This window comes from Diospyros lotus, chromosome 8 (assembly GCF_014633365.1).
Source record: "Diospyros lotus cultivar Yz01 chromosome 8, ASM1463336v1, whole genome shotgun sequence".
Classification (NCBI taxonomy): Eukaryota; Viridiplantae; Streptophyta; class Magnoliopsida; order Ericales; family Ebenaceae; genus Diospyros; species Diospyros lotus.
In genome coordinates this window covers 17,197,398-17,321,578 of record NC_068345.1, presented here as the reverse complement: position 1 = coordinate 17,321,578, position 124,181 = coordinate 17,197,398, and the positions used below count along the sequence as shown (strand labels likewise).

The 124,181-nt window shown below is 37.5% G+C and overlaps 1 protein-coding gene and 1 pseudogene across 5 annotated transcripts; both read left to right on the top strand.

Annotated features, from left to right (window-relative positions):
* Positions 1-2,778: 2,778 nt before the first annotated feature.
* Positions 2,779-113,028, top strand: LOC127808209 (CST complex subunit CTC1). Of its 5 annotated transcripts, XM_052346635.1 has the most exons (16): positions 2,783-3,994; positions 4,126-4,244; positions 4,337-4,411; positions 4,494-4,572; positions 4,701-4,763; positions 4,858-4,935; positions 5,140-5,340; positions 13,611-13,715; positions 13,825-14,103; positions 14,275-14,778; positions 14,895-15,530; positions 15,624-15,715; positions 17,071-17,278; positions 17,383-17,497; positions 28,690-29,030; positions 29,247-29,799. In XM_052346635.1, exons 1-16 carry the CDS (start codon positions 2,876-2,878, stop codon positions 29,427-29,429), a joined length of 4,197 nt encoding a protein of 1,398 aa, XP_052202595.1. In that variant the 5' UTR covers positions 2,783-2,875; the 3' UTR covers positions 29,430-29,799. The 5 variants fall into 5 exon arrangements, 3 of the variants coding, with proteins under 3 accessions (XP_052202597.1, XP_052202596.1, XP_052202595.1); XM_052346636.1 differs by lacking the exon at positions 13,611-13,715 and having other exon boundaries at positions 2,782-3,994; XR_008024887.1 differs by lacking the exons at positions 17,071-17,278; positions 28,690-29,030; positions 29,247-29,799 and adding an exon at positions 112,917-113,028 and having other exon boundaries at positions 2,779-3,994.
* On the top strand, positions 38,526-46,041 carry LOC127808549 (ABC transporter G family member 25-like; annotated as a pseudogene).
* Positions 113,029-124,181: the final 11,153 nt, after the last annotated feature.

The following is a 124,181-nucleotide window of genomic DNA, read 5'->3' as shown; positions in this document are numbered from 1 at the left end:
GTAAGCGTAATGGAGCAGTCGAAGTGCAACCAAGATGAAGAGTCCCGTTTTAGCGGGAATGGCATTTGTGTCAAGTAAACAAGCAGTCCAATCGATGGATACATTGGTCAGTGCATATGTCGGAAAAAATTCAATTTTTTTATTGATATCGGTAAAACATATCGATATCCAAACCGAACCGTCTTTACCGATATAATATAAACCGATGTGGCTATTAGGATATCGATTACGATATATTGGTAAAAATCGATGTACTTCACCGATATCGGTACACCGATATCACAAAGTCCAGCGATGTCGGCAACGTGTATCAATTAAAAACCGATGTGGTTTAACCGATATTGACATATTTAAGTGAATATTAAAACGGTTCACTTCCCAATGTCTGCACCGATAGGACACGTTGGTGACTAGAATTAAATGCATTCTTATCTATACTCAACAGATATCAATAATGATGTCCGTTGCAGACTTCCCAATACATAATATATAACCCATAAATATCGGTTACTTGTATCGGATTTAAACCGATACACAGTAACTGATATATCAGTCGATATATGATGTATATCGGTCACTATGTTCGGTTACTTAACCGATATGTATACACCGATATTTAAATGGTTATGACGAAAAAATTAAATATATGTCCGTTGCACTTCCCAATGTCAGCACCGATTGTACATGTCTGGTCTATAAATATCAGTCACCGATACGACAATATAGAATGATATCGGCAACATGTATCGATTATAAACCGATATTGTTTAACCGACCTCCTTCGTACATGATACTATCGGTGCGAGTATATCGGTAACTTAACTGATATTTAGACACCGATATTTAAATACTTAATGACGATTTTTTAAATATTTGTCCATTGAACTTCCCATTGTCAACACCGATAGGACGGACTGCTCTATAAATATGGCTCTCATCAAGTTTGAGAAGAACAAAATCGAGAATTCGGGAAGACGGCAAACCTTTGAAGACGTTGAAGACTTTGGAGATCACCTTGAAGAAGTTGTTCCCCAATGATCTGAAGTAGAAGCCATGGAAATAAATCGCTTTCTTCGGGCTTCTCGGAAGCTAGAGCCAGGTTCATTAACAAACAGTTAGTGATTGCTATGACCATTCTGGATTCTTCAACCTCAAAATACATTGTTAAGGCAATACTTTGGCAATGTATTGGGAGGTTGAATAATCCAGAATGGTCAGGGCGATCACTGTTTGTGAATGAACCTGCGCTCCCGACAAAAGCAATATATTTTCTGGCTTCTGTTTCAGTCTCCCAACCATTAGCCTTTTGCCTTCTGTTTCACCCTGAAGACGTTAGAGATCAACTTGGATAAGGTTAGTGATTGCTTTGACCTTTCTAGGTCCTTCAACCTCCAATTGCCAAGGCAATATTTTGGTAATGTATTGGGAGGTTGAATGATCCAGAAGGGTCAAAGCAATCACTGTTTGTGAATGAACCTGCGCTAGCATCCGAGAAGGCCAACTCCGTAGAAGAGGGACCTGCAATAGAGAGAGATAATTTTATTTTTATTTTTATTTTTATTTTTATTGAATTAATGATTTGTTAGTCCTTCTGTAATGTTATTTGTGTATAAATATGAAGTTTGTGTATAATACGACATTAGTCTTTATCGATGACGTACTTATATGCTCCTCTATCAGCATTATATTCCCACCGACCTCCATACACACGTGAGCTCTGTAAATTAGAAAAAAAAAAAACATCTGTTGGATGTAAGTAAAGAAAATAATCGGTTATATCATGTTATATCGGTCTCACAATATCGGTCGCGCAAGGATATGTCCGTTATTATATATCGGTTTACGTAAAATTAAACCGATATAGTTAACCGATATATTATTTGTTATTGGCTGTAAATCGGTTAATATGTATCAGTATACATTAAATTTGAATCGGATATAAGTATTTGTCCGTTGCACTTCCCAATGTCAGCACCGATAGGAAATGAATGCTCTATAAATATCGGTCACCGATATATAGAATGATGTCGGCCACATGTATCGATTCTAAACCGATATTGTTTAACCGACATCCTTCGTCCATGTTACTGTCGGTGCGAATATATCGGTAACTTAACCGATATGTATACACCGTTACTTAAATGTTTAATAACGAAACTAAGTATTTGTCATTTGCACTTCCCGATACGGTTATACCGATAAAGTAGTTGAAATAGGAAGTATATCGGTTACTATGTATCGGTTTACATTAAATTAAAACTGATACAATTATACCGATACATGATACCGGTACATAAAACATTTTTGGGTACCGATATATAAACCGAACGGATATAAAACATTTTTTGAGGTGCTTCTGGTTTGAACCTTCACTCAATCGAGCTTTAGAATGCAGAATCAGAGTGATGTTCATTTGCATACTCATTACGTAGTCATTACAAAAAATGCATCGAAGAAGGTAAAACACTCTGAAATTACCTGCAATGGCTTTGAAGGCAATGACCGATGAAGAAGCAGCAACCCTAGATGTTTAGAACAGAGGACGAGCGAGAGAGATGACGAAGAGGACGAGCAATAAAGATGTTCTGGTCGGTGGGTGATTGGGGATGTGCGTGCAAGAGAAAGAAGACGAAGAGGATCGTAGGCTGATTTAAATCGGGAGCATTTTAGTCAATTCAACTCTCAAAAACCATAATTTTATAAAAAGAAATTAAGACTCTTTCTGCAAAGTTTTTTTTGCCGACAATCCTATTTTTGCAAATTTCCCAAAAAAATTCAGCCCAGTCCGTATCTAGTCTGGACAGGCGAGGTTCGTCCTCGATTAGTTTTTGCTTGTTTCAACTTGAATGGATTTTGCATACCAACGAAGCGCATAATGGAAGAGGAAGAAGACGGCGGCGTGAGACTCCTTAGAATTTCTGATCTCCTCAGGCGTTCTCGCCCCCTTGCTGGCGCATCATCTCTCAATCACAGGTGTCCGATTTCTCGTTCTTCAGAGCCACAGCCGTCGGATAGGTCTCGCCAGCCGTGCGGTCCAGCCCCGCCCCGCCCCAGCCAAAACCCTGGCCATAGAATTCTTGAATCTTTGAATTACCCAACTGTCATAATTGGAACCCTCACCCTTCCTTTCTTACACAAGCCTTCCATTTTGGATCCGTCTGTTCGTTGCCCCAAATCCACATGCTTTTCCTTCTCGGACTATGATGATGCCTCGTCCAACTTATGCTGCGACGTTGTCGACTTCGACGTCCGAATAATCGGACGGAAAATCCGTGTTCTAGCTTGGAATTTTATTCCTTTTGAATGCGGTGGTGGTTTCTTGGAGATAATCTCTTGGAGACTCACGGAAACTTCTTCGACTCCGGATGCGTTTCCCCTGGTTTTAGGTTCTTCAGCTGATTGTAAAAGAGACAGCTTCAAGGCTCGTTTTGTTCTCGGCGTGTTAGAATCAATTAGCCCTGTTTCGGTTGTTCCATGTGCAACTGGAGTTAGTAGTTCTACTGGCTCCCGAAATATATGTGGGTTTCTTGTACAACTTTTGGTTTGTGAGTGCAAGTTGTGTAGCACCAAAGCTTCTGTGATTGCTTTCCTAGAACGGTCCGAAGTGGAGGATGATCACTGTTTTACCAAGCCTTTGATTGTATACTTTTATGGGTCAGCTTCATCCTGGCATCCTGCAATGTCAAAACTGATTGGTAATATTATCGTGCTGTCAGGGTTGAAGAAGAAGTTGGTTTTCTTAGAAGAGGAAGAATCTCTGTTGATGTATTTAACCACAGAAAAAACCTTCTTGCATCTCCCCAAGTTGCTTAGTAAATGGCTTCCGGTTAATAATATGAATGCTATTAAGGGTAAGGGTGAATGTGGCACGTATGCTGGCACCATCACAGGCATATACATGCAGGGCATGGTTGTCGAATTGGACCAGAAAGTGTTGTTGCTACTAACAGACCAACATCTCAGTCCGCCACATAGTCTCAGAGTTGGTGCTGTAGTATGTAAATAAGTTGCTTCATTTCGTTGCTTTGAGTTCACTTTGATAAATTCTTATGCCTATCTATATCTCCGGGGCTGGATTCTCTATACACAATTGGATTTTATGTGACCATATGGTTTCTCTTGCAGGTATTGATTAGAAATGTCCATTTTGTAAACCCAAAATTTTCCTGGGCAAAGACGTTTGTTCTTGGTGCTTGTGTTAAAACTAGCATCAATTTGAGATCTTTTTCACCATTTGAAACTGGGTAAGGGATCTTGAATTGGATTTTGATGTTTGAGTACATATCGTTGGAATTCCATACAGCTGTGCCAAAAGCTATACTTACCTCTGCTGCAGGTCTTGTACATATTCACGATCTCAGAGCCTTTTGAGGAAGTTTATTGACTCATTAATGTTTTCCATAAGGCTATGGTAAGAATTATTCTGTGCTGCTAAAAGATTGTTTTTTTCAACATTCACTGTTTACTTCATTACTTGCATCCTTTTGTTTCAGGGTACTATTGCTTGTCTCAAGTTTCAGGAGAAAATTTGCAGGAATTTTATCTGAGAAGGAGATCTTGGGTTCAAAACATGTAATTTGCTTTTGTTCTTCATTAAATATTTAACAATAGTATGAAGTCCTATATACTGCAATTACCTTCCTTTGTTTGTTATTAACTTTTATAATAAGCTGATGCGGACAGTTGCAAGGTGTTGCCAGAAGGAAGGACTGGCTCAATCATACGCCACTTCTTGTATACCTTCATCACTGTTTCAATCTCGGGTAAATTTGATAAATATGTTGATGTATGATGATGATAGACTTCCTGTATACTTTCATCACTGTTTCACCTTCCATGATAATTTTCTTCTGGCAGCATGGAGTTTTTAGAGAATTTTGTAAGCATGACTCATGTGGCTGTGGCAATGAACAACATTATGTTCACTTGAAACTGGTAAGATCGGGTATTTATCCTTCTTTTTCTTTTTGTTCTCTTTCTTTCCATTTTATTCTTTTCTTTTGCTTCTGGTTTTTGCTTCTTTTAATAACTAGTCAGTCAGGATACATCATCTTTCAAGTGCACTGACAGCATTTTTCATGTTAGCTATAAGTGCTTAACCAACAGTCAGTAATAAAGTTTTGGAGCTCATTCTGTCAGGTGGTACCAATATCTAATTTTATCAATCATTGTGAGGCTACTTGGATGAAGATGCTCTTGGAGTGGGAAAGCGATTCTAATTTGATGTATAACTATGACATGTATGGCCATCCTTCTTGTGAAGGATTTCCTTATAGCCAGCCAATTAGGAGGATTTTGCGTAGTGAAGACATGGGTGTTGTTTTGCTTGGATGCATAAAGGTTAGTAACCTGATTTAATTTAATTTAATTTTTGAAGGCAAGTCTCGCTACTTTGTCACTTTGCAAAGGTAAAGCATGTGATACTAGTCGAACAACAATATGTATGTTGAGAGAGGATAAAAAAGATGGGGTTGAAGGAAACTATTTTTAAATTTTTTCTTATTGGATATGTCACTTACCTAGCTGCTGAGCATTACATTGAATACATTGTAATAATTAGTAGCTATAGTCGTAGCTATTTGCTTTGATTAAAAGAGGAATTAGCTTGCTGGCAGCATGTGCGGCAAAGCTAACTGTCCACAAGTGGGTAGGCAAGTTGCTGATTCTAGAAGGGACTTGGGCAACCATTTTGGCGCCTATTCCCTGAATAGTATAACTACCCTGCTTCAGCTCAATTGTAATCACTTTTGGATAATTGGATCAGTCTATTTCCCTCTCAAAACTCTCTTTTCGTTCTCTCTCTTCTCTCTAACTTTTCCCTCGCAATTCTCGACTCTACTTTCCCTCTCAATTTCTGCGAGTTTCTCTCTTAATTAGAGAGAATTCTCACTTTTAGATTTCGGATCTGACAGGATACTATAGGAAACAAGGAAACATGTAGACTTAATGGCAGTGTGCTTTTTTTCATTTTTGGTATTTGCTTCGACAAAGAAAAAGAGAATGTTCACATTTCTCTTTGTATGGTAAAAACTAAAATTTTGGCTAAACAACAACATATCAAGCCTTAATCCCCCTATGTGAGTTCGTCAATTACTTTTATTTGTGGCCTTATCTTTTATAAGGGTTTTTATAACTCATGTCATACCTAAATATCTCCCACCAAATTTTTTTTGGTCTTCCTCTATCTTTTTCATTAAAATACTTGTTTCATTCATAGTTGTTAAATGCGCAAGGCATTGATTTGCAAATTAGTGCCAGGGGCCTAGGCACAAGGTGCCAGGCAAATTGCTAGCCTCATGCACATGAGGCACACATTTATTCAAAATGCTTGTAAAATACTTATACACTACTTTTTTCAATATGTACCTATAAGGAGATAGATGCAAACTCATAAAATCATAAATGACACTGCTGATACTGTAATAACAACTGATATTATTGTAGAAAAACAATTAGTTTCTTTTGCAACTAATTTATTCTAGTTGCAAAAGAAAGTAGAGAAAAGAAAAAATTACAGCAGAACACATTGCAAAAAAAAAATAAATAAATAGTTTCTTCTAATTTCTTTTGCAATTAAAAGAAAGAAAAGCAAAAGAAATACAACAAAACAAACAACAAAAACAATTATAGAAAACAATTAGTTTCTTTTAAATTGCAAGAGAGAGAGAGAGTCTGGAAACAATTTTTTTCTTTGCAATTAGTTTCTTCTAAATTGCAACATAATTTAGAAGAAACAAAAAGCCTAAAGAGGAGTTGAACACACAACAAAAATCAATTACAGTAAAGAATTAGTTTCTTCTAAATTGCAAAAGAAATTAGAAGAAAAAAATAAAATGAAGCAAAACCCAAACATGAGACTAGTTCTCTAGTGAGTGAATATCATTGCCAAAAGATCTTGGCAAGTGGGAGATTCGGAAGACTTTCGACTTACACAGGTTGGCCTCTTACATAGATGTAATTAGATGTAAGAATATGCAATTAAATCAACATGAAATTAGATGTAATATGACAATGGGCTAGAAATAGGGTCCTTGCATGAGGGGTGCATCTTATGCACCTAGGCAGCACCTCGAGCATGATGTTGCACCTTAGTGGTGATGAGGTGCACATAGTTGGGCCTTTGTGCACCTCACGTGTAGGAGGTATGCATTTGACAACTATGGTTTCTTTTCATTCTGCCTCCTCATAGGAGGCTCTATTAGTCTTCTTCTCATATGATATTAGTTATAAAGGCCTTATTAAAGGTAAGACCATAAATAGAAATGATTGTTCACCTAGAATTCTTGTAATAGATCTCACATAGTGGGATAAAGGCTTGGTGTGCTGTTAGCTTTAACGAAATCTTACGATTACATAAAATGCTAGCTGCACTTTCTCATTTTAACTATCTTCCCTTAATTCTATGGGTACTTGTCTCTCATCTTTTTGGGTTGATTCATCCAAGATATCTAAATTGATCTTTTTTTTTGGAATTATTTGATCTTCAAGTTTTACCATAACCTCATACACGTGCAAAATGCCTAGATTCCTAAAATGCCCAGACTTTTGATGGAAGATAAGGAGTTTAAACTTTTCATCTTCTCAATGAAGAGTTCAGAACTATCATCTTTTCTTTTCAATGATTACTTTTTAGTAGTTTATATTTTTAATGCTTGAAAAGTTTATACCTGTTGTTGCCCAAGTACAACAATAGATTTGTTTGCAGTGGGAGAGTGTCTCAAGCGTAGTCTTTGGGAGACTTGCAAAGAAAGAAACCGGTTAGGGTCGTGGGCGACCTCCTGCGTGGGTCCTTTGATGCTTAAATTAGTATTTAGATAAGTGTGTAGAATGCAGAAAGCAAGTAGAGTTATAATTTGAATAGGGTTGTGAGTGTACCTTTGTTAGAGGAGGACTCTCCCATTTATAGGGTAGAGGGAGGGCCACAATCTTCGGTGGGCATTTTGGGCTCTTTTCTGGGTTTATAGGCAAGCACATCAAAGCGAGTGAGTTGGAGGCTGGTTGGAATGAATTTGCAGGCTGGTTGGAATGAATTTGCAGAGGAGATGTGTGTGAGGTTTGGGGAGAAGAATATGTTCGATGTGATCAAAGAGTTTAAGATGCTGAAGCAGTTAGGAACAATAACTGAATACTTGGACAAGTTTGAGGAATTGAGGGCCCTTATGTGGAATGCACAACCATCACTAACTGAGTAGTACTTTGTATCCAACTTCGTAAGTGGCCTTAGGGGAGAGTTGCAATCGATGGTCAAAATGATTATGCCTAGCACAGTGAAGCAAGCTGTAGAGAAGGCCATATTACAAGAGCTAACATTAGAGGCCATATTTGGGAGGAATAATGTGTGGCCTAAGGCTAATCCTAATACTCAACAGGTAGTGGGGTTGAGTTCAAAGGGAGTGAATGTAGGAGTGCTGTTGGGACCTCCTAAGACCAATTTTAACATAACAAAGGGGACTACAATGGAGCAGAGAAGGCAATTAGGGCTCTGCTACAAGTGCAGGGATAGATGCAGGGGTCACCAGTGCAAATGACAATTATTGAAAATGGAAGGCAGAGAAGAAGAGAAAGAAGATGAGGAAGGGGATGAACTTGGGGAAGATATTGAGATGGGAAAGGAGGCCGAAGCAGAGGATGAAGGAGGAGAGATCTCCTTCCATGCATTGAAGGGGGGACCCACGGGAAAGATCATAAAAGTTAAGGTGCAAGCTAGGAAGAGGAAGTTGATGGTTTTTATAGATAGTGGCAATACACATAGCTTCCTCAGTGAAGCTACTTCCACTGACCTAAAGTGTGAATTGGTTGCAACTACGCCATTGTTTGTCACTGGGGCCAATGGTAATCGCATGTATAGCCACTACAAATGCACTAATTTCAAGTGGCTCATGCTGGGGCAAGAATTCTCTTATGGATTTGAGGGTGCTAGAGTTGGGAGGATGCGATATTGTATTGGGGGTTGATTGAATGAGGACTATTAGTCCTCTGATATTTGATTTTAACAAGTTAGAGGTGACAATAGATGTGGTCAGTGAGAAGCTAACTCTTGTGGGGAGTCTGGAAATAGGGGAGTGTAAATTAATCACGGGGAAGAAATTGCAGAAGTTACTCACGAAGTGAAAAGTTCAAATTTCCTAGCTATTCTCCATTCAAGCTGTGGAAATAGAAGAAGAAGAATGCACTCAAAGGAGGGACAAAGGGGAGCAGAGACTGTAACTTACATGATCTCAAGATGAGGTAATCTTTGTGGACTTCATGAACTTTTGATTGAGTTTAAGGATTTATTTGCTGAACCTACCTCTCTTCCCCCTACTTGAGCCCTAGACCATATTATCCCTCTTAAGCCAAACTCATAATCGATTAACATCAGACCTTATCATTACCCACCTATACAGAAGCTTGAAATTGAAAAACAAGTGAAACAGATGCTATCCACCTCAATTATACAACCCAACCAAAGCCCATTCACATCATTAGTCCTATTAGTAAAAAAAAAAAAAAAAAAAACGATGGCACCTGGCGGTTTTGTGTGGATTACCACCAGCTCAACACCCTAACCATCAAGAATAAATTCCCTATCCCCATTATAGAAGACTTGATGGATGAATTACATGGGGCAATCATCTTTTCTAATTTGGACCTAAGATCTGGTTACCATTAGATCAGAATGCACCCTGCCGACATACCAAAAATTGCTTTCCGTACCCACCAAGGCCTCTATGAATTCCTTGTTATGCCATTCGGTCTCACTAATGCCCTTGCTACCTTTCAAGCCCTGGTGAACCAATTGTTCGCCCCCTACCTAAGGAAATTCATATTAGTATTCTTTGATGACATACTAATATATAGCCTTAACCTAGAACTCCCCCTCACACACCTAAGGACAACTTTTGAAATCCTTAAACTCAATTAATTGTATGTCAAAATGTCCAAATGTTGGTTTGCAAAGAAGGAAGTGGAATATTCTGGGCATGTGATCTCGAGTGAAGGGGTGAGTACTGACCTGAGCAAGATTACTACCATGACTAAATGGCCAAGACCTTCCATCGTTAGGGAGTTGAGGGGATTCCTGGGATTAATAGGATATTATAGGAGATTCATCCCACACTATGGGATAATTAACAAGTCCTTAACATAATTGCTAAAGAAAGACAAGTTTAAGTGGAATCCCAAGGAAGAGAAGGCATTTTAAGCTCTTAAGGTGGCCATGACACAAGCCCTAGTGTTAGCCTCGGTTGACTTCCCAAAAACCTTTGTGGTGGAGATGGATGCTAGTGATGTGGGGGTGGGGGCAGTGCTCATGCAAGAAAGAAGACCATTAGCATATCTCAGCTAGGCCTTAGCCCCAAAGCATTCGGGACTAAGTGTGTATGATAAGGAATTATTGGCAGTTTTGGTAATAGTGGACAAACGAAGACACTGCCTAGAGAGCCATCACTTCATTATTAAGACTAATCATGACAACTTGCGATATCTGTTGCAACAGAGAGTACATACTCAACTCTAAAAGAAAGGGGTATCCAAATTGCTAGGATTGGATTATACGATATCTTATAGACATGGGAAAGAGAATAAAGTGGTCGATGCACTTTCTAGAAGAGAAGAATAGGTCAGCTGTAATGCCATCACAACTGTAGTTCCTGATTGGGTTGATCGGGACTAAAAAAAGAAGTGGTGGAGTTTGTAGTAGCCTGCCCTACTTGCCAAAGATCCAAGCATGGGCATGTGGTTCTACCGGTATTACTCCAACCATTAGCCATACTAGAACATGCTTGAGAAGGGGTATCCATGGACTTCATTGAAGGGCTACCTAAATCAAAGGGTAGGGATGCTATATTGGTGATTGTGGATAGGCTAACAAAGTTTGCACACTTTGTAAGTCTCACTCACCCATTCACGGCTCAAGAGGTGGCTAGACAGTCGTAAACTCAGTGGCTAAGATCCATGGGGTTCCAAAGTCAATAGTGTTCGACAGGGACAAGATCTTTACAATCCACTTTTTGTTTAAAGGCTTGGGAGTAGGGCTGCATATGTCCACGGCTTACCATCTGGAGACGGATGGGCAAACGAAAAGAGTGAATCAATGTTTGGAGTCCTATCTACGGTGTGCGTGTTTTGCCAAACCTAAGAGTTGGAGTAGATGCCTATCTATGGCAAAGTGGTGGTACAACTCAAGCTATCACAGTGCCATTAAGAAGTCTCCATTTGAAGCATTATTTGGATACCAAGCCTTTATCTGATTGCCTTAATGAATGCCCCCACAACAGTGTTTGCTGTGGAAGACTATCTACAACAAAGGTAGAGGATGATACAACTGTTGAAGAAGGAGCTTAGAACAGCTCAAAACAAGATGAAACAAGTGGCTGATAAGAGGAGAAGTGACTAGGGATTCAACGTGGGTGATAAAGTGTACCTCAAGGTTAAGCGGTTCCTAACACTTTTTCTCAACAACTCCAACTTCTAAGTTGAGCCCTAAGTACTTTGGGCCATATACTGGGCTTGCTAAAATAGGCAAGGTAGCTTACAGGCTGCAACTACTTGAAGGGACACTTACCCATCCAGTCTTCCATGTGTCACTGCTGAAGAAAGCAGTAGAGCCTACAACCACTACAAGCCCCAATCTTCCCCTAGTAGATGAAGACAGAGAGGTGCCCATGGAACCCCAAGCAATCGTGGATCGGAGGATCACCTACAAGGATACACTGCCCCTAACGAAAGTGCTAGTTTAATGGAGTCATCTACATCCAGATAATACCACCTGGGAGTACTTACCAGACTTGCTGAAGCAGTACCCCCGAGCAGCCCATCTTTTGTCCTTTCTTGGGGACAAGAAAGACCTACGATCCCAAAGGGCAGACGAGGGCATGAATGTGATTAGGAGTAGGGGGCAAGGCTGTAATTAGCCTAAGACTTGTAATAAGCCATAGTTGTACCAAACGATTGTAGCTTTAATAGCTTGTACACTTTCGGTTAAAACTAAAGGGCTGCCTATAAACAACTCCTGCCACAAGGTTTTGATTTCGCCGCTAGGTTTTGCCACAAGGTTTTGGCCCTGTTGATACTCAAAAATGGGTTAGAAGGCTCATGGGAATCCTCGCCTGCGATGACGCTCTGATGCCCAAGTCAGTACCGAATGCAGATAGCTATTCTTGAAAACAGTGAAAATCAAGTCAAAGTGTCAAGGATTTTACCGAAATCAGAAGTCCCTTTCAATGTCCTGTAGTTGGGTATTTATAAGGCACGATTCTTAAGGATGGCTGGTGCTGACACGTGGCGATTGCTGAGTGGGGCTTAAGTTCATCGAAAAGGGGGGGTTTGCCACGAAGCTGCTGCGAGGTAGCTCGCGGCAAGGCTTCCGCGTAATTGGCATTCGCGGCCAGCCCCTAGCCTCGAGCTGCTTCGTGGCAAGGTTGCCGCGAGGCTGGCACTCGCGGCCAGCCCCTAGCCGCGAGCTGCCTTGCCCTGCTGTCGCAAGCTGCCTTGTGGCAAGGCTGCCACTAGGCTGGTCCTCGTGGCCAGCCCTTGCCGCTAGAGGCAAGCCTTCATTTTCTTCAAAAGATTTTCATTCCCCCCCCCCCCCCCCCCCCCCCCCAATTTTTCATGGCACAACAGCAACATATAATTCAAGATATCTTAACAGTTTTTTAAATTCTTCTTGTTGTATTTTATTTTCTAAACATTCAAATATGTTCCTAGAATATAGGAGTTAACCTAGGTGTTGTGTATAAAAACCCCATACTACCCGATAATAGATCAAGCAAGCAATATACAATTCTTTTAGCTTGTTTCATCTTCTTCTACAACATTTAACTGACATCTTATGAAGTTGTTCTCCTCTAGGTATTTCTTGTTCCAACTCCACTATATCTTTCCAAGTTTTGTCTTTATCTCCTCTCCTGGCCCAACTTGTGGCACATATGGACTGACAATATTCAAAGTCTCTTCTCCCTGCACAATTTTATCTACAATAATCCTATCTCCTATTCTCCTTGCATCCACTATTTCATCCTTTGAAACCTTGTTCATATTCATAATAATCCCCACTCCATTCTTTGCCCTATCGTTCCTTGGGTACTAGCCCATCCTTTGAAGTCTTATTCATGATAATCCCCAAGCCATTATTTGCCTACTCCTTCCCTTAAGTACCAAAATTTATGTCTAGATTTTGTTCAAATTTTAGCCTTCTCTCTAACCCACTTCATCTATTGGAGAAATATAATATTATTTTTTTCTCCTAATCATCTTGTCCACCATTTCCATAGATTTTCTTGTTGAAGTCCTGATATTCCATAATCTATGATCCTGCACTAAGTTATATATCTGTCCTTTAAAATAGACCTTTGTAGATTGAACACTATAACTGGGTGTTGATGCAACAACCCTAACTCGTTTTTCATCGCACTTGAGTAGTAAAGTGTGTCGTTAAGAAGGGTTATGCCCCAACAATTTGCCATTTGTCTAGAATTCATGTTTAGTCTGACAAGTTTTATGTTGGTTGTTGGCTACCTAACCCAACCCTCTTTTATTTGAGTTTGGGATGACTGTAAGAAGGAATACACAGGAAGAGTTCTAAATTCTTGGGTGCAATAATTAGTGAAGCTCATACATTTTTTATTCAGATTTCCGCATCTTCTGGAAGGTTGCAATTTATTGATGCTACTGGCAGCATTGATGTTGTGGTACCAGACCTTCCATCAGATTGGGATATCAGCACAATATATGAGGTGATGCTACTAGCTGCTTGGATTAGGGATGCAGTGCACTTTCGATTTCACATTTTCATTTATTCATTGGCTTGACTTTAACATTCTTCAGCTTTTTCTCCTTTTCTAGGTACATAACTTCACTCTTGTTATGGAGGGCATGCGTGAACACCTTGCTGGTTCAGAATTATCCCAAAATGAATCATTGTCGTGTAGGGCTATTTTTGCCAACAGTCCAGTAATGAGAGAGGGAAAGCTAGCACTTTATCTTCTCTACAATTTTAGAGATAGATATTCTAGAAATTGTACCTTCCATCCTTGCATCAAGAATAATGGAAATTTCAAGGAGCTTCAAAGTGGTAGATTTCACCTGCTTTTGGTGACACATAAATATCCCGTGCAACAAAAGGTATTATTATATTTTTTTGCTGTCTGTATATTTGCATGTAGATAAAATATCGACAGCCCCTAAAGGTTAACAGGAAGTTAGAAGGTTTGAACACTAATAGATGGCAGCAATGCTGTCTGAGCAATTTATTATTTTGTCCCTTCACTCAGAACTTCTTATGTGCTTTTGCAGTTTCAAGGCGAACAATTTGTTTCAAACAGTGCAAGCATGTTTGCTGAGGCATTTATCCTGCCATGGGATTTATTGCTTGATGGGAAGGATGGGTATACAAATTCTACTAGTCTTTCTGAGGATCTGCTGAATGAATCCATGGAGCATTATGGTTCCAGAAACTTACAAGAATTTGTTTATTGTAAGAGATATAAAATTGATCAGACATCAACTATGGTTTCAAAATCTGGATTAAGCAATGCTGAGTATGAATTTTGTGGTAGTGGACATTGTTGCTTTAGTAATACTTGTGCAACATCTTGTCAGATGCAGAAATGCACACGTCTAAATTTACCACCTGAAATTCAGTGTTATGTTACCTTTAGAAGCATTAATAATCAGCTTCTATCTAGTTCAGGGCTCTTGTGCCCCTCTAAAGCTAAAGTAAAAGTCAGTTCTGTTTGTAAACCAAGACAAGGGAAAGTATTGCTGGAGTTTAAGTGTGGAGGTTTTGGTGTCCATGAGGTATGCCGATATTTTTCTATTTAGATTTTTGCTTCCTCATTACTTTAGAATTGGGCAATTAAACAATGATGCTGAACAAACTTAAAGGAAGATGTTTGATTTGACCTATGTTGCAGTTGTTGAGTGTTGGAAGGCATTACTCCATAAAGCACCATAAAGAAGATAAGCTATGTACTACAGAGGACTTTAGCTATGGTAAAGTCACTATAACTTCTAAAATACATCTTTGGAGCCTTTCCTTCTCTTCTGATGAAGTTCTCCCAGATGCATTTTTATCACATCTTCCTAGATGTGTTGATCCAATTTTCAGCACTGATGAATCTCTCCCTGAATCCTCTCTTCAAAGTGAAACATCACTCCTGAGATGTAATGTTGGCTTCCCTGAGATTCATTCAGATATCTGTGTCCGTGTTTCTATTGATCATGCAAGTATCTTTGAGGAAAATCTTAAGTTTTTGGATGGATTTGTGGTTCAGCCATCTGTTCCCTTTGAAGAGGTAACAGACTTGTTTTTACGCTACAGGGCTATTGTGACTGGCTCAGTTCAATATTCTGCAAGTCTGAAACCTGAATACCCTCTGCCTGAGGGAAATCTGATATCTCTGCATGGAGACGTGTTGGCCGTTCATAACTCTAGCTGCAGTTCTATTGCAACAAATCTAAGGCAGAAAAGTCCAGCTGATGCTCATTTGGAAAAATTCCTTCAAGGGACAGAGACCGTCTGTATCCATGTTCTGGTGGACCATCAAATTGTAATATTCTCTGTACATCTCATCCTTCTCATTTTCTTTTGATTTACATTAAGTGGTTGTCTAATTTGTAATTTCACTGTTTCAACAAACTAGGTCAGGATTTTTGGTGCACTAACCAAACATGCTTATCCTATTGGATTTGGACCTGGTATAAAAGCCACATTTCACCGTATACTTGTTTTGAGGTATGTGTTATCAATATATGCTAGCAAATATGTGTACTTGTAATACATATGGAATAATCTCCTAACATCGAATGGTTTGATGTATAGGTGATCCTTGCCTTATTGATTGCAACTTATTTTTCTGAAATCACTTGGAAGTTCAAAAAGTTCCCAAACCATGCCCCCTCCCAAAAAAATAAAATAAAATAAATAAAAGATCCACCACAAACCCATAAAGGATGTCCTTGGTTCACAAGGATGCCTACAACCTTCTTGTTGCTACCAAAAAAATTAAATATCCTGAAGCTTCATTATACCAATCATCAGAATGGACTTATGGTTCAATTAGCTGTTAAATTGCGTGTTCATGTTGTGTATCGTATAATGCATACCAAGCTTTTTGCATGTAAATTTAAGTGATTATTATGGTGTTGGTGCCCCTTCATTCTCGTCCCTCTTCATGCTATAGTGAATTTTCTATTCTCTAGATTTTAGATGCGTATTTGACTGTTTCTGGATTTCTAGCATGCATCCATATTTATTTTACTATAGAATCTTCTATGGCAATTCTTTTAATAATTGGCATTGCATGCCATACCTTATTAACCACCTAGATACATGTCAATACCAGAATGGGCATATCTTGTCCACAGAGACTCCCCACTTTTCAAAGGTTGTATTTTATGTGCTTTTTGCTAAGAGCCTGTTTTCCACAACTCAAAACTCATGACCGTAAAGGAGCAACCTTACTGTTACTACCAATGCTAACCCTCAGATACACATCAATACCAGCAACATAAAATTTAAGGGATAGTGACTACTGCTATTTGATGAAGTTTTAGTTGCATTATTGGGGTACATTATTGGTTTTATTTATCGTTCTCCATGTTTGGACAACCATAGTGGTGTCTTATCTAGACACCTGAAGTAATTCTATCTTGAATACTTGCAGTAGTTAATTAATTGAAGTAATTCTATCTTACGTTTAAACAAATAAAAATGATTAATAATTTTGTTTTTCTTTCTCTAGCAGCTATTTGCTTTGAGGCTTTCTTTTCCCGTCTTCTTATTTGTCTGCAGGGGTGCTCATGTTTCTGTGATCCTTGCATATGGACTTGATGTTTCCTCTTCTTTTTGTTAGACCTTGGCAATTGGCATATGGAATTGGGTTTTGCCTTGTGAATAATACATTTTATGTGGAGAATATTGGTGTTTTATGTGATCCTTAGTTAACAATGCATCTTTCTTCAATAAATCGTTATTTTGTGTAATTATACCACATGCAGCCATAGTTCCCTCTTAGTTGTATGTTTTTGTGATGACTAAATATTCTTTTTTCCTCTGGTGAGCAATATGACTCATTAAACTTACTCCAGTGGGCAGAGTGAACTCATCTTAACGCCTACATCTTTCATTGCAATCCAAAGTGTGAGAGTTGTGAATGACCAATATAGCATCAAGTATGATAATCCATCAGCTGCCTCAGGTTTATGCAAATTTGGATCCCTTACTCCTCTTCCCTCTACTTTGATTTCCCAAATAACCCGATATGCAGACTGTAAGCCAGTGCAGTTTAATTGCAGGGTAAACACTCTTAAATCAATAAATTTTTGTGATGTACTAGTTGGTTATTCAAATGTTAGTTCTAAATCTTTAATTTCTTCTGATTTAGCTGTTAATCTTGATAGGTTGTCTCTATTTATATTCTTGTGCTGGAGCAAAATATAAAAGCTGTTTATCCTCATTCAGGATTTCAGTCCAGGTCACCTATGGTTAACATACCTCTTGCTGGGTTTGTATTAGGTATGATTTTTTTGTCCCCCTAGTTATCAGCTATGAATATGATGGGCCCAGAATTACATGGCTAATTAGCGCCATATAAGTTGACCAAAGTCATATCTAGCAACCTTACAAAGTTCAGAATATGATCTTACATGTGTGGTCCTAAGCATGGACTGCAAGATTAAAAATAATACTGCAATTAAGACTATGTATAGATGCAGTTAGCATAAAGACTAAAATAGAAGGGTCCAAATAGCTTGTCTTGCTTTGTTTAAACCTAGATTATGTTGTGTTAACCTTTTGTTTTTCCCTCAATCTATCCATGAAAATTTGTTACTGTGTATAGCATGTCTGTGTGTGCATAATCTTCTTTTTGAACAATCTGTCACTGATTGATGATGTAGTTTTAGCTTTCTACTTTATTATATTATTGCTGCAACTCTACCACTGATTCTAGATTAAAGACTCTTATTTTGCAGATCCTATTATTCCTAGACCATGTAACAATTTTCCTTGAGTCTACAGAGGATTGGATGTTTTCACTGTGCTGATTTTAATTCTTAGAACTCAGGCACAGAGCCACTGAAGTGGCTTTCCTATCCAAAGCCTTTATGGTGTCATGTGCTGGACAGCTAGTGCATGTATCTGTTGGCAACATTATCATTTATTATTTATCCATTTTCCCTTATATGTGTGTGTGTGTATATATATAACTAGATATCTATACTATGGAATCTGCATTTACTTCTTTTTGACTCTTGTCACATCACATACAAAATTCTTCTTTTCTCTATATCAATGATGACACTACTAGGTTTAGTTATTTATCCTCCCATAGTTATCAATACCATTGTGTAGGGGAAGAAACACATTACAAAATTGTCACCATCTTGTTTTGCTCTAGATATTGATCAATATTGACACTACTAGATGATACTAGCTAGTATTGAAGTGGTACTGGTGTGGTGAAGTAACATTGACAAAATCTTTTGAACATGAAGAAACGTTTTTGCATCCTATCCCTGGACATATGACTCTTTGGGCCTACATTCAAATGGGGATAGTTGTGTCCATGTTGGGACACAATTTTATCAGAGAGATATTATAATACATATTATATATATTATAAGAGAGAGATTATAATACATATTATATAGTACACACACACACACACACACGTATATATATACCTTCACAGTGCTTGTGGTCATTGCATTTCTTAGACTTTGTATTTGTTCTACATTTCCACGTATGGGTTTTAAGGGAAAGTGTAATTCCTTGTATTACATGTTCCTCTTGATTGAGGAGGAACAAGGGTAAAAAAGTGAAATTTGTGAAGCTTGAATGGGCACGAGCGGACTCAGGAATATTTTAAGAATTCATGAGGCCTTGAGGAACTTAAAGATGTAAACTTGGGGCACAAATGAGAGAATTAATAAACATAGGGGCATTTGACAAGGGCATTTGTGGAATTTTGGAAATAAAGTGGGGGTCCAAGTGATATATGGAACCAAAGTAGATTCATATGAGGTTTCTTGGAACCTTGTGAGATAAGGTGAAATTGGTGGGGTAAATGTGTTATTACCCAAAAGTGTTGATTCACACATGTTTTTGGACATTCTTGTTGAGAGAAAGAAGGAAAGAAAGAAATAAAAAAGAAAGAAGAAAAAGGAAGAAGAAAGAGGAAGGAGAAGGAGAAGCTGTCGGAGGCTGCTGGAGACGAGGAAGAGTCGTTGGAGCAACACTATTGGTCGTTGGAAAATGCAGGGAACTTGCTCAGCCAATATGTGGTGAGTTTAAACTTGTTTTTCTGTTTCTTCACCTTTGATTCAAAGTTATAATCCTCCTCTTTGCACCTCTAAGACCTTTGGGTTGGTTTTGTATGTGTTTAGAGGAATAAGAAGTGTTGAAGAAATTGAAGTGGAAGTGGACAAAATACTCATCCGAAGTACCACCACCTTCAAAGCTGATTTCAACAAGTCTTGTTCCTTGAGCTTGATTTTGTCAATTGGAGGCTATAATCCAATTCTATAGAACCTCTAGTATGCTGGTCCAAAGTCAATTCAGACTAGAAAGTGAGGTTCAAAGAGTTGGGGTGTTTGGTTAAGGTTAAATTGTCATTTCAAAAAATATGTGGGCTTAGTTGCAATAAGCTGAAATTTAGGGGTTGAAAATGAAATACAATTTAACCCTAGGGCATTAGTGAAATTGCATATAAAGGTTGTGAATCTTTGAAAGATTTGGGTATTAGTGCAATTTTTGGGAACTTGTAGGCAAAAGGGTAAATTGTTAAAATATTAAGGATCTTATTAATATTTTGAATGATTTAAGGAGTTGATGTATTGATATCACATAGTTTGGGACCTTAGGATATTTTAGTAAAGGACTAGACTTGCGTTGGCAAGATTGTGGACGAGAGGATAAGAAGCCAAAATGATACATCCAGCTAAGAAGATAAGTATATTTTAATCTAAATTTGTCTGTAAATTTGTTGTTGTAATCTAGTCTTAAATATGAGAAGTATAATCTAATCCTACATATTAGGAATGTAATCTAGTCCTTCATATTAGGAGAATTCTTAGGAGAATACTTAATAACTTTTGTCTATATATTTGCATACCTTCACGCAATGATAATAAAGAAAGCATAAGTTTTCTGTTTCTCTACATGGTATCAGAGCCCTCGATCCCGGCTTGATATGCCTAAAACCCTAGTGCCTTTATTGCACAACCCCTGCTTTGTTCTATCTAGAGCTCCTCTCATTTCATCAAAGCCTTTATTGCTTTTTTCAACTTGCTTCTTTCAACTTTTTCGAAGATCATGTCAAAATCCTCCGAAGTTGCTACCACTACCATAACATCTGGAGATGTAATTCCAGTTGATCAATCCAATGTAGTTGGTGAATTACGTAGTGTCAATCACTGAGTCCTATAATTAGATTAAAGGGTTATGGTTGGAGCTTAATCACTATTAGGCTATAAAAATGGTGTGCAGTGAGGATGTTGCCACCCTTAATCAGATCATTGAAATATATCGGATTGTTGAGTTTGTAACGGGTTTAAATCCTGAATTTGATCAAGTAAGAATTCAAGTTCTCGGTAGGGACAAACTCCCTAATTTAAATGAAGTTTTTGCTATCATTAGGAGTGAGGAAAACCGAAAATGTGCCATGCTTACATAGCTCTGAAGGTTCAGCACTGATGATTAGCAACAAAGAAGGAGAGGGAGTCAAATTTGGAAAAACAACAATCCAAAACCGTGGTTCTAATCGTGATGGACAATGGTGCACTTATTGCAAGAAGCCACGATATACTAGGGAAACATGCTTTTAATTGCATGGGAAAGAAGCAGTCTTGAGCAGGATTGGATGTTTCAAAAACATGAAGCATCAAAGCTATCTTTCCAATAAGGATCCAGAGGAAGTAGCTGATAAATGAGACCCAACTGAGGCTGATCTCACTCAATTAAATCTAGAGGAGCTAGGCAAACTAAAGGCCTTTCTTTGGACATTCCAAGATGGAGCATCCTACTTACAGGTGTAGCAAGGTAAAACCCTAACCTATGAGACTCTTTTAGCTTCTAAATCTGATAGGAATAACACGTGTATCCTTGATTCGGGAGCTACTGATCATATGACCCCTCATCTCCATGTCTTTGAAACCTATGAAACCCTTGAAACCACTAAACAAATCACCATTGCAAACGGAGCCTCTATTCCTATTTCTGGAAAAGGTAAAGTTCTTTTTAACCCTTGGTTACCACTTAATCATGTCCTTCATGCTCCAAGTTTAACAAGAAGTCTGATTTCTATTCATAAATTGACTAACGACTTGAATTGCTTTGCTATTTTCTCTCCTCACATGTGTAAATTTCAAGCCAAGGACATGGGGAGGATGATTGGTGTGGCTAAGATACACAATGGGCACTATATCTTGGAAGGAAAGAGTAGTTGTTCTATAAGGAGACAACATAGAATGGGTTATTCGTCCCAATCAGCTTCTAACCTCTACTATTTGGTTGCATCATTTTAGATTAGGTCTCCCCCATTTGTTTTGTTAAAGCAAATGTTTCCTACTTTGTTCAATACTCTAGACCCTAATAGCTTCCAGTGTGATGAATGTATTATGACTAAACATCATAGTGTCTCCTATCCAATCAACAATAAATTTTCTTCAAAACCATTTAATTTGATTTGATTCATTTTGATGTTGGGGGGCCGTCTAAGATATCAAATTGTTATGGGGCAGAATGGTTCATATCCTTTATTGATGATTGTACTTGTATGTGTTGGGTGTTTCTTCTAAAAGATAAAGCTGTCATTGGGTCTGTTTTACCCTCGTTTTGCAAAATGATTTACACTCAATTTGGCATTCCTATTAGGAAGTTTAGGATTGATAATGTAAGGGATTATTTCAATAATCACTTACATCATTATTTTCAACAAGAGGGCATTATTTATGAATCTTCTTGTATTGATACTCCACAACAGAATGGAGTAGTTGAAAAGAAGACGAGACATCTCCTCAATGTCACTCGAACCCTTCTCCATCATCACCATGTTCCAAAACATTTTTTGGGGTGAAGCTGTGTTACCAGCCACATATGTTATCAATAGGGTTCCCTCTAGGGTGCTTAATAATCAAAGCCCCTTCTAGCATTTAACATATTTTTTCCCTGATCTTAATCTTCATACTCCCTTACCTCTTAGAGTGTTTGGGTGTGTCTGTTTTGTCCACATAACCAAAGTTCATAGGGACAAATTAAATCCTAGGGCTCTTAGATGTGTTTTTCTTGGCTATTCTCCTATTCAAAATGGCTGTAAATGTTATCACCCTACCACTCGCAAGTTCTATGTCTCAAAAGATGTGAGCTTTAATGAATCCCAATCATTCTTTGGTCCTTCTCCATCTAGACATCAAGAGGAATATCTTAGACATGTTAATTTAGAACTTGAGCATCTAGTCCCTATTCTTGAAACAACACCATCGGATCCTAGTCAATCTAATTAGCCTCCTGATTCTATTTTGTCTACTCACCCTATGGATGCTTCTTTGATGCATTTTGTTTTTCCCAGCAAGGAACAAGCAAAAACTAAGCTGTTATCTCTTATTAGATACAAGGATTCTCCCTATGTGTACCAGAGAAGACAACTCATTGATGAGTCACAGCCAAACCCAACATCAGCCCCTGATCCTAGTTTGGAAGTAACACATCATGAGGATTCTTCCAGCACTTCTAACCCATCTCTTCTTTAGACTAAACCTATAGATTTAGACCTACCCATTGCTATGTGCAAAGGGGTTATAACTTGTACAAAACACCCATTGTCCAATTATTTATCCTACCATCGCCTATCACCAAGCGATAGAGGCTTCCTCACTTCATTGGATGCAATTGTTATTTCTAAATCAGTGGAAAAGGCTTTAAAAGATCACAAATGGAAGGAGTCCATGTTAGAAGAGATGAGAGCTCTTAAAAAGAATCATACATGGGAATTGGTATCTAGGCCCAAGGGGATAAAACCAGTAGGCTATAGGTGGATCTTTAATATGAAATACAAAGCTGATGGTACACTTAACAGGTATAAAGCACGTCTTGTTGCCAAGGGTTATACACAGTTCTATGTCATAGTCTACTTTGAAACATTTGCTCTCGTTGCCAGAATGACTACTGTCCGGGTCCTTCTAGCATTGACAGCTAATTATGAGTGGAAGTTATAACAACTTGATGTTAATAATGTCTTTTTACATGGAGATTTAGAGGAAGAAGTTTTCATGGAAATACCACAAGAATTTCAGCATGAGTGAGTAGGGCATGGGCAAGTGTGTAAACTTAAGAAAGCCTTGTATGGGCTCAAGGAATCCCCACGGGCTTGGTTTGGTAGATTCTCAAAGGCTATGACATCTATGGGTTATCGACAAAGTGGAGGGGAATATACCTTCTTCATCAAGCACATAGGAGAGAAGGTAACTACCCTACTTGTCTATGTTGATGATATTGTAGTAACGGGGAATGATTTAGATGAATAGGGTATTCTAAAACAGAACTTGGCTCAGGAATTTGAAACAAAGGATTTGGGACCACTGAAATACTTCATAGGCATTGAAGTAGCTTACTCACAGGAAGGGATTTTCTTGTCCCAACGGAAATATGTGCTAGACTTGCTGAAACTGGTTTGCTAGGGGGAAAAGGAGCAAGGATACCTAAAGATCCTAACACAATATTGTAGGGGAATTCTAGTGGAAAGACAATAGATAAAGGGAGATTTTAGCATTTAGTAGGAAAACTAATTTATCTTTCTCATACTAGGCCTGACATAGCCTTTACTGTCAGCCTAGTAAGTCAATTTATGCATAACCCCTTTGAAGATCATATGAATGCTGTGAGAAGGATTCTTAGCTATCTTAAAGCTACACTAGGTAAGGGAATTTTATTCACTCAAGGAGCTAGTTTGAAGATCCAAGGATATATAGATGCTGACTATGGTGGTTCCCTTATTGACAGGAGATCTACAACTGAGTATTGCGTTTTCCTAGGGGGGAATTTGGTTTCTTGGAGAAGTAAGAAGCAGGGAGTGGTGGCTAGATCCAGTGCTGAGATTGAATTTTGAGCCATGGCCCTCGGTGTGTGTGAGCTTTTGTGGTTATAGATTATCTTGGAAGATTTAAAGGTTTCGGTGCAAAGACCTATTGAACTTTTGGGGGACAATCAATCGATTATTAGTATTCCTCATAATCTTGTGCAGCATGACAGGACAAAGTGTATTGAAATTGATTGGCATTTTCTTAAAGAAAAATTGGATTCCGATCTTCTCCAAATTTCCTATGTTTCCTCCAATCATCAAGTAGTAGTTATGCTTACCAAAGGGCTGCTTAGTACTTAATTTGAAGCTCTAGTAAGCAAGCTGGGTATGATTAACATCCACTCCCCAGCTAAAAGGATACATCCACCTGAGAAGATGAGGATATTTTAATCTAAATTTGTTTGTAAATTTGTTGTTGTAATCTAGTCCTAAATATGAGGAGTGTAATCTAATCCTACATATTAAGAGTGTAATCTAGTCCTACATATTAGGAGAATTCTTCGGAGAATACTTAGGAACTTTTGTCTATATATTTGCATACCTTCACGCAATGATAATAAAGAAAGTAAAAGTTTTATGTTTCTTTACAGAGATAGATAACAAAGTTAAGACTCGATTTGTTAATTTTAATATATTTGTTATGTCCTATCTTACACGATCACCACGACAAAGGAACGCAAACCCACAGAGTATTGAGGAGATAGGTAAGGACTATCCAAGGTGGGCACTATTGGCGTGGTGCATTGCATGTGTAGTGAATTGTTTTGGCATGTACATGTGTTGTGTTTGCATAAATGATAATTCAAAATGGGTTCATGGACATTTGGGACAACGATCTAGGGTGTTAACCTCTATGCTTGCCTTGATTTCGAGAAATCTAAGAGTGTATTTTGTGAAAAGTTCTGGTGTTAGACGAAAGGAACTAGCCACAACTCGATGTAGTTTGGGATTTTCATTCGAAGGAAAAGGTTGGAAATTTGATAACCAAATTTAGGTAATCCACTTGCTAGATTGATCAAATCCAATGGTTGAACGAAAAATGTTTTCTACGTCACTGATGCATTCATGTTGCACATCCTTTGCAACTGTGCATTTGTGGTCTGCTTTACTGAGTTAATGTACTCATGTTAGTTTCTCGTATATTTTTTGCTCTTTTTCTTAAGTGAATGTAGGGACATTAAAGGGAAAGAAGGTGGTTGTTGACAAACTTTGTTGGAAGGGTTAGCTTAAGAGGGGGAGGGAGTGAATTAAGCTTATCCCAAAACTTTTTAAACCAAATGGAAATATGAATGAGCCGAAAACAAAACAATAGAAGCACAAGAGAATGAGACAACATATTTATCGTGGTTTGGCCCAAGACCTACATCCACTACCTTAACACTTGTCAAGGATTTTGAAACAACAACTAATCGAGTGCTTTTTGAAGAAGCAAGCACTATCCTCTATAACTTAGAGAGCTTTTTCAAGGAGCAAGCTTAACCTTTCAGCTATTTTTTCACTCGGGCTCAAGCACTAACCCTCAAATCTCACTTTACAAGTGGAGTATAAAATAAAGAAAGATGCCTGAGGTTACATGGGTTTTCTCTCAAGAATGTACAAAATGAGCACAGAGAAAACACTCAAAAGTTGTATTTGAATTGAAGGAATAAACTTTGTAGCTTGAATTAGCTTTTAACAAGAGAAAGGATGATCTTTTTCAACTCGTCTGTAATGGTTTCAAAAGAGATTCCTGCTTTGCTTGTTTGTAAGGATTCAACTCGTCTCAATCACTACTCTAGTTTGCTCAAATCTGTCTATACATGAAACATGAAACAAGCGAATACCTTTTCCTCTAGGCAGGGTTTCTGCTTTAAATCACATCAATTGCTGCTTTTTTCAAATTTCAAATGTAAACAAGTATATATTCAAAAAGAAAATCGAAAGGTAATTTCAATCAGCAGATATGTATATATTCATGTCAATTGATCTAAAGATGTGCAAGTTAGAACATTGAATGAGTTTGTTAGACTGTTCAATCAAAGAAATAATATAAAAAGATTTTAAATTTGCATACACAGAGTATGAGTATGAAGTAATTAGGGTTGCAATTGAATTGAGCTGAGTCGAGCTTCGTTGAGCTCAGGCTTGGCTCAAAGAATCAATTCCTAGCAAATGAATTTGACAGAGGTCATCTTCGTTTATTTATAGTCATCCTATAGTGTTGCTATTTTGCTCAGTTTCGATGTGGGATTCAAAGATTATTTGGACAATTGTGGGTATAAGTAGTAAGTCAAATGAGCAAGATATAAAGCCATTGTGTCCAACTTTATTGGCATTGCATCCAACTTTGACAACTATATATATTAAAGTTTGGAGGCAAACACATGAATTATTTTTAGTAATATGTGTAAGGTTTCTTTGAAATGAATGAATTATAAAATTTGGAATTTATATATAAATAAATTTTTATATTTGAAATGACATAATTTAAAATATAAAATTTTACAAACTTGTGTTTTGAATAAATTTAGAATTAAAATTTTATTTACTCTTACATCCTAAAATGCCCTTGATATGATAATATTATTAAAATAAAGAGAAAAAAATAACTTTCATGAACAAAAAGAAAAAAAAAACAAATATACATATTTTTATAGTCTGCAGTATTTACACACATATATATTAAATTTTAAAATTAATATGATATATTTATTGTTGAGTTTTATAAATGTTTTGATGATGACTACATTATGCCAAAATTTTAATGTCCTCTTATATTATATTCTCTCAGAGTTATTATATTTTGTATTCTTATTTAGAATATTGATTAAGGATATGTTAAATTTATCTTGATAAGATATATGTTGATGTTGCTTTGGTCAAGGAACCTCGATAGGTTTATCTATTTAATGTTCTCATATGTGCTAAGATTGTTTTAGCCATATGTTTTATTAATATGTCTTTTAATATGCTTTTCTTTGGGGTCATCCTAATGATAATGCAAAGTGTTTTGCTCATGACATTCTAAGTGTTTTATGTGGCAACATTACTCAAAGTTTAAGAGTAATGTATTCTATATTTGATGTTTAAATTCTAGACATCAAGATTGTTATGTAAACGATCATACATTGAAGAGATAGTAATTGAATTTTGATCCTTCATGTTAAGGTTGTGCTAATAACCTTAATATATTTGTATTTAATCTTGCTTCTATTTATGTGTCTGTTATGTAAATAAGTTGCTTTAAGATTTCAAAGGATATCCTAAGTATCCTAATGCGTTAGTGTCATGGATAAATATTATATATTTTCATGACACTTAGAGTAAGCTTAAGGTTGGAGAATATCTTAAACACCCAAAATATGTGGAAACATTTTCTCAAATTTAGGAGCAATATATTTTAAGTGTTTATCATCTATGCTCTTGAGTAACTGCATATATATATATATATATATGCTTAGACAAGTGATTCTAAGTTATTTATTTGATATTTATTATCAAATTTTTAAGCCTCTCAATGTTCTGAAATTGAATGGAAAGAACATTTGAGATTTTAGTAGTTGAACACTTGTGTTTTATATTTGATCTTCATTTCCTAAGTTATTAGTTGTGTGTTATTCTCAATAAGAAATTGTGTATGATGTTTTATAGCTTCTTATAGAATATATATCATAGATATGATTTACTCATCTTATGTGTGCTCTTGTTTTGAGAGATCATGATGCTCAAGTTAGAGTATCTTTGTACTATATGCTATGACTTGTTGTTGAATAACATATTTAGTGCTCATCATATTTGAAAGTTTTATTTTAGTCAAGTAATAATGAGATGCTTGACTTATGAATATTGAATGTGAGTATACCATAAAGTGATTGTGAATATGTATGATGCATCTTAACCTCAAATTTGTTGAGTTGAAAAAATTGGCGTTGCAATAGACACCAAAGTTTTGTGTTTGGCTTCAAACTTGCCCCAACTTGGCTCCAAACTCGAACACAAATGGGACCTATCGTAACTTTTTTACAAAATTAGAACTTTGAACAAATTTTTTTTCCAAATTAAAACTCCTAAATTATTTCCCCCAAATAGAACTCTCATCATTGCATCACACGCCCTGCTAAATGATTAAATGGGAACTGGTTCCAAAAGGGGAACCGCAGTTGCTGTTCCCAAATAACTCTTTAACTGCTGGCCACTGGCCAGTTGTTCCATAAGAGCCACTCCAACTTCATTACAAAAACCTATAGTTCTATAATTTCTTGTATGTCACCACCGCCATCACTAGTGCCATGTGGTTTGTCCAGTATTGTTCTAGCTGCCATACGTTTTTTCTTTCTTTCTACTGCTGATGTCCCTCGGGTTTCTTTCTACTGCAAAGCTATGAGCGGACTTTAAGTAACTGAATTTGTGATGCTTTGCCTAAACACATTAGTTACAGATCTTGTCAAATGATTCAATTCAATTAGATTTTTGAATAAGTGATAAGGGCAACATGTTGATCTCGGTCATATGCAAATTATTATTAAATTTTCCCATCTCTGTTTTTTTTTTTCTTTTTCTGGTAGTTTTTAATTGTGCAAGGGACTTCCGTATGTATGTTTGATATCAAAATTGTGAAGACAAAAATGTTGATTCTCATTGGCTTCTGCAGATGATGGCTCCTCGTTGTGTTGCAGCTGGGCAAGTAATGATAGGGCAGCAACATTGCTTAGGCTAGAAGATGGAATTCCTGGAGGAAGCAGCCTGTGGGATTTGAAGAGGAAGAGAAAGAGGAGGATAGATGACACCTGTGGCAGCCCCACCCTAATTCATAAATTGGAGAAAATTTTGAATAAGCATGGTAGAGTCATTGTGAAAAATTATGGATCCTTGTTTGACTCTTCAGGTCAGCAACACTCATTTTCTGTGGATTCGGAGACTCTCCTCAGCAGCTCAGACGAGGACCTTGTCAAGGCTGTAATCTTCAATGCTGCTTGCTTCGGCACCTTTTGGGTAAGTTCATCTAAGGTCATTAGCTCTTGGAAATAATTGCAATTGCTGCATTTGATGAAGTCATTGGCCATATAAAGTAGATTTTTTCTTTATTTTTTGTTGGATGAACATATTAAGTAAGTAGAGATTCAATGGCTGGCCAAAATTTGAAGGCTAATTTGTTTGTTGGAAGGTTTTGGTTAACGAGAGGTGCTTGTACTCCTTGTGTGTTGGCAGAATGTGATTGGTAGTCTGATGGATTCAACTGCCATGAAAGAGTTAGAGAAACAGCTGGTGGGAATGGAGATGATGCCAATACAACCACCAATGCAAAATATATGGGCTAAAGAAGTTCACTACTCGAACCCCCTCCTTGAAGCAAGAAAAATACTTCAACAAGAAGAACTCGTGAACAGCTAGCGCATATTTCATTTCATCGACATTAGATGGAAGAAGCCAGCCAGCCCTTGGAATGATGCCTCATTTTGACTCCCAGTCCCAGGTTGCAACTACAATGTATCTTTCTGATTGTACATTTGACACACACACACACACACACGCATGCCGTAGGTCGTCCATTCTTCTGTTGCCTCCATAAATTAAATTTGAATTATATTTTGCACAAAAAACAGTCTGCAACATTGGATTGGCAGGAGAGGAGATGCTTCTGCCATGCCACCATGCACAAAAAGCGATCTATTCCCCCCTTTTTCTGGACAGCTGTACTTTTAGAAAATGTCTTCTTCACATCACTTTCGAAATTACAATAAGCAATTACCTATTTTGGACACTTATTGAATATAATAATCTTGTCAGAGTCCTTATAAGAATATTTTATAAATTTAGGAATATGTATCCTTGAGGTTACAACCAATTAACTTAAATTGGAACACAAAATTGTACGAAACACAGTAATATGCGCACACTGTTAAAGATAATCATCAGATTCATTATATTTATCCATTTAGTTATATTTATTAGTTTTAAGTTTTGAGTTTATATTAGATTTATCTTTTTTTTTTTAAAAAAAATTAATTTCAATTGATTAAACTTATCTTTTTATTTTATATTTTACTCTATAAATGTTTTGATACATCAAAATCTTATTATCTATACAATTCAATACAATATTTTTTCTCATTTATTTTAATCGGTTTGTAGTCTCTTGTTTTTGTTTAGTTTTAATATATACATGAGAGTCTTCAAGAGACTCTTTTGCATTGAGAGTTCCCAAGAGATTCATCATTCAATTTTATTTGTTAAAACAAGTGAGCTGAGTTTAACTTTAACTTTAAAATTTAATTTGTAATTGAGTCATTATTGACTAAAAACTCGTGAATAAGAAGTTTATAAATAATTCATAAATAGTTTCTTTTATAAATTCATTAATAGATTTATTCATAAATTTATAAATATATTATTTAACGTGAAATTATTAAATTTTAAATTATTATAGTAATATCATTAAATTTAATATGTTTAAAACTATTATATATATTAATTTAATTATTTAACATAATATAATATATGTATATATAGCAAAACAAAATACCAAATTAGGTTTTGCCAAACACATATAAATAGTTGATTTAGAAATTAGAAAACCTAAAACTAAAAAAGTTGTAAACTGTGATTTGTGAATTGAAGATTGAATTGAAGAGGAAAGAAATGAAGAAGAGACCATACTTACAGTCACCATCCATCACCATTGTTGCTGCAAGCCTCCATTTTAGGCTAAATTGTTGCTAGCTATTGTCGTTCGCTATTATTGCGCACCCTTTACCTCTTTGAAGTTGGTTGTTATGCTGTCGTTGCCTACTGTCCTTGCACAACCCCTCTGCCCTTTGTTTTGGCACACCTCTCTCTGTGTGTGATTACTCACCTTCGTTGTACACCCCCTTCCTCTCTAAAGCACTGCCCGCTACTATTGTTCACTGCTGTGGCCACTTGTGGCACAACCTGTCTTCGCCTACCACCACTCGATGTCACTTCTTTGAAGCACTGTCCACTATCGCTGCTTGTCACTGCACACTTTCCTCCCTTTTTTCCATGACTCCTCGTTGTCGCACACCCTTTCCCCCTTTAATGAGCCTGAGCTTTCCTACTCGGGCTCGCCAGCAGGAGCTTGAACTTGATTCATCAAATCTAATAATGAGTCTTGCTTGAGTCGAGCTTTAAAGCTTGAGTCTAGAAACTAGCTCGTCGAGTTGAGCCTATGCTCAACGAAGCTCGGCTTAGCTTGGTTCGATTGCAACCCTACCGACAAAGAAAAATAAGACGCCTCTCTAGGGAAGGACCAGAGTCCGAGAGAATTATAAAAGTCTCTTGAAGACCCTTTCGCAGGGCATTTCTTATAGAACAGACATATAAATATATCTCTGTGATCTCCCGACATATTATGATCAACTAAATCAATGCCAATCTCAAAAAATTAGGGATAGTTATTACTTCTCCTTTAGCTTAGCTATAAGTAGAAGAGAGCCCATTCTTTTAGGTGGGACATTTCAACCTTGCTAAAGTGCTATATAATTTTGTTTGAGAATCTAAATTAAACATTAGAGTTTTTGTATAGGGAATGCCCTATATCATCTGATTGTTTCTTTTTTGTAGAATTCTTGGAACTTAGAGATGAATTCCCTAGTATAAATTATATTGTTGTGTTTAAATGACAATAATTAACATCATTTGTAGAAACTTGATCAAAAGGCTAGATTAAAACCTTTAAAATGGTTTGCACATGATCTCAAATAATGGGAAGCAAGAAAAACAAAGAGGGACATGACGTTAATAGTCCTTTGAACCCACTGAAACATTAGGAAACTCTCTCGATGGGGGCTCTTGGGGCCTCCAAGACTACCCTGCGAACTGTCCCTCTATGTGAGTATGAAGTCCTCCCAAAACAACATGAATAGAGCACTAGGGTTCTCTAAAAGATGGTAATCTTCTTGCAAAGTATAATGCCTCATGCCTCACTATTGCCATCTTTACAGAACTATGAAAAAAATGGGCAGAATGACTCAACACATGGGACCCACTAGAAGATTGCAAGAAAGTTTTTTAGAGACCCTCCAGGAGATGGGTGCCCGAGAGACCCTCTCAAACGCAATTCGACTAGGAAGTGCTGGCATAGTTGTAGTTTGAGATGAAGTTGGGATTGCATAACCTCATAGAGAAAAGTACCAAGAAATCGTGAAGAGCATGACTGCCGAAGAAGTTAGGATCCCACCAAGGAATCATCCCAAGAAATAGCAGGAGGCTTATAATCAATCCATCTTTAATGCCTATGAAGCCGCATATATGAAGAAGATAATTGCACAACTATTGGAACAGAAAAAGATGGTGCTAGTAGAAGAGGACCAACAAAAGAGGAGGATCCATTTCCCTCTCTCTTGAGATTATGGAAAAATCCATTTCTTCTAAATTTAAAATGCCCCAACTCACCACTTACTTTGGAGAAGGGGATCTCTTTGATTATTGTTAATCTCAAGCGTAAGTAAATATGATTTTGATGATAAGAAAAATATTTTTATGATATAAATATATTTTTTATTTATGCAAAATATAAATTTATTTTGAATTAAAAGTGAGTACAAAGAGTAAATTTATTTTGAACTAAAGGTGGATTGTCTTTAGACATGTTTCCTTGTTTTGATCATTTGTGTCAAAAGTTTATGTTTAAATTTTTTATATCTTGATAAATGCATTTCTTACTCATGCATAAAGTAAATTTATTTTGAATTAAAGGAGAATTGTTTTGAGACATGTTTTCTCTTACTCATGCAAAAAGTAAATTTATTTTGAATTAAATGAGAATTGCTTTTAGATATGTTTTCTTGTTTTAATCATTTATGTCTCAAAACCTTATATTTGAATTCTCAAATCTTGATTTCTCATGCAAAAAGTAAATTTATTTTGAATTAAAGGTGAGACATGTTTTCTAATTGTTTGAGAAAGCCTAAACATTTTTTGAATTTCAAACTTCATATTAACCTTTTCTTTAATGGTTAGTGTGTTTGGAAGATGTATATATATAGGGTAAGTTTGGAGGCTCAAAGTGGAGAACAAATTTGATAAAGCATTCAAACAAGAGTGAGAAGGTTCGAAGTGTTGGAAATGTGCTGGCTGGTGGAATTCTCAACCGTTGGTGACTTGTTTGTAATTGTCTCTGGTTGTAAGTTTGTTATTTTTACTTACTTGTTGTGTGAGGGGAATGTATTTGCTAGTAGTGTGCTAGTGGTTCTTGCTTGGGCAAGGGATAATATGTTGGTTCTAAATCTAATTAAAAACTAGTATTGGTTTTAGCTCCAATTGAAAACTTGTGTTGTTCTAGTTCCAATTAAAAATTAGCATTGATTCTCCCTAGTGGAACCTCAAGCTAAGTCTTGAGAGAAATGATTAGGCTCTTTAGAGTCGAACCTCTATAAATTTCTCTTATTCCTTGTGGTTGTGTGATTTTATTGTTATTAATCTTACTACAATTATCACATATTAAGATCACAAATTTAAGAGTTTTCAAAAGAGTTAAAATTATTAATTTCTTTGAAAAACCCAATTCACTCCCCTATTAGGTATTTTTCTGGGCAACAATTATATTTAGAATTATGAGTTGGAAAAGGGGATCTACATGGTTGGGAGGACGCTATTATGTGCTAAGCTTTTTCTTTGACTTTGATTGGTCATGCATATACTTGGTTCAATGATCTGACCGAAAGGTTTATTTCATCTTTTAAGCAATTGAGAAAATAGGTCATTAAGGTCTTCATAGTTAACAACCAACGAAAGAAGGATGCCACATACTTGCTTAGCATCTAGCAAAGTGGCAAGGAAACTCCCACCCATGTGGACCAATTCAGAAATGCGACCTTAGAGATTTAGGACTTGCTTGTAGGCATAGCAGTTGCTGCAATGCTTCAAGGGACAAAATCAGTATCGTAGCAAGAATCACTCTCTTTAGATCAACCTTCCTTTGGAAGATTTGTTCGTTCAGGCCAACAAGTATATTTTATAGGTTAAGGTATTGAAAATAGTTGGAGAACACGAGAAAAGAGACAAGAAGATAAAGTAAAGTGATGTTAACAAAGGGGCAAGCAAAAGAAAGGAGAAGTCCAAGAAATCTAATGGCCTTCCTAAACTTAAGTTTGGAAATTATACTCAGCTCACAAAGCCAATATTATCTATCTTAGTAGCCAATAAAAATTTAGCCTCATCAAGTTTCCTAAAAAGACTAACCAACCCTTGAGAAGAAACATATATGTTTTCTGTAAATTCCATGGAAGTTATGGCCACTCAATTGACAAGTGTCATGAATTAATGAATCAAATCAAGAGCCTAATTAGAGAAGAAAAGTTAAGGAGGTTTATATACTCCAAAGTAGGAAGACCAAAAAGACAAGAAAGACGAGTAAACAGCAAGAAGATAGAAGATTTCCTCCAATGGATAATGAGCCCACTTACCAGGTTATTCATGTTATTTTTAGGAAGATAAAAGATTGACCGAACCCTATGAAGAAACATGGACACTTTCTATAAATTCCATGGAACTCATAGCCACTAGATTGACAAGTGTCGTGAATTAATGAACCAAATTGAGAATGCATAATGAGCCCACGCACCAAGCTATTCATGTTATTTTTACGAGAGAGACGATGGCTGGAAGTGCTTCATCCTCAAGAAAGGTTATGGTAAGACAAGCCTATAAAGTTAACTTAGTCATGAAGATTCAAGAAAACAAAAGCCCATCACCTTCGCCAAATAGAGCAAGGAGATATCATTATGCCACATGATGACCCCATTATAATTTGAATAGTAATAACTAAACACTTGATTGGACAAATATTGGTTTTCCGTTAGAACAACTTTTGCTTACTTGATTACAATTAAGATTTACTCGATTAACATGACATACCCTATTTGATATTGTTTAAAGGCTTATCTAAAGAGAACATTACTCAAGTATAAAAGATTTTTATTTGAATAAAAGATTTAATTCAGAAGATTACTCAATTACATAGAACTTTATACTCGATTATAAGAACCAACTTCCTGACCTAATATAAGAGATCACTACATTACTCAAGAAATATGGATTTGTACTTGATTAAGAAAAATAATTTACTCGATTGATAAACGCACATTACTCGATTATTTTACTAACATATTACCATTTTTAGCACATTATTTTGATCATCATCATTGACAGATATTCTCCTGTTTCAAAACTTATCATATTACTTAACATATAATCTTTCTCTTCTTATGCTTGATGGGTTTCACGTTGGTATTGATGTTCAGTTTTCAATCTATTATGGGAGATAATCATCTTCTCAAAATAGTTCCAATAAATGAGATTGACCAAACACCTATAGTGTATTCGAATAAAGAGTATGTATACTTGACTAAATAGGTTTTGTACTTGAGTAGTCAATGTATACTATATTGGGTGTTGAGAGTCTCATGGAGGTTGGCGAGTCTCTATGCCTTGGGAGAGAGTTCATTGATTGCTTTTAGTGTTTGCCATCAATAATAGTCTTTGTTTGGCCTTTTGTTCTATTTTTCACAGACAACGTCAGTTGTTATTGTCAAAATACAACAATTAATTTATAGTGCATGAAATGTGATCTTGATAGTTTTGTGCAATGATGATCAGGAGACCTCGGGGTCTTGTTGCAATGATCAGGTGCTCTAATGAATCGGTGACTTCTAGTGATCTGGTGACTTTTGATGAACGAGAGACTCTTGATGACCGAGAGATTGTGAAATGACCGGGAGGTTCTGAAATGAATGAGAGGCCTTGAAATGATCGAGAGACCTGTTGAGACAAACAATCTGTTGCAGGTGCAGGTGGAGGTCCCTCGCACAAACCCTCTTATACTTAAGTTAGTCTTCTGGTGCTTGAGTGCAAGAAATGGACTTGGAGTGGTAGAGTGAACTTACCAAAGAGAGGAAGAGGTCCTTTTATTTATAAAGGATGGAGAGGGGGACACGCGACAACCATCTCACGTTTCTTCTGTGGCATATTCCTGACATATTCTTAGCATATTCCTTGAAATGTTTGAATATTTCTATGGCTCCCAGGGAAGGTCTTGGAAAAAGACTCCCAAATTTGGTTTGAGGAATGCCTTGGGGAGGGGGGAGGGGTTTGTTGGCTACAAGAGAGGCCCCCAGGGGTAATGATGGAAATGATCAGGCTTTGGGATGAGACGAGCAGAGGGCATGCAGCCATGACCAAGTGGTGGGACTTCCTTACTTTCCTTTGGCCTTTTGCTTTTTCTCTTTGTTTGATTTGTTTTGTTTTTGCTCACCAACGAACCATCTTCATAGCTTTCGATCTTCATGACCAAGTGGGGGAGGGGGGGTCATTGCCTTGATCTCCATTTGTTTTGCTCATTCTTTGTTGGTTTTGTTTTGAGTTATGCAATGATGTTTCGTTTTAAAGGTTGTTATTCTTCAACGGATCAAATGGCACCTTCAAAAAGCATTGAACCATACATGACTGAGTAGGGGGTACCCACTCGGTCATGGTTTTAATCTTCGATTGTGCTTTATCTTTGTATTGCTTTTTGTTTTGGATTGTTGATTTCAACCCATTTGTGCATGTATTAGACCCAAGAGCCTATTTATAGATTTGACCTAGATCTGCCACTTGGGTCGGTTTCATATCCAAGTTTGTAATCCAACATCTAAAATTCATTTACTAAATCTATAAGAAAATTTGTTGTTAATTCTTGTGATACACTATCCATCACAAAATTTGTAGTACTAAGTCACTCACTTGCAAAACAGGCAATTTGGTAGCAAATCCATTAGGAAAATTTGGTCCCTAATTTTTTGTTTTCTTAGTGTCTAAATCTTGAAAACAAAGAATCAAAGCTTAGTTTGCAAAGAACCTAAAAATCGAATGTAATTAAAATCTAGTCTTGAAAGGACCCAAAATGGAATCAAAATGAAAAACCTAAAGACCTAATATCTAACACCAATCAATCTCCAGCAAACCTAAAAATCCAACCATGATTCTGAATTCATTGAGAAAAACAAGAAGAAGTATGTCTTTTCTAAATAAAAAATACTATTGGTATATCATGAGTTATATAATATAGTTAAAATGTCTAAAATACCCCTTACCCAATGTGATGAAGTGAGATGGTGAGACGACGTAAAATGGTAAGATGTATAATTAAAATACCCCTCCCTTAAGATAGTGAAACGAAATGGTAAAACACAAGGAGCATTTTTATCATTTATGATATATTGTGTAGTTCATGGTGTAGCCTATGAAGTACCAATAGTATGGTTCTGTCAAAAATCGAAAAGAAAAAGACAAGAGAGACGAAAGGGAAAAGACAGGGAAGACGATTTACATGAAAGGGTAAAATGGTAAATCATAGGAAATATGTAGATAAAAAATCTTAAAATCACTTGATATAATTTACTCATCATAATCTTAATTTATTGTAAAGGCTAAAGATGTATAATAATGGAACAATAAGTATATACGTTGGGCAAAGTGAGAACACGCGCGGAGTGATGCGAGTGGTGGAAAAGGTGCTTCCGAGGTTGGATATGGATATTGATATGGTGGTCTGTATGCGGAGGGGAATGGGCAGCTAGCAACTTCCATAAGCATTGGACACTACACGTTCCGGGACTTTTCTTTATTTATATTTATTTATTTATGATAAAAACAAATAAATAAATCAGGAATCAGAAAAAAGAAGGATCAAACATATTACATAATTTACAGAACGGAGGAGGAGGAGGAGGAGGAGGGCTCCCTGTACATGTAATATTGTATGTTACGGAATGTCTGCTGTGTTTGTGAGGTCACGAGGGGAGATATCTCTTTATGTGACACAGTCCAATTGTATTGTATTATTATTGGAAAAAAAAGAGCTGTAGCTGTAGCTGTGCCTGTGCCTATGCGTGATCCCACGAACAACAATGGATCGACCGACCATGGATTCATCCTCATATCATAATAATAATAATAATAATAATAATAATAATAATAATAATAATAATAATAATAATAATAATAATAATAATAATAAATATACATCCACGATCGATGTAACCCCACTCGCTCTCTCTACTTTGTTTTTAATGTACCCCACGGCGTGTCCCTCGCTCTCTCTCTCCAGAAGGTACCCCGCTACCTAAAGGCATATATTTCGTTCCGCTCCCCTTTTCTTTTTTTCTTTTTTTTTTGTTTTTTTATTTTATTATTTTACATCTCTCTACATACAAATCAACAAAGTAGTAATTGCTATCTCTCTCTCTAAAATGGGAAAGAAAAGAAAAGATAAGATAAGATATTTGTAGAGCGAAAGTAAAACTACTGGATCGAGGAGTGAGGAGGCTTTAGCACAGCCAGCACATAAGCTCTGTCCTGAGAAGCCACGTAGCAGCATGCACTGTGGGCATTTCAGTTGCACGTGGCATCCATTGGCAGCTCTTACCCAAATATCCCTTGCCCTTCTTCTCCCCCTCCTCTCTCTCTCCATCTTTGGTTTGATGATGATCATCAGTAACAACTTACAACTTCATCTCTCTTTTTCTCTCTGCTCTTTCCCTGATCATCAGTCAGTACTTTCCCAGTTCCTTCCCCAACAAAACAAAATAATAATAATAATAATAATAATGCCAGCAGCCATTGATGCAGCACTAGTACTAGAACAAGATCAGCCTCCTCTTCCTCCTATTGTTGCCAATGCCCAAGAACAGAGTCCTACCACGATGAGTATTCATCATCGTGATGTGCCGCCTCAGCACCAGCAGTTGGCTGCTCCAATAGTGTCTTCTACTTGTTACCCAATCACCCTCAAGGTATGTACCTAGTACCTGCACATAACTCAGTAAATATATGTATATCTTCCTCCTATCATATATACACATACCTTAATAGACTATATATACTTCTTGCATTTTCAAATTACTGTTTTTTTTTCTTCTATTTTTTAATACCATGTTTCACTTGTGTACATATATATTCATATTAGTTTGCTCAGTCAAAACAGGCGTTGACCTACTTGTCCTGTTCCGTTTTGGTCATTTATGTGCAGTTCATGGACGTCTCTTACCAGTTGAAGTTAGGGGAGGAGAAGCGCGGAGCAGGCAAGATCACGAGGATGTTGACCGGCGGGTGTAGGGTCACCACCAGATCTACACCCGCCGTCACAGAACAAACCATCTTGAATGGAATAACGGGGATGGTCGCCCCAGGCGAAATCCTGGCCGTTCTCGGCCCTTCCGGCAGTGACAAATCGATGCTGCTGAACGCACTGGCTGGCAGGCTCCACGGCGGCATCACCGGAACAGTCCTTGCCAACGGAAGAAAACTGACGTTGAAGAAAACCAGTCGACGGAGAACCGGCTTTGTCCCCCAAGACGACCTTCTCTACCCTCACCTCACCGTCCGGGAAACGATCGTTTTCTACTCTCTCCTGCGCCTGCCAAACACGCTCTCCAGTAAGGACAAGATTTCCATGGCGGAATCGGTGATGTCGGAGCTGGGCTTGGTGAAATGAGAGAACGCAATCATAGGGAACGCCTTCATACGCGGGGTGTCGGGCGGGGAGAGGAAGAGAGTGAGCATAGCGCACGAGCTGCTCATGAACCCAAGCCTGCTGATCCTGGACGAACCCACGTCGGGGCTAGACTCGACGGCCGCCTACAAGGTGGTGGCGATGCTGGCGGAGAAGGGGCGGACGGTGGTTGTGTCCGTGCACCAGCCGTCGAGCCGGGTTTACCAGATGTTCCACTCGGTGCTGGTGCTGTCTGAAGGGAGCTGCATCTACTTCGACAAGGCAAGGCAAGCCATGCCCTACTTTGAGTCGGTTGGTTTCTCGCCCTTTTTTCCCATGAATCCAGCTGATTTCCTGCTTGATCTTGCCAATGGTACGTACGTAAGATTTAATTTCTCTCTCTCTCTCATTATACATATATACATACATATATTATGTGTAGAACATGCACGTACGTAGATTAGATCCAACTGTCTTTTTTTATATCTCAGTCTCGAGGATGTTTATGCTAGCTTAGCTGTCCTAGAATAATACTAGAATTTTTATACATTAATTTAAAATATATAAATATATGAGGGAATTATATTTATAAAGAACTTTAATGTGAATATATTTTATACAAAATAATAGTGACAATACTAATTGTAACTATACTAAATATTATGTATTATCAAATAATATTAGAGAAAAAAATTTGTCCCACTATTGTAGGATGACATAAACTCTTAGCAAAGCCTCATATCACATCTCTCTCTTCTTTTTATTATTTTAATTTCTAATGTACGTTATACAATAAAATTAGCAAAGTCATTTTTTGAGCAGACCATAGCTGATACCTGAGAAGACAATATAGTTGTATTATAGGCAGTAGGATTAGCAATATTATTTGATGGGTCTTTACAAGAAATGAAAACAGTCGTAGGGTAGGTGTCCTTGTACGTACTAGGACGAAGGACAGGAAAAAGGTTTTTGCATTTGCATTTAATGGGCAAGTTTTCAGTTGAAAAACGCAGTGGCCCATTTAGTCTAACCAGCTGGGTGGGTCAGGTTTAGACCGTCATGATGATCACTCAGTAAGAGAGCTGGAAACTTTTGTTCTTGCGTACAAAAGGTAAAATCTCTCATCTTAAAGGCCTCACACATTGCCCCACGTATATGAGAGGGGTTAATCATGGTATACAGCCACCCCTAAAGTAGGAGGCACAATGCATAGTACCCACAAGGAGTCACTCTCACAAGAGGATGAAACTCCCACACTGCGACTGCCATGACTCGAACTTGCATACTTGGGTGCAATTTTCTACCCTATGATCCATCTGTGCTACGTCCGTGGGGGCTTAGTAGTAGTCTACTAAGTTGAGTTCTTATATAAAAAAAAAAAATCAAGATTATTCGGGTAGTGATTAATATTTTTTAATAAATATAAAATTATGAGTTTAAATTTCATTTTAATAAAAAGTTAAAAAAGTACAATTAATTAAAAAACATAGGATGAAACTGCAGTTAAAATCGTAGTTTTTGATACTTCACCATATATATATATATACTACTATATACTATATATACTACTACTTACTTATTGTTTCCAATATGCCCAGTTAAAAGCTATATGTAGAGTTATTAATTAATGGAGTAATGTATAATAATAATACAATACAACAGAAAGTGGAAGTGGGAAGTGGAGGAGGAGGACATCTTGAATTGGCATTATTAATAATATTCCCCTTTTGAGTATTATTATTATTATAATAATAATTAAATTGAAGTGTAGAAAAGTTTAGGTACTAAAGAAAGAAATATGCATGGTGCAAGCAATTGATGTAATAATATTCTTGGAAGGCTATTGGGCAGCATCATAATATAAATAGGTATTAATTTGCTTGCGTGAGATAGCAGCAGCATGCATCTAACCCCTCCTTCTTAGTAGGTAGGACACCTCCACTTTCCTCTCCAAGAGTTGGAAGCTAGCTAGCCATTAGTCACAGCTCCACCTTCGCCTCCTTCTCCTCTCTAGTGTCCTGTCCTGTCCTGCCCTCCATCTTAATTTATATAAATCATGCAATCACATGGCATAGTATGGCATGCTCTTGCTTATATAAGAACACCCACTTCACTAATTCCTGTCCAATAATTCTTTATTTATTTATATTAGGTAATATTTATATTTTTTCTCTTAACTTTACATGAAAAACTTATCACTCCTGAATTTTAAATTTGACATATTAAATATTTAATATTTATAATTTACACTTATTGACTACTTAACTTGAGGTGAGTCAGAAAAAAAAATAAAAATAAAAGAATAACTGACCAAACCAATCCTTCATTCCACCTTCCCCTTTGCTTTCGATCGTCTTCTTTGCTCCCATCTCTCATCTACCAAAACGGAAGAATTGTGTCTCCCATCGGTCGTCCCCATCTCGATCGATCCCGACCCACTATTCCCTGTCTTCTTTTGCTCTGACCGACAACCTACAAGTTGTGCCCGCCCCACCTTTCCCTTTCTTCTTTGCTTTGACTAGTGACCCATGACCGACCTACTCTTCCTTGTCCTTTTTGCTTCGACCTGCGACCCACAACCTATCTATTGGTGAGTTTGTAATTCAATGGTCGCTGGATGTGATGTTTTTAGTCAATAAGTGTAAATTATAAAAGCTAAGTATTCAATAGGTTAAATTTAAAATTTAGGATGAGAAAATATGAATTTGGTCATATATCTTATGTATACGTATATACACTTGTTATGGGGGGTTGAGTGTGTTTTATATGGTCAAGGTTATCCGGGTCTGGCCACCTTATTTAAATATAAATGACTGTTAATGTTTAATTAGCAATAGATGTGCCACATTATTTATTGTTTGCTTTTGTTTGTAGCGGGGAGTCAACATTAATTGGTAGGTTTCCCATAATGCATTTTAGTTAAAGTAGTTTTGCTGCTGTCACAATTGAAATTAAGAAGATATTGGGAACAACATGCATTAGGATTTCTTTCTAGGTGAAATGATGACTTGGGGGGCCTTTTGACTGATGGATTTTGCTTAAATGAGATGAGAATAGGGCAACAGGAGTGTAAAGAATTAATGGTGGAATAAAATTCTTTTTATTTTTATGAAAAAAAAAAGTGAAATAAGGCGCGCGCACACACACGCATATATATATATATATATAGTTATTCATGAAGACACTTGACCTGTTGAATAGAATGAACCATTTGTCCAACCACATGGTTTGAAAGTGTGTTTTTTCTTTTTGCTAGCTCTCTTATTGCCCTTTGCTTTTCATTATTACCTTTTTCAAAATTTCAAAGATCAAATGTTTTTGAAGATTTCCAAATGTCTGGATGCTTTGCATGCCAATGCCCATCTTATCCCCCCCACCCAAATGAACCAAGAGGCATTTGAATCTCCATAATGTTATTTAAACACATCTATTTTATATTTTATTTTATGTGACATTTAGAGGAGAATTATTTATTATAAATACATTTCTTAATATTGATGGCATCAATATTAAGGTGAGTAATCAATGTTAAGAAGTATACTCATTATAAATAACTTTTACACGCATTATTCAAATGTCACACAATATTAAAAATTATGTGTTTAAATAACACTGTCATTTAAATATTAAAAATAAAAAAAGAAGTTTGTATTCAAAATAATTAATTAAGATGGTGATGGTGGGATGGATGTGGATGTGGTTTTGGTGGCCGACTTCATCACCATCACCACCGCCACCCCCTCCATTAGAGTAGCGGACTCCCACCTTACCATCAACAATGCGGGCAGCTTTACTTTCTCTCTCTCTCTCTCCCCCAAGCTTCAACTCCTTATGGTCTCTAGCAAGCTAGTTAGTGGACTGGTCAAACTGACCATTGGCCGACATGGCTTATAACTAGCTTAATCTTTGAAAATGGGGTGGGTTTGCATTATCTAATTGTTTGTAACTTTGATGCTTTTTATATTTTAGTTTGATCAATAGATTAATTAAGGGCAATTCCATTGATATAGGTTTTCTTGTTTCTGGATGACATGATTGTTTTTTTCTTTTTTTTTTTTAGACAATTGTAAGTACATACGTATATATATAATGTTTATGTAAATTGAGGAGCTACACATGAATATAATTTAATTTGTGAGCTATTAATTACCATAATTACCATTCTGTAGTGCAGTCTGGGTGTGTCTCAAAAATTTGTTCAATAATCAATAATAATTTTTTTTTATTTTACATATATGAAGAACTTGCAGGTATTGGATGACTTTGTGAGCTGTTAGTTAATTGAATTTAATGTTGTAAAGATCTGTTTAATCCAATGATCAGGTATTATTTAAGTTTACGAGATTAAGTGAACTCACTCTTATATCATATATATGCAGGGGTGTGTCACATTGATGGGTTAAGTGGAGAGAGAAACCGAACGTAAAACAGTCCCTCGTAGCCTCCTACAACAATCTGCTAGCTCCAAAGGTGAAAGCAGCCTGCATGATCAACAACCCATCATCATCATCATTATCAGTAGCTACAGCAACAGCAACAACACCTGCAAAACACCAACATTATTGCGAAAGAAGAAGCCTGATCACAATCAGTAGCAGCATCTCCACTTAGCTTAACCAATTCAGCATCCTCCTCCAAAGAAGCCTCAAAGAGCGAAGGCACGAAGCTTTCAGCTCTCTCAGAGTCTTCCAAGTTGTAGCAGCCTCAGTGTTAGCAGGCTTTATGTGGTGGCATTCTGACATGAGGGACATTCAGGACCATTTGGGCCTCCTCTTCTTTATTTCAATCTTCTGGGGGGTCCTTTCGTCCTTCAATGCCGTCTTCGCCTTCCCACAAGAACGAGCCATCGTTGCCAAGGAAAGAGCTTCAGGGATGTACACTCTTTCCTCCTATTTCATGGCTCGAATAGTTGGGGACTTGCCCATGGAGCTCATTCTCCCCACGGTATTCATTGCCATAACTTACTGGATGACTGGTCTAAAGCCCGAGTTGGGTACTTTTCTTTTAACTCTAATGGTTTTGTTAGGCTATGTGCTCGCCTCTCAAGGCCTCGGGCTGGCTCTGGGCGCGTTGATCATGGACGCGAAGCAGGCTTCGACTGTGGCAACTGTCACAATGCTGGCCTTTGTCTTGACGGGAGGCTTCTACGTGCACAAGGTGCCATCTTGTATGGCCTGGATGAAGTACATATCAACTACATTTTACTGCTATAGGCTTCTCATTAATGTGTAATATGGGGAAAGAAAGGGCATCTCATCTCTTCTCGGATGCTCTCATTATGGAATTATTCTTAGCAACCAACCGCCCACACCGGCGTGGCCTCATGGGATGCTACCTTGCACTTAAAACTTCATTTTCGGCACGCTCCTCGAGCCTTAAATTCATTTCCAAAATTTTTCCCTCAATTTTCTAGAATTTTTAGCTATTTTTTCATATTTTTCTCCATTTTCCAAATTTTTCTTTATTTTCTATTTTCTTTATTTTTTTTCTTTTCTCTTCATCTTTGACCTCATTTCGTCTTATTTATCGTGCCTGCCCCCTACGTGCGCACCAGCGGCCGCCCTCTTTCGCCCAGCTCCAACCGTTGCCGCTTGCCTTGGCCGCTTCTGTCACTGCGCGACCGCTATCGCCGATCATCTCCCTCGCAGCCACCCGTAACCAGCAGGTCCCATGCGTGCAGCCGACCCGTTGCTGCCATGGCCGTTCGCCGCTTCCGCCTTCTACCACCCCGAGCCACCAGTCCGCCTTTAGTTACCCTACTACTCTGCTATGCGTCGCATCAGCCATGGCCGCCGCTACAAGTGGTAGCCATTGCCTCATGCCAGCATTTTCGGCCAGCCATTGGCTAGCCAAGCTCTCTCACGATCTCTCATTCTTGGTCTCTCTCTTGCTCTTCATGCTTAGCCCAAGCCCTCTGCATCTCTCCCGAGCCCTCTTTCTCTTTATCTCATCAAATTTCAGAGAGACATGGCACTGTTGAATGCTTGCTTCCCAAGCTCACGCACGGGTATATATATATAATACACAAATTACATATATAAATTACACATTAACCTCTTTTAAATTCTCATAATCCCACTTGAGAAATTTTTATCCCTGCCAATATATGATGCTGCACTTGTGATGGAATGGCTTGCCTTCTCTTTGTTTCTGAGACATAACTATACAGTAAAAGGTAGGAACATGATTCTTAGGACGGTTCACTTTATTCCATTGTAAATGAGGAAAATGTACTGTGCAAACATTTTGTGCCTAATGAATTTGAATCACTACCAGCAATCGCATATAATCTGCATGGTTAAATGATTCTTCCAAGAAAAAGTTGACATTTATTCTGAACACATAGTTTACTCCATCATAGTCTTTGAGTAACAATCATGGTCCAAGAATAGATGCAACAGATGGCCAAGACATGTACTGTAATACCCTAAGTCATCGTAAATAATAAATCGAAATGTTTTGAGACCCTAAAGAAATTATTAGGGTAAGTATAAATTTATTTAGTTTGAATCATAGTATGAAATCATATAAATAGTGTTTATATATGTATGTAAGGTATAATCATATTGTGAATAAATTGATTGGTATATAGTTTAATTATAAATGGTGTGACATAATCATAGTTAAATGCATTGCATATAGTTTAAAATAAATAATAATAATATATCAGATATTGTTGAAATTTCATGATATAAGGTATATAGAAAAAATATCAGAAATTTGTATAAAAAATTGGGGATTTTATACTATTAAAAACTCAAGTGTATATGAATAGGTATATATACATGTATAAGTGTATATAAATAGGTATATGTATATGTGTATGTATATGTATGATATAAAGGTGTATATGTATATGCATATATCTGTATATATATATAAAAACAAAACAAAACAAAACAAAATATCTCCAAAAATCCGGAGCAGGCGTGCGGCCATGCTCTGGCCACACCTGCAATCGGCAATCAAGGAGAGGGGGGGCATTGAATGAGGAATGGCCGTCGGGAATGACTTCTAGGGCACGTGGATGCCTCGATGGGACGTTCGCGGCGGAATTTTGGCTATAAATGGCCGAGTTCGCTCAAGGCCTTCATCAGAATTCTTTCGCTTCATAGATCGCTTGATTTGGGAAGTGTTTGAGAGATTTGAGTGTGGGGTTTTAGTTCTTGCTTCGTGGGCAACGTTTCTGGAGTATTTGGTGCCCGACGGAGCAGTGGAGAAGGAGATCCAAGCACTCATCGAAAAATCGCGCCAAACCGGAGCCGCACCTTCAATCGCAAAATTGAGGTACTTCCAATTGATTTTTCAAAATTTTAATGCTATTTTTGGGCTCGAGAGGTCGGATTTAGGGGGACTAGAAGCTCCTTTTGAAGCTTGGAGCTGCGGTAGCATCGCTGGCGACGAGAAGGCTGCCGGAGAAGACGACCTGAAGAGGGGGGTCGGGGCGCACGGCTGCACGCGCCTGCAAGTGAGGCGAAGGCGCGTGGCCGGCACGCGCCCGCCAGAAAGGAATAAAAAAGAAATTAAAAGAAAAGAAAATAAAAGAAATAAAGTAAAAATAAAAATAAAAGAAATAAAATTTTGCAAAAATTTTATTAAATCTGGAATATTGTTTATGTCTTATTTTGTGAAAAATATTTCTGGAAAATGTTAAATTAGTCATTTATTTAAATAGTTTTTCTATTATGGAAATAAGGAAAAATAGGAAATTAATTTGGAAAATTCCAAGAAAATTCCAGAATACTAGAAATATTATTTAAGGAATATTAGTAAAGAGAAATTAGATTTTATGGAAGTCTAGATAATTATTATGTAATTTTGAAGAGACAAGGCTTAGAAATAAAAGAGAAATTGTAGAAATTATGAAAAATAGTAAAATGATATTCTAAAAATAAGTTTAATGTTTTAGGAGTCCTTGAGGGCACGAAGATTGAGAAATAGTCGCTTGGCACGATTTTCGAGGCCAACACCCTTTTCGAGGCAACTTAGAAGTAAGTGTACCGTTTCAAGCTTAATACGGTTATAAATGTTTATCTTCGAGAATGCTTTCATCATATTGACATACTATGAAATGTACCTATCATGTAGACTGCACCCATGACATGATTATGAAATGCATAAATACACGTTGATATCATTGATCACACGGATATGAGGCCGTAGGGAGTACGAACTGGCACCGCTACCTTACCAAGGGTGCACCCATACACCCTGGCTCCGAAAGAGGTGGCTGCAAAAATGGTAGATAGGATGAGGGTGCAGTTGACACCTACGAGGTAAGACATTGCATACACACATGACATAGCATTATGTACCCTTACTTAGATGATTCATCATCTAACTTGGGTTCGCCCTTGAAACATTCAACGTTCCAGTCGGGATTTGCAGTGATGTGCCTTACCAAGGGTGCACCCATACACCCTGGCTCCGAAAGAGGTGGCTGCAAAAATGGTAGATAGGATGAGGGTGCAGTTGACACCTACGAGGTAAGACATTGCATACACACATGACATAGCATTATGTACCCTTACTTAGATGACTCATCATCTAACTTGGGTTCGCCCTTGGAACATTCAACGTTCCAGTCGGGATTTGCAGTGATGATACAGAGGTTGAAGATGTGTAGTGACGCAAGACGTCAAGAAACGAGTAAATGTGCCATGTTATGTTGTAATATGAATAGTTCAAGAATTATGTATGTTTTAATTTATTTTCAGAAGCTTATGTATCAACTTTATAATAAATGTCATGTTCAATTATTTATGTAATGCCATGAGCAAGTTCGATTCAGCTTTCGGTTTATAAGATTGTGTTTACCTCTAGTGTATAAATTAAGCACTAGATAGGTCTTAGGGAATTTCGTGAATAATGTAATATAAAAAAAATAATAATAAATCCAAATTTCCTAAGGCATAACACGCCCAGGGTAAGTGGGGTGTTACATGTACACATACGAATGCAAGTATAATAAGGATTATCAAGATAGGTTACACTCAAAAGAAGTAATAGTAGTCTAGCAGCCAAGTAACCAAGTGTTTCTAGTGAATATAATTAAGATTTTGATAGATGATTTAGCAAGGGGGTATCAAAGTATCAAATGCATATCTACTTGCCAGAAATGTTGGCATTACAAATTGAGATTGTATCATCAAAGGTCCTCACCCAAAAGTGCCAGTTGGAGCGCAAGACCTCCTTAATAGACTACTGATGCGAAATTGGGTCATGATAAACTCACTTTTTATTTCTTGGTGTCCTTACCAAGCAAGAAATTCTATATCTCGATATGACCCAAGTCAGACTCGAAACCTTTTATGGCCCATACTCAATAGTGGTCCGAGGTTGGTTCTGATACTACTTGTAACACTATGGACCTTCAACTGAAAGTGCTAGCTATAGGTAACTCTTGGGTTCATGGGACCAAATAATATACTGAAGACCTCCCAAGTAATATTCCTGATGTGGGACTAGGTCACAATAGAGCTAAAGATTGTTATTCAACAATTCTCTATTTGACAAATGATAAGATGAAGCAACATAAATGAAGTTGATATAACTGATGAGACAGTTAGGAGTGACACAAAAATACCCAGATCATTGGTTTAGCACTGTAGCTGGTGACACATATAAACTATACCATAATTGCAAGTCAAACATGTCTGCTCATACAGTCGAATCAGACTAGTAGATTTTAGACACTTGCATTAGTTTTTCATTTTTAAGTGGGTGTAGTGTATTTGGTTACTCCAAAACTGTGTATTCTACCATCAGAAGTAGGTTGTAATGAGAAGAGCTCTTCTGAGAACTTCCATTCTTCAGCAACAGTAAATGGCTAAATGCAGAACAATTGTAAATTAAGGTCATTGTAGCTCAAGACCTGGTACCATTAGGGCCATTGAGGATAACAACCGAAAATAGATTGGGAGTTAACATGATTTGGACTGTGAGAAAGGCTGGATGATGATACAAAACCAAAGACACAATATATGTACACCAGAAAGTAAAATATATGATTCAAAGAACAAAAAATTGGCATTTCTTATAAAATTAACTGTTCCTCTAACCTCCACTTCTTTAATTGCTTTAACAACTTTTGGTAAACCAGTGTATGTCACAGGAAATGACGAGATGGCGACGAAGAGGATTGCGGGTGGCCTCTTTCTAGGTAGCAAGGCCGATGGCCTTTGAAATTTTTTTGGAGGGGCCCTAGGCCTAGGATAAACATCATTTATAAGAATCCTAATCCTAATAGATTCCAAAATGTCAAAATCTTAATCCTAATAAATTTCAGAATGCTAAAATAGACGTTATGTGTAAGAATCATAATCTTAATAGGGTTAGGATTAGTTGAGATAGATTTTGACATTTTAAGAATCATAATCATAATCTTAAGAATCATAGACATTATGTTATCTGTAAGAATCTTAATTCTGAACTAATTATAATTACTTCATACCTCTCTATAAATAAGCAAGCACTCATTCCTGAAAATATACACCTCTAATGCTGGTTTCAATAAGGCCTTAATAATCTTCAATGTCCAAGTTAAATATTAAAGTATTTGTGGGAGGACCTCTCTACACTCTTTGATTATTTTCTTTCTTGTAGATTCAGGCGATTTGACGACGACTTTTTCAATCAAATAAAAGTATTGTTATATTTTAATAATTACAATTAATTTTTTACGTGACAACAATTCTTGCCAATTTTGGGAAATTGAATTAGTGAATTGAAATTGAATGACGGCTAAAAAGGTAATAGGGTTTTTTTGTATGTTTATTTTTATTAATGAATTATAAATTTAACATTATTAAAATTTATTAATTTAATATACTTTTCTTGAGAATGGGTCATAATTTTTCTTGCAAGTAATAAAATTGATAAGACTAATCACTAAGAAGATGCCCCTTTTGCAATCCAATAATCCATAGATCCATGTGGTCTGGTCTCCATTAAGAAGTCCCATCAAGCTTTTATTATATATATATATATAATATATATATATTCATGTTGTTTAAATTCGATAAAATCTACTTTAACCATCATCAACTATTTAATACAAATCCCGATGCACTAGTTGTAAATGGGAATCTAGTTGCAATAAACATTTAAGAAGATGAAGAAAAGACAAACAAACAAAAATACAAACCATGCTAACTGGGAGCTGTCTAATTTCTTTTTGAACAAGAATCATGCAAAGTTATATTCAATTCAGATATGCACTTGAATTTGCTGCTGGCGACGCGAACCTAATGGCAAGAAAAAAAAAGGATATAAATTATTATTAGAAACATAATAATTCTGGTTGATCAACGCCTTCCTTCCGTGCAAAGAAAGAAAATATTTAATGTCTTTGTGATACCAATGAATCAAATCATTGTAATCACTCACGTGAACGAACTTCCAAGTCTAATACTACCCCGCCCTGTAAACAGTAACCGGGTGGATTTCAGTTTCTGGGCAAAATAACAAACTCTGAAAACTTGTTTGGGCACCTTGTATGTTGTGTGTGTCAGTATTTTATGATTATCCACAAGAGATAAAAGTTTCATTAAATACACTTTATTAACTTCACTTTAATTAATCAGATAAATATATACTGAATATTTTTTAATTAATTTTTAATTCACCTAATACCAGATCATTAACTAACCATAAAAACAAACCAATACCTTAAACCATAAAAACTAACCAACCAAAGTTATAATTATAATTATAATTAATGAAAATTTTGATTAATAAATTGTTAACATTATAATGAATCAAAAAACATTTTTATAATTTACCCTAAACCCAAACTTCAATTTGTGAGATAACATAATGACAAATATTGAACTTATATCACCTATAAATTATAAAAATTGTCAACTGAAAGATTTCATTGAAAAAAAAAAAAAAAGAGCCAGCAGGTCAAAATGAACCGACCGCTTAATATTTTAATATTTATTTCATTTACTTACATGTCTCTCTGGTCATTTAAAAAATAAATTAATTTTTAACAAAAAAAAAAGAAGAAAAATCTTTTGCAAATCTAAGTAAAAAACTACAAATTATTTGTGCAACTAAACAAGAGCTCAGGATTTCTAATATTATGACTAAACAAATTCCTAAAAGCATTCTCAATCCCCCACATAGATAAATTATAAAAATAAAATAAAAAAACAAAACAAAATCAAACAACCGTCACTGCTGAGCCCAAATCATTTAGAGATCTATGGAGTATGTTCTCTTCACTTCTTTGCCTTTTGGAAATCTTTCCCATGAAGGCAGTAACTTTAGTAGTCGAAACGATTTTGCATATTTAGACAACATTTGTTGCAGGAAGAGCACTTTCAAGATTTGAAGGCATCAGAATGTTAAAACCATCTGCAGCTATTGATGTGAACATTCCAGGGATCTGTGAATGCCAATGGAGTTCTTTCAAATCTTTTAGGCCCTATTAAAAAACACTCCCAAATATTACTTGTGTTTTAACATGACTGACCACCTTGCATAAAAGGAACAACTTCTTTTTCCAAAAGTATTTAACCTGATGAACAAAGAGCAGTTGTGGTGGCAAATTTGCAGGGGCATTTACTTGTTCTCTCGTTTGAGCTCGGCCTCCTCTTCCTCATCTCTTTCTAGAGAAAGGTCCCATATCCGGCAAATACAACATCATATCAAGCCTTTCCTCATCCCTCTATGTAAGGTCAACTATATGAATTTTATATCTGCTTTTATAGTTCATATAAAAGTAAGTGTCTCAAACCAAGGTCTAACGGTCTTTCTCTACCTCTTTTGACAGATTTTATAATACATGTACAGGCATACACCCACAAAAAGAGCATAGGGTTTTCCAGGACTTTTAATTTGGATCATTTTCTATTTTAAGCCACCAAATTTTATCATGCAATAGAAGCCACCAAGATCAACTTTGGGCTTACTTGCCCTCCAGATCACATTTATTATTTTTAATTTGTTGATGTGCAATAAATATAAACACTATCAACAAAATTTTAACAATATATATAATTAATTAAATTTATGTTATTTTTCTTATTTTAATTATGCATTTTTATGAGTTTTATATAATTTAAATCTCTTTTTGTAGGAATCCAACAAAGGAAATTAATTCGAATAATTGAGATTTAAAGAAGATATTATAATATAAATTTTAAAATTAATATTATAATACATTTGAAGATTAATTTGAAGAGAAGATTAATAAAAAGGAGAATTCTCTGAAGCAAAGAGATATCAAATCAAATGAACAAATCAAATTAGAAGATAGAGATTAAAATAATATAAAATTGGATGAAGATTGGGATAAAGGCAGAGATTAAAAGGATTATAAAATTGGAGGGGAACAAGGGATGCACCAATTGGAGATCAAATTGGAGGAGGTTGATGTAAGGCTCGCATCCGAATACTCGAAAGAAGGTCCTTACATAGATAATATAGAACAAAACTGAACTCAACTCATCATTTCTAGCAGCGAAAATTTAAATAAGATTTAATTACATTCCCAATATCTCATAACTCTAGGCTCGATGGCCATACAAAATAATACGAGGCTAAATGCCCATAACATAATAAATTCTCATTATTACAAACCTCACCAAATCACTAACTAGGATCTTTAAAGCTAGGACGCGTCTCCGTACACCACTATCCCTTGGCTGCAGTCCTATTGGACTCGCCCCCAATAACCGTTTTTTCTTTACCTGGAATGGCAAAGAAGATCAAGTGAGCTATAAGGCTTAGCAAGTTCGAGGAACAAGGAACAATATGTAGGATCCAAGAACATGATGACACCACGAAGAGTAATCAATGACTCCACAATTATATACAAGATTCATAATTCGTGAATTTATCAATTCAACTTAATATATCATGTCACCATGTATCACTATGCAAATGTACATACAATTCCAATATCATTATCAATTCTCACAGGCTCGCAAGCCATCAATCAATACATGCAAGAGTGCATCATTTCATTACCAATATCAATTTCCCCGGCTCTCAAGCCATAAATCAATGCATGCAAAAGTGTATAAGTTTCATAAAACCTCACAAATAAATATGAAGCCAACCTGCCAGGCTATGGCCACCTCATCCCGTGCCAGGTGTTCTAGGGTACCCTTTCTCCCTCCGCGCAAAATAATAGGTGCGCAAAAGATATATATATGAAACCTGTACATGTATGCATCATGTATGCATTTTCCAACCACATGTATTTAAATTCTTGATTTTGCGATATTCATGTTGTTAACATCACTTACCCATACCGGGTATTTTCCCCATCATCAGATAAATTCAACATATCTTACTTCCTAATGTTTACCACATTCAAGATGTAATTTATGACACAAAAATGCTTAATGTAATTTACAACACGAGAATACTTCTTTGAGAGATGCTATTTAATATTAAATCTCGATTCACCAGCTGAGGAGTATTATAAATTTAATAACTATTCTTCCCATCATATGATTGTTGTGATTTTATTTAACCAGTGATAGTATGCATTTACTTGCATTCGTGCTCATAGCTCAAATTCATTATTAGACCCCATGCAATCAAATGACCACACCACGCGAAATTGCTGACCAAACATAAACCTGAAATTTTTCTAAGGCAATGGACCAAATAGAACATATTTTGAAAATGTCTTTATTTTGAAAAACTAACTCCCGGTAATTTGATAACTAGCATTCATTGTTGTAAAAATTATTTTTAATGAATTTTTCAAGAAACGGAAACTATGTATTTCGATGGTGGTAAAATTGCAAATTCGTGGATTTGTACTAAAACCAAAATTCTAACTTTTTATTTTTATGGATTTTGATTTTTTTGATATTTTTATTGAATCCAAATGGGGGGTACTTTCTTATTTACATTTATGTATTAAAGTAAGTGAAAGTAAAATATAAATTAAAGAAAATGCAAATATTTACTTAAGGTAAATAAATAGGGTGAGAGCTGATAGCTCCCATTCAAAGGCATATGGGACGAGCTTGGTACTAGCTCGAGGTCATGAGGTGAGCATCAGTTCGCTGAACAAGCCTGCGGTCAAGGGTTAGGCAAGAGCTCGCTGGACGAGCTTGAGGTCAGGCGCGCGACAAGAGCTCGCGGCCAAGAGCTTGAGGAACGAGCTCGTGGGAACGAGCTCGCGATTAAGCTTATGGTCAGGGAGCATATAGGTGTGAGCTCGCGGCAAAGAGCTGGAACAAGCTCGCGGAAAGAATTGGAACGAGCTCGCTAGAACATCAATGAAGCTGAACATGTATATATATATAATTGGGTTTGCCAAACAGAACAGAACACGGGCATTCGAATAACTATTTAAGCATGAATATATGGTGGATTAGCTAGGCAGGGCATGCTCTAATAAGCTTTACAAATCTCTGAGGGGTATCAGCTCATTTCACATGTTGTATATATGCATTTACAAGTGGATCTCATATATGGGTGAACAACATATATATATATTTTCAGTTCAGCTTTTGCTGTTTGATGCAAGACGTTCGAATACCTCAATAAAATCATTCGAATGAGTGGCAGATGACTTAACATTTTACATTCCGACATAACACATACAACTATAAGATGCATTTGGAACAGCGAGCTCATACAAAGGTGATATACACACAGATATATATATACATACATTTAACACTACTTCTTTGGATGCAGAACGAGCAGAGGTTCTCATCCTCACCTAGCTATATAAAATGCCATTCACGAAGAAAGCTTGGGGTGAAAACAAACCCCACTTTGAGATCTCAAGAAGACTCCAACAGATACCCAGATTTGAAGACTCAATGAACTCTAGCAGAGAGTGAACCATATGCAGCAACAAGTGTATAAATATATTTTATACATGTCTATATATAACCCCTCACAGTGACTAAAATGAAGAGACTAACAGGGGAACTTGCATGAGAAAATAAATAACAAGGGAGCTCGCACTGAAAATTAAGAGAGAGTGCAAGAAGAACTTGCCTGATGAAGATGCCTCCGCCAGCGAAATGGAAAGCCACGCCGCAACAGCAACAAATGAACAGTGAAGAAGGAGAAGGATGTTGAATAGGAAGAAGAAGAAGAAGAGGCCGAAGATAAAGTTGCAACAAAGATGAACAAGGAAAGAATGCAGGCGGGGAAGCTGAGCGCCAGAAATGATACACCAAAGAGGAACTCCTCGGTGTAACAGATGGGATAAAGAGATGGTTGCAGGTCTGCCCCTGCATTCCATGATAGATTACTTAATTGGCCCTCACCCTTACAATGGTCAAAAGGAAGACCAAGGGCACTATTGATATTTGCTGGCCAATTTAATTTATTATTATTTTCTTTTAAGAATTTCAAATCTCATTTCTCAATTGGGCTCAGCCCATGCCGTGGGCCATTCCATGGCCCATCTCACTAACCCAAATAAATTATCATAATCCAAGCCCATTCATAATATAATTAAAATTCAAAACACATTTCAATGGCCCAATCTTCTTGGACTTCCCCCACATTTTTGGATCCCATTTAAATAGGCTACAAAACTCTTATTTCCACTTACTCTTTATTCCAATAAATAAGGAGAATATTTTCAACCCTCAATTAATTAAAGCAAAAATTTTTGAACCCAAAATAAAATACCCAAAAACGTCTAGACCCCCTGACGGGTCGTTACACTGATACCTGGGGGCTGTTAGTAATGGCAAGTCGCGAAGCTCCTCCCCGCCCCCTAGTCGTTGTAGATCTCTGTACTAGCCTCCGCCCTGAACTCCCGGTCCTCTACCCCTCAACTGGTGCTGGTTGCGTGCATACTCTAGATGTGTGACCTGGCTGGCCACAACGATAACACGTGATTCCCTGGCTAGATGCCGTACCTGATCTCCGCGGACAATCTTTCCTCATATGACCTAGTTGCCCACAATGGTAGCACACATTACCTTGTGCAATCTTACACTGTCCTCGATTCCATCTCCCACTTGTCTTGCACTCTGTAGGCTTAACTGATCTATTACTAAAACTGGACTCCCATCTCCTCTTTTTGCTACTACTTCCACTTGACTTCCCTGAGGCAACTACCTTGGTTGATTTCTCCATTCTAGCTTCTTGAATATTCTTTTCTATCGCATAAGCACGTTTCACCACCGTAGGAAAATCATCTGCTCGAACACTAGCCATGGCATGTTTAATCTCTGATCTCAGGCCCCTCTCAAATTTACTAACCTTGCGGGCCTCCGGTGTCATAATTTCAGGAGCGTATCAAGACAAGGCAATGAACTCTACCTCATACTGAGCAACTGTCATATCTCCCTACTGCAAATCAATGAACCGGTAGACTTTCTGCTCTTGCACCTAATCTGGTATGTACATCTCACGGAATGATGCCTCAAATCTACCCATGTGGGTGCTCGGTTCCCAAACTACTGTCTAGTGGTTTCCCACCAGCGCCCTGCATCTCCTTTCAATAGAAAAGTACCTAACTGAACCTTTTGATTTTCTTTACAGCCCATGGAATGCATAAGCCTCTCAACCTCAAGTAGCCAGTTCTCAGCCTCGGCTACATCTGCTTCTCCTCTGAACTCTGGGGGTGTAACACCCGGTGTAACCGGTGTTAGGAGAACAGGAAAGGAAGTAAGAAAAATTCCAAAAATGCCCTTGAGAAGGTGTTGAATCCTTGAGATGAGGGTGCCCTATGAGAGGGACATTTTGGTAATTTGGATAGCAAAGTCCAATAAAAGGGTAATTTGGTACATTGGAGATAATTCCAAGGTGGAATTGAATATGGAAGTGAATTAGTTCCCATTTTGCATTATGTGGAAATAAATGGGATTGAAAATTCACAAAGGGTGTTTTGGTAATTTTGGAGAGAAATTTCATAAAGGAATTAATTATGAGAAAAGGAGGAAATTAATTATGGGAGTGGAAATAATTAATTGGTAAATTATGTTTATAATTAATGGATGGGTGAGATGGAAGACTTGGAAGCCAAGTTTGTGTCTTAGAGTGACACTTGGCATGGTCTTATTCAAGCAAAATTAAAGGATTTAAATAAACCAAAAAGAATGGAAAAGATGAGCCATTTAGCCCATGTGAGTGTAATGATTTTGTTGCAATAAAAAGAAATTGCAAATGAAAAGAAAATGGTCAAGCATTAATGGGGGAAAATGGGAGATTAAAATAAATGGGAAAGAAAAGCATTTATGTCTCTCCAAGTTGTCTTTCATATTTAATGTGGTGAAATTAGTCCCAATTAAATAAATGAGAAATGGGATATTTATGGGATTTGAAGACTTGATCCAATGGTGGAAAATTAGTCTTGAAATTGGAATTTATCTAATGGTAGAGATTTAAGGCTTTATGTTGGCATGGATTGCCAAATGGGATGTAAGGATCCAATAGAAGAATGAAATGGATGGTGGAGATTTGATCTCCAAAGAAGTCCATGGCTAGGATTCATTCTTGAGAAACACATGGATTGTGTTAATTTGCATGGTGGGGATTTAGTCTTCCAAAATGCATCAAGGGTTGAGATTAAAGAAGACTAAGGGCTATGGATTGTGCTTCTTCCAATGGTCAAGATTTATTCTCAAAAGTAAAGGAGAAATGAAAGGTTAGGATCAAGTCTTGCAATTGGGAATATCAAGGCTAGGAAAATAAATCAAAAAGAAAAGAGAAATGAAAGTGTATAAAAAGGGAAGTGGACCTTCAAGCTCAAGTTTTTCCATTTGAAGAGTCTTGAGAAAGAAAAGAAAGGAAGATGGAGGAAGTCTTCCCTTTAGCCATTTGAAGGAAATAAAGAGGAAGGAAGAAGAGAGAAAGAAGAAAAAAAAAGGAGAAGAAGAAATCCAAGAAGCCTAGAGGTAAAGGTTACATAATTTTCTTGTATTTCTCATTTTAAAGGATCTCTTTATAATCCTAGGCTTGTTTTTCATGTAAGGAGTTTGAAGAAATTAAAGAAAGTGATTTTGGAGGCTTGAAGTTGTTGGAAACTTGAAGATCCATGGAGTATTGAGGTAAGGGGAAAGCCCCAAGTGGATGGTGGCTAGCATGACTTTTGTATGCATTTTAACATTTTGTGCTTGCTTTGCATATGCTTGTGTGTATGAGACTCATGGCCATGAAATTGTGTGTTGGGATGGGAATGTTGAAGCCTTTAACCTTGAGGGTTGAGGCATTGAAACCCTAGGCACTTGCATATGGCATTGGCATCTATATTGTTAATTTCCATACTTTATGTCATTGCACCCTTATTGAGCTCTTGGAGCTCATGAGGTTTATTTGACCTCTTGTAGGTATTGAAGCATGCTATGGAAAGGTTTGGCAAGAGAAGGAGGCTTGAGCATGAAGACATTTGAATATTTTTTTCTAAATGTTGAAATTTTTGCTTAATTTGTATATGCCTTGTGTAAGGATTTCTTTAAGCCCAAAGGGTACATTTTGATGTGTATATATGGAAAGGAAATTCTGGAGAATTTGGGCATTTTTGGGGTGTTGGAAAGTTGGAACTTCAAAATAAGGGAGTTGCTGGAAAAAATTGGGGGGCAGCAGGTCAGCAGGCAGTAGGAGGCGCGCGGGCGCGCGCGGCAGGCACACGGCCGCTGCTGGGCCAGCCCGCGTGGCCGCGGGCCGCGGCCGCCCCAGGCGCGCGCGGCCGGTCCCAGGGAGGGCCCAGCCGGCCTTGGGCCCCGCGCGTGAAAAAAAAAAAAAGGGGAAAAATTTCAAAAATTAGGGGAATAAAAGGGGAAATAATAGGGCCCAATTTTGGGAGATTTTGGGCTATAGAAGAAATTATAAAATCCCCGAAGGAGTCCCCGAGCGATGAAATGTTGGAAAGATTGGAGGATTTTTTCTGAGTATGAGTTTTCCCCTTAGTCTAGCCCTGTGTTAAGAAGCATCTTGAAGCCCTTGGGCGGTGTAGCGGGTTATTTCTTCATTCATAAGAAACTCGCGAGGTCCTAGGGTGTTTATGGATCCTGGGTAAGCGAAGGGCCAGACGAAGCCTAGTTCCCACCTAGGGCGTTTCTTCTTGAAACATAGTCCGCCCTTCATCTCAGACCGGGCAGGTGAACAGTTCGGGTAATTGTAACAATCCTGCTACTGCCCTGAAAGCAGATTGTCTCTGACCTACGAGCTAAAGCTAGCTCGAGTGGGAGCGACCACACTCGCTGGCACGCATAGCGTCCAAAATAAAAAGCTAGGCACGCCAAGGCGTCCTTAATAACTCAGTCCGGGAAAGCCCGACACCGTACAGCTGTATCTCAAAATCGGTGCCAAGACTCATGCAAATGCAGCACATAAGGGGTGGCGTAATAGACTGGACGAGATACAAAGCCCCCATAAGCCAAGCATCCTACCAAGCCTTGCCCAACTAGTAAATCACACGCCAAATACAAATGCTTGTGCTTAACAACTAGCAAATAAATAGCATGGTCGTGTAACAAGCACTCAAGCCAAATGGAACCCTCCCATGCATATCTCAAGCCTTTACATGCATAAGAAAGAGCTATAATTATTTTGAAAATAAAGGGATTCACATGCTCGACTCTCATCCACAACAACCTCTAACAAGAACTTAGGAACCTAGCTTCATTCCCGCCACAATCAGAAGGGAGAATCAAGCCCTTCAAATCTCACAATAATGGACGGATCAAATATTATTCAAATGGGCTGAATTATATACCAAAACGAATCCTATCAAGTCTAGTTTATAGAGCTTCAAACGGTTCATCAATCGGAGTTTTCTACTAAAAGTTATGCTCGAAATAATGGAGCATGCGCAGGCTGAAAACGTGAAAAATCGGTCGACCGATGGAAAGGATCGGTCGACCAACAGTGACCCGGACACCCAATTGGTCGACCGATTAAGCCCTTGGTCGACCAACAGAACCCTTTACACCCCAACTGTCGACCGATTATAGACAATTGGTCGACCAATATCAAGGAAAACTCCCGAAACATCCCCAAATGCATGCCAAATACCCAAAATCACCCATATAAACCACCCTCCTTCAAATCCCACCACAACCCCCATGGATCATAGGGTGGAAGAGACCCTATTTGAAGTTCCAAGACACCTCGAGGGAAGCAACTAAGGGTTGAGGGAGATTTACAATCATTTCTACATAGGTATCCACATGGGTTTGGGTTTTGCAAATCATGGAGGTATTCAACTCATATTCTCAAAATACCAAGATTTAAGAGTGTAGAAGAAGATTAAGAGGAGAAGAGCTTGCCTTTAGAACTCCTCCTCCTTGCAAGACTTGCTTGAGATGATTTTCTCTTTAATATACTTGATCCTACACTCAAAATGGAAGAAAAATGAGAGAAAAGGGGAAGAGAAGCAAGCTCAACTTGAGTAATTACTCTTGGAGGCTTCAAAATCTAGAAAGAATGGAAGAGGGAGAACCTACTCACCTTGGCACCTCTCTCTCTCTCTCCCGTTCGGCTCTCTCTTCCTTCTCCAATTGCTTTCTTCACTTAGGGCAAAATAAGACCCCTTTTATCTATATATATAATTACACTCTTTATTAATTTACCAAAATGCCCTTTTTCATTTAATAAGCTAAATCCTTAATATGAAAGGGTAGATTAGACATTAACTAAGCACCACAAGTCGTAAAGAGATAATCCGACACATACCTCGGAATATACTGGGTCCTACTTCACCAAAATCAAACATTTGACTTTTCCACATTTTCTTGGAAATAACTTACAATTACACATGACAATCACCAAAACTTATCATTCTCATAATATAGATGCCTCATTGCAAAATATAGCACCCAGACCCACTAACGGGTCGTTACAGTACATGTCTTGGCCATCTGTTGTATTTATTCTTTTACAATGATTGTTACTCAAAGACTATGATGGAGTAAACTATGTGTTCAGAATAAATGTCAACTTTTTCTTGGAAGAATCATTTAACCATGCAGATTATATGCGGTTGCAGGTAGTGATTCAAATTCATTAGGCACAAAATGTTTGCACAGTACATTTTCCTCATTTACAATGGAATTAAGTGAACTGTCCTAAGAATCATGTTCCTACCTTTTACTGTACAGTTATGTCTCAGAAACAAAGAGAAGGCAAGCCATTCCATCACAAGTGCAGTGTCATATATTAGCAGGACTGGCTTCTGTGGGTGGAATAAGCGCACCTTATGAGAGGGCTTCTCATGTACATGAAAGGCCAGTTGTGAATTGGTTGTGGGCCACTGGTTGCCATCCATTTGGACCATTCTCAAATACTTCCCAAGTTAGCCAAATGCTTCAGGATGTTGCATTGGTAAGGCCGATCCAGGTGTCCCTAATCTGCTTTATTAGACTTAAAAAGAATTAGATTATTGTTTGATGCAATGCATGGAGTCCCACCAAATCCTTGAAATTTCAAATGAACAAAAATTTCTTATCTCGGTTAGTCTTTTGTGGATAAACTTTCATTAAATGAATTCAATTATGTTAACTATAAATACACCTGTGCATAGAGGAACACAATATATGCACATGTGGATTCAACCCTTCATCAAATTCAAGATACATTAGGGAAAATTTGATTTTTCAGTTAGCCATGTCTCATCCATATGTATCTTGAGGTACTCATGGGATCTGGTCTGGTCTTGTCTATATCTGTAGACAGTTCAATCGTTTGCAGCAGAATATTTGAAAACCCCTCTTGGTGAACCTGTGGAAGGCAAAAGGAACAAGTCAAGCACTGAGCTGTGGTTGGACCATTTTCACACGAACTAGTCGAAAGATTAGCGAAATACTTAGATGTAAGTCAAACCTTAATCTGATGGTTTGGGCTTACAAGCTCAAACCATCAGGTCACAAGGCTTTATATGTCTTTATTTGCTAAAATAGTAATTTGTTGTTTCAATCATGTTAACGGGTCACAAGGCTTACAAGCTCTTATTATCCGACTAATTTAATGTCTAATTAGCAAATAATCTCTTATAACTAGTAAGTTATATGAATTATTCAATCTTTGGAGCTTATACATTTAGTAAGGTTTGATCAAAATATGGAGTTGTTAAAATTGGATTAGGAAGTATTTTAAGATTTTTATCTGTTTGTTAAATTTTTTGAAATGCATTAGAGAACATATAGGTCATTTTTTTGTTATCTGTAGAGTTCAAGATAAATTTATCTGAAAGAAAGAAAGAGATAAATTTATCTGAACAAACTTAGATAAGAAGTCATAACTTCTTTTCTAATGATTGTTAAATAAATTTAACAAATATAATAGAAAATACTTTTGTATAAAATAATTTTTATATTTTATTTTTTTCAACTCATATTTTGATTTAACAAACGTAACCTAAACATACGACAAAATGATACTTTTTAGGTAAGTAGGAAAATGGAGCCAATCATAGAACGGGCTGAGCTCGGGCTTGACAAGTCATGCTCCATTTCTCATAGTACAACCAGACCTAAGTCATTTAGCTAATTGGCAGGCATAACTATAATAAGGCAAGTTCAAGCATCTCTACTATTAGCTCCATCAAAATCAATTAAAAAGAAGGGATGATGGAACATGATAATTTTAGCTTGTTTATGTTAGCATAACAACTAATTTGAAGGTACAAAATAATTTATTTAATAATTTTTAAGATCCAATAATTTAACATCTAAACCAAAATATTCACCCTGATTCGACATTTCAATCCAATAAAAGAATAAAGAAAGCAGACGAAAGAGCGAGATGTGTTGTTTGCCAGTCTGGCTCTTGGATTGGTGCCCGAAATGGCAGTTGATGGCGACCACAACGGATGGTTGTTACAAGTAGGGATAGTAATGCTCGAAGTCACACCATTGATTGATGGAACGGTATAGTTACACAAATGTTTTGCATTTTCAACTCTTACTATTTCGTCGTTCATGGCTAACTCGTGTTGCCTTTTTTTTTTTTTGATAAAGAAAAATTTAAAAACCTAAAGAAAATAGTAATTATAACAAAAATAATAAATATACTAACAATCTAAACAACTAAGATTTAAAATCATAAAAGAACAAAAAAATCAATTAAAATGACATGGAACAACTTTACAAAATAAAAAGTGAATAAATGACACATTAATATGATGCAATATGACCCTTAAAAATAATAAAAAAATATCAACTTCCTAGTTTTGGACACCTAATAAAACAATTAAGTGCAATTAAATTGAAGAAGAAATGACTAATAACCAAGAATGAAAGAAAAAAAGGGAAAACAAAAAGGTTTAAATTAATAATAGAGTTAATTGGTATCGATATTAATAATGCCAATCCCCATCAATGGTGTCAAAAACTTAATAGACAAATTCGCAAGTATACGAAATCGTTCATGTAATAAAGTAATAAATGAGATATCGTTCCCACAAAAATTGTATATTAATTATCAAAATTGGTTAATCCTATTATTATTTAAACTATTCAGAAAAGTTATAATCAAAATAAAGCTGAATAGAATAAAACTAATTAATTTAATTTCAACAAATCAAAGAATAAGAAAAAAAATCAAGATTAATTTATCACTAGGGTATTTTAAATTCACTTAAATCAATCCTATTTAATTTATTTGACTCATAATCCAATTTTAATTATCCATGCCATGGTTGAACAAGCTTAAAGTAATTGATCAATTCTCTTTTGAGTCATACCAATTATATTGATCAATATTTATTCTCTAATTTTCAATAACAATAATAAATATCAATGGCTATTCAATTCAATTCCACACAAGTAAGTCTTTACTCCCATTCCAACTATTTTCTTATGAAATTTCTTATCTATGTCAAATCATGAAACATTCATTTCGGTCTTATTCCATGACAATAAATCAATTAAATATTGACCATATATTTAATAGTTTTAAGAATGTTATGCCATAGATTTTTCAAAACGTCTACGTGGAGATGTTTTAAATAAATAATGTAAGTGGGTGTATTTTTTTTCAAAGAATAAATCATGAATATTTAGCAATAGAATAATTAATAATGTGAATAATCATGGTTTCGAGGGCAAAATGGTCCAAGAAAAGAGGGGCAAGGTTGTAGGACCCCAACCCAGGTCCCCCAGACTAGCCATAGAACCCGAGCAGGTGTCCCGAATAATGAATACAGAACCTGTCATGCATGCATCTCACATTCAAATATACCTGATCATGAATCTGAAAAAAAAAAATCAGAAACAAAATCCAAAACACCTCATGCATAACAAAACACCATAGGCCCAACAAGGTTACATTTACAATCCCTGGCCAAAGACAAATCCAAACCACAAAACAAACCACAACCCGCCACAGAAGACGCCGTAATCCCCAAAGTCTCAAAGTACAAAAGGCCATAAGATAAAGCTAACTCAACCTGCCCTGTACACCAACTACGGAGAAGTTAGACTTCACTGGGACCATCCCCAAACTTGCCCTTGCCCTTACCTGGAATGAAGAGATGCAAAGGAGTGAGTCACAAGACTCAGCAAGCTCATACAAAAGGATCGGATAACAAGAATAAGCACTATAGAGTACCCTGCACCTAACATGCAGTATCCATGCAAAGCATGTCCATGTCAACAAACAAATGCCAGGTATCTCGTGCATAAAAGAAATGCGCACATACAGGGTCTTGGGGCCCACAAAAGAAAACAATGGCGCCCAAACCCATGATATATACCTGAATGAGCCAGTGCAGACTAAACCTGCAACCTGTAAAGAAAACCTCAAGTGAGAGCGACCTCACCGAGTCACAACACACTAACCCAAAAGAACTCGCGTGTGTGGAAATATAACTAGTGCGGTGTACCCGACACTGTCACAGCTGTGGTCTCAATCTCAATCAAAAGCCGACATCAAACAACAAGTAAATGGACACGTATAAAATGCAATGGCACATGGGCAGAAACCTGATATAAGGCCCCCATAAAACCAAGCATTAATGTAATACCCGGTATTACATGGTATTGAAAATAAGTAATTTTTGGATTATTTTGTCAGGACCTCGGGTGGTCCGGAAAGCCCAAGGGTCAATCTCGAGAAATTAATTAATAAACTTTGCCGAATTGGCGGCTGGGAGTGCCTCGGGACTGGGATGTCCAGGGAAGAGGGCAAGAGATTGACGAGCGTCTCAAGATGAGATTAATGACGCTAGAAGCAGTCCGATCGGGAATAATTTTTGGAATAAATTCTGTATAAGCCCGAGTGGGTGCCAATACCGAATAGTCGGAGGGGACCTCCTGGAAGCTGAGAGGACCCTAAGGGTGGTTCGGTTTTCTGAATACGGCAACCCTTAGGCATTTTCGGATGGAATAAACGTCTCGTGTAGGCGCAGGGACGAAATCAATGTTCCCGAGTAAAGGTCGGTAATTAATTTTTGAGAAATCAAGAATTTATGTGGTTTGAGGATAATTAAATTAGGCTTGGAGGGCCTAAGTGATATTATTAAAATTCCTAAATGAATTAAGAGGTTGTTAAGTGGAATTAATGTGAATAATAGGGGTTAATATGTAATATATGTATTCTATGCATATAAGGCCGTGTGTGAGGAGGAAGCCTTGAAGCTTCCTCGTGTGTTCTCTGTAAATGGCCGAGAGAGCAGAGAGAAGAGAGGAGGTTGAGAGATTGTGAGAGCTCGGGAGAGAGAGAGCTTTGCTGCGAGAGTGAGATCGCGAGAGGCCGAGTCCGAGAGGGAGAGCTCGCGAGAGAGCGATGGCTGAGCTCGGCCATGGGAGAAGCAGCTTTGAGCTACTGTTGAAATGGCCGAGGAGAGACAGCCATGGAAGCCGAACTGAAGCTTCGTGGCCGGCGATCGAGGCGAGCAGCGGTGGCGCACGATAGCTCGGGCAAGGTGGTTGGCCAATGGCTAGTCGAGCTAATGGCCAGCAACGGCCTGAAGCAACCGTTGGAGGAGTGAGCAGGTCAGCCATGGCGGTTGCAGCGGTGTGCGCGGGTGGTTGCTCGGTTGCTGCTCGCGGCGGCTGGCTGTCGGTCGCACGGTGGTCCAGCGAGCAAGCGAGCGACCGCACTGAGGCGGCCAGAAGCTTCACTGAGCGGCCATGGCAGCAACACGCAGGGGAAGCCGACGCTGGCAGCGAGCTCACGGCGGTCTGGCGTGGTGTGATGCGGTCGGTGGTGGCGTCGTCAGGCGATGGCGGCCGACGGGAAGGCGAGGCAGCCATCGGAACAAGCGGTGGGTGAGGCTGGCCGCGCGCAGGCACAAGGAAGAAGAAGCTGTGCGCACGCGGGAAGATCCAAGGAAGAAGATGAACAAGAGAGGGGGGAGGAAATAAAGAGAAAAGAAAAAAAAAAGAAAAGAAAAGAAAAAAAAGGAAATTCTGGAAAATAAGGGAAAAATGGAGAAAAATCCCGAAAAATTCCAGAAAAATGACGGAAAGTTCTGGAATTTAAATTGGGGCTGGAAGAGCATGTCGGGAGCTCGAAAGTGAGATTTTTTTTAGCGTAAATGGCAGCTTGAGAGGCAGCGTCGGTGTGGGTGTTTCCGAATTTCTCTCCAAATGAGTCGAGGTAAATTAATATTTTCTTCCCCAGTTATTTGCATTAAGCGAGTTAATGTAAAATAGTTATTGGTTGGATTAAACCCTGTGTTGGGGTATTTGAAATTTTGTTAATGGATGATTTTGGGGATGTTCGGAGTAGTTGAGGGCATTAATTGAATGCCGGATGTTAATGGAGTTGGGGTTTTGTGTGTTTTGCATCTAGGTTTGATCGGGGAGGCGGTGATCCCAGAGGAACTTGCGGTTCAGGCTGGAGTTCGTGCCGAAGCAGAGAAGAGGCTTCGAGCCAGGTAAGGGATGGCCCCATGTGGAGGTGGCCTTGCAAGTTGGTAAATATGCTTGATAATGTTTTTATGTTGCACTGGCATGTAGTGGTTATATCTTGTGTGATGCAAGAACTCGTGGACCTATGGCCATAAGGAGGACTAGTGGTGGGGGCTGATAGGTTGATACCTCAAACCTCGGAGGGTTGTGAGGATGTGTGAGCTTAGCCTCATTTGCATGCATTGGCATACATAAACATGATTATATTCATATTTACATGCATTTGCACCCTTATTGAGTCTTTATGACTCATGAGGTTTTTACTTCATGTGTAGATGATGCAAGTCCGGATGCAAGCAGGGATGGCGCCGGGAGGCCGTTGAGGCAACTAGCTGAGTTGCCCGAGTTATGTATTTTTAATATTGCTTGTATGTAGCCAGGGGACGTGGTGTATGTATACCCTTGTGAGTAAAGGTCCGTGTCATTGAGCTTAAATGTATTTAATTGTTGTAATCACCATAGTATGATAGATGATTGTGAGATTGCCTGTTGAATGTGGCATAGTCGGTAAAGCCAAGTTTCGGACCGAGTCAAGATCAGCAAGGTATGTTCTCATAAATCCCCAATACTCAGCGAAGTGTTTGTATGCTAGCTTTGTGCCTGGGTCACCTCTGGCTTGCTATGGGGTGAGTTGAAGAGAGGTGAAGCTCACTCAGGTTTCGGGTCTTGGTCCGCTGGATTTTTCTTATTTGTGTTGGGACCGATTCCTGAGTGGAGCGAAGGGAAGGACGAAGCCTAGTTCCCACCTAGGGCGTTTCCTGTTGAAACATAGTCCGACCCTTCAGTTGTGGCTGTCGGGTGAGTAATCTGATCGATTATTTACCGGTGGCGCCCGTAAGTGGGAGCGGGTCGTTACAATTAAGTCACGCCCGCCCACATAGGCAAATACATTCAATGCAATGCTCATGACTAGCTAACTATTGGATAAAATAAACAGCAATGTATGCACGTGGCCAAACATTCAGTCACATGAGTCCCCCAATGGATGCAGCCCAAATCCCGGCACACAATACCCTGATATGCAAGATGTCAAAAAGGTGGGTGACTGACAGTATTAGCTGCCCTGACTCATTTGTGGCCAGTCATGATAGTCGATAGTTGGGCCCATATTGTAACACCCCGTCTCGCCAGGCGTGTCACTATAAGGGTATTCCCGAGATTTCTTTTTTTTTTTTCTTTAAATTCAACACACGTGGTATTTTAAGAACAATCTTCACATCCAGAAACAAAACCCCGCGAACCCCAGTCTTGCCCGTTTAACTATCAAGATCAATAATCTTAAACTAAACGAGTTTTAATACAACGCAGCGGATACACTAATACCAAAACACCATAGTTCTTACATTGTATTTCCATAGCAAAATACGTAATACAGATCAAATGATAAAATTGCTATATACAACTGTTCATTTACAACCTGAAATGCATGTTAAATCCTCCAAACATTACAACGACTTAACAAACTAAGCACCATTGGCCCTCAACCGGCCACATCCTTGCCCTAGCAGCAGCTCCTGGCTGGAACATTAAACGTTCCAGGGGCATAGCCCAAGTTAGATGATAAACATCTAAGTGACGGCATAAAACAGTTCATACAATGCATGAGAGACATACGAACATGGCATACTCAGACAAACGTAAATATGCAAGACACGTCTAACTCGAGATATCACCTTGACATACTTAATCCCTCGAATGCCCCACTGTGGCACACGTTCACCTGGTCCAACGTTAATCCCTCGAGTGCACCGTCGTGACACCCGTTCACCTGGTTTAACATTATTCCCTCGAGTGCCCCAGTGTGACACCCGTTCACCTGGATTAACATTGTCCCAATCTCAAGTAGACCCCATCCCGCCCCATACAGACCCAACGATGCAATTAAACTTGACCCCAAATGATATGAAAATTTACACGCCATGCACCAACATTTTAAAATAAAACAGTTAATGCAATGTAGCAAATATCGACACTATGATCATAAGTAAAAGCCTTGTAAAACAATCTATGTCTAGGAGGGTATAACTGCTCACTAGAACCCACCACAAGCACCTAAAAACACTTCCAAGACAAGGAAAAGCTGGAATCAAACCACTCACCTCGAATGTATTCAGATCGCCTCGATCCTCGTGTAACGCCTCGGTTTGCGTGCCAAATCCCAAATACTTGAACTTATACTCAACCTCGAGCCACAACACTTTCTAAACACCATATTTAATTAAGGAAGTGTTAAAATCCATTTTCCTCAATTTTTCATATTTTTCTCTATTTGTCTCCCATTTTTCACCTTGATAAATCAAAAATAATTATTTCCTTAGCTATTTTCCAAAATATTTCAACACAATAATTCCTAAAATAAATTAACAAAAATACTGGAAGAAAAATACCAAAATGCCCCTATCACACGCGCCATCACGCGCCTGGCGCGTGTCTGCGCGTGGAAACTGGCGCGTGCAGCCACGCGCGTCGTCTTCTTCCTCAAGACCGGTCATCGGGGGTTGCTCCGATGGCTGCAAAATCGGTACCCCCCTTGAAGCTCTTGAAGAATCGATCCCAATGGCACCAAAATCAGGCCGAAAACTCGCCGAAAAAAGCCCGAAAATGGCAGTTGCAGGCGGCTCGCGGCGGTCCGCCACCAACCCTCGGCCGAGCTTCAATCGGCCTCTACACTTGACGAAAATTCTTCTAAAGCCTCCCAAAATCTTCCTTGATGCCTAGCGACCAAAAGCCCCTTATTCACTCTCCCGAAACCATTCAAAAACTCGATCGATTTGAAGCCCAAAAATCAAAACCCGCGGCCTCCTTTTATACTCGAAATCCGGCCAATCACCGGCCACAACTTGGCCTACAAGCAACCCACCGCCGTATACGACCTCTCCTAGCTCCTCCCCAGCCGTCCCATCGCCGGATTCGGCCTCCATGTGCGAAGATTTGCGGCGGCCGAAATCCCTTCGCGTTCACACTATGCCATTTTCCATTTTTTGCATTTTGACCCCTATTTTCTTCAAATGACAATTCTGCCCTTTTTACAACTCCCCTGATAAATCCAAATATACCTCTAAGTCCCACAAGTTTAGTACATCTCATTTGACCCTCGAAACTCCTGAAAAATTACCATTTTGACCTCCCTCGGGCAAAATTAGAAAACTGCACTTAGGCCCGATTGGTCAAATTGACCTTAAATCCATTTGATTCAACCCGAAATCCCTTAAGGGTTGTTCTACACATTAAATACTAGTCCTTGACACGCTCCGTTGACCTTCCGGACGTTTCCTACGTCGATTCAGTTTTCTTAGCCCGGTCGACAGTTGTACCGAAAACTATCCCCGATCCCTCTTCTCTCATCACTAAAAATCATAATTCTAATCACTTGTTGATACTGTACAATTTTCTTTGGCTATCTAAGGTCCGGGTTACTCCCTCCGACTGATTTAATCATCTAAAACTGTGTTAGTGTGTCATATAGCCTTATTCTTTCGATAATTCCAATTATACCCTTCATTAAATATCATTTATACTCTTAATAATTTTTCGGGTATTACACATATCACCAACCATCATCTACCAGGACGCAACGGTCGACAACCAGTAGCTTAACACTCGTCACCATAATAGACTGCCCTCTCGGAGGGAGAACATGACCACACCTAGAGACTTGGCTATCCCTGAAACCAAACTCGGCCCTAGGTTGGATATTACCCCGAGAATAACCTAACTTCATTCCGCTTAGGAAGTAGAGAGTGAACAAACTCTCTAGAAATGCAGTCAAGACACACTGGGTATATTTACAATCTCTATGGTTTTATTAAACTATACCTTTATTTTTATAATAACTCAATGAGTTACTACATATAATACATAACTATTAAGAATATATTATAATATATATATAATTTAATAAATTATGACACGCAGTATTTATTATTTACTAATATTATTTCTATTATTATTTTTAAGAAAGAAAGATAATAATAAAAATAATCTTTACTAATATTACCAATTACTATTATTATTTATTTAGATAACTCAAATTATGCTTATAATCTTTAAGCAACATTTACATAAATGTATATATATATATATATATATATCTAAGCACTTCAAGCTCCAAGTGCACAAGGACGTGCTGCTGCCTCCAATTTCATCCTTCAACATTATATATATATATATATAAATATATCACTTCAATTTCTCCCTTCATAAACACACCTAATGAACACACCTATTAATTATCTTAAACATTCCCTAGTGAACACACACTCACGCACACAGCAACTCACAGCGACACACACTCACACATACAGCCAAATTAATCCATACACTGCGTGCTACTCGTCCACTGCACCGAATAAGTATTAATTAATAATATGTATATATAAGTCATCACTTCGTGTATCACAACAACACACACACACACACACTCTGGACTCACGGCCAAAGGTTATTTTTCACAACTCACCATCCAAACTCAAACACGCACACAACAAAGTCCCTCACCCACGGTCACGTTGCTGCCCACTGGAACTTATATAGATATATATATACTTGCACTCCCCAGCCATGGCAGCCACCCGAGAACCTATCGGAACTCCCATTCCCAACTACCAAACACCTTAGCATACCTCACAATCACTTGCACGAAGGCCACAGGGACCATATATACATACGTATTTAACCACCGATACCCACTGCTATATAAAACGTCTAACAACAAGAGGGAGGAGACTGCAAAGAGGAATAACAAAGAGGCTTGGAAATCAAAGATAACTGGAAGGAGAAGAGCTTGTACACTAGAGAAACATGAGAGGAGAGCTTGCCTGAAGATTACTTCTTCTTCTTCCTCTTCTCTGTTTCTTCTTCTTCTTCGTCTCTCGGCCGAACACACTGCTTTCTCTCCCTCTTTCTCTTTTTCCACTCAAACCTCCACTAACCCTCTAACCCACCGCCTCAATCGGCTTCACGAAGTGGCTTGGGAACTTGGAGGCAAATGATGCATTCAGCCACGTTTGGAAGCTTCGGGCATACACACACACAAGCTCTCTGCCACTTGTTTAAAACTCTTATACATAATACATATAATATTATAATAACTATAGATACTAACTAATGATAATAATAATAATAATAATAATAATAATAATAAGTAATAATGTTAATAATAATACTAATAATAATTATAATGAGAATAATAATAATAACAATAGCAATACTAGTAGTAATAATAAATAAATAAATTTGGGTCATTACAAAGGCTGCCCCTTATAAATAAATAGCATAATAAAATAAATAAAGAGGAGGGAGAACAAAACATGGAACAATAAAAGAAAATAGAAATGAAGCAACAATGTTTCTTTTTAAAAGTAGCAAGTTTTTTTTTGGATCACTGTAAATTCTTCCCGGACTGCACCTTCTTCTAGGATTCTCGTTCATTTCGGAGAGACTTTCTTCTCAGAAGCTACTTTCTTCCCGGACAACTTCTTCCCAGAATAATGGTAGCGTTCTCCCCGGATATGGCTGATTTTTTTTTCCCGAAATAAGGTTGATTTCTTCTCGGAATAGTGTTGATTTTCTTTTGGGAACATTGCTGAATTCTTTCCAGAATGTTGTTAGATTTCTTCCTTAGTGTATTTTCTTTTTGGAGTGTTGGAAGTTCTTTCTGGAATGATGGACGTTATTTTCGAATGCTATATTTTCTCTCCAGAATGCTGGAAGTTCTCCTTGAAAAGCTGGAAGTTATTCCCGGAAGCTGGATTGTGTCCCCGGAATGCTAAAACTTCTCTCCGGAACGCTGAAACTTTTTCATAAGTGACTCTTCTCCTCATTCCTGAGAGAGCTCATTTTTCTTTCCAGATAAACATTCTCTCTGGACTCACATTCTTTCTGGAGTGTGTTTCTTCTCGAGCTGCTACCTTCCATAATATACATATGCAATTCTACCATCAATTATACCTTTAATATTTTAACCATATTTTATTTTCTTATTCCTTATCTTTATCTTCAACCTCTTCCAATTTGATCTCCAATTGATGCCTCTAATTTTATAATTCTTTTAATTTCCGTCTTGATCACAGTATTCATTCAATTTAATATTATAATATATTTTTTTAAAATCTCAATTATTTGAATTAATTTTCTTTGTTGGATTCCTACCAAAAAAAAAAAGAGATTTAAATTATATAAAATCCATAAAAATGCATACTTTAAATAAGAAAAATAACATAAAATTAATTATATATATTATTAAAATTGTGTTTATATTTATTGCACATCAGCAAGTTAAAAATAAACTCAATTTATAAACAAATGATCAATAATAATACATTTCCCAGCAAGAGATAAATGTGATCTGGAGGAGCCCAAGGCCAAAGCCCAATGTGGCGGTGGGTGCCCCCAACCCCAAATGAAGCTAATGGCAACGGTCGGGTGCTGGTGAGTGCCCAAATAGAATATAAAAGCCGGGTAGAGTTTATTCGTCCGCCCAGTTGCCGCTTCATTCCATCCATTCTCTCTCTCTCTCTCTCTCTCTCTCTCTCTCTCTCTTCAAACGGTTGAGAAAATCCTCGAGGATCTCCTCTGCTCTCGATGTAAGAAGAAGAAGACTCCACTCGCTCTGCCAACTCTGCCAGTTCTCTCTCTGAAAACGGTTGAGAAAATCCTCGAGGATCTCCTCTGCTCTCGATGTAAGAAGAAGAAGACTCCAATCGCTCTGCCAACTCTGCCAGTTCTCTCTCTCTCTCTCTGAAAACGGTTGAGAAAATCCTCGAGGATCTCCTCTGCTCTCGATCCTAATTTGTTCAAATTGACATGTACGAAGAAGAAGACTCCACTCGCTCTGCCAGTTCTCTTCGAGTAACGGCAACAAGAAGAAGAAGAAGAAGAAGAAGAAGAAGAAGAAGAAGAAGAAGAAGACTACTCAGAAGACCCTAGCCATTGCCTTGGGGTTCCGATTCTCGCCGATTTCGGCAAGTCCTCTCTCTCTCTCTCTCTCTCTCTCTGCGTGTGTGTGTGTGTCGTTGCTGTGAATCCTGAATCCTGAATCCCCAATTCGTCTCGTCCTATTCGATGCTTCTTCATGCTTACGGCGGAGAGAGAATCTTGAATCCCAATATATATGGTCCGCCGCCCCTTATAATACAGGTCAGCCGCTATCTTCTTCAGTGTTATACAAAGTTTCCCCAATTCTGTTGTGTTAATTTGTTGCTTTGATGCAAAAGATTACTAACACATGTAGGAATCGGCATATTGTCAGCTCTGTTGTGTTAATTATGGCTTTGATGGAATAAACTTATTAATACAGATGATTGAAAATGTATGAATGTGAATTGATATCAATAAGCTTTTTGTTAACTTCAGTAATTCTGCTAATAAAAGAGTATACAGGTTCTAGGGAAAGGCATGGTGGTGACTGTGAAGGTAACAGTGACACGGCATGCCTTTTGTTTTCTTTCCTTTTTTAAGTATTCAATTTTTGTTCCCTTACATCGTGTTGTATATAAATATATATATTCATTATGAAGACGTGACTCATTGATGCACAAAATATGAAATAGAACCAAGTGACTCATTGATGTATAAAGATTGATACCTTGAAATGACAAAAATCAAAAAACGACTTATAATTGTAGAAATGCCACTATAAAATCTTATTCTATGGATTTTCTATTCAAAATGCATACTGAATTTTTTTACAGATAACCACTCTTAGAAAAAATGGAAAAATACCAACCTCCCCAGAAAATTTACCAATCTACGAACTTCCATGCGAAGCTAGAAAAGGGGCAGGGTGGTTGGTTTGTCAACATTGAATTGCCTGTGGCATCGGCATTCAAGGGCTGCTTGTCTCATAAGTGACTTTTAAACTATACAATGTCATTTTGCCCTCTTCCTCCTTATTTTGAACTTTTCTCCTAAACCACCTGGTTACTTGCAATAATCCCTTCCCTCGTTCAAATTCATGCCTATATCTATCTCCGTTTAAATTAGTTTGGGGATTCCCTAGTTCTGCCCCAATGACGGCAAGACAGGCCACCAATGGGTTTTGTTTGGTACTTAATGCATTATTTCTGGTTCATCTGTAATTTGGTATGTTGTATATAGTGTACGTGTCAAAGTTGCTCCAATTGCTTTTAACATTTTCTATGACTGGACCAATTACAATTTTGTCAGTTTTGCATATTTGTAGTTTTTTTTTTAAGATCTAAGCAGTTAGTTAATTATTTTTATTTGGATTTTTAGTTGTTTTAGTTATTAGTTATACTCACGACCATTTAAAAATTCATAACCATGTGGATGGTCATGTTATATGCAAGTGCACCTTGTAATATCTCCGAGGCACTTATGCTGTCTGCTGCTGCAAACTTGTTTAAATTGCACACTTAACCTTTATGGGGACCTCATCCTACTAATCTGTATAAAATCCCTTATAAATCTGCTTTACTTTGGGATGTTACTGTTACTTCCGCTGCCTCATCTCACGTCCTATTAAGGGTCATCCACGGGTCATATTATTGAAACACTAGTGAACTGGATTTTGCCAAGATATATAGGTGTCTAGTCTGTCTCAGCATGTTGTCGCTTGATCTATGGTGCACAGAAATTATTCACTTGCAGAAATAGTATATGCTCTAACTTGTAAATTATATCTTTGAAAAATTGAACAGGAGAAATACTGGGAAGAACACCCTGGCCAAGCAGTGCCTCTAATGAAGCCAAAGTTCTATCCTGGTCCTTGGAAGGTAATGAGAGGGGAGACTCTTCCTCCCACCCAATGAAATACAGTCATCCACGTTATTTTCTTCATATAATCTTACTGATTGAAGCAAGCAAATATCTGCTTGTCAATAGCCAGCCAAATCCTAGTGCTGCTATTACTGCATATTTCACAACAGGGATTTGTGTTTCTATGCATTGAGGAGGCGCTCTAGTATTTGTGCAATTCTGATTGCATTCTTTATGCTGATGTAATAATAATAATAATAATAATAATAATAATCTAAGAGGTGCTTTTATTCTTGCTCTATTGCTTTCCTCCTTTCCTTCATCTGTTGGTAAAGACGACGAAAGAGGTGAAAAAGAAAAATGAATGAAAGTTGTTTTTTTCTTTTATTTTCCTTCTTTTCTTGTAAACTAATAAATTCAAATTAATACCCCAAGCTAGAGGATAACACTTAAAAAGGAAAATACCAAAAATTCAAAGAAAAGGATAGAGAAAGCCCCATTACAATTGAAGCAGTTGCTCGAGCACAACAGATATTACTTTGGTCAAGACATATAATGTTCTCATATGTGCTATAGTGTTTTAGCGATGTGTTTTATTGGTATGTTTGTAAATGCCTTTCTTTGGGGTTAATTCTAAATATAATGCATGAGTGTTTTGCTCATGATATGCTAAAGTATTTTATGTTGTTGCATTACTCAAGGGTTTAGAATAATGTATTTTACATTTCGTAATTGGTGTTTCAGTGCTAGACGGCAAGATTGTTAAGTAAATGATCGTATACTCAAGTGATGGTACTTGAGTTTTGATTTGAAGGATTTATATTGTCCTGTACTTGATATTAAGGTTGTGCCAATAACCTTACTATGTTTTGCTAGTGATTAATCTTGCTCTTTTTTATGTGCCTGTTATATGAATAAATTGCTCTAGGATTTCATGGGATGTCTTAAGTATCCTAATGCATTAGTGTCATGGATAAATGTCACATATCCTCATGACACTTAATAGTAAGCTTAAGGTTGGGTAATATCTTAAGTCCTCAAAATATGTGCGAGCATCGCTAAATTCAAATCGCGATGTGGATTAGTTACTGCGTAAATAACTAGCATCTATGCTCTTGAATATATATGTATATATGCTTGGGCAAGTGATTCTACGTTCTAAATTCACAAAGCCTACGTTATTTATTTGATATTTAATATCATATTTTGAAAGCTCTCAATGTTTTGAAATTTAATGGAAGAACATTTGAGACTTTATTAGTTGAATGCTCGTTGGTTTGATTCTTGTATTTATGGTTGTTGATGTCGAGCCGCATTTGGTTAGGCTACTGAAAATTCATTCTCTCGGGCTTATAGTCGAGTAATGGTTAATCAATGGATTAAGAATGAAGTCGCATATAAGAGGTGCTACCTTAAACAATGTGGAAATGCTGTTTGTATTCCAAGCAATATTTTCTAGTGTTGCTCGTGTTTAGGTTGAATGCATTTGTGTAATAGAACTCTAAAGTTTGTACTTTTGAAGAATTACTTAAAAGTATGCATGAGAAGTATGTGTATTATGCTTATAGCATAAAAATCATATATTCTTTGATGTGCTTATACGTGTTCTTGTTTTCCTAAAGCTGTAGTGGTTTATTAAAATTCTTAGTGAGGAGCAAAGGTAGTGGATGTTAGGTTGTGTTTCCAAATAAAGCCCAAGGCGGTGACGATTTTTCGGGTGAGTGTAATCTTCATAGGCCTCGGCCCGTGATTGAAGTATAACTCATATCACCACTTATTGGCAGCCCTATATAGAATCGGGCCAGAAGCCCATTAATCATTTCTTTTGAGGAGAAATGGGCCTAAGCCCATTTGCTCAAGAAATGAGAAGCCCAGCCCACTTTGATGTTTTGCCCTAGCTGTCCACGTATATATACCTATGTCTTTGGGGAGACTCTCGTTCTCTCTCTCCCTCCCTGCCTCCCTCTTGTCGGCGCCGATGTCCCCTCCTCGTTTCACGAGTTTCCTTGTCGGTTCGTGCGGCGTTTCCTTGTTGGTTTGTGCGGCGCCCTCTTGCCATTTATGTGCCGCACCTCTCGGTTTCCCTCTCTTTATATAATCGGTACGGCCGATCCTTCGTAGGTAAGCTTCATAGTCTTGATCCGTTGTCGGCTTCTTGCTTCTCGCTTTATCTTCGTGATTCTGGTTGTTGTGCGTGGACTCTACTTCGTGTAGAGCTTTCGCTTCGTCCTGGGCGGGTGAACAGATTTGGGGTTGGGCTTTGTTGGGGCTTGGTGGTTCTATTCTCGGTGTTACCTAAGTGGTGATTGGATTGTCCAGATCTGAGCCTTGAACGCCTCTATCGTTACTGCAAGGGAGTTTCTCTATACTTTTGTGTATTTTCAGATCTTTTTGGTTTTTGATTAATACCTGCAGCGACCATTTTTTTTGTAGATCTTCCGCTCACAGTGGATTATGGTGGTTGATCCGAACCACTATACACACATACTTTTGTGTTGCATTTCTAATTTACTTTTGCTTCGACAACTTTACATTTTACTTTCGACAATAATCATTCTTCTTAGCAAATTTGTTTTCAGTTTTAATTATGAAATCAACAGCTTTTTAAAATTTAAAGACAGTAAATCTTCTTGCATAAAATTTCTTTCACACTTTCTACATGTCGTTTCCGTGGTTTGATAAAGGCAAAACTGTTTTATTCAAAGTATTTATAAAATCACGAAAGGTTTTTGAAAACCCAATTCACCCTCCTCTTGGGTGTCTTATGTTTTTCTCAAAAGTCAGGTACTCTTATTTACTTTTCTAGCTTAATAGCTAAGAGTGATCCATGCTTCGTGAAATACCATGAAAAACAGTTTCATTTCAAAATCATCTATGGATTTGAATGTGCATTCTGCTTTAAATAAATCTGCTAGCTCTAATCTTTTGCGTGAGGTTTTTGATAGTGAACACAGGGGCATCAAAGAAGATTACTTTCAGCAATCTCGAGTTCCATCCACCAATCAAGAGGAGCATATAGAAGAAGAAGAGGTAACCATTTCATTTTCTTCTTATGATATAAATGATGCTATTGGTAGGATTAATGTATATGAAAAAATTTTTCACCTGAATATTTAGAATAAATAAGGTATGGGTTCCAAAGGATGAGCTCAAGGCAGCTCCAAAAATGGTGTTGGTGGTTAAGAATAAGTCTTTGATACAAAAGTATGTTAGAAAATTAGAGGACTCAAATGATTGGGTACTTTATCTTTGATAGGTTTTGTATGCCGTCCATGGGACTTAAAACAATCCAGCTTTGGGAGAAAACGATGTATCTACCCAGGTAATATATTCCGATATCATATCTCTTTAAATTTAAATGTCTTTGTTGATATGGTTTTCAACCCTGACTGTTTGCATTGATTACGTGTGTGATTAAATATTGATTATTTATGTTTGCTGATTATTAAAGGCACGAAGATGAAATCATCTTTCTCTCATCAGTATGAAATTTTTTGGATATGACCTTACGGTGTTAATTGAGGTACCTTTGTACCTATGGAAATAGATGCTAAGTTATATTCTAGTGTCTTAAATGAACTTGCTCATCGAGTGCTATGCCGTATTGTTTTGATGATGAATTTTGCTATGAGTGTCTGATTGATAAAATCCTTGAATTAGGTTGTTCTTCTACGATTGATGTTTTGGAATGCAATGAAGTTATGCTCATCGTTTTGGATGATCATTGCATTGTGATGAAAATGATTGTTTGTTGACTAAGGTATTTCTATGCCTAAGTGCATTCATATTTGATTGAACGTTCATGATTTGCATTTAGATAATTAGGTGGAAAATTTTGATGTTTTGATGAGGTGGTAGTCAAATGGTTGGTTTGCCTAAGATTGTATTAGGTTAAAGGCAATGTTATTCGCTGCTTTAAAAATCTTTGTGAGTGACTATGTTTGGTGTGGTCACGAGTGGCACAATTCTATGCATTCAGTTTATGTGATTGAAATTATAAATGCATTTAGTGATAGGTTGATGGAGCTCTCTTGAGTAATGATAGGATCGATCAAGTGATTAAATATGTTTTAGGACTACTTGAAAATGTTTTGGAAATTTGAAGGGTGCTTGAATATGTTTCTTGATTGATTTGGGTACACATGAAGTGTACAAACATTATAGGAGATATGTCTTTGGTGTATGTGCATTTCTTGAATTTAAAAACTACATTACAGGATTATGTGTTTTGATTTTACTGCTTAGGATTCATATGCTCATGAGTAGCATAGTTCTAACGTGTTGTTGAAACTCAGCAGTAGTTTGGTTTATGGTCACTCGAACAGTGAATGAAAGCGAATCGAGTGTCCAGTCCTTATCAGGATCTTCTCGTAGGATTATTTACTTGTTGCAATTGTGTCTCTTAAAATAACAAGGATGCATTTAGGAGTTATTGAATATGCATTTTGATAATAGGATTGAATATTTGAAAATTGCTTGTCCGGAATATATACGTTCTCGTGAATGGATTTGTTATTCGTGTATTTGAGGATAAAATAGTTGTTTCTTGTGCAATAATATTTTGTGGTTTGTTCTTGAATGAATTTGATTTTAGATTTTATTTGGAATCCTTGGAATGAGGAAAATCTCGTAGGAGTGAATAAATTGTTCTTGGATTGAAGTCTTGAAATGTGGTTTTCAAGTTCATCCATATAGTTGCACATTTGCATCAAGTATCATAAGATACTCGATTAATCCGTGAAGTTAATCGAGTAAGTGTGCATAGATATAGGTCTCTATAGAATATTAGTCGAGTAATGGGGAAGTGTTACTGGGGTTGCTAAGATAGAATAGATATTTCTAAAATATGCTCGAGCTTGTCACTCGGGTGTCACAGGACTAGAATCCTAGTGCTTAAAAGCACTTTAGCTTTTGATATATTAGTTTAAATTTTCTTAAGCTCGATTTATGATTTTGAATTATTTGCTTTTGTTGATTAATATTATTTGTCTAGATTGTGAAGATGACATGCTTGACTGCTTGTATGTGCTTATATACAGAGACTGATTAGCAGTTTTGATTCATTCTGATGTGAGGGCTAAATTCTATTAAGCCTTGAGCGTTAAAAGAATTTGTGGATTGTTCGTAGGGGAAGCATGTCCTCTATTTACATCTATCGGAGGTTTGATTTCTTAAGAAGATAGTTAAATCTTTTGTTTGATCAAGTTGCTATTAAAAATATATATATATGTATATTCTCTTGCAATATTTTTTAGTACTTAGTCTCAGAATGAATATTTCAAAAAGGGGAGAGAATTTCTTATTATTTGCATTGCCTCCTTATGATTGTCAAATAGTATTCTCCTTCTCGAAAACGATATTAAGCGCTTGTATAAAATTCTATTTCACTCTTTGATAAAAAGGGGAGAATCTTTTTAGGAAGTTTGATATTTTTAGGGGGAGCCTCTCTAGTTTTATAAGTAGGCTCAAAATAATTTTTCCTTTTTTTTCTTTATCTTAAAGATTCATTGAGCATTAGGCAATAAACTCAGGGGGAGTTTTGTCTCTTGATAGCTTATCCCACAAAAGAATGAAAATTTCTAAAGGGGGAGAAGGTTATTCTCTTGATATTCACGTGCTTCATGTGGTATCAAACTTCTTATCCTTTTTGCTAATGACAAAAAGGGGGAGAAGGTAAAGCGGAACATTTGTGGTGAGGGTTGTCTTGAACACTAAAGTTTTGGCATCATCAAAAAGGGGGAGATTGCTGAGTTTTATCTTCTAAATGTTTTGATGATGATTGCATTTATGCCAAAACTTTAATGTCTTATCATGTTATGTTCTCGTAGCAGAAACTTAATATGTCTTGTATTATTTTATATTAAGGATAATGTTAAGCTTATCTTGATAAGATATATGTCGAGGTTGCTTTGGTCAAGAAACCTCTATAGGTTTATCCTTTAGTATGTTTTATCTATTAATGTTCTCATATGTGCTATAGTGTTTTAGCGATGTGTTTTATTGGTATGTTTGTAAATGCCTTTCTTTGGGGTTAATTCTAAATATAATGCATGAGTGTTTTGCTCATGATATGCTAAGTATTTTATGTTGTTGCATTACTCAAGGGTTTAGAATAATGTATTTTATATTTCGTAATTGGTGTTTCAGTGCTAGACGGCAAGATTGTTAAGTAAATGATCGTATACTCAAGTGATGGTACTTGAGTTTTGATTTGAAGGATTTATATTGTCCTGTACTTGATATTAAGGTTGTGCCAATAACCTTACTATGTTTTGCTAGTGATTAATCTTGCTCTTTTTTATGTGCCTGTTATATGAATAGATTGCTCTAGGATTTCATGGGATGTCTTGAGTATCCTAATGCATTAGTGTCATGGATAAATGTCACATATCCTCGTGACACTTAATAGTAAGCTCAAGGTTGGGTAATATCTTAAGTCCTCAAAATATGTGCGAGCATCGCTAAATTCAAATCGCGATGTGGATTAGTTACTGCGTAAATAACTAGCATCTATGCTCTTGAATATATATGTATATATGCTTGGGCAAGTGATTCTACGTTCTAAATTCACAAAGCCTACGTTATTTATTTGATATTTAATATCATATTCTGAAAGCTCTCAATGTTTTGAAATTTAATGGAAGAACATTTGAGACTTTATTAGTTGAATGCTCGTTGGTTTGATTCTTGTATTTATGGTTGTTGATGTCGAGCCGCATTTGGTTAGGCTACTGAAAATTCATTCTCTCGGGCTTATAGTCGAGTAATGGTTAATCAATGGATTAAGAATGAAGTCGCATATAAGAGGTGCTACCTTAAACAATGTGGAAATGCTGTTTGTATTCCAAGCAATATTTTCTAGTGTTGCTCGTGTTTAGGTTGAATGCATTTGTGTAATAGAACTCTAAAGTTTGTACTTTTGAAGAATTACTTAAAAGTATGCATGAGAAGTATGTGTATTATGCTTATAGCATAAAAATCATATATTCTTTGATGTGCTTATACGTGTTCTTGTTTTCCTAAAGCTGTAGTGGTTTATTAAAATTCTTAGTGAGGAGCAAAGGTAGTGGATGTTAGGTTGTGTTTCCAAATAAAGCCCAAGGCGGTGACGATTTTTCGGGTGAGTGTAATCTTCATAGGCCTCGGCCCGTGATTGAAGTATAACCCATATCACCACTTATTGGCAGCCCTATATAGAATCGGGCCAGAAGCCCATTAATCATTTCTTTTGAGGAGAAATGGGCCTAAGCCCATTTGCTCAAGAAATGAGAAGCCCAGCCCACTTTGATGTTTTGCCCTAGCTGTCCACATATATATACCTATGTCTTTGGGGAGACTCTCGTTCTCTCTCTCCCTCCCTGCCTCCCTCTTGTCGGCGCCGATGTCCCCTCCTCGTTTCACGAGTTTCCTTGTCGGTTCGTGCGGCGTTTCCTTGTTGGTTTGTGCGGCGCCCTCTTGCCATTTATGTGCCGCACCTCTCGGTTTCCCTCTCTCTATATAATCGGTACGGCCGATCCTTCGTAGGTAAGCTTCATAGTCTTGATCCGTTGTCGGCTTCTTGCTTCTCGCTTTATCTTCGTGATTCTGGTTGTTGTGCGTGGACTCTACTTCGTGTAGAGCTTTCGCTTCGTCCTGGGCGGGTGAACAGATTTGGGGTTGGGCTTTGTTGGGGCTTGGTGGTTCTATTCTCGGTGTTACCTAAGTGGTGATTGGATTGTCCAGATCTGAGCCTTGAACGCCTCTATCGTTACTGCAAGGGAGTTTCTCTATACTTTTGTGTATTTTCAGATCTTTTTGGTTTTTGATTAATACCTGCAGCGACCATTTTTTTTGTAGATCTTCCGCTCACAGTGGATTATGGTGGTTGATCCGAACCACTATACACACATACTTTTGTGTTGCATTTCTAATTTACTTTTGCTTCGACAACTTTACATTTTACTTTCGACAATAATCATTCTTCTTAGCAAATTTGTTTTCAGTTTTAATTATGAAATCAACAGCTTTTTAAAATTTAAAGACAGTAAATCTTCTTGCATAAAATTTCTTTTACACTTTCTACATGTCGTTTCCGTGGTTTGATAAAGGCAAAACTGTTTTATTCAAAGTATTTATAAAATCACGAAAGGTTTTTGAAAACCCAATTCACCCTCCTCTTGGGTGTCTTATGTTTTTCTCAAAAGTCAGGTACTCTTATTTACTTTTCTAGCTTAACAGCTAAGAGTGATCCATGCTTCGTGAAATACCATGAAAAACAGTTTCATTTCAAAATCATCTATGGATTTGAATGTGCATTCTGCTTTAAATAAATCTGCTAGCTCTAATCTTTTGCGTGAGGTTTTTGATAGTGAACACAGGGGCATCAAAGAAGATTACTTTCAGCAATCTCGAGTTCCATCCACCAATCAAGAGGAGCATATAGAAGAAGAAGAGGTAACCATTTCTTGTTCTTCTTATGATATAAATGATGCTATTGGTAGGATTAATGTATATGAAAAAATTTTTCACCTGAATATTTAGAATAAATAAGGTATGGGTTCCAAAGGATGAGCTCAAGGCAGCTCCAAAAATGGTGTTGGTGGTTAAGAATAAGTCTTTGATACAAAAGTAGGTTAGAAAATTAGAGGACTCAAATGATTGGGTACTTTATCTTTGATAGGTTTTGTATGCCGTCCATGGGACTTAAAACAATCCAGCTTTGGGAGAAAACGATGTATCTACCCAGGTAATATATTCCGATCTCATATCTCTTTAAATTTAAATGTCTTTGTTGATATGGTTTTCAACCCTGACTGTTTGCGTTGATTACGTGTGTGATTAAATATTGATTATTTATGTTTGCTGATTATTAAAGGCATGAAGATGAAATCATCTTTCTCTCATCAGTATGAAATTTTTTGGATATGACCTTACGGTGTTAATTGAGGTACCTTTGTACCTATGGAAATAGATGCTAAGTTATATTCTAGTGTCTTAAATGAACTTGCTCATCGAGTGCTATGCCGTATTGTTTTGATGATGAATTTTGCTATGAGTGTCTGATTGATAAAATCCTTGAATTAGGTTGTTCTTCTACGATTGATGTTTTGGAATGCAATGAAGTTATGCTCATCGTTTTGGATGATCATTGCATTGTGATGAAAATGATTGTTTGTTGACTAAGGTATTTCTATGCCTAAGTGCATTCATATTTGATTGAACGTTCATGATTTGCATTTAGATAATTAGGTGGAAAATTTTGATGTTTTGATGAGGTGGTAGTCAAATGGTTGGTTTGCCTAAGATTGTATTAGGTTAAAGGCAATGTTATTCGCTGCTTTAAAAATCTTTGTGAGTGACTATGTTTGGTGTGGTCAAGAGTGGCACAATTCTATGCATTCAGTTTATGTGATTGAAATTATAAATGCATTTAGTGATAGGTTGATGGAGCTCTCTTGAGTAATGATAGGATCGATCAAGTGATTAAATATGTTTTAGGACTACTTGAAAATGTTTTGGAAATTTGAAGGGTGCTTGAATATGTTTCTTGATTGATTTGGGTACACATGAAGTGTACAAACATTATAGGAGATATGTCTTTGGTGTATGTGCATTTCTTGAATTTAAAAATTACATTACAGGATTATGTGTTTTGATTTTACTGCTTAGGATTCATATGCTCATGAGTAGCATAGTTCTGATGTGTTGTTGAAACTCAGCGGTAGTTTGCTTTATGGTCACCCGAACAATGAATGAAAGCTAATCGAGTGTCCAGTCCTTATCAGGATCTTCTGTTAGGATTATTTACTTCTTGCAATTTTGTCTCTTAAAATAACAAGGATGCATTTAGGAGTTATTGAATATGCATTTTGATAATAGGATTGAATGTTTGAAAATTGCTTGTCCGGAATATATACGTTCTTGTGAATGGATTTGTTATTCGTGTATTTGAGGATAAAACAGTTGTTTCTTGTGCAATAATATTTTGTGGTAAGTTCTTGAATGAATTTGATTTTAGATTTTATTTGAAATCCTTGGAATGAGGAAAATCTCGTAGGAGTGAATAAATTGTTCTTGGATTGAAGTCTTGAAATGTGGTTTTCAAGTTCATCCATATAGTTGCACATTTGCATCAAGTATCATAAGATACTCGATTAATCCGTGAAGTTAATCGAGTAAGTGTGCATAGATATAGGTCTCTATAGAATATTAGTCGAGTAATGGGGAAGTGTTACTGGGGTTGCTAAGATAGAATAGATATTTCTAAAAGATGCTCGAGCTTGTCACTCGGGTGTCACTGGACTAGAATCGTAGTGCTTAAAAGCACTTTGGCTTTTGATATATTAGTTCAAATTTTCTTAAGCTCGATTTATGATTTTGAATTATTTGCTTTTGTTGATTAATATTATTTGTCTAGATTGTGAAGATGACATGCTTGACTGCTTGTATGTGCTTATATACAGAGACTGATTAGCAGTTTTGATTCATTCTGATGTGAAGGCTAAATTCTATTAAGCCTTGAGCGTTAAAAGAATTTGTGGCTTGTTCGTAGGGGAAGCATATCCTCTATTTACATCTGTCGGAGGTTTGATTTCTTAAGAAGATAGTTAAGTCTTTTGTTTGATCAAGTTGCTATTAAAAATATATATATGTATATTCTTGCAATATTTTTTAGTACTTAGTCTCAGAATGAATATTTCAAAAAGGGGAGAGAATTTCTTATTATTTGCATTTCCTCCTTATGATTGTCAAATAGTATTCTCCTTCTCGGAAACGATATTAAGCGCTTGTATAAAATTCTATTTCACTCTTTGATAAAAAGGGGAGAATCTTTTTAGGAAGTTTGATATTTTTAAGGGGAGCCTCTCTTGTTTTATAAGTATGCTCAAAACAATTTTTCTTTTTTTTTTTTATCTTAAAGATTCTCTGAGCATTAGGCAATAAACTCAGGGGGAGTTTTGTCTGTTGATAGCTTATCCCACAAATGAATAAAAATTTCTAAAGGGGGAGAAGGTTATTCTCTTGATATTCACATGCTTCATGTGGTATCAAACTTCTTATCCTTTTTGCTAATGACAAAAAGGGGGAGAGGGTAAAGCGGAACATTTGTGGTGAATGTTGTCATGAACATTAAAGTTTTGGCATCATCAAAAAAGGGGAGATTGCTGAGTTTTATGTTCTAAATGTTTTGATGATGACTGCGTTTATGCCAAAACTTTAATGTCTTATCATGTTATGTTCTCGTAGCAGAAACTTAATATGTCTTTTATTATTAAGGATAATGTTAAGCTTATCTTGATAAGATATATGTCGAGGTTGCTTTGGTCAAGAAACCTTTATAGGTTTGTCCTTTAGTATGTTCTATCTATTAACGTTCTCATATGTGCTATAGTGCTTTAGCGATGTGTTTTATTGGTATGTTTGTAAATGCCTTTCTTTGGGGTTATTTCTAAATATAATGCATGAGTGTTTTGCTCATGATATGCTAAGTATTTTATGTTGTTGCATTACTCAAGGTTTTAGAATAATGTATTCTATATTTCGTAAATGGTGTTTCAATGCTAGACCTCAAGATTGTTAAGTAAATGATCGTATACTCAAGTGATGGTACTTGAGTTTTGATTTGAAGGATTTATATTGTCTTGTACTTCATATTAAGGTTATGCCAATAACCTTACTATGTTTTGCTAGTGATTAATCTTACTCTTTTTTATGTGCCTGTTATATGAATAAATTGCTCTAGGATTTCATGGGATGTCTTAGGTATCCTAATGCATTAGTGTCATGGATAAATGTCACATATCCTCGTGACACTTAATAGTAAACTTAAGGTTGGGTAATATCTTAAGTGCTCAAAATATGTGCGAGCATCGCTAAATTCAAATCGCGATGTGGTTTAGTTATTGCATAAATATCTAGCATCTATGCTCTCGAATATATATGTATATATCAATGTTTGAAAACACGCTAGGCGTTAGTCGGGCGCCCGACTGGGGCTTACCGCCTAGGCGAGGCCTAGAAATTTTTATTTATTTATTTATTTTAAACATTTTGATGTTATTTTTAAGTAAATTAAAGTTGAAACAAGTGAAATAATGACATTAAGCTTGAGAAAATAAATTATTGTTTGCCAAGAACCAACAATAGCAAGATGCAGCAACAAGAAGTTGTTATAAATATTAAATAATATTAACAAATATTAAAATATAAATAACATTTAACTTGTTTGCTCACAAGTTACAAATATTAAAATATTTAAAACAATAATAAATATTTAAATAACAAATTCACACATTAATAAATTTTAACATAAATAATAAATTAACTAACAAAAAGAAAAAAAGGCATGGCAATAGCAAGCAGCAAGCGCTTGCTTATTGCATACCGTAGGGTGAGGAGTGAGGAAGACGAGAGAGAGAGAGAGCTGGAAGGCAGAGTGCATGAAGGTCGGCGTCGGCAGTGTGAGACGAAAAGGCTAACTAAAATGGAAAGCAGCGACGACGACTCCGCAAGAGACGGCAGCGGCGTGCGACGAGAGAGGCTTTGACAGAAAGGGCAAGCGGCGACGGCGACTCGACAAGAGACAGTCGGCGGTGGTGTGCAAGAGAGAAGGGGAAATCGACAAGGTAAGGGGAAACAAAAACCCTAATCGGCCTGGCGGTTCACGCGTTTAGGCGGCCGCCTTGGCCGACTAGGTGCCACCCGGTACCGATTAGCTGGGTCGGCGCCTAAGGGGTTCGATTAGGCCATAATTGCGGCGGTCTGTGTCCGCCTAGCCCCTCGGCGCCACCTAGGCCGAGTTTTCGAACACTGACTCCAACCATTAGGCATCTTAGAACATGCTTGGGAAGGGGTATCCATGGACTTTATTGAAGGGCTACCTAAATCAAAGGGTAGGGATGCTATATTGGTGATTGTGGATAGGCTAACAAAGTTTGCACACTTTGTAAGTCTCACTCACCCATTCAAGGCTCAAGAGGTGGCTAGACAGTCGTAAACTCAGTGGCTAAGATCCATGGGGTTCCAAAGTCAATAGTGTTCGACAGGGACAAGATCTTTACAATCCACTTTTGGCAGGAGTTGTTTAAAGGCTTGGGAGTAGGGCTGCATATGTCCACGACTTACCATCTGGAGACAGATGGGAAAACGAAAAGAGTGAATCAATGTTTGGAGTCCTATCTACGGTGTGCGTGTTTTGCCAAACCTAAGAGTTGGAGTAGATGCCTATCTATGGAAAGGTGGTGGTACAACTCAAGCTATCACAGTGCCATTAAGAAGTCTCCATTTGAAGCATTATTTGGATACCAAGCCTTTATCTGATTGCCTTAATGAATGCCCCCACAACAGTGTTTGCTGTGGAAGATTATCTACAACAAAGGCAGAGGATGATACAACTGTTGAAGAAGGAGCTTACAACAGCTCAGAACAAGATGAAACAAGTGGCTGATAAGAGGAGAAGTGACCGAGGATTCAACGTGGGTGATAAAGTGTACCTCAAGGTTAAGCGGTTCCTAACACTTTTTCTCAACAACTCCAACTTCTAAGTTGAGCCCTAAGTACTTTGGGCCATATACTAGGCTTGCTAAAATAGGCAAGGTAGCTTACAGGCTGCAACTACTTGAAGGACACTTACCCATCCAGTCTTCCATGTGTCACTACTGAAGAAAGTAGTAGAGCCTACAACCACTACAAGCCCCAATCTTCCCCTAGTAGATGAAGACAAAGAGGTGCCCATGGAACCCCAAGCAATCGTGGATCGGAGGATCACCTACAAGGATACACTACCCCTAACGGAAGTGCTAGTTTAATGGAGTCATCTACATCCAGATAATACCACCTGGGAGTACTTACCAGACTTGCTGAAGCAGTACCCCCGAGCAGCCCATCTTTTGTCTTTTCTTGGGGACAAGAAAGACTTACGATCCCAAAGGGCGGACGAGGGCATGAATGTAATTAGGAGTAGGGGGCAAGGCTGTAATTAGCCTAAGACTTGTAATAAGCCATAGTTGTACCAAACAATTGTAGCTTTAATAGCTTGTACACTTTCGGTTAAAACTAAAGGGTTGCCTATAAAATGATAACATGCGCCCGAGGATGGGATTTACGTAATGAAATAGATCATAAATCTTTCCCTCTAATTTCTTTCCCTCCTATGCTCTCTCAATTCTCCCTCATTTCAAATTCTCTCCCTCTCTCCCAAATTTGAATTTCTACGGCTACTATAATTTCCAGAATTGTATAAGTCTTAGAGTTAAGACTTATCAGTACTGACTGTGATGAGCCCTTGCAACCTTCACCAACTGACCAAGACTAGCCTGCAACAACTGACCATGATTAGCCTTTGCAGCCTTCACCAATTGACCAAGACTAGCTTGTAGACCAGCCTTTGCCTTTACCTATAGCTGTTGATCATGACAATGACCTTTCTATGACCAGCAATCAGTCCTCCCCTATGCTAGCCTTACCGTTGAAACCTTTAAGTCAGCAAGAGACAAGGAAGCACAAGGAGTCTACACTTGTATACTCAAGAAGACCGCAACCTAATTTAGACCTAGCGCTACTCACCAATTCCAACCCGACATCAAGTAATGAATTTTTGGAACCTAAGGTGGTGTTCTTTTTGTGTTTCAGTTTTAAGTTTTGAGTTTTCAATTCATTTTTAGTTTTGTGTTTTGAGATTTTTGAAAACGTGTTCTCTTTGTCATTTTAAAAAACTGTTTCACAAAACAGAAAACTAGAAAACGCGTTTGCTTTGAAATTTTGAAAAATTGTTTCTTTTTTGTTATTATGATATTTTATTCAATGTATTTAATTATTAAATAATAAAATTAACTCTTTTGAATAAATTTTTATTATTAAAATAAAATAAGAAATTTAATTAATAAATTATTAACATATATCTTAACAATAATTTATATTAAATTATACACTTAATAATATAATATATCCTATCTTATGTTTTTAATTATAATATAGATATATTATATTTTTAAAATTTTAAATAAATATATAATTTTATTTTTAAAATTTAATAATATTTTTTTTAATTTTTTTTTCTCTTCTTTGATTTTTTTTTCCTTTTCCCTTTTTTTTTTTTCTTTTCTTCCTTCTCTTTTTTCTCCGTTCTTCTTCTCCTCTGGCGCCTTGCATCTTCGACACTGCCAGTCACCACCGGCCATCGTGGCCAGTGGTTTCCGACGATCAGAGGCACCCACCTGACACCCAAGGCCCCATCGACCAACATACCCAAAAACCAGCAAGATCTAACGGCCAAATCTCCTTAGATTTAATGGGAGTGGCTGAGAGAAGAGATGAGAGAGGATAGAACTAGCAAGATCTAATGGTAGTGGGCGGTCGATGGTGGCGGGTGAGGATGACGACTGCTCCTGGCGTTGGCGGAGATGGCGGGCACGGTCGATGGCGGCTCGCGGCGGTGACGAAGATGGCAGGGGGCAGTCGAAAGAAAAGATGAGACATGAGAGGAGTGGTCAGCGGTGGTTGAGAGATCGAATGGCGGGGGGAGGGGAGCAGTCGATGTCGGTGAGCAAGGTCGACAGCGACGGAGATGGCGGGCGCGGTGTTTGGCCGAGGCTTGAGAGAGAGATAGAAGAGAGGAGAGAGACAGAGAGAGAGAAGAGATGCGAGATTGGAGGGGGTTGGGGGTGGGCAGGTGGCTATGTGTGCATTTTTCGTGTTTTCAATTTTTGTGTTTGTTTTCATAGAAAACACCAATGTTGTTTTGGGTTTTCTTTACAAATTTTTTCCTTGTTTTTGAAAATGCGTTTTTGAAAACAGAAAAGAGAACACGTTTTCAGTGTTTTGAAAAACTGAAAACTCAAAACAGGTTGAAAACAAAAATAGAACAAGCCCTAAATGTTTTAACTTTTAGAACCGTACTGATCTTGAGTGGCCTATTGCATTGAGGAAGGGTACCTGTAAGTGTACTCAATACGCTATTTCTCAATTTGTTTCCTGTCACCGGTTATCTTTCTAGCATTCAACATTTCGTTCAAATCTCAATAACTATCCCAAGGATTGTTCTTGAAGTGTTAAAAGATAAGAGCTGGACTCTTACTATGAGGGATGAAATGAATGCCTTAGAAAGAAACAAGACTTGGGAGATGGTTGATCAACCAAAAGAAAAAAGGGCAGTAGGCTGTAAATGGGTTTATACACTCAAATACAAAGCTGGTGGGTCGTTGGAAAGTTATAAAGCTCGCTTAGTTGCAAAGGCTATACTCAAATCTATGGGATCAACTACCAAGAAACTTTTGCACCTATGGCTAAAATGAATAATGTTAGAATTCTATTATCTCTTGTAGCTTGCTTTGGTTGGAATCTGCAACAGTTTGATGTTAAAAACGCTTTCTTACATGGAGATTTAAAAGAAGAAGTCTTTATGGAATTACCACCCGGTTTTGAGAATATATTTGGGCCAAACAAAATCTACAAGTTGAGGAAAGCTTTCTATGGACAAAAACAATCCCTTAGAGCAAGGTTTGACAGATTTATTGAAGTTATGCTAAGGATGGAATATTGACAAAGCCAAGGAAATCACGCCCTCTTCTTAAAACACTCAAAGGAAGGTAAACTCACTGTCCTCTTAGTTTACATTGATGATATAATTGTAATTGGAGATGATGATATTGAAAAAGAAAAATTGAAGATTCAGCTGGTTAAAAAATTTGAAATTAAAGATTTGGGAAGGTTGAGATATTTCCTAGGGATTGAAGTTGCCTACTCTAAAGAAGGCATATTTATTTCCCAAAGGAAATATGTTCTTGATTTACTCAAAGAAATAGAGAAGCTAGGATGTTGAGCTTCTAGTACACTAATTGAGCAAAATCACAATTTGGGAGGATAAGAAGATGGAAGTTCTTTTACTTATCTCATACACGACTTGATGTTGCCTACTCAGTAGGGGTTGTTAGCAAATTTATGCATGATTCTAGAGAAAAACATATGCAAGCTGTTCATAGAATCTTACAATATCTGAAAGCCACACCAGGGAGAGGAATTTTATTTAAAAGTGGAGGAAAATTGACTATGGAAGCTTATACAGATGCTGATTATGTTGGCTGATTGGCAGATAGAAGATCTACTATACGTTATTGTGTATTTCTTGGAGGAGTAAAAAATAAGAAGTGGTATCTAGTTTTAGTGCTAAGGCAGAACTAAGAGCAATGACTTTTGGAATTTGTGAGTTATTATGGTTGAAAATTATTCTCAACGATTAGGGATTAAAAGGAGAAGAACTCGTGAGACTATATTGTGACAAGAAGTCAACAATAAGCATGGCACATAACCCAATGCAGCATGATCGAACTAAACATATAAAGATTGACCGACATTTATCAAAGAGAAATTAGACAATGGTCTCATCACCATGCCATATGTCTCTTCATCTCTTCATATAATCAATGAGCAAATGTCTTTACGAAAGGTCTTCCTACGACTAGATTTGAAGAAATTAGGGAAATTTGCAAAAATAGGACTGCCAGCGAAGAATTTTTTAAAAATAGGACTCTTAATTTTTTTTTGCAAAACTAGGACTTTTGAGAGTTCAATGGACTAAAATGCCCCCGATTTGAATCAGCTTACGATCCCCTTCGTCTTCTTCCTCTCGCACGCACATCCCCAATCGCCCCGCCGACCAGAACATCTCTCTCACTCGTCCTCTGTTCTAAACATCTAAGGTTGCTGCTTCTTCGTCGGTCTTCGCCTTCAAAGCCATTGCAGGTAATTTAAGAATATCTGATATTTGTTAAAGATATCTGTTAAGGATATCGGTAACAGATATCTGTTAAGGATATCGATTAACAGATTAATAGATATCGGTTACCGATATCTGTTAAGGACGTTAACCGATATCTGTTAAGGACTGATATCTATTAACCGATATCCTTAACAGATATCTTTAACACTTATCTGTTAAAGATATCTGTCATGACCACGACAAGAAACTAAAACAGTTGCAGTGAATATATCGGTCACGACCGCAATCAACGATGCCATGGCCCTACTGCAATCGTTTTTCTCATTTTCTTGTACATGGCCGCCATTTGTCTCTTTTCCTCTCCCATCAACGCAAATACACACAGTACATGTATAATATATGATACATAATGGAGAGAGAATGAGAGAGACCCATATCTTTGAATCATAAACAATATATACACATATATTTAGGTTACAGAGAATGATAAAAAAACAAAAAAATGATAGATGGATATATATATAGAGTAATAGAGAGAGAAGGAAAAAGATCTATTGAAAAAGAAGAAGACGAAGGGGATCGTAGGCTGATTTAAATCGGGGGCATTTTAGTCCATTCAACTCTCAAAAGTTCTAGTTTTGCAAAAAAAATTAAGAGTCCTATTTTTGCAAAGTTCTTTGCCGGCCGTCCTACTTTTGCAAATTTCCCAAGAAATTACATGTAAGTTGGGAATGGAGAATATCCACTCGCTAGCTTGAAGGGGAGTGTTGGAAATATCACAATTTACTTAAAGAATAATTTGAGTAACAGTTGGGTTTCTCTTCTAATCTTATGGCTGAAAAATAAGAGATAAAGGATAAAGTGATAAGGAGATTTGGAGATTAGAAAACTCCAAAAATAAAGGGATAAAGGTAGCAGATAAGGCTACTGTTGTTGCAAAAAATATAACAATTAAAATTTATGAAGTGAGGTCCACTCGAGCTCGGTGTCGGGTGAAGTTAGGTTGCCTCAAGGGAGTTCGCCGCAAGGATGCCTGCCGCAAGGATTTTGCCACACGTTCCTTTACCCCAAAGGTCTTCCTTCGCCACAAGGTCTTTGCCAGAAGCTCATTCGCAACAAGGCTTCGCCACAAGGTTTGATCTTCGCCGCAAGATCTCGCCACAAGGTCTTGGCTTCGCCGCTAGGTCTAGCCATAAGGTTTAGACTTAGCCGCTAGGTCTCACTACAAGGTTTTGGCTTCGCCGCTTAGTCTCGCCACAAGGTTTAGGCTTCGTCGCTAGGTCTCCCCACAAGGTTTTGACTTCGCCGCTAGGTCTTGCCACAAGGTTTTGACTTCGCCGCTAGGTCTTGCCACAAGGTTTTAACTTCGCCGCTAGGTATTGTCACAAGGTTTTGACCCTGTTGATACTTAGAAATGAGTTAGAAGGCTCGCGGGAATCCTCGCCCGCGACGACCCAACGATGCCTAATTCAGTACTGAATGTAGATAGCTATTCTCAAAAATAGTGAAAATACAGTCAAAGTGTCAAGGATTTTACCGAAATCAAAAGTCCCTTTCAATGTCATATAGCTAGGTATTTATAGGGCACGATTCTCAAGGATGGCTGGTGCTGACACATGGCAATTGTTGAGTGGGGCTTAAGTTTCACCGAAAATGGGTGGTTTGCCACGAAACTGCCGTGAGGTAGCTCGCGACAAGGCTGCAGCGTGGCTGGCCCTTGCAGAAGTTGGCGTTCGCGGCCTGCCCCTAGTCGCGAGATACCTCGCGGCAGGGCTTCCGTGAGCTGCCTTGTGGTAAGGCTGCCGCGAGGCTGGCGCTCACGGCCTCCCTTTAGTTGCGAGTTGCCTCGCAGCAAGGTTGCTGTGAGGCTAGTCCTTACGGCCACCCCTTGCTGCCAGCGGCAAGCCTTCATTTTCTTCAAAAAATTTTCATTCCCCCCCCCCCCAATTTTTCATGGCACAACAATTGCCCCCCACTCTTCTGTTTTATCTTTAGACAAAATTGAAGAGTATAATATCAACCAAGGAGTCGGGTCTAGCACCTAAACTCAATCAAGGGTTCTAGAATACCCGAAGATCTTACGTCGGCCGGGGCCTTAGGTACCATATTATCTCTGGGCAACCAGGCCCTCGAGGATAGGTTCCGCTGCGGGATTCTTGCCGGGCGTCCGAGCTTGCCAGGAGGTCTAGGCGCCAAATCAGCCAAGGAGTCGGGTCTAGCTTGGGAGCATAGCATCGGACTCAATCAAGGGATTCCGGTGAGCCTGGTGGCACAGGCTTCGATGCATTCGGTAATCCCGAGACGGGTCACAGCGCACTGGCTATTGTGTCCTCCACGTTCGTCTTTTGGGGCTAGTCTACCTTAGGGAATCTGGGTTTGGCCAGTGGTCAAGGGTGGGATTCCTGTCGGACATCCGAGTTTGCCGGGAGATTAGGCGCTAGATCAACCAGGGAGTTAGGTCTAGCCAAAAAGGCATAGTACCGAATTCAAACGAGGGATTTGGGTGAGTCTGCGGGCATAAGCATCGGATGTTCTGGTGATCTCGAGCCAGCTCGTGGTCATCAGTAGCAGATTGCAACTGGGTGACTTAACTCCGATAAGTGGGATTCCTACTAGACATCTGAGTTTGCTTGGAGACCTAGGCGCCAGATCAACCGAGGAGTTGGGTCTAGCTAAAAGGCATAGCACCGAACTTAAGTGAGGGATCTGGGTGAGTCTGCGGGCATAGGCATTAGATGTTCTGGTGATCCCGGGCCTACTCGTGGTCATCGACACCAGATTGCCACTAGGCGACTTTACCTTCAGGAGCGTGCTGTGCTTGAGCTGCCATACCTGCATCACATTCTATGACATACAAATAATCTGGGCCCATGGAGATTTTACGTGGTTCGGCTTATAGTTTTGCCTACTCCACAGGAATACAGGGGGTATATTCTTTTATTTATAGGGGGATATTATTACAATGGAAAATTAAAGACAATCCTAGCCCCCAGCCGGATTGAGTAACGCTTCTGGTGACAGGTTCGGCTCTGCGTCTCGTGCTTCATCCCTTTCTCTGGAGTTAATAACTAGTGAAGCTAGGAAGTACCTCTTGAGGTGCATGGTGCTCCAAGTTTTTTCTATCGCCTCGCCTTGTAGTATATGCAGAATGCACATGTTGGGGCCCCACATCCTCTAAATTCTATAGGGTCCTTCAAAATTCGGGCTGGGCTTCCCTTCTTCTTCTATTACCTTCCCTTGCGTCCAAAATTTTCATTTAAACAATAAACTATTCTACTCGGTCAAATAATTCAGTCATGGAATCTGGCTCGGAGAAGGCTAGGGATCTTCTTAGCGGGGCGTATGCAATTCTGTTTAGCAGGGCTGACGCCGCCAATCTGATTGAGAGATCCCTTACTTCCTGCGTCGCGGCTCTGAATCGCTCGATATATTGCTTTAGAGATTCATTCGGCTTCTCCTGCAAGCTCATTAGATATATAACACTCTTCTTCTTTAAGAGATAGACGAAAAATGCATTTAGGAATTCTTTCTTCAACTGTTTGAATGATCGTATATGTCATGCTGGTAATTCAGTGAACCACTATTGAGCCTGTCCTGCCAGGGAGAGTGGGAAAGCCCTGCACCTAGTGACCTCATTCCATCCATGTAATACGGCCACTGCGATAAAGTGTTGTAGGTGCTTCTCGGGGTCCTCCCTTCCCGAGTTTATCTAAAGCTGCGGTAGTTCGAATGCTGGTTGCATTGGTTTCCTTTGGAGTTCCTCAGATAGAGGAAACCCCTTCGAGGGAGTTACCTTTGGCACCATCATTACCCGCTTTTGCTCTAGCACCTCTTCTATGATGCGTTTGATGTCAGACACCTTGAGTGTTTTCTGTTCTGCTTCATTTTGGTAAAGAGATAGGTCATAAGGAACTCTTGAGTAGGTGCTTTCTACTGTCTCTTTATACATGGGAGCTTTCCTTACCTTCCTGTCATGTTTCCTTCTCAAGTCTGTTATTTCTGGGACTTGGCTATTCAGCCTTGGAGTTCTGATTCTTATCCCCTGTCGTGTGGTCCTTGGAGGGTTGTCTTGGGATCTCTGGTGTTCTCCCCTCATATCGATTTGTCCAATGTGGGGAATGTGAATGTCCGGCATTAGTTCACGTAACAAAGCAGAAACTCTCTGTAGTCTTCTCATATTCTCCTCATTGTTCATCTTGAGTTCATCATTCTGTTGTTTCAGCTCCTCAAAATTCTTCTGCAATAGTTCGTAATCTAAGAGTAAGACTGTGGGTGGAGCTAACCCTGAAGTCACCATGAGGTTTCTATTTTAATTGAAGTCTGCCCAAAGGAGTGTTGTTCTTGACTAGCGGACGCTGCATGTGGAACTTGTTTCCCTCGCCCTGTCGTATGTCTCCTCAATCCAACTACGTGTACTTCTCTTTGTTTTGAACGCTCGATACCCCTAGTCTGGCGGTTTGGTCGCCTTCGAGCATAGGAGAGTTCCCTGAACGCACTTTGTGGTCAGGGTGATCTTCTGAAAATTCTGGTACCGTAGGGTGCACTTGACTGGGGCTTCTTGTGGCTCTCGTCCTGGTATGAGCGCTCATTCGGGTGTGGTTAAGGGGGCTCGCCAAACCGGCTGATCTTGTCCCTCTCGGCATCTTGTGTTAAGATTGGCTTTTTGTTGTGTTTTCCACAGACGACGCCAAATTATTGTTGCCAAAAATACAACAATTAAAATTTATGATATGGGGTCCACTCGAGCTTGATGTCAGGTGAAGTTAGGTTGTTGTAAGAGAAGCTACCGCAAGGGAGTTCGTTGCAAGGATGCCCTCCGTAAGGATTTCGCCACACACTCCTTTGCCACAAAGGTCTTCCTTCACCACAAGCTTTTTCGCCACAAGGTCTTCACCACAAGCTCCTTCGCAACAAGGATTCGCCACACGGTTTGATCTTTGCCACAAGGTCTTGGCTTTGCCGCTACGTCTAGCCACAAGGTTTAGACTTCGCCGCTAGGTCTCGCCATAAGGTTTTGACTTCGTCGCTAGGTCTTGCCACAAGGTTTTGACTTCGCCGTTAGGTCTCACCACAAGGTCTTGGTTTCGCCATTAGATCTAGCCACAAGGTTTAGACTTCGCCTCTAGGTCTCGCCACAAAGTTTTGGCTTCGCCGCTAGGTCTCACCACAAGGTCTAGGCTTCGCGCTAGATCTCGCCACAAGGTTTTGATTTCCCCGCTAGGTCTTGCCACAAGGTTTTGACTTCGCTGCTAGGTTTTTGCCACAAGATTTTGACTTCGCCGCTAGGTTTTGCCACAAGGTTTTGGCCCTGTTGATACTCAAAAATGGGTTAGAAGGCTCGCGGGAATCCTCACCCGCGATGACCCTCCGATGCCCAAGTCAGTACCAAATGCAGATAGCTATTCTTGAAAACAGTGAAAATCAAGTCAAAGTGTCAAGGATTTTACCAAAATCAGAAGTCCCTTTCAATGTCCTGTAGTTGGATATTTATAGGGCACGATTCTTAAGGATGGCTGGTGCTGACACGTGGCGATTGCTGAGTGGGGCTTAAGTTTCATCGAAAAGGGGGGGTTTGCCATGAAGCTGCTGCGAGGTAGGTAGCGGCAAGGCTTCCGCGTGGTTGGCACTCGCGGCCAGCCCCTAGCCGCGAGCTGCTTCGTGGCAGGGCTGCCGCGAGGCTGGCACTCACGGCCAGCCCCTAGCCGCGAGCTGCCTTGTGGCAAGGCTGCCACTAGGCTGGTCCTCGTGGCCAGCCCTTGCCGCTTGCGGCAAGCCTTCATTTTCTTCAAAAGATTTTCATTTCCCCCCCCCCCCCCCATTTTTCATGGCACAACAGCAACATATAATTCAAGATATCTTAACAGTTTTTTAAATTCTTCTTGTTGTATTTTATTTTCTAAACATTCAAATATATTCCTAGAATATAGGAGTTAACCTAGGTGTTGTGTATAAATACCCCATACTACCCGATAATAGATCAAGCAAGCAATATACAATTTCTTTTAGCTTGTTTCATCTTCTTCTACAACATTTAACTGACATCTTATGAAGTTGTTCTCCTCTAGGTATTTCTTGTTCCAACTCCACTATATCTTTCCAAGTTTTGTCTTTATCTCCTCTCCTGGCCCAACTTGTGGCACATATGGACTGACAATATTCAAAGTCTCTTCTCCCTGCACAATTTTATCTATAATAATCCTATCTCCTATTCTCCTTGCATCCACTATTTCATCCTTTGAAACCTTGTTCATATTCATAATAATCCCCACTCCATTCTTTGCCCTATCGTTCCTTGGGTACTAGCCCATCCTTTGAAGTCTTATTCATGATAATCCCCAAGCCATTATTTGCCTACTCCTTCCCTTAAGTACCAAAATTTATGTCTAGATTTTGTTCAAATTTTAGCCTTCTCTCTAACCCACTTCATCTATTGGAGAAATATAATATTATTTTTTTCTCCTAATCATCTTGTCCACCACTTCCATAGATTTTCTTGTTGAAGTCCTGATATTCCATAATCTATGATCCTGCACTAAGTTATATATCCGTCCTTTAAAATAGACCCTTGTAGATTGAACACTATAACTAGGTGTTGATGCAACAACCCTAACTCATTTTTCACCGCACTTGAGTAGTAAAGTGTGTCGTTAAGAAGGGTTATGCCCCAACAATTTTCCATTTGTCTAGAATTCATGTTTAGTCTGACAAGTTTTATGTTGGTTGTTGGCTACCTAACCCAACCCTCTTTTATTTGAGTTTGGGATGCCTGTAAGAAGGAATACACAGGAAGAGTTCTAAATTCTTGGGTGCAATAATTGGTGAAGCTCATACATTTTTTATTCAGATTTCGCATCTTCTGGAAGGTTGCAATTTATTGATGCTACTGGCAGCATTGATGTTGTGGTACCAGACCTTCCATCAGATTGGGATATCAGCACAATATATGAGGTGATGCTACTAGCTGCTTGGATTAGGGATGCAGTGCACTTTCGATTTCACACTTTCATTTATTCATTGGCTTGACTTTAACATTCTTCAGCTTTTTCTCCTTTTCTAGGTACATAACTTCACTCTTGTTATGGAGGGCATGCGTGAACACCTTGCTGGTTCAGAATTATCCCAAAATGAATCATTGTCGTGTAGGGCTATTTTTGCCAACAGTCCAGTAATGAGAGAGGGAAAGCTAGCACTTTATCTTCTCTACAATTTTAGAGATAGATATTCTAGAAATTGTACCTTCCATCCTTGCATCAAGAATAATGGAAATTTCAAGGAGCTTCAAAGTGGTAGATTTCACCTGCTTTTGGTGACACATAAATATCCCGTGCAACAAAAGGTATTATTATATTTTTTTGTTGTCTGTATATTTGCATGTAGATAAAATATCGACAGCCCCTAAAGGTTAACAGGAAGTTAGAAGGTTTGAACACTAATAGATGGCAGCAATGCTGTCTTAGCAATTTATTATTTTGTCCCTTCACTCAGAACTTCTTATGTGCTTTTGCAGTTTCAAGGCGAACAATTTGTTTCAAACAGTGCAAGCATGTTTGCTGAGGCATTTATCCTGCCATGGGATTTATTACTTGATGGGAAGGATGGGTATACAAATTCTACTAGTCTTTCTGAGGATCTGCTGAATGAATCCATGGAGCATTATGGTTCCAGAAACTTACAAGAATTTGTTTATTGTAAGAGATATAAAATTGATCAGACATCAACTATGGTTTCAAAATCTGGATTAAGCAATGCTGAGTATGAATTTTGTGGTAGTGGACATTGTTGCTTTAGTAATACTTGTGCAACATCTTGTCAGATGCAGAAATGCACACATCTAAATTTACCACCTGAAATTCAGTGTTATGTTACCTTTAGAAGCATTAATAATCAGCTTCTATCTAGTTCAGGGCTCTTGTGCCCCTCTAAAGCTAAATTAAAAGTCAGTTCTGTTTGTAAACCAAGACAAGGGAAAGTATTGTTGGAGTTTAAGTGTGGAGGTTTTGGTGTCCATGAGGTATGCAGATATTTTTCTATTTAGATTTTTGCTTCCTCATTACTTTAGAATTGGGCAATTAAACAATGATGCTGAACAAACTTAAAGGAAGATGTTTGATTTGACCTATGTTGCAGTTTTTGAGTGTTGGAAGGCATTACTCCATAAAGCACCATAAAGAAGATAAGCTATGTACTACAGAGGACTTTAGCTATGGTAAAGTCACTATAACTTCTAAAATACATCTTTGGAGCCTTTCCTTCTCTTCTGATGAAGTTCTCCCAGATGCATTTTTATCACATCTTCCTAGATGTGTTGATCCAATTTTCAGCACTAATGAATCTCTCCCTGAATCCTCTCTTCAAAGTGAAACATCACTCCTGAGATGTAATGTTGGCTTCCCTGAGATTTATTCAGATATCTGTGTCCGTGTTTCTATTGATCATGCAAGTATCTTTGTGGAAAATCTTAAATTTTGGGTTGGATTTGTGGTTCAGCCATCTGTTCCCTTTGAAGAGGTAACAGACTTGTTTTTACGCTACAGGGCTATTGTGATTGGCTCAGTTCAATATTCTGCAAGTCTGAAACCTGAATACCCTCTACCTGAGGGAAATCTGATATCTCTGCATGGAGACGTGTTGGCCGTTCATAACTCTAGCTGCAGTTCTATTGCAACAAATCTAAGGCAGAAAAGTCCAACTGATGCTCATTTGGAAAAATTCCTTCAAGGGACAGAGACCGTTTGTATCCATGTTCTGGTGGACCATCAAATTGTAATATTCTCTGTACATCTCATCCTTCTCATTTTCTTTGGATTTACATTAAGTGGTTGTCTAATTTGTAATTTCAATGTTTCAACAAACTAGGTCAGGATTTTTGGTGCACTAACCAGTTTTTGGATGGATTTGTGGTTCAGCCATCTGTTCCCTTTGAAGAGGTAACAGACTTGTTTTTATGCTACAGGGCTATTGTGACTGGCTCAGTTCAATATTCTGCAAGTCTGAAACCTGAATACCCTCTGCCTGAGGGAAATCTGATATCTCTGCATGGAGACGTGTTGGTCGTTCATAACTCTAGCTGCAGTTCTATTGCAACAAATCTAAGGCAGAAAAGTCCAGTTGATGCTCATTTGGAAAAATTCCTTCTAGGGACAGAGACCATTTGTATCCATGTTCTGGTGGACCATCAAATTGTAATATTCTCTGTACATCTCATCCTTCTCATTTTCTTTGGATTTACATTAAGTGGTTGTCTAATTTGTAATTTCACTGTTTCAACAAACTAGGTCAGGATTTTTGGTGCACTAACCAGTTTTTGGATGGATTTGTGGTTCAGCCATCTGTTCCCTTTGAAGAGGTAACAGACTTGTTTTTATGCTACAGGGCTATTGTGACTGGCTCAGTTCAATATTCTGCAAGTCTGAAACCTGAATACCCTCTGCCTGAGGGAAATCTGATATCTCTGCATGGAGACGTGTTGGTCGTTCATAACTCTAGCTGCAGTTCTATTGCAACAAATCTAAGGCAGAAAAGTCCAGTTGATGCTCATTTGGAAAAATTCCTTCTAGGGACAGAGACCATTTGTATCCATGTTCTGGTGGACCATCAAATTGTAATATTCTCTGTACATCTCATCCTTCTCATTTTCTTTGGATTTACATTAAGTGGTTGTCTAATTTGTAATTTCACTGTTTCAACAAACTAGGTCAGGATTTTTGGTTCACTAACTAAACATGCTTATCCTATTGGATTTGGACCTGGTATAAAAGCTACATTTCACCGTATACTTGTTTTGAGGTATGTGTTATCAATATATGCTAGCAAATATGTGTACTTGTAATACATACGGAATAATCTCCTAACATCGAATGGTTTGATGTATAGGTGATCCTTGCCTTATTGATTGCAACTTATTTTTCTGAAATCACTTGGAAGTTCAAAAAGTTCCCAAACCATGCCCCCTCCCAAAAAAATAAAATAAAATAAATAAAAGATCCACCACAAACCCATAAAGGATGTCCTTGGTTCACAAGGATGCCTACAACCTTCTTGTTGCTACCAAAAAAATTAAAAGTGTTGGTTCAAAAGTGTTGATTCACACATGTTTTTGGACATTCTTGTTGAGAGAAAGAAGGAAAGAAAGAAAGAAAAAAGAAAGAAGAAAAAGGAAGAAGAAAGAGGAAGGAGAAGCTGTCGGAGGCTGCCGGAGACGAGGAAGAGTGGTTGGAGCAACACTATCGATCGTTGGAAAATGCCGGGAACTTGCTTAGCCAATATGTGGTGAGTTTAAACTTGTTTTTCTATTTCTTTACCTTTGATTCAAAGTTATAATCCTCTTCTTTGCACCTCTAAGACCTTTGGGTTGGTTTTGTATGTGTTTAGAGGAATAAGAAGTGTTGAAGAAATTGAAGTGGAAGTGGACAAAATACTCATCCGAAGTACCACCACCTTTAAAGCTGATTTCAACAAGTCTTGTTCCTTGAGCTTGATTTTGTCAATTGGAGGCTATAATCCAATTCTATAGAACCTCTAGTATGCTGGTCCAAAGTCAATTCAGACTAGAAAGTGAGGTTCAAAGAGTTGAGGTGTGTGGTTAAGGTTAAATTGTCATTTCAGAAAATATGTGGGCTTAGTTGCAATAAGCTGAAATTTAGGGGTTGAAAATGAAATACAATTTAATCCTAGGGCATTGGTGAAATTGCATATAAAGGTTGTGAATCTTTGAAAGATTTGGGTATTAGTGCAATTTTTGGAAACTTGTAGGCAAAAGGGTAAATTGTTAAAATATTAAGGATCTTGTTAATATTTTGAATGATTTAAGGAGTTGATGTATTGATATCACATAGTTTGGGACCTTAGGATATTTTAGTAAAGGACTAGACTTGCGTTGGCAAGATTGTGGATGAGAGGATAAGAAGCCAAAAGGATACATCCAGCTGAGAAGATAAGTATATTTTAATCTAAATTTGTCTGTAAATTTGTTGTTGTAATCTAGTCTTAAATATGAGAAGTGTAATCTAATCCTACATATTAGAAATGTAATCTAGTCCTACATATTAGGAGAATTCTTAGGAGAATACGTAATAACTTTTGTCTATATATTTGCATACCTTCACGCAATGATAATAAAGAAAGCATAAGTTTTCTGTTTCTCTACATGGTATCAGAGCCCTCAATCCCGGCTTGATATGCCTAAAACCCTAGTGCCTTTATTGCACAACCCCTGCTTTGTTCTATCTAGAGCTCATCTCCTTTCATCAAAGCCTTTATTGCTTTTTTCAACTTGCTTCTTTCAACTTTTTCGAAGATCATGTCAAAATCCTTCGAAGTTGCTACCACTACCATAACATCTGGAGATGTAATTCCAGTTGATCAATCCAATGTAGTTGGTGAATTACGTAGTGTCCATCAGTCCTATCGGTTAGATGGTAGGAATTATTTTCAATGCGCTCAACTTATCAAGACGTTCTCAAAGGTCGCGGGAAAGGCAACCACCTAACATGACTTCCACCAAAAGAGGCAGGTCCAACCTTCACAGCTTGGGATGTGGAAGACTCCCGTATCATGTCTTGGCTGTGGAGTGCTATGCAGCCAGAAATCAGCAAGAATTTTATGTTCCTAAGCACGACAAGGGAGATATGGGAGACAGTTCAACAAACATACTCCAAGGTCAAGGATGTTTCGATGATTTTTAAGGTATAAACTAAGATAAGCTCTACTAAACAAGGTCAGTCAACAATCATTGAGTACTATAATTAGATTAAAGGGTTATGGTTGGAGCTTAATCACTATCAGGCTATAAAAATGGTGTGCAGTGAGGATGTTGCCACCCTTAATCAGATCATTGAAATATATCGGATTGTTGAGTTTGTAGCGGGTTTAAATCCTGAATTTGATCAAGTAAGGATTCAAGTTCTCGGTAGGGACAAACTCCTTAATTTAAATGAAGTTTTTGCTATCATTAGGAGTGAGGAAAACTGAAGATGTGCCATGCTTACATAGCTCTAAAGGTTCAGCACTGATGATTAGCAACAAAGAAGGAGAGGGAGTCAAATTTGGAAAAACAACAATCCAAAACCATGGTTCTAATCGTGATGGACAATGGTGCACTTATTGCAAGAAGCCACGACATACTAGGGAAACATGCTTTTAATTGCATGGGAAAGAAGCAGTCTTGAGCAGGATTGGATGCTTCAAAAACATGAAGCATCAAAGCTATCTTTCCAATAAGGATCCAGAGGAAGTAGCTGATAAATGAGACCCAACTGAGGCTGATCTCACTCAATTAAATCTAGAGGAGCTAGGCAAACTAAAGGCCTTTCTTTCGACATTCCAAGATGGAGCATCCTACTTACAAGTGTAGCAAGGTAAAACCCTAACCTATGAGACTCTTTTAGCTTCTAAATCTGATAGGAATAACACGTGTATCCTTGATTCGGGAGCTACTGATCATATGAGCCCTCATCTCCATGTCTTTGAAACCTATGAAACCCTTGAAACCACTAAACAAATCACCATTGCAAACGGAGCCTCTATTCCTATTTCTGGAAAAGGTAAAGTTCTTGTTAACCCTTGGTTACCACTTAATCATGTCCTTCATGCTCCAAGTTTAACAAGAAGTCTGATTTCTATTCATAAATTGACTAACGACTTGAATTGCTTCGCTATTTTCTCTCCTCACATGTGTAAGTTTCAAGCCAAGGACATGGGGAGGATGATTGGTGTGGCTAAGATACACAATGGGCACTATATCTTGGAAGGAAAGAGCAATTGTTCTATAAGGAGACAACATAGAATGGCTTATTCCTCCCAATCAGCTTCTAACCTCTACTATTTGGTTACATCATTTTAGATTAGGTCTCCCCCATTTGTTTTGTTAAAGCAAATGTTTCCTACTTTGTTCAATACTCTAGACCCTAATAGCTTCCAGTGTGATGAATGTATTATGACTAAACATCATCGAGTCTCCTATCCAATCAACAATAAATTTTCTTCAAAACCATTTAATCTGATTTGATTCATTTTGATGTTGGGGGGCCGTCTAAGATATCTAATTGTTATGGGGCAGAATGGTTCATATCCTTTATTGATGATTGTACTTGTATGTGTTGGGTGTTTCTTCTAAAAGATAAGGCTGTCATTGGGTCTGTTTTACCCTCGTTTTGCAAAATGATTTACACTCAATTTGGCATTCCTATTAGGAAGTTTAGGATTGATAATGTAAGGGATTATTTCAATAATCACTTACATCATTATTTTCAACAAGAGGGCATTATTTATGAATCTTCTTGTATTGATACTCCAGAACAGAATGGAGTAGTTGAAAGGAAGACGAGACATCTCCTCAATGTCACTCGAACCCTTCTCGATCATCACCACGTTCCAAAACATTTTTGGGGTGAAGCTGTGTTACCAGCCACATATGTTATCAATAAGGTTCCCTCTAGGGTGCTTAATAATCAAAGCCCCTTCTAGCATTTAACATATTTTTTCCCTGATCTTAATCTTCATACTCCCTTACCTCTTAGAGTGTTTGGGTGTGTCTGTTTTGTCCACATAACCAAAGTTCATAGGGACAAATTAAATCCTAGGGCTCTTAGATGTGTTTTTCTTGGGTATTCTCCTATTCAAAATGGCTGTAAATGTTATCACCCTACCACTCGCAAGTTCTATGTCTCAAAAGATGTGAGCTTTAATGAATCCCAATCATTATTTGGTCCTTCTCCATCTAGACATCAAGAAGAATATCTTAGACATGTTGATTTAGAACTTGAGCATCTAGTCCCTATTCTTGAAACAACACCATCGGATCCCAGTCAATCTAATTAGCCTCCTGATTCTATTTTATCTACTCACCCTATGGATGCTTCTCTGATGCATTTTGTTTTTCCCAGCAAGGAACAAGCAAAAACTAAGCTGTTATCTCCTATTAGATACAAGGATTCTCCCTATGTGTACCAGAGAAGACAACTCATTGATGAGCCACAGCGAAACCCAACATCAGCCCCTGATCCTAGTTTGGAAGTAACACATCATGAGGATTCTTCCAACACTTCTAACCCATCTCTTCCTTAGACTAAACCTATAGATTTAGACCTACCCATTGCTATGTGCAAAGGGGTTATAACTTGTACAAAACACCCATTGTCCAATTATTTATCCTACCATCGCCTATCACCAAGCCATAGAGGCTTCCTCACTTCATTGGATGCAATTGTTATTCCTAAATCAGTGGAAAGGGCTTTAAAAGATCACAAATGGAAGGAGTCCATGTTAGAAGAGATGAGAGCTCTTATAAAGAATCATACATGGGAATTGGTATCTAGGCCCAAGGGGATAAAACCAGTAGGCTATAGGTGGATCTTTAATATGAAATACAAAGCTTATGGTACACTTGACAGGTATAAGGCACGTCTTGTTGCCAAGGGTTATACACAGTCCTATGTCATAGTCTACTTTGAAACATTTGCTCTCGTTGCCAGAATGACTACTGTCCGGGTCCTCCTAGCATTAACAGCTAATTATGAGTGGAAGTTATAACAACTTGATGTTAATAATGCCTTTTTACATGGAGATTTAGAGGAAGAAGTTTTCATGGAAATACCACAAGAATTTCAGCATGAGTGAGTAGGGCATGGGCAAGTGTGTAAACTTAAGAAGGCCTTGTATGGGCTCAAGGAATCCCCACGGGCTTGGTTTGGTAGATTCTCAAAGGCTATGACATCTATGGGTTATCGACAAAGTGGAGGGGAATATACCGTCTTCATCAAGCACATAGGAGAGAAGGTAACTACCATACTTGTCTATGTTGATGATATTGTAGTAACGGGGAATGATTCAGATGAATAGGGTCTTCTAAAACAGAACTTGGCTCGGGAATTTGAAACAAAGGATTTGGGACCACTGAAATACTTCATAGGCATTGAAGTAGCTTACTCACAGGAAGGGATTTTCTTATCCCAACGAAAATATGTGCTAGACTTGCTGAAACTGGGGATTTCCTGTCCCAACGGAAATATGTGTTAGACTTACTTGCTGAAACTGGTTTGCTAGGGGGAAAAGGAGCAAGGATACCTAAAGATCCTAACACAATATTGTAGGGGAATTCTAGTGGAAAGACAATAGATAAAGGGAGATTTCAGCATTTAGTAGGAAAACTAATTTATCTTTCTCATACTAGGCCTGACATAGCCTTTACTATCAGCCTAGTAAGTCAATTTATGCATAACCCCATTGAAGATCATATGAATGCTGTGAGAAGGATTCTTAGCTATCTTAAAGCTACACTAGGTAAGGGAATTTTATTCACTCAAGGAGCTAGTTTGAAGATCCAAGGATATACAGATGCTGACTATGGTGGTTCCCTTATGGACAGGAGATCTACAACTGAGTATTGCGTCTTCCTAGGGGGGAATTTGGTTTCTTGGAAAAGTAAGAAGTAAGAAGCAAGGAGTGGTGGCTAGGTCCAGTGCTGAGATTGAATTTCGAGCCATGGCCCTCGGTGTGTGTGAGCTTTTGTGGAAATTTGATAACCAAATTTAGGTAATCCACTTGCTAGATTGATCAAATCCCATGGTTGAACGAAAAATGTTTTCTACGTCACTGATGCATTCATGTTGCACATCCTTTGCAACCGTGCATTTGTGGTCTGCTTTATTGAGTTAATGTACTCATGTTAGTTTCTCGTATATTTTTTGCTTTTTTTCTTAAGAAGTGAATGTAGGGACATTAAAGGGAAATAAGGTGGTTGTTGACAAACTTTGTTGGAAGGGTTAGCTTAAGAGGGGGAGGGAGTGAATTAAGCTTATCCCAAAACTTTTTAAACCAAATGGAAATATGAATGAGCCGAAAACAAAACAATAGAAGCCCAAGAGAATGAGACAACATATTTATCGTGGTTTGGCCCAAGACCTACATCCACTACCTTAACACTTGTCAAGGATTTTGAAACAACAACTAATCGAGTGCTTTTTTAAGAAGCAAGCACTATCCTCTATAACTTAGAGAGCTTTTTCAAGGAGCAAGCTTAACCTTCCAGCTATTTTTTTCACTCGGGCTCAAGCACTAACCCTCAAATCTCACTTTACAAGTGGAGTATAAAATAAAGAAAGATGCTTGAGGTTACATGGGTTTTCTCTCAAGAATGTACAAAATGAGCATAGAGAAAACACTCAAAAGTTGTATTTGAATTGAAGGAATAAACTTTGTAGCTTGAATTAGCTTTTAACAAGAGAAAGGATGATCTTTTTCAACTCGTCTGTAATGGTTTCAGAAGAGTTTTCTGCTTTGCTTGTTTGTAAGGATTCAACTCGTCTCAATCACTACTCTAGTTTGCTCAAATCTGTCTATACATGAAACATGAAACAAGCGAATACCTTTTTCTCTAGGCAGGGTTTCTGCTTTAAATCACATCAACTGCTGCCTTTTTCAAATTTCAAATGTAAACAAGTATATATTCAAAAAGAAAATCGAAAGGTAATTTCAATCAGCAGATATGTATATATTCACGTCAATTGATCTAAAGATGTGCAAGTTAGAACATTAAATGAGTTTGTTAGACTGTTCAATCAAAGAAATAATATAAAAAGATTTTAAATTTGCATACACAGAGTATTTGAGTATGAAGTAATTAGGGTTGCAATTGAACCGAGCTGAGTCGAGCTTCGTTGAGCTCAGGCTTGGCTCGAAGAATCAATTCCTAGCAAGTGAATTTGACAGAGGTCATCTTCGTTTATTTATAGTCATCCTATAGTGTTGCTTTTCTGCTCAGTTTCGATGTGGGATTCAAAGATTATTTGGACAATTGTGGGTATAAGTAGTAAGTCAGATGAGCAAGATGTAAAGCCATTGTGTCCAACTTTATTGTCATTGCATCCAACTTTGACAACTATATATATTAAAGTTTGGAGGCAAACACATGAATTATTTTTAGTAATATGTGCAAGGCTTCTTTGAAATGAATGAATTATAAAATTTGGAATTTATATATAAATAAATTTTTATATTTGAAATGACATAATTTAAAATATAAAATTTTACAAACTTGTGTTTTGAATAAATTTAGAATTAAAATTTTATTTACCCTTACATCCTAAAATGCCCTTGATATGATAATATTATTAAAATAAAGAGAAAAAAAAACTTTTGTGAACAAAAAGAAAAAAAAAACAAATATACATATTTTTATAGTCTGCAGTATATACACACATATATATTAAATTTTAAAATTAATATGATATATTTATTGTTGAGTTTTATAAATGTTTTGATGATGACTACATTATGCCAAAACTTTAATGTCCTCTTATATTATATTCTCTCAGAGTTATTACATTTTGTATTCTTATTTAGAATATTGATTAAGGATATGTTAAATTTATCTTGATAAGATATATGTTGATGTTGCTTTGGTCAAGGAACCTCGATAGGTTTATCTATTTAATGTTCTCATATGTGCTAAGATTGTTTTAGCCATATGTTTTATTAATATGTCTTTTAATATGCTTCTCTTTGGGGTCATCCTAAAGATAATGCAAAGTGTTTTGCTCATGACATTCTAAGTGTTCTATGTGGCAACATTACTCAAAGTTTAAGAGTAATGTATTCTATATTTGATGTTTAAATTCTAGACATCAAGATTGTTATGTAAACGATCATATATTGAAGAGATAGTAATTGAGTTTTGATCCTTCATGTTAAGGTTGTGCTAATAACCTTAATATATTTGTATTTAATCTTGCTCCTATTTATGTGTCTGTTATGTAAATAAGTTGCTTTAAGATTTCAAAGGATATCCTAAGTATCCTAATGCGTTAGTGTCATGGATAAATATTATATATTTTCATGACACTTAGAGTGAGCTTAAGGTTGGAGAATATCTTAAACACTCAAAATATGTGGAAGCATTTTCTCAAATTTAAGAGCAATATATTTTAAGTATTTATCATCTATGCTCTTGAGTAACTGCATATATATATATATATATGCTTAGACAAGTGATTCTAAGTTATTTATTTGATATTTAATATCAAATTCTTAAGCCTCTCAATGTTCTGAAATTGAATGGAAAGAACATTTGAGACTTTAGTAGTTGAACACTTGTGTTTTATATTTGATCTTCATTTCCTAAGTTATTAGTTGTGTGTTATTCTCAATAAGAAATTGTGTACGATGTTTTATAGCTTCTTATAGAATATATATCATAGATATGATTTACTCATCTTATGTGTGCTCTTGTTTTGAGAGATCATGATGCTCAAGCTAGAGTATCTTTGTACTATATGCTATGACTTGTTGTTGAATAACATATTTAGTGCTCATCATATTTGAAAGTTTCATTTTAGTCAAGTAATAATGAGATGCTTGACTTATGAATATTGAATGTGAGTATACCATAAAGTGATTGTGAATATGTATGATGCATCTTAACCTCAAATTTGTTGAGTTGAAAAAATTGGCGTTGCAATAGACACCAAAGTTTTGTGTTTGGCTTCAAACTTGCCCCAACTTGGCTCCAAACTCGAACACAAATGGGACCTATCGTAACTTTTTTACAAAATTAGAACTTTGAACAAAATTTTTTTCCAAATTAAAACTCCTAAATTATTTCCCCCAAATAGAACTCTCATCATTGCATCACACGCCCTGCTAAATGATTAAATGGGAACTGGTTCCAAAAGGGGAACCGCAGTTGCTGTTCCCAAATAACTCTTAACTGTTGGCCACTGGCCAGTTGTTCCATAAGAGCCACTCCAACTTCATTACAAAAACCTATAGTTCTATAATTTCTTGTATGTCACCACCGCCATCACTAGTGCCATGTGGTTTGTCCAGTATTGTTCTAGCTGCCATACGTTTTTTCTTTCTTTCTACTGCTGATGTCCCTCGGGTTTCTTTCTACTGCAAAGCTATGAGCGGACTTTAAGTAACTGAATTTGTGATGCTTTGCCTAAACACATTAGTTACAGATCTTGTCAAATGATTCAATTCAATTAGGTTTTTGAATAACTGATAAGGGCAACATGTTGATCTCGGCCATATGCAAATTATTATTAAATTTTCCCATCTCTGTTTTTTTTTTTTTTCTTTTTCTGGTAGTTTTCAATTGTGCAAGGGACTTCCTTATGTATGTTTGATATGAAAATTGTGAAGACAAAAATGTTGATTCTCATTGGCTTCTGTAGATGATGGCTCCTCGTTGTGTTGCAGCTGGGCAAGTAATGATAGGGCAGCAACATTGCTTAGGCTAAAAGATGGAATTCCTGGAGGAAGCAGCCTGTGGGATTTAAAGAAGAAGATAAAGAGGAGGATAGATGACACCTGTGGCAGCCCTACCCTAATTCATAAATTGGAGAAAATTTTGAATAAGCATGGTAGAGTCATTGTGAAAAATTATGGATCCTTGTTTGACTCTTCAGGTCAGCAACACTCATTTTCTGTGGATTCGGAGACTCTCCTCAGCAGCTCAGACGAGGACCTTGTCAAGGCTGTAATCTTCAATGCTACTTACTTTAGCACCTTCTGGGTAAGTTCATATACGGTCATTAGCTCTTGGAAATAATTGCAATTGCTGCATTTGATGAAGTCATTGGCCATATAAAGTAGATTTTTTCTTTATTTTTTGTTGGATGAACATATTAAGTAAGTAGAGATTCAATGGCTGGCCAAAATTTGAAGGCTAATTTGTTTGTTGGAAGGTTTTGGTTAACGAGAGGTGCTTGTACTGCTTGTGTGTTGCCAGAATGTGATTGGTAGTTTGATGGATTCAACTGCCATGAAAGAGTTAGAGAAACAGTTGGTGGGAATGGAGATGATGCCAATACAACCACCAATGCAAAATATATGGGCTAAAGAAGTTCACTACTCGAACCCCCTCCTTGAAGCAAGAAAAATACTTTAACAAGAAGAACTCGTGAACAGCTAGCGCATATTTCATTTCATGGATGTAACACCCGGTGTTACAGGTGTTAAAAGAATGAGAAAGAGAGTGAGAAAATTCCAAAAATGCCCTTGAGAAGGTGTTGGATCCTTGAGATTGAGGGTGCCCTATGAGAGGGGTATTTTGGTAATTTGGATAGAGAAATCCAATAAAGGGTATTTTGATAAATTAAAAAATAATTTCTATGTGGAATTAGGTGTGTAAGTGAATAAAAATCCCAATTTGGTATTTATGTGAGATATATGGGATTAATAAATTCACAAAGAGTATTTGGGAAATTTGAAATTTAATTCCATAAAGGAAATTTAATTTTGAAAATAGGGAAAATGGTGGATATTAAATTATTTGAGGAGAATAATTATATTTTTCCTAAGTTGTGAATTAATGTGGTAATGCCACTTGGAGAGATGAGATTAAACTTGGAAGCCAAGGTTAGTGTCATGTTGTGACACTTGGCGTTTTGTGGTTCAAGTATAAATGGGAGATTTAATTAAATGCAAAAAGAAAGGATAATTGGTCTTTCAAGCATTTAATGAGAGACATTATGGTGTTGAATTAAAGAAAATCCAAATGAAATGGGAAAATAGTCACCATTAATGTTTGAAATTATGGTGAATTAAATAAATGGAATGGAAAATGGGAAAATGGTCACCCATTAATGCTTGGAAAATGGTGGGATTTATTTAAATGGAAAATGAGGGATTTATGTCTTTCAAGTGGTCTCTCATGTGATGGTGGAAATTAGTCCCATTAAATTTAAATGGGAAAGAAAGGATATTTCAAAGGATGAGATTAATTCTTGAAATGGGAAAGTGATCCAAGGGTTGCCATTAAATCTTGGAAGTTGGCATGGATTGCCAAATGGGTGGAGAGATTTTAAAGAGAAATGATTGGAAGGTGGAAATTTAATCTCCAAATTAAATCAAAGACTAGGATTAAAACCTAGCAAAGCACGTGGATTGTGCTTCCTTTGGATGGCTAAGATGTTGTCTTGTAAAGTGAGAAAAGATCCAATGGTGGATTTTAAGCAAGACTTAATGCCATGGATTGTGTTAGTTTGGAGGGTGAGGATTTATTCTCACCAAATAAATCTAATGGCTAGGATGCATTCTTGAAATATGAGGGAACTAGTATAAAATGGCAAGAAGGGAAGTCTTGGTTTCCTTTGGCCATTTGGAGAAAGAAATGAAGAAGGAAAATGAAGGAAGAAGGAAGAAGTCTTCCATTGTTTAGAGAAAAAGAAAGAGAAGGAAAGAGAGAAGAAGAGAAAGAAATCAAGTAAGTGCATTCTTCTTTCTTTATTTAGTGATCTTTTATGCAAAGAGAGTGAATTTCCTTGTTTGAATGCCATCTTAGATGGGAAGAAATGAAGATGGGAGCTCTCTTGAGAAGAGGAATTAAAGCTTCAAAGAGAAGAATGTTAAGGTAAGGGATGGCCCCATGTGGAGGAGGCCTTGCATTGCATTGTAAGTAGGTTGCATAAATTTTTATGTATCTCTTTGCATGCTTTATTTGTTCATGAGACCTATGGCCATGGGGGTGGGAAAGAAATGGTAGGTTGATGTCTCAAATCATGTTGGGTTGTGAGGATGAAATGACCTAACCATACTTGCATGCATTTGCCATTACATAGATTTATTATGCTTGTATTTACTTTGCATATGCACCCTTATTGAGCTTTTGAGCTCATGAGGTTTGTTGAACCTCTTTGTAGGTGTTGAAAGCCTCATGGGAAAGGTGAAAATGGGAGAGAAATGGCTATGAATGGGGAAGGCTAAAGTTATGTAGCTTATGTATTTTAGTTGAAATGTAAAATAAATTATGTTTCATTTTGGTTTCATGTGTATGAACCTCCATGAATGAGGTTAGATGTAGTATTTTCCACTTTATTGTGTAAGCTTTGTGGAAGAAGAAAATGGATATTTTCTTGTAAGCCTTTGTTCCAAATAGTGGATGGTTGATGTATGTTGTGGAAGCATCAAGAGATAGGTTCAAGCCTTAATTTTGGAGAAATAAAGGCAAAATTTGGATGAAAGTGAAGTATTTTGTTAATTTATTTTTCTGGAAAATCTGGGTTTTAAAAGCCCAAAGAAAAAAAAAAGAGAAAAAAAAATGGAAGGAAAAAAGTGGAAATGGCTGCTGGCAGCAGCAGCAGGCCGTAAGGCGGCCAAGCTCGCGCGCGCGCAGGCGGCCGTGCGCGCATGCGGGGGCGCGCGGGCGGCCAGGAGTGCACGTGGGGGCGCGCGGGCGGCCGCGCGCGGCATGCGTGGCCAGCGCCTAGCGGGGCCCCGGGCGCACCAGCGGACCCTGCCGGCCAATTTTTTTAAAAAAAATGGAAAAATTGGGGAATTTTGGGGCATTTCTTAATTGAATTTGGGCCCCGGATGAATTTTCAAAATAAAGAGATTTTCGGGCATTTTTGGAGAAAATGCCGAAATTTTGGAAAATTAAAAATTTGAGTTTTTCCTCCAAAATTGGTAATCAATCAGTGGATTGGTTTAAATGGTGATTTATGGAGCCTGGTAAAATTCTTGTATGGAAAGGAATTAAATATAAATAAGAAATGGCGATTGGGCATGTTCATGAGTTTCTTTTAATCAATGCGGTGTGGTTAAAGTCCAATTTCGCTAATGAATCATGGGGATGAGGGAAGGGAAGGACGAGTCTAGTTCCCACCTAGGGCGTTTCTTCTTGAAACATAGTCCGTCTTTCATCAAAGACCAGGCAGGTGGACAATTCGGGTAATTGTTCACGAGTAACACCCGTAAGTGGGAGCGAGGCATTACAATGGACATTAGATAGAAGAAGCTAGCTAGCCCTTGGAATGATGCCTCATTTTGACTCCCAATCCCAGGTTGCAACTACAATGTATCTTTCTGATTGTACATTTGACACACACACACACACAAGCATGCCGCAGGTCGTCCATTCTTCTGTTGCCTCCATAAATTAAATTTGAATTATATTTTGCACAAAAAGCAGTCTGCAACATTGGATTGGCAGGAGAGGAGATGCTTCTGCCATGCCACCATGCACAAAAAACGATCTATTCCCCCCTTTTTCTGGACAGCTGTACTTTTAGAAAATGTCTTCTTCACATCACTTTCGAAATTACAATAAGCAATTACCTATTTTGGACACTTATTGAATATAATAATCTTGTCAGAGTCCTTATAAGAATATTTTATAAATTTAGGAATATGTATCCTTGAGGTTACAACCAATTAACTTAAATTGGAACACAAAATTGTACGAAACACAGTAATATGCGCACACTGTTAAAGATAATCATCAGATTCATTATATTTATCCATTTAGTTATATTTATTAGTTTTAAGTTTTGAGTTTATATTAGATTTATCTTTTTTTTTAAAAAAAATTAATTTCAATTGATTAAACTTATCTTTTTATTTTATATTTTACTCTATAAATGTTTTGATACATCAAAATCTTATTATCTATACAATTCAATACAATATTTTTCCTCATTTATTTTAATCGGTTTGTAGTCTCTTGTTTTTGTTTAGTTTTGATATATACATGAGAGTCTTCAAGAGACTCTTTTGCATTGAGAGTTCCCAAGAGACTCCTCATTCAATTTTATTTGTTAAAACAAGTGAGCTGAGTTTAACTTTAACTTTAAAATTTAATTTGTAATTGAGTCATTATTGACTAAAAACTCGTGAATAAGAAGTTTATAAATAATTCATAAATAGTCTCATTTATAAATTCATTAATAGATTTATTCATAAATTAATAAATATATTATTTAACGTGAAATTATTAAATTTTAAATTATTATAGTAATATCATTAAATTTAATATGTTTAAAATTATTATATATATTAATTTAATTATTTAACATAATATAATATATGTATATATAGCAAAACAAAATACCAAATTAGGTTTTGCCAAACACATTATATAAATAGTTGATTTAGAAATTAGAAACCCTAAAACTAAAAAAGTTGTAAACTGTGATTTGTGAATTGAAGATTGAAATGAAGAAGAGACCACACTTACAGTCACCATCCATCACTATTGTTGCTGCAAGCCTCTATTTCAGGCTAAATTGTTGCCAACTATTGTCATTCGCTATTATTGCACACAACCTCTTTGAAGTTGGTTGTTATGTTGTCGTTGCCTACTGTCCTTGCACAACCGCTCTGCCCTTTGTTGTGGCACACCTCTCTCTGTGTGTGATTACTCACCATCGTTGTACACCCCCTTCCTCTCTAAAGCACTGCCCGCTACTACTGTTCACTACTGTCGCCACTTGTGGCACAACCTGTCTTCGCCTACCACCACTCGATGTCGCTTCTTTGAAGCACTGTCCACTATCGCTGCTTGTCACTGCACACTTTCCTCCCTTTTTGCCATGACTCCTCGTTGTCGCACACCCTCTCCCTCTTTAATGAGCCTGAGCTTTCCTACTCGGGCTCGCCAGCAGGAGCTTAAACTTGATTCATCAAATCTAATAATGAGTCTTGCTTGAGTCGAGCTTTAAAGCTTGAGTCTAGAAACTAGCTCGTCGAGTTGAGGCTATGCTCAACGAAGCTCGGCTTAGCTTGGTTCGATTGCAACCCTACCGACAAAGAAAAATAAGACGCCTCTCTAGGGAAGGACCAGAGTCTCCGAGAGAATTATAAAAGTCTCTTGAAGACCCTTTCGCAGGGCATTTCTTATAGAACAGACATACAAATATATCTCTATGATCTCCCGACATATTATGATCAACTAAATCAATGCCAATCTCAAAAAATTAGGGACAGTTATTACTTCTCCTTTAGCTCAGCTATAAGTAGAAGAGAGCCCATTCTTTTAGGTGGGACATTTCAACCTTGCTAAACTGCTATATAATTTTGTTTGAGAATCTAAATTAAACATTAGAGTTTTTGTATAGGGAATGCCCTATATCATCTGATCGTTTCTTTTTTGCAGAATTCTTTGAACTTAGAGATGAATTCCCTAGTATAAATTATATTGTTGGGTTTAAATGACAATAATTAACATCATTTGTAGAAACTTGATCAAAAGGCTAGATTAAAACCTTTAAAATGGTTCGCACATGATCTCAAATAATGGGAAGCAAGAAAAACAAAGAGGGACATGACATTAATAGTCCTTTGAACCCACTGAAACATTAGGAGACTCTCTCGATGGGGGCTCTTGGGGCCTCCAAGACTACCCTACGAACTGTCCCTCTATGTGAGTATGAAGTCCTCCCAAAACAACATGAATAGAGCACTAGGGTTCTCTAAAAGATGGTAGTCTTCTTGCAAAGTATAATGCCTCATGCCTCACTATTGCCATCTTTACAGAACTATGAAAAAAGTGGGCAGAATGACTCAAGACATGAGACCCACTAGAAGATTGCGAGAAAATCTTTTAGAGACCCTCCAGGAGATGGGTGCCCGAGAGACCCTCTCAAACGCAATTCGACTAGGAAGTGCTGGCATAGTTGTAGTTCGAGATGAAGTTGGGATTGCATAACCTCATAGAGAAAAGTACCAAGAAATCGTGAAGAGCATGACTGCTGAAGAAGTTAGGATCCCACCAAGGAATCATCCCAAGAAATAGCAGGAGGCTTATAATCAATCCATCTTTAATGCCTATGAAGCCGCATATATGAAGAAGATAATTGCACAACTATTGGAACAGAAAAAGATGGTGCTAGTAGAAGAGGACCAACAAAAGAGGAGGATCCCTTTCCCTCTCTCCTGAGATTATGGAAAAATCCATTTCTTCTAAATTTAAAATGCCCCAACTCACCACTTACTTTGGAGAAGGGGATCTCTTTGATTATTTTTAATCTCAAGCGTAAGTAAATATGATTTTGATAATAACAAAAATATTTTTATGATATAAATATATTTTTTATTTATGCAAAATATAAATTTATTTTGAATTAAAAGTGGGTAGAAAGAGTAAATTTATTTTGAATTAAAGGTGGATTGTCTTTAGACATGTTTCCTTGTTTTAATCATTTGTCTCAAAAGTTTATGTTTAAATTTTTTATATCTTGATAAATGCATTTCTTACTCATGCATAAAGTAAATTTATTTTGAATTAAATGAGAATTGTTTTGAGACATGTTTTCTCTTACTCATGCAAAAAGTAAATTTATTTTGAATTAAATGAGAATTGCTTTTAGATATGTTTTCTTGTTTTAATCATTTATGTCTCAAAACCTTATATTTGAATTTTCAAATCTTGATTTCTCATGCAAAAAATAAATTTATTTTGAATTAAAGGTGAGACATGTTTTCTAATTGTTTGAGAAAGCCTAAACATTTTTTGAATTTCAAACTTCATATTAACCTTTTCTTTAATGGTTAGTGTGTTTGGAAGATGTATATATATAGGGTAAGTTTGGAGGCTCAAAGTGGAGAACAAATTTGATAAAGCATTCAAACAAGAGTGAGAAAGTTCGAAGTGCTGGAAATGTGCTGGCTGGTTGAATTCTCAACCGTTGGTGACTTGTTTGTAATTGTCTCTGGTTGTAAGTTTGTTATTTTTACTTACTTGTTGTGTGAGGGGATTGTATTTGCTAGTAGTGTGCTAGTGGTTCTTGCTTGGGCAAGGGATTGTATGTTGGTTCTAAATCTAATTAAAAACTAGTATTGGTTTTAGCTCCAATTGAAAGCTTATGTTGTTCTAGTTCCAATTAAAAATTAGTGTTGATTCTCCCTAGTGGAACCTCAAGCTAAGTCTTGAGAGAAATGATTAGGCTCTTTAGAGTCGAACCTCTATAAATTTCTCTTATTCCTTGTGGTTGTGTGATTTTATTGTTATTAATCTTACTACAATTATCACATATTAAGATCACAAATTTAAGAGTTTTCAAAAGAGTTAAAATTATTAATTTCTTTGAAAAACCCAATTCACCCCCCTATTAGGTATTTTTCTGGGCAACAATTATATTTAAAATTATGAGTTGGAAAAAGGGATATACATGGTTGGGAGGACGCTATTATGTGCTAAGCTTTTTCTTTGACTTTGATTGGTCATGCATATATACTTGGTTCAATGATCTGACCGAAAGGTTTATTTCATCTTTTAAGCAATTGAGAAAATAGGTCATTAAGGTCTTCATAGTTAACAACCAACGAAAGAAGGATGCCACATACTTGCTTAGCATCTAGAAAAGTGGCAAGGAAACTCCCACCCATGTGGACCAATTCAGAAATGCGACCTTAGAGATTTAGGACTTGCTTGTAGGCATAGCAGTTGCTGCAATGCTTCAAGGGACAAAATCAGTATTGTAGCAAGAATCACTCTCTTTAGATCAACCTTGCTTTGGAAGATTTGTTCGTTCAGGCCAACAAGTATATTTTATAGGTCGTATTGAAAATAGTTGGAGAACACGAGAAAAGAGACAAGAAGATAAAGTAAAGCGATGTTAACAAAGGGGCAAGCAAAAGAAAGGAGAAGTCCAAGAAATCTAATGGCCTTCCTAAACTTAAGTTTGGAAATTATACTCAGCTCACAAAGCCAATATTATCTATCTTAGTAGCCAATAAAAATTTAGCCTCATCAAGTTTCCTAAAAAGACTAACCAACCCTTGAGAAGAAACATATATGTTTTCTGTAAATTCCATGGAAGTTATGGCCACTCAATTGACAAGTGTCATGAATTAATGAATCAAATCAAGACCCTAATTAGAGAAGAAAAGTTAAGGAGGTTTATATACTCCAAAGTAGGAAGACCAAAAAGACAAGAAAGACGAGTAAATAGCAAGAAGATAGAAGATTTCCTCCAATGGATAATGAGCCCACTCACCAGGTTATTCATGTTATTTTTAGGAAGATAAAAGATTAACCGAACCCTATGAAGAAACATGGACACTTTCTATAAATTCCATGGAACTCATAGCCACTAGATTGACAAGTGTCGTGAATTAATGAACCAAATTGAGAACTTGATTAAAGAAGGGAAGAGAGGAGATTTGTATACACTGAAGAATGTAAAGGATAGGCTATGGACTATCCTCTGAGAGATAGGGAATACATACAAAAAGGAAGGCCAAAAGACAAGGAGGACGGGGTAGGCAGCAGGAAGATAAAAGATCTCCTCCAATGCATAATGAGCCTATGCACCAAGCTATTCATGTTATTTTTAGGAGAGAGACGATGGCTGGAAGTGCTTCATCCTCAAGGAAGGTTATGGTAAGACAAGCCTATCAAGTTAACTTAGTCATGAAGATTCAAGAAAACAAAAGCCCATCACCTTCGCCAAATAGAGCAAGGAGATATCATTATGCCACATGATGACCCCATTATAATTTCAATAGTAATAACTAAACACTTGATTGGACAAATATTGGTTTTCCGTTAGAACAACTTTTGCTTACTTGATTGTAATTAAGATTTACTGGATTAACATGACATACCCTATTTGATATTGTTTACAGGCTTATCTAAAGAGAACATTACTCAAGTATAAAAGATTTTTATTTGAATAAAAGATTTAATTCAGAAGATTACTTGATTATAAGAACCAACTTCCTGACCTAATATAAGAGATCACTACATTACTCAAGAAATATGGATTTTTACTCGATTAAGAAAAATAATTTACTCAATTGATATACGCACATTACTCGATTATTTTACTAACATATTACCATTTTTAGCTCATTATTTTGATCATCATCATTGACAGATATTCTCCTGTTTCAAAACTTATCATATTACTTAACATATAATCTTTCTCTTCTTATGCTTGATGGGTTTCACGTTGGTATTGATGTTCAGTTTTCAATCTATTATGGGAGATAATCATCTTCTCAAAATAGTTCCAATAAATGAGATTGACCAAACACCTATAGTGTATTCGAATAAAGAGTATGTATACTTGACTAAATAGGTTTTGTACTTGAGTAGTCAATGTATACTATATTGGGTGTTGAGAGTCTCATGGAGGTTGGCGAGTCTCTATGCCTTGGGAGAGAGTTCATTGATTGCTTCTAGTGTTTGTCATCAATAACAGTCTTTGTTTGGCCTTTCGTTCTATTTTCCACAGACAACGTCAGTTGTTATTGTCAAAATACAACAATTAATTTATAGTGCATGAAATGTGATCTTGATAGTTTTGTGCAATGATGATCAGGAGACCTCGGGGTCTTGTTGCAATGATCAGGTGCTCTAATGAATGGGTGACTTCTAGTGATCTAGTGACTTTTGATGAACGAGAGACTCTTGATGACCGAGAGACTGTGAAATGACCGGGAGGTTCTGAAATGAATGAGAGGCCTTGAAATGACCGAGAGACCTGTTGAGACAAACAATCTGTTGCAGGTGCAGGTGGAGGTCCCTCGCACAAACCCTCTGATACTTAAGTTAGTCTTCTGGTGCTTGAGTGCAAGAAATGGAGTTGGAGTGGTAGAGTGAACTTACCAAAGAGAGGAAGAGGTCCTTTTATTTATAAAGGATGGAGAGGGGGACACGCGACAACCATCTCACGTTTCTTCTGTGGCATATTCCCGACATATTCTCAGCATATTCCTTGAAATCTTTGAATATTTCTATGGCTCCCAGGGAAGGTCTTGGAAAAAGACTCCCAAATTTGGTTTGAGGAATGCCCTGGGGAACGGGGAGGGGTCTGTTGGCTACAAGAGAGGCCCCCAGGGGTAATGATGGAAACGATCAGGCTTTGGGATGAGACGAGCAGAGGGCATGCGGTCATGACCAAGTGGTGGGACTTCCTTACTTTCCTTTGGCCTTTTGCTTTTTCTCTTTGTTTGATTTGTTTTGTTTTTGCTCACCAACGAACCATCTTCATAGCTTTCGATCTTCATGACCAAGTGGGGGAGGGGGGGTCATTGCCTTGATCTCCATTTGTTTTTCTCATTCTTTGTTGGTTTTGTTTTGAGTTGTGCAATGATGTTTCGTTTTAAAGGTTGTTATTCTTCAACGGATCAAATGGCACCTTCAAAAAGCATTGAACCATACATGATTGAGTAGGGGGTACCCACTCGGGCATGGTTTTAATCTTCGATTGTGCTTTATCTTTATATTGCTTTTTGTTTTGGATTGTTGATTTCAACCCATTTGTGCATGTATTAGACCCAAGAGCCTATTTATAGATTTGACCTAGATCTGCCACTTGGGTCGGTTTCATATCCAAGTTTGTAATCCAACATCTAAAATTCATTCACTAAATCTATAAGAAAATTTGTTGTTAATTCTTGTGATGACACTATCCATCACAAAATTTGTACTACTAAGTCACTCACTTGCAAAACAGGCAATTTGGTAGCAAATCCATTAGGAAAATTTGGTCCCTAATTTTTTGTTTTCTTAGTGTCTAAATCTTGAAAACAAAGAATCAAAGCTTAGTTTGCAAAGAACCTAAAAATCGAATGTAATTAAAATCTAGTCTTGAAAGGACCCAAAATGGAATCAAAATGAAAAACCTAAAGACCCAATATCTAACACCAATCAATCTCCAGCAAACCTAAAAATCCAACCATGATTCTGAATTCATTGAGAAAAACAAGAAGAA

Bases quoted from the DNA above. Each gene is read 5' to 3' on its own strand.
- LOC127808209 (XM_052346635.1), top strand. From the start codon at position 2,876: ATGGAAGAGGAAGAAGACGGCGGCGTGAGACTCCTTAGAATTTCTGAT. The intron at 4,764-4,857 runs GTAAATTTGATA...TTCTTCTGGCAG, and splicing joins CATCACTGTTTCAATCTCGG to CATGGAGTTTTTAGAGAATT. The intron at 5,341-13,610 runs GTTAGTAACCTG...TTTTTTATTCAG, and splicing joins TTTTGCTTGGATGCATAAAG to ATTTCCGCATCTTCTGGAAG.